The sequence below is a fragment of the Magnolia sinica genome, chromosome 4 (assembly GCF_029962835.1).
Source record: "Magnolia sinica isolate HGM2019 chromosome 4, MsV1, whole genome shotgun sequence".
Taxonomy (NCBI): domain Eukaryota; kingdom Viridiplantae; phylum Streptophyta; class Magnoliopsida; order Magnoliales; family Magnoliaceae; genus Magnolia; species Magnolia sinica.
In genome coordinates, this window is record NC_080576.1 from 50,706,408 (window position 1) to 50,850,586 (window position 144,179).

At 41.2% G+C, this 144,179-nt stretch overlaps 3 long non-coding RNA genes across 5 annotated transcripts; 1 reads left to right on the forward strand and 2 right to left on the reverse strand.

Moving 5' to 3' along the window:
* Nucleotides 1–30,442: 30,442 nt before the first annotated feature.
* LOC131243103 (uncharacterized) lies at nucleotides 30,443–37,231 on the reverse strand. 3 transcript variants are annotated; one of them, XR_009169866.1, is made up of 4 exons: nucleotides 37,181–37,231; nucleotides 31,914–31,974; nucleotides 31,595–31,691; nucleotides 30,443–30,867 (listed from the first exon to the last, which is right to left on the reverse strand). It is a non-coding gene; the product is annotated as an uncharacterized LOC131243103 (long non-coding RNA). The 3 variants fall into 3 exon arrangements; XR_009169865.1 differs by lacking the exon at nucleotides 37,181–37,231 and having other exon boundaries at nucleotides 31,914–32,489; XR_009169864.1 differs by lacking the exons at nucleotides 31,914–31,974; nucleotides 37,181–37,231 and having other exon boundaries at nucleotides 31,595–31,907.
* Nucleotides 37,232–38,555: 1,324 nt separating this feature from the next.
* Nucleotides 38,556–106,382, reverse strand: LOC131243105 (uncharacterized). Its single transcript, XR_009169867.1, has 2 exons — nucleotides 106,076–106,382; nucleotides 38,556–38,858 (listed from the first exon to the last, which is right to left on the reverse strand). It is a non-coding gene; the product is annotated as an uncharacterized LOC131243105 (long non-coding RNA).
* A 30,676-nt stretch (nucleotides 106,383–137,058) lies between these two features.
* LOC131244489 (uncharacterized) lies at nucleotides 137,059–141,574 on the forward strand. The gene is made up of 2 exons (XR_009170323.1): nucleotides 137,059–137,113; nucleotides 141,320–141,574. It is a non-coding gene; the product is annotated as an uncharacterized LOC131244489 (long non-coding RNA).
* Nucleotides 141,575–144,179: the final 2,605 nt, after the last annotated feature.

Consider the following 144,179-nt stretch of genomic DNA (forward strand, 5'->3'; position numbering starts at 1 on the left):
TGATTTCCTTCATGTGAGTTACATTCCTTGTTGTTTAATTTCAAGTATTACTTATGCTTAAATCCATGTTAAGTTGATATTCTTCAAATGCTTACGTACTACATGATTTGAGTTGTTGTTCCATTACTATTATAAATTGTAGATATGAATATCTGTTGTAGTGGAATGTGTGTGGGACTATGCATTAGTCCAGGAAATCAGTAATCGGCCTTAAGTTCGTGGCTGATGTTGCTTTTGCCACGTAGGACGTGATTAGACGAACCCGAGTCGTATTAGAGTTGTCGGCAGTGGTTTTGCCACGCGGAGTGTTTACGCACTCTATGTCATTCAACCCAACGTGCACTCGTGCTAGTCGAGTTTGTCACGTAACCCGATTGTCCGATGTATGTTCACCATGTATGGACGCTACTGCTTGAATCTAGGGTACCGAACTTACCAATGAAATTCTATTAACCATGGTACCTTGATCCGCTAAGACTCATGAGCCGGACATGGTGGTATGGGACACCGTGGTCGAGCTGTCGGCCTACGCTGGGGTGACGAGCCTCCCCGTAATGACCAGTGAGCAACCAAACTCGTGAGCCGATTATGGTGGTATGGGACACTATATTCGTGCTGTCGGCCTACATTGATTGGTGACGAGCCCTTTGTAGTGACCTCGAGCATGCCTGGATACTACATTGAGGTGACGAGCCTTATTGTGGTAACTAAGGTATGATAGGCGTGCATTGATTAGTGACGAGCCCTTTGCAACGACCTACAACCATATGATCGTATAAGATGTCTAGGATTGACGACCCTAGAATGGATCACTGTTTGGATGGTGATATGAGGAAGGTATCTTAGCTTCCCAATCCTGCTATATGAAAAGGACTAATAATAACTTAGTAATCATGTTCATGTACCGCATTTGCATCTGCTTTGTAGACGTGGCGCACTTTGAGGCAATGTCATGCGTAACGTAAGATGAAGACGTTGAGGGTGTACGCGTGAGGGCACGCATCATTCTTCATACATTCTTGCATTAACAAGAGTACTTAGGACATGTTTAATTGTTCTGCTTTATCATTACTGCTTGATTGAACTGATAACATGTTAACTTTGCTGTATTGTTCCACTGAGTTGATCACTCACTCCCACATTCTGGGGCGGTGTTAAACACCCATCAGACTCTGTCTTAGCTGCTGATGTTGCAGATGTTGATGCGACTTATGAGGCAGAGCGGGAGATCGATGATGATGAGGCTGCTTTCTCTTTTATGCAGTTTTCAGACGGGTTCTAGTGAGCCTCGTTCTGATGCACCGGATGCTGGGATTTCTTTTGGGAATTAAATGAAGTAATTTGATAATTGTAATTTTGATAGCAATACTTACATTACGACCTGGTATGTGTATGTATTTCAGGGATTCGCACATGTACACACATATGTTTCTTTAAGTCTTCTGCTTGCTTTCTTCACTTATCCCTGAATTACATCTGTACTTTGGCTTAATCTATTCCATATTTTATGCACTAATGCAGACAACATACATCCATCATCAAATATGTTGCATAAGTGATGTTTTGGAACTCGGGAGCTGAGTTATGCTCAACCCCCGAATTTCAGGGCGTTACAAGTTGGTATCAAAGCATGATCTAGATTAAACCGGACCTGGATTATGGTCACACACCGCACTTTGTCACCACTTTAGTGTATTTGGGTGCGATTTTATCTTAGATTGAGTGTTTGTGTTCCGTTGCTTCTATTGGCGAAAGTTTACTGAAAACGATCGCCGAGATCGAGTCTGTGCTCTCTCCTGATCACACACAGTGACCCGAAACCTTTCCTAGACCATCTATTAATAAGTCTAGATGGTTTATCATCCCTTTTCAACCCTTCAATCTTTAAGAAATCTCTGTTTGTATCAGATTTCTGCCCGAATGGCCCGATAGGCGTCGAACCAAGCAAAGGGGCCGATCGGGGCATTTCCAGTGGGGCCCAGGGGGGACCCGCATCATTTTAAGCATAAGGGACCAGGAGGACCTTGCCCAAACAGTGAGCCATCACCGGTCAGTCCAGAGACTGGCGATGTCATCGCTGGTTCGGCGAGGGCTCACCGATCAGCGGGCCAGGCCGGGCGGGTCGGCTCGGGCCAACGTGATTTTGGCCTAGTGTGGCCCACCCTTCCATGGTTCGGTGATTAAAACCTCTTCTAAACCCTACTTCCTTCACAAACCTCCCTCCCAAGCTCTCCTTTCCTTCAATTTATTCTTCAAACTCCTCCAAATCTCTTCCAAATCTTCTTCTTCTTCCATTTTCGTGCAAATCCTACCTACCCATCTCAAAACCTCACCTCCCATTACTGTATACCTTTCCTTTTCTTCTCATTTAGGCTCTCAAATCCTCTTTTTGGGATCTCTGGTGTGTGGGAGCTTCCCCTTTTCTCCCTATTTCTCTCTTTCTCTCATTTCTCATGGCCCTCTTTGAGTTTATCACAGCCATCATTTCCATTTCCTCCCTTCTTTCTTTGATGTGGAAGAAGAGAGCGCCCGTGGATGAAGCCAGGCCTAGCCGCCCAACCCGTGCATAGAGGCTGAGAGGTGCCGCCGCGAGCACGACCGCCACTCATGAATTCCAGACCAAGAGGGACCTTGATCCTCGAGCTCCCATTGGTAGAACCTTGTTGGCGGAGTTGTCGCATGGAGTCTATGAAGGCCGTAGAGTCCTTTTTGAGGCTCATGTTGATCCGCGGCTGTTTGGCGAGTTTCTGTTGTTGGAGCGCCTGGAAGGGGCTGGTTGGTGTCCCTTGTTTGAGGGCGAGTATTGCGTGAATGCAAGTACTATTCGAGCTTTTTATGCCAATATTCGTGATCCTTCGCTGGAGCCTCTGCAGTTCAAGATTCCTTGTGGTAGCGGTCGGGAGGCCATGGTCAACGTCGCTTTGATATCCCGACTCTTAAATGTGCCACTTGGTGAGGTGCATGCCAGTGAGAAGAATTTGAACAGTATGCGCGAGAGGGATCGTCGCACTCGATCCTTGTGTGGTCGTCTGGTCGAATGGCAGCCTAATAGGAGTCTTCTGGCTACCAACATGATGGACAACTTCTGCTTGCTTCACCATATGTGTACGTTCAATGTATATCTAAGGTGGAGCAATCGCAGTGAGTGTACGCGCCTGATGGTAGATTTTCTGTATCAGGTGGGGCAAGAAGCAAAGTTGTGTGTGCCGACGTACATCTTGCGTCGGATTATCCTTATCGCTCGTTCGACTAGGAGGATCGAATCGCTTCCTTTTGGCCGCCTCATTTGTAAGCTTGCACATGAGTTTGGCTATAGGCTTGGAGCAGAGAAGCTGGTTCCTGTTCGTCATATTAATTTGACGACCCTTAAGCAGATGGAGATTGGTCCTCGTTAGCAGGCCTCAGAGAGTGAGGATGAGTCAGAGAGTGATGAGGATAAGAGTTATGCTGAAGGTGGTGCTGAGATTAAAGAAGAAACATAGTAAGACGAGGAAGAGGTAGAGGCACATGATGCGAGTGAGAGCTCTCCTCCTGTGGCACCAGAGCAGAGCGCAGATCAGACTACCAGGGATGCCCGTATTGTTCGACTTGAAGAAGGGCAGGCTGTTCTACGCCAGGATATCATGGATCTTCGAGGCCTTATGAAGCATAAGTTTAAGAAGGTGATTCGAACTCTGAAGTCTATCCTGTGTTGCTTGCAAGATAAGGGTGCCCCGCCTCTATCTCCTGATTCTGACGAGTAGTTGTCATTATAGTCGTCCTTTGCTTTGTTTGTTGTTTCTTTTTGTGTGTAGCCATTGTTGGCTTTGTAGTTGGAGGTTGTTTGTAGCTGTTTGTGGTTGTTTGAAGTGTTAGATGTTGTAGTTCACATGCTTTTCCTGTCGTGATTCATGTAATACTGCACTACTTGTATTGCGACGATTTTGTGTAATGGAATGCATGTTGTTTATCTTTGAGGTTATGCTGTGAAGAATAAGTACCCTTTGCCAAGTATTGATGATCTGTTTGATCAGTTGAAGGGGGCACGATACTTTTCGAAGGTTGATCTGCAGTCAGGGTATCATCAGTTGCACGTCAAGGATGGGGACGTGCAGAAGACCACTTTCAGGACTAATTTCGGTCACTATGAGTTCCTTGTGATGTCGTTCGGTCTTACGAACGGACCGGCCGTGTTCATGGATCTGATGAATAGGGTGTTTCGGACATTCTTGTTCTGATTCGTCATTGTCTTTATCGATGACATTTTGATTTATTCTGCGAGCCGGGAAGAACACGAGGAGCACTTAAGAGCGATTTTGGATACCCTCAGGAAGAATCAACTTTTTGCACAGTTCAAGAAGTGTGATTTCTGGAAAGAGGAAGTCAAGTTCCTGGGGCATGTGGTGTCCAAGGAAGGGATAGCTGTCAATCTTGCCAAGGTAGCTGCAATGCAGGACTGGAAGCAGCCTGGTTCAGTTACTGAGGTAAAGAGCTTTCTGGGTCTTGCAGGCTATTTTCGACGCTTCATTTAGGACTTCTCAAAGATTGCCAGGCCGTTGTTGCAGTTGACACGGAAAGATTTAAAGTTTTCTTGGAATGAGAGGGCGGAGGAAGCTTTTCAAGAGTTGAAGGACAAATTGACGTCCGCCCCTGTGCTAGTATTACCAGAGCAAGGGGTTAAGTATATTATATATATTGACGCCTCTCGCGTTGGTCTGGGTTGTGTCCTTATGCAGAAGGACAGGATGATTGCTTATGCTTCGCGTCAGTTGAGGAAACACGAAGAAAATTACCCTACGCACGACCTGGAGTTAGCAGCTATCATTTTCGCATTAAAGCTCTAGAGACATTACCTCTATGGAGAGGAGTTCGACCTCTTTTGCGACCACAAGAGCCTTAAGTATATTTTCACGCAGCGTGATTTAAATATGAGGCAGCGCCGATGGATGGAAACATTGAAGGACTTTAAGTTCGATGTTTCTTAACATCCAGGCAAGGCGAACCTTGTGGCAGTGCGTTGAGTCGCAAGAAGGCTATTGAGTTTGCGGCTCCGTTGATGATAGCAGAGTGGGATATGTTGGAGCTTGTGCGAGATTTTGAGCAGAAGCTTATGGTGGTTGAGCCATATGAGGTTATCGCACACATTCGTGTACAGCCCCTTATCGACGAGAAGATCGTTGCAGCTTAGGCAGATGATGAGCTTTTGGTGAAGATGAGGAAGCGGGTTGGTACAGATGAGAACTTCGACTGGAGTATTAGTTCTGATGGGGGCCTACGATTTCATGGCCGGTTATGTGTTCCTGACATCCCTGACTTGAGACGGGAGGTTCTCGAGTTAGCCCATAGTTCTAAGCTTGCGATGCATCCAGGTAGCACGAACATGTATCAGGATATGAGGAGATCTTATTGGTGGGACAACATGAAGGTCCATATTGCTGAGTTTGTTTCTCGTTGTCTCAGCAGGTCAAGGCAGAGCATCGCCGACCTCCTGGGCTGCTGCCACCCATGCCCATAGCAGAATGGAAGTGGGACTTCATCTCTATGGATTTTATTTCTGGGTTGCCGAGAACGAGGGAGGGATATGACTCTATTTGGGTGATAGTCGACCGATTGATGAAGTCGGCTCATTTCTTATCGATCAGAGTCACAAACTCTGCAGACGAGTTGGCTAGGCTGTATATCAAGGAGATTGTGCATCTGCATGGAGTTCCCTTGGAGATTGTGTCTGATAGAGACACGCGTTTCACATCTATCTTCTGGACTCATATTCAGGAAGCGATGGGTGTGAAACTGAAGTTCAGCACCGCGTTTCATCCGCAAATAGATGGGCAGACGGAGCGCGTGAATCAGGTCCTTGAAGACATGTTGCGAGCTTGTGTTTTGGATTTCAAGGACAATTGGGATGATTGTCTCCAGTATGCAGAGTTCGCGTATAATAACAGTTTCCAGGTGAGTATTGGCATGACTCCCTATGAGGCGTTGTATGGTCGTCCGTGCAGAGCACCGCATTGCTGGGCAGAAGTTGGCGAGAGTAGTTTGCTTGGCCCAGAGTTGGTGCAGGTGACTTCAGAGAAAGTTGACATCATTCGACATCGACTTCTGACAGCCCAGAGTAGGCTGAAGAGTTATGCTGATACGAGGCGTCGACCGCTTGAGTTTGAGGTTGGAGACCATGTTTTTCTTAAGGTCTCTCCTATGAAGGGAGTTTTGCGGTTCGGTAAGAAGGGGAAGCTTACGCCGAGATTTATTGGTCCATTTCAAGTTCTGGATCGAGTGGGAGCGGTAGCTTACCGCCTTGCTTTGCCCACACCTCTTGCGGGCGTGCATAACATATTTCATGTTTCTATGTTGAAGAAGTAAGTTCCAGATCCTTCGCATATTATCAGTTGGGAGTAGGTACAGTTGAGTGAGGATGCCACTTATGTACTACGACCGACGCGTATTCTTGACAGGAAGGAGCAGGTATTGCGTAGCAAGGTTATCCCTCTTGTGAAGGTGCTATGGACACATCATAGTGAGGAGGAGGCTACTTGGGAATCTGAGGCTGAGGTCAGGAAGAGCTCCCCTCAGATCCTTGAGGAATATGAGAAGGTATGAATTTCGAGGATGAAATTTTCTTTAAGGGGGGTAGATTGTAATGACCCGAAAAATTTTGTGCCAAGACCCGAGTACTACCTCTATTCTTTCCTTAGTAGCTTTTTGGGGTAATTAGCGCTAAACTCGATTGCTTGTGAAATTTGCATCAATCACTTTAAATTTGATCTGCATGACTCTAAACCTGTAGAATGGTTAGCGCTAGGTTACTCTGAAATCTGGGATTCATTGCTAAATCCAGTTGTTCTTGGGAATTTTTGGAAGTTCTGGATCGGACCTGGACAGCGTGTCGAAAGTCCGATAGCGATGATCTTAGGCTGTTGCGGTCACCATGTTGGACTTGGCCATCACCTCAAAAATCAAGTCCAGATGATGTTCTGGGTCAATTTGATTGAGTCCGGAGTGAAGAGTGTGAGAACTGTAAGTGCTATAGTTTATATCCCTGTCTGTTGTCAAATTTGTGGTGCCAAAATCACCGTTATATATAACTTGCATAAGTGAAGCTCTCTTAAGGATCAACATTCAACCACGAGCTAAGCTCACAACAAGCACAGCTCACAAGTACAAGGATCAATCTTGAATGCAAGAACTGCTCACAAGACAAGACTCAAGCTGCAAGACTTCAAGAAGAGTACAAGGCAGTTTATAAAGAACTCAAGACACTTTCAAGATTGAGCTACATCAAGACTTCAAGGCTCATACTTCAAGGTCACTAGTTCCTAATGTTTCAATGTCCTTACTTCATGGTTGAGGTTTGACTGACCTTAGGTTGACCTTAGAAGTAGGTCATTTTGGATACATAAATCGAATGTTTATTTTACATAAGTTTGGTCTGTTCTTCAATTAGTCCTAGGCCTTCTTCGACTAGTCCTAGAGTTGCTTCGACTAGTCTAAGAAATTCCTCGATCAATCGTGAGTTTGTTACAAATTTTGGATAAAATCTTTTAGGCTTCGACTAGTCTAGGAATCTGTTCGACCAGTCGAAGGAACAGTGTCAACTGCATCTTCGACCAGTCGAAAATCTTCGACTCAAAATCCAGCGATGTTTTTCAGGTTCTTCGACCAGTCGAAGGAAACCTTCGACCAGTCGAAGGTGACCTTCGACCAGTCGTAGAACGGTCAAAGCTTATCGCGCCTGATTTTTCAAATATCTGTTATTGCTTCGACTAGTCGAAGAGCTCCCTAGACCAGTCGAAGACGCGATTTGGTTACCTATAAATAGTGCACGAATCTCAGAAGAAATCATCAAATTAATTAATCCATTCAAGCCAATCCTCGTCGAACTTCTGAGAGATAATTCTGTGCTCCATCTAAGCTAAGTGTGCTTATTTAATATTCTCTTTCCTTAGCTTTATATTAATTGATTTTGTTTCTGCTATTCCAATCTAATTTGATAAGAGGAATTGTTATTCCCTTTCTTTGGAATTAAAATCAATTAAGGCAAGCCCTATTTGGTTTAATTTAAAATCTATTAGAATTAGAACATTGTAATTGAGTACTGGACATTGAACTTGGACATTCAATCATCTACTCTAATTTAGTTCTACCGGGCTGCTACAACGAATGAGATAATCAGGTATTTTACATTTAATTATAAATTCCTTTCTGTTTTGGTTTCTTTCAAGATTTGCCAGAAAAATCTTATTGTATTGGTTATCTGAGGAGAGCCAGGAAAACTCAGAAGTGGGGTTTTTTAATTTTGTAAGCCCATAGACAAAGACACAATTGTAAAGGTTTTGAGTGAACCTGGGAAAACCTATTTTGTTAGTGAACGCTAATATCCCCTGTGTGTGGATATTAGGAGTGGAGTAGCATTCTGTGTGGCTGTTGTTTAACAGTTGGTGAACACACAGGCGAACCACTATAATCCCTTGTGTTGTGGTTGAATGATTTATACTTCTGATCTTTAATTATTCTTTTGTGGGATGTATGTATGGTGGTGAATGTTGTAATCATTTAATTCAAGCATTGTGAGAATTTTGAAATAGTTTAGAATTTATTTTCTGCTATTCCTTTATCAGCTTGATATTCAATTTCCTTTAAAAGTTGTTCCAGCAAGGTTGCCCTGCCATTTTTATGGTGTATGGCTGTCCCTAGAACAATACATTTGTGATTACAATTTATTTCAATTCAGTTTGTATTTATTTCTGTATTCCTCTTTGGTTTGAGATTCGATACAAAGATCTTTCTAGAAATAAGGTTGTCCTACCATAAACTCTGGTTTTTGGTGTAAGGTTGTCCTTAGAACAACATTTGTATCAACCTCTCAAGATCTGAATTTTGAGGTTATTTTACTTGCTTGCATTGTGATTTATTTTGGCTATCATATTCTTTTTAATTCCACTGTTATAAGTTTTATTTGGCATTGTCCTATTCACCCCCCCTTTAGGACATATAGCTAGGCCTTTTCAAGTGGTATCAGAGCCTAATAGCTCTTTTTTAATTCTTGGATTTAATTCCTGAGCTAACGATTTAAGCTATTTAAGATGTCAAATTTTGATAGCCTTTCAGTCACAAGGCCTCCACCCTTTGATGGTTCCAACTATGCCTATTGGAAGGCCAGAATGAGGATCTTCCTCAAATCAATGGTGAGAGTGTGTGGCAAGCCAAAGCAACTGAATGGAAACCTCCTATCGTAGAAGTTACTAGGGTTGATGGTTCAAAATCTATGAAAGTCACACCATATTACCAATGGACCACTCTTCAGAAAAGTGAGAGTAGTGCAAATGCTAAAGCACTAAATGCAATTACTTGCGCACTATCACCGGATGAGTTCAAAAGAATCATTTCCTGTGATACTGCAAAGCAAGCTTGGGATATATTAGAAATGACACACAAGGGTACTACAATTGTCAAAAAATCTAAAGTCCAACTCCTCACAACCAGATTTGAAGAAATTCATATGGAGGAAAATGAAATGTTTATGGACTTTTACGCTAGATTGAATGACATTGTAAACTCAATGTGGGGTCTTGGCGATAAAATCCCCGAAAGTAAAGTGTGTGCAAAAATATTACGCTCACTTCCTGAACGGTTCAATTCTAAAGTAACCGCGATCCAGGAACTTCGTGATACGGATAATATGAGGGTAGAAGAACTAGTTAGTTCTCTACAAACCTACGAGTTAAACTTTAAAGCTCCTAAAGGTAAATCTATTGCACTAAAATCTTCTAAATGTAATTTAGAAGAAAATTCTGATTTAGAAGATGATATGGCTCTTTTAGCTAAGAAATTTTACAAGATTTTCAAAAGCAAGAAAAGGATTGATTTTCAAAAATCAAATGATAAAAAGAAGTTTAGACCCAAATCTCAAAAATCTTTGAAAGACAGTCAATGTTACAACTGTCAAGAATATGGCCACTTAGCAAATAGATGTCCTAAAAGGGACAAACCCAAGAAGAAGGGTATGTTGGCTACATGGGATGAATCATCTGATTCTGAAGGTTCTTCTGAATCAGAAGATTCTGAAACTGAGTCGGGCAATGAGATTAAAGCTCTTATGACTCTAGCCAAATTCACATTTTCAGATAATGACTCAACAAGTGAAGAAAATCTGAGTAGTGAATGTGAAAATGAAGATGATCTTCAAGACGCTTACAATGCCCTATATAAGGAAAGTTGTAAAATTGCTGTCAAACTTAAACTTCAAAAAGAAAAGTTTTCTAAACTCAAAAAATGTTTTGAATCACTTGTCTTAGAAAAATCACAAAATTCAGATTGCTTTGAAAAATCAAAATGCGATTTGGAATTCAAAAACTCCCTAATTATTGATTTAAAATCTGAAATTGAGAAACTTAAAACTGAAGTATCTTCTCTTCTGAGTCTAAAGGACACATGGAAATATGCCCAAGGTGATCCAAAGTTAGAGAAACTTTTATCCGGATCAAGAAAATGTGGCGATCTATCCGAGTTGGGCTATGATAAAAATCTACCTCCTAAACAAAAGTATACTCCTCCTATGTTTGTTAAAGGAGAGTCCTCAAACTCAAAAGGGAAAAGTACTTATCAAGATTTTTCTAGAAATTCAAAAACTTTTCAAAAACCTAGAAGCAGCCATGTCAACTTTAATCAGAAACGAAATCCACTAGCTGAAAAGATAGTTGATTTACTCAAGGAGCTCTTAAAATCTAACTCTATAGGTCATTCCTACAAATATACACAAAAGAAGACCAACTATGTTCCTAAACCCAAAACAGTTATGAAATGGGTTCCTAAAGTTACCTGCTTGGTTGCTCACACTACTTTTAAAGCAACAAGTCACTCAAAGTGGTACCTAGACAGTGGATGCTCCAGGCATATGACATGTGACAAAGCTTTATTCACGGATCTGAAAGATATGACTGATGGTTCAGTCACATTTGGTGATGGTAGCAACTGCAAGATTATAGGCCAAGGTACGGTTCAACTTTTTAATCTTCCTGTGTTTAAAAATGTTTTATATGTTGAAGGCTTAAAACATAACTTGCTTAGTATATCTCAAATATGTGATAATAACCATAGTGTTCGGTTTTCTAATCAAAGCTGTGAGATACTAAACAATAAGGGTTCTGTAATATTAACTAGACGTAGAATGTCTGAAAATTGCTATATTATTAGCGAATCCAGCTCATTTAATCAAACATGTTACATGGTCCATACAGACGAGACTGATTTATGGCACAAACGTCTTGGACATGTACATTATCGAAATTTATATAGATTGAGCAAACGAGAACTTATAAGAGGTTTACCCAAACTTCAGAAATTAGATAAAATATGTGGTGAGTGCCAGATAGGCAAACAAACAAAGAACTCACACAAAAAGGTGAATTCAAAATACCACATCAAGACCACTCGAACTTCTCCACATGGATCTGATAGGACCTACCAGAACAGAAAGTCGTGGTGAGAAAAAGTATATCCTGGTAATAGTTGATGACTTTACCAGATTCACTTGGGTAGTCTTCTTAAGGGATAAATCTGAAACCTTTGAAGAAGTAAGAAAAGTTTTCAAAAGGATTCAAACTGAAAAATCTTCTCAAATCAGTAAAATTCGTAGTGATCATGGATCTGAAATTGAGAATAGCAATTTTGAGAAGTTCTGTACCGACCAAGGAATATTACATGAATTCTCTGCTCCCAAAACTCCACAACAAAATGGAATTGTAGAAAGAAATAATATGGTGCTTCAAGAAATGGCTAATGTCATGTTGAATAGCATGAAGCTCTCTAAAAATCTTTGGGCTGAAGCAGTCAACACAGCTTGCTATATTATTAACCGAGTCTACACTAGCAAAGATAATAATAAAACGGCTTACGAATTGTGGTTCAATAAAAAGCCTACTGTTAAATACTTTCGAGTTTTTGGCAGCAAGTGCTATATTTTACGTGATCATGAAAATTTGGGAAAATTCGATACGAAGAGTGATGAAGGTATTTTTCTAGGATATTCCTTAAACAGTCGAGCTTATAGGGTCCTAAACAAAAGGACTGGTGTGATTCAAGAATCTATTAATGTTGTCATTGATGATCATTTAAACACACCAATTTCTAATTCAGATAATGATGAAGTACTAATCATTGATAAACCCGATACTTCATCGAATCAGACTGATTCTGAGTTGAGGACTGTTAAAGATCATCCAACCACTCAAATTCTTGGAAACCCTCTCACCGGTGTTCGCACCCGTAGACAACTTGAGGATATATGTAATTATGTATGTTTTACATCCCAAATTGAACCATCTAACGTAAAAGAAGCTCTGGCTGATGAGAACTGGATTGTTGCGATGCAAGAAGAACTCAACCAATTCGTAAGAAATGATGTTTGGTATCTCATACCAAGACCTAAAGATAAACACATCATTGGAACAAAATGGATTTTCAAAAATAAGTTTGACGAGTGTGGAAATATAATTAGAAACAAGGCTAGACTAGTGGTACAAGGTTATACTCAAATTGAAGGGATTGATTTCAATGAAACTTTTGCACCAGTAGCACGTCTTGAATCTATCAGACTATTTATATCCATTGTATGTTTTAGAAAGATAAAGATCTATCAGATGGATGTGAAAAGTGCTTTTCTAAATGGCGATTTACATGAAGAAGTCTATGTTGAACAGCCAATGGGTTTTGAAGATTCCAAAAATACTGATTATGTGTATCGGCTTAAAAAGACACTTTATGGATTAAAACAAGCACCTAGGGCATGGTATGAGAAACTAACGAAATTTCTTTTAAGTCATAATTTTCAAATGGGATCTGTTGATAAAACTCTGTTTGTTAAAAAACATAATGACCATATCTTAATGGTGCAGATTTATGTTGATGATATCATTTATGGATCAACTTATACTGACTTGACTACTGAGTTTGCAGATTTGATGAAATCACAGTTCGAAATGAGCATGGTTGGGGAATTGACTTATTTCCTTGGATTGCAAGTAAAGCAACAACCTGAAGGAATATTCATTTCTCAATCTAAGTATGCTTTGAATCTAATCAAGAGATTTGGATCTGAGAATGGCAAGAATTTCAATACTCCTATGAGTACTACCCTGAAACTCTCAAAAGACTCTAATGGTAAAAATGTTGACTCAAACTTTATCGGAGTATGATTGGTAGTTTGTTATATTTAACTGCTAGTAGACCTGATATTTCTCTAAGTGTTGGTATTTGCGCAAGATACCAATCTGATCCAAAAGAATCTCACTTGATTGCTGTCAAGCGAATTATTAGATATGTCGCAAGTACTGTAAATCTCGATCTCTGGTATCCTCATGAGACCAGTGTCCAATTAGCTGGGTACTCGGATGCTGACTGGCTGGTAATCTAGATGATAGAAAATCAACCAGTGGTGGTTGTTTTTACATTGAAAATTATCTAGTTTCCTGGTTTAGTAAGAAACAAAATTCTATATCACTTTCAACAGCTGAAGCTGAGTATATCGCAGCTGGTAATGCATGTACACAGCTTATTTGGATGCAACGAATGCTAAGTGATTATGGAATTAAACAGGATTCTATGTTATTACATTGTGATAATTCCAGTGCGATAAATATTTCAAAAAATCCTATTCAGCATTCTCGTACTAAGCACATTGACATTAGATTTCATTATATAAGGGAATTAGTAGAAGAAAAAGTTATATCTTTAGAATATATTCCTACCGAAGATCAACGAGCTGACATTTTCATAAAACCTCTCGATAAAAGCAGGTTCAAAAATATGAAATTTGATCTTGGCATGTGCATTTTAAAATGATTATTTATGCCTACTTGTATTATAGTGTATATATTTGCTAGATTGAATTCTAATTTTTGTATAATTTGCAAGAAATATGAATTTTTGGACATTCTTCGACCTGTCGTGAGTATACTCGACCAGTCGACCTACGACCGGTCGTAGATATCCACGACCAGTCGTAGAACTCGAGAATCACTTAAAATTTGGGGATTTTTGCTTTCTTCCTCATTTCGTTTTTCTTCTCTAAGGAGCTGAGCTTCGACTTGTCGAACCCATCTTTCATGTTCTTCAAGGTTAGTGTTCCAAATCATGTTTTTCTTGCAGATTTGTGTCTAAATTGTTTACTTTTCAAGCTTTAAGCTTTGTATTTTGGATTTCATTGAGATTTGGGGTTTGGATTTTGAAAATTCTGTTTTGAGTAAACCCACTTCTCAATCCTTTGCAACTTCTTAATTCCTTGATATCCTTGTTGCAAATGGCTTCTAGAGGTAGAAAAACTACTTCCTGTGGTCCTTCTTCTTCCTCCAGATCGACCATTATCTCTAAGCGTCATCTTCTTGTTCCCAATGATGATCCATCATATGTTAAGGACATTAGATTACATAATGTTATTGTTGAACATCTTGTTGATGTTAATCATATTGCACCTTTTGACATCCTTCCTATGCTTGAAGCTGTAGGTTGGGTTAACTTATTACATTGGGGTGGGCCTGCATACCGGTCCATTGCCCAATCCATGTTTACATGTATTAGTGCTTTCTCATAGGATAATTTAACTTTTAAAATATCTACTAGAGAAGGGCCTTTTGACATTGATCGTCATTTAATTTCAGCCCTTATGGACATTCCTGTGAATGATGAGGGTATTCCTATCCATAACTTAACTGATAAACCCTCAATGTCTGAAAAACGCATGCTCACTAGAGACTTGTGCAACATGGATGTTCAATGGACACAAAAAGGGAATGCGCTTCCCGCAAGGTATTTGTTACCCAAGTACAGAATTCTCCACAAAATCTTTGTGTCTAATCTGTATCCTCGTTTGGGTAATAAATCTGACTTGACTTCGTTTATGGTTCGTGTTATCCATGCTATTTCCAATAGTACTCAGATTTGTTTACCATCCTTAATCTGTCATTTCATTCTTCAGTTTAGACTCCATCCTAGTCATAGTGACATTCCTTTTGCCTATTTAATGACTGTATTGGCTACACATATGTTAGTCAATATGCCGGTTGATGAGGCACCTATCCATCATCTGATTTTCAACAATACTAATATCAATAAGATGAAGTTGGATCTACTTCCTAAACAAGGTGGTGGTGGTCATGAAGAAGCTAGTGATGACATTAATATGGATGAAATTTTTGAGAAACTAGATTCTGACTCAACAAATGATCCAGATTTTGAACCATCTGATGTTGATGCTCGTCTTAGTGCATTAGAGGATAAAGTTAAGAATATAAATGTAAAGATGGAAAACATGTCTGTTACTCATGATTTACAATTCAAGTACATGCGCAAATATCTTAGGCGATTGAACAAAGGCATGCACCAACTTGATCCCTCTATTCCTGCTCCGTCATCTGGTTCTGGTTCTGACTAGTTTATATGAGACTTCTGGTCTGTAATAACTTTATAACTTAGCACTTGGTTGACTGATTTTGAGTTGGATACTATCTATGTTTTATGCTGGATATTTATTCTATGTGAAGCTATACTGAGTATCTCTATCACTGTTTTTCTATACTCTCATAACTCCTCATGTTTACTCTCATCTATCCCTTTATTTAGTTCTCCTTTATTGCTGTTTCCTTTGTCATATTGTGACAAAAAGGGGGAGAATGGTTTGTTCTTAACGATGTGATTGTGAGAGGAGTAGCATTGGTTATGTTACTCAGGGGGAGTATGTTTGAACTAGTTGAATGAAACTGGTTGAATGTTGAATGTTGAATATTGAATATTGATTTGTAGGTAAGCCAGTTTATATGACCTGGTTCATAACTCTTTAACCAGTTGTTTTACTTTATGTTTATCTTGGTTATGTGTTTTGTCACTAATTTGACAAAGGGGGAGATTGTAAGTGTTATAGTTTATATCCCTGTCTGTTGTCAAATTTGTGGTGCCAAAATCACCGTTATATATAACTTGCATAACTGAAGCTCTCTCAAGGATCAACATTCAACCACAAGCTAAGCTCACAACAAGCACAACTCACAAGTACAAGGATCAATCTTGAATGCAAGAACTGCTCACAAGACAAGACTCAAGCTGCAAGACTTCAAGAAGAGTACAAGGCAGTTTGTAAAGAACTCAAGACACTTTCAAGATTGAGCTACATCAAGACTTCAAGGCTCATACTTCAAGGTCACTAGTTCCTAATGTTTCAATGTCCTTACTTCATGGTTGAGGTTTGACTGACCTTAGGTTGACCTTAGAAGTAGGTCATTTTGGATACATAAATCGAATGTTTATTTTTGGATACATAAATCGAATGTTTATTTTACATAAGTTTGGTCTGTTCTTCAACTAGTCATAGGCCTTCTTCGACTAGTCCTAGAGTTGCTTCGACCAGTCTAAGAAATTCCTCGATCACTCGTGAGTTTGTTACAATTTTCGGATAAAATCTTTTAGGCTTCGACTAGTCCAGGAATCTGTTCGACCAGTCGAAAATCTTCGACTCAAAATCCATCGATGTTTTTCAGGTTCTTCGACCAGTCAAAGGTGACCTACGACCAGTCGAAGGAGACCTTCGACCAGTCGTAGAACGGTCAAAGCTTATCGCGCCTGATTTTTCAAATATCTGTTATTGCTTCGACTAGTCGAAGAGCTCCCTAGACCAGTCGAAGACGCGATCTGGTCACCTATAAATAGTGCACGAATCTCAGAAGAAATCATCGAATTAATTAATCCATTCAAGCCAATCCTCGTCGAACTTCTGAGAGATAATTCTGTGCTCCATCTAAGCTAAGTGTGCTTATTTAATATTCTCTTTCCTTAGCTTTATTTAATTGATTTTGTTTCTGCTATTCTAATCTAATTTGATAAGAGGAATTGTTATTCCCTTTCTTTGGAATCAAAATCAATTAAGGCAAGCCCTATTTGGTTTAATTTAAAATCTATTAGAATTAGAACCATTGTAATTGAGTACTGGACATTGAACTTGGACATTCAATCATCTACTCTGATTTGGTTCTACCGGGCTGCTACAACGAAGGAGATAATCAGGTATTTTACATTTAATTGTAAATTCCTTTCTGTTTTGGTTTCTTTCAAGATTTGCCAGAAAAATCTTGTTGTATTGGTTATCTGAGGAGAGCCAAGAAAACTCAGAAGTGGGATTTTTTAATTGTGTAAGCCCACAGACAAAGACATAATTGTAAAGGTTTTGGGTGAACCTGGGAAAACCTATTTTGTTAGTGAACACTAATATCCCCTGTGTGAGGATATTAGGAGTAGAGTAGCATTCTGTGTGGCTGTTGTTTAACAGTTGGTGAACACACAGGCGAACCACTATAATCCCTTGTGTTGTGGTTGAATGATTTATACTTCTGATCTTTAATTATTCTTTTGTGGGATGTATGTATGGTGGTGAATGTTGTAATCATTTAATTCAAGCATTGTGAGAATTTTGTAATAGTTTAGAATTTATTTTCTGCTATTCCTTTATCAGCTTGATATTCAATTTCCTTTAAAAGTTGTTCCAGCAAGGTTGCCCTGCCATTTTTATGGTGTATGGCTGTCCCTAGTACAATACATTTGTGATTACAATTTATTTCAATTTAGTTTGTATTTACTTCTGTATTCCTCTTTGGTTTGAGATTTGATACAAAGATCTTTCTAGAAATAAGGTTGTCCTACCATAAACTCTGGTTTTTGGTGTAAGGTTGTCCTTAGAACAACATTTGTATCAACCTCTCAAGATCTGAATTTTGAGGTTATTTTACTTGCTTGCATTGTGATTTATTTTGGCTATCATATTCTTTTTAATTCCCTGTTATAAGTTTTATTTGGCATTGTCCTATTCACCCCCCCTCTAGGACATATAACTAGCCTTTTCAAGAACGGTTGGAAATTTAATGAGATTTTATGAAATCTGAGTCGTGTCACTTGCGTGACAATTTTATGCTATCTGACCGTTGGATTCTGACCCAATTTCACCCTCTGATCAGGGAAGGTGGCCCCGGCATGTCCTTGTGCTTGTGGACCTGATCGAGATTCGGTGACCGTTGAATTGAGTGTGGTCCGCCACAGCTGATCTGAAGATCCGATCGGTATGAAAACTCAGCTTGACCTAGATCCATGATCAAAGAGCTTAAGTCCGACCTCGTGGTAATAGGCCCACCAGAAGTGCTTCGTTGGATCGAGAGAGGCTTGTTTTGTTTATACCCTAAGTATACCTTGGCCCTGGGGTTATTTTCATCAATGTTAGGCCTATTTATGGACCTTAAAACCCTAGCTCTCTTTTCCATACGAATTTCCTAACCCTAGCTTAGAAAGAGAGAGAAAGTGAGAGAGAAGTTGGTGAATCATCTTAGATTCTTTTTTGTTCTTCTTCTTCCTTGAACCTTCACTTTAGAATCGTTATTCCGGCGATTCTGAGTTCATCCTTGGGTAAGTTAACCTAACCCTAATCTGTGTTAGAGCTTAGAATAGTCTTTGTGTTGTTGTAGCTCATTTCTATTCTTACTTTAGGTTATCCTGTTGCCGTTGACGAAGACTTATCGTCTGAAATCAGTTCGGTGTTCTTTTTTGGATTAAGGTGCGGACTTTAATCGTATAGGTTATGGTTTTCAAGGCTTTCAATGCCAGTAAATGGTTTATTCTTGCTATGGATGAGATTTCGCATGCCAAATGTTATGTTTATTTTGCGTTCTTGATATGCATGTGTTACATTGAGATTTGTGTATTCCATGTGTATGTATAAAGTACCGTATGCGTATAAAATATGAACATGTGATTGCCATGATTATCTGTCGTGTACTTATACTAATTGTATATGCGGCAACTCCTTGGTAAAAGGGATTGTCCAAATGTGTGTATTTCAACATACGTCATGTATGTTGTATTATGTATTCTAAGTGTTTGTAGAAATGTCTGAATGATCTAAAGTGTGATATATCAACCTAGTATGGGCGTTGAGAAGCGATTCTCAACTCTCCCACTAGTGTGTGTGATTTCCTTCATACGAGTTACATTCATTGTTGTTTAATTTCAAGTCTTACTTATGCTTAAATCCATGTTAAGTTAATATTCTTCAAATGCTTACGTACTACATGATTTGAGTTGTTGTTCCATTATTATTATAAATTGTAGATATGAATATCTGTTGTAGTGGAATGTGTGTGGGACTATGCATTAGTCCAAGAAATCGGTAATCGGCCTTAAGTTCGTAGCTGAGTTTGCTTTTACCACGTAGGACGTGATTAGACGAACCCGAGTCGTATTAGAGTTGTCGGCAGTGGTTTGGCCACGCGGAGTGTTTGCGCACTCTATGTCGTTCAACCCAACGTGCGCTTGTGCTAGTCGAGTTCGTCAAGTAACCCGGTTGTCCGATGTATGTTCACCATGTATGGACGCTACTACTTGAATCTAGGGTACCGAACTTACCAATGAAATCCTATTAACCATGGTACCTTGATCCGTTAAGACTCATGAGCCGGACATGGTGGTATGGGACACCGTGGTCGAGCTGTCAGCGTATGCTGGGGTGACGAGCCTCCCCGTAGTGACTAGTGAGCAACCAAACTCGTGAGCTGATTATGGTGGTATGGAACACTATATTCGTGCTGTCGGCCTACTTTGATTGGTGACGAGCCCTTTGTAGTGACCTCGAGCATGCCTGGATACTGCATTGAGGTGACGAGCCTTATTGTGGTAACAAAGGTATGATAGGCGTGCATTGATTAGTGACGAGCCCTTTGCAACGACCTACAACCATATGATCGTATGAGATGTCTAGGACTGACGACCCTAGAATGGATCACTATTCGGATGGTGATATGAGGAAGGTATCTTAGCTTCCCAATCCTGCTGTATGAAAAGGACTAATAACAACTTGGTAATCATGTTCATGCACCGCATTTGCATGTGCTTTGTAGACGTGGCGCACTTTGAGGCGATGTCATGCGTAATGTAAGATGAAGATGCTGAGGGTGTACACGTGAGGGCACGCATCATTCTTCATACATTCTTGCATTAACAAGAGTACTTAGGACATGTTTAATTGTTCTGCTTTATCATTACTACTTGATTGAACTGATAACATGTCAACCTTTGCTTTATTGTTCCATTGAGTTGATCACTCACTCCCACGTTCTGTGGCGGTGTTAAACACCCACCAGAATCTGTCTTAGCTGCTGATGTTGCAGATGTTGATGCGATTTCTGAGGCAGAGCGGGAGATCGATGATGATGAGGCTGCTTTCTCTTTTATGCAGTTTTCAGACGGGTTCTAGTGAGCCTCGTTCTGATGCACGGGATGCTGGGATTTCTTTTGGAAATTAAATGATGTAACTTGATACTTGTAATTTTGATAGCAACACTTACATTACGACCTGGTATGTGTATTTATTTCAGGGATTCGCACATGTACACATATATATTTCTTTAAGTCTTCCGCTTGCTTTCTTCACTTATCCCTGAATTATATCTGCACTTTGGCTTAATCTATTCCATGTTTTATGCATTAATACAGACAACATACATCCATCATCAAATATGTTGCATAAGTGATGTTTTGGAACTCGGGAGCTGAGTTATGCTCAACCCCCGAATTTCAGGGCGTTACATCTAACCAAGCTTGACTTAAAACCTTTGCCCTCAGATTTGAAATATGTCCATTTAGGTCAAGATGAGACATACTCAGTGGTGATTTCTTTCCACCTAGGGCAAGAACAAGAAAGTATGCTTATCTCTACTCTCATTGAGCACAAAGGAGCCCTTAGATGGTCGATTGCAAACCTCAAGGGAATTGACCCTTTGATTTGTACTCAACGGATTCATCTCGAGGATAATGCGAAGACCTCCCGGCAACCACAATGTATACTAAATCCAAACATGAAGGAAGTGGTTAAGGCCGAGGTTCTTAAGATATTAGATGTGGGTATCATATACCTAATATCCGATAGTCAATGGGTAAGTCCAACTCAGGTGGTTCCAAAAAAGTCAGGAATCACCATCATAGCTAATGTTAACAATGAACTCGTGCCGACTAGGATCACTACCGGTTGGAGAATGTGCATTGACTACAGGAAGTTGAATACCGTCACGAGAAAAGACCACTTTTCTTTTCCCTTCATCAATTAAATTTTGGAAAAGCTAGCTTGTCATTCCTATTACTATTTCCTTGACGGATATTTGGGCTACAATCAGATCGAGATAGCCCTTGAAGATCAGGAAAAGACGATATTTACATGTCCTTATGACATCTTTGCTTACCGAAGGATGACATTCAGACTATGTAATGCTCCCGCCACTTTTTAGTGATGTATGTTGAGTTATTTTTCTGATATGGTGAGGTAATATTTAGAGGTCTAAATTGTTGACTTCTCGGTCTTGGGTCCATCCTTCAGCGAATGTTTAGAAAATTTAAAAAATGTGCTAAAGTAATGTGAGGAAAAGAATTTGGTACTTAATTGGGAGAAGTGTCACTTCATGGTTCGTAAGGGAATTGCCCTGGGACATATCATCTCTTCCAAAGAAATTGAGGTAGATAAGGCTAAGATTGATCTTATCTCTAACTTACCTCCACCCAAGAACATACGTGACGTGCGATCCTTCTTAAGACATGCCAGATTTTACAGAAGATTTGTAAAGGACTTTAGTCACCTCTCTTTTCCTTTATGCAATCTACTTCAAAAGGATGTACCATACGAATGGACTGAACAATTCCAGGAACCTTTTTATAAGCTCAAGGGCATATTAATCACCGCACCTATCATGTAGCCACCCGATTGAATCATCCCTTTTGAACTTATGTGCGATGCGTCCGACTATGCTCTTGGGGCGGTATTAGGTCAGAGAAAAGATAAGAGGCCCTACGTTATACATTATGCAAGTAGAACCTTAAATCCTGCCCAAGTGAATTACACTACTACAAAAAAGGAACTCTTAGCCATATTATTCTCTTTGGACAAATTTAAGTCCTACCTGATTGGATCCAAGATCATCATCTACATGGATCTTGCAGTGCTCAAGTATCTTCTTTCTAAGAATGATGCTAAGCCCTGCTTGATAAGATGGATCCTTCTACTCTAGGAAGTTGATTTAGAAATAAAAGATAAAAAGAGAATAGTAAATGTAGTGGATGACCATCTTTCCCGCCTTGATCTCTCTGATTTCCTTGAGACGACACATATAAATGACATGTTCCTTGACAAACAATTGTTTAAAGTCTCTCAATCACCTTGGTTTGTGGATATTGATAATTATCTTGCCACATGTTCCACACTGACACATTGGACTGCATAAGATAAAAAGAAATTCTTTGCCGAGGTACGTAAATTCTTCTAAGATGATTCGTATTTATTCAAATATTTTCTAGACCAAATCTTAAGGAGATGTGTGCCAGACAATGAACACCAAAGTGTCATCTCCTTTTGTCACTCTCATGCCTGTGGTGGTCACTTTTCTGCTAAAAAGACCACGACTAAAATTCTATAGTGCGGCTTTTATTGGCCCACTATGTTCAGGGATACTTATGAGTTTTACAAAGCTTGTGAGCATTGTCAGAAATTGGGAGCATTGTCCCATAGAAATATGATGCTTTTAAACCCCATTCTTATCATAGAAGCATTTGATTGTTGGGGCATCGATTTCATTGGACCATTCCCCTAATCCTATGGAAATTTATATATTTTGCTAGCAGTAGACTATGTCACTAAATGGGTTGAAGCGATCCCATGCCGGAACAACGACCATCAAACCGTCATTAAATTCTTAAAAGAAAACATCATTTCCCAGTTTCGAATGCCTCGAGCCATCAATAGTGATGAGGATCACACTTTTGCAATAGGCCATTCACAAATTTAATAAATAAATATGACATCTCTTACAAAGTAAGCACTCCATACCACCCACAAACAAGTGGGTGAGTTGAGATTTCTAATAGGGAAATTAAACACATATTGGAAAAAAATAGTTAACCTTAACTGTAAGGATTGGTCAATCCGATTGACTGATGCTTTATGAGTTTACCGTACTGCATTTAAGACTCCTATTGGAATATCTCCCTTTAAACTTGTCTATGGGAAGGCTTGCCACTTACCTATGGAGTTGGAACATAGGGCCTACTAGGCGATTAAAAATCTGAACTTTAATTTGGACAACGCTGGCTCACTGCACAAACTTCAATTGAATGAACTTGAAAAAATCTAGAACGATGCATACGAGAACTCGAGAATTTACAAAGACAGAATGAAGGTGTTTAATGATCAACACATTCTTAGAAAATCATTCACACCAGGTCAGAAGGTCCTTTTGTATAATTCTTGATTACATCTCTTTCCGAGTAAACTCAGATCTTCTTGGACCGGTCCTTTCACTGTTACTAATGTCTATCCTCATGGGGCCGTCGATATTCGGAATCTAAACAATGGCAATAATTTCAAAGTGAATGGACACGGTTTAAAGCCATTTTTTGAAAAATTTGATTCAAAGGACATGTCCATACCTTTGAATGATCCTGTTTATCAGGATTGACCTCCTAGTCTGACGGAGGTGTAGTTAGGTTTACTGTTTTTCGCTGTTTAAGATAGTTTTCTTTCCACTCTTTTAGGATAGTTTTCTTATTATTTGTTCGAGTCTTTTGTGCTAACCCATCTTCGTACTGAGATCATTGGAAAAGCCTTAAAATTCCTTCTTCGGTACTATCTTTTCATCACTTCTCTTTTCTTTTCGTTACCTCTCTTACATTACATGCTTATTTCTTTTACATTGAGGACAATGTAGATTTTAGGTTGGGGATGGGGGATTAGGTTACCTAATTAGTTGTTCTTCTAGTCTTTGAGCAAAAATTGTGAAAAAAAAGTGCAGAAAATTGGAATTTTTTTGAAAAAATAGAAATACAAGATGCTTAATGTTGATGATCTATATCCCTTGGATTCAGTTACTTGGAGATTTCAAAGTTAAGTTTGAGTTATTAATCCATGAGTAGAAGTTTTAAACATTGATCGAGTCATAATTTCACATGCCACATCTAGCAGTCACATTAAAGTTTCATTTAACATTGAATTGTTAACTTAGTGATTATTTAGTATGAAAGGAACCAACCTGGGGAATTTGTCCATCATGTTTGATGAGAAGAATTGAAAAAAAAAATGCCTAGCTAAAAAACAGTTGTTTTCGAAAAGGCCACCTATTAAAGATCTTTAAAAAGATGACATAGCATGAAAACCATCGATGGAAAAATCAAAAGCTGGAAGAATAAAAGAGGAAATTAAAAGATGAACTGTAAGGCAATTTTCAGTTTAGGTTTTGGTTGTCCTGAATGCTCTTTTAATTATTAATGTTATCATGAAAGTGAAGAATTGAACCTTTGATTGTGATAAGTCTAGACTTCATTATATACCCATGGAACTCAATGTTTGGAATTGTTCTAATTGGATTATTAATGATTTGAACTTGATTATGAAACTTACTGAGTGCTAAAGTTTAGGAGAAGGTAAATGCACAACATTGATGTATTTTAAAATTTTATTATTTAGATTGTTTTTTTAAAACCACTTGAGCTTATAGAAATTATCCCGTGGTTCTCGAAATATTTATTGTATACTTTGCTCAGGACTGCAAAATGTTCGTTGGGGATTGTGTTAAGGGTCAAATATTACATATTATTTTCCATTTATATCTTGATGTTTTGAACATGATAATGTTTAATGTTCTATTTTACTCATGTTTGTGTTGTAAGGTGAATTTAAGAGCTTGGATTGAAAAGGGTGCTAAAAGCTTGGATTTGATGCTCAAGAATCACCAAGGTAAGGGATGGATCTTAGGAGACCAAGATTGAAGAATTCACATGCCAAAGATCCAAGAAAACTAAGTGAGGAATGAAGAGAATCAAATATTTGAAGTGTAGAAAAGGAATCCTGAAATTGTCCTGAAAAAGCATATTCTGAAACTCTGGGTCATTTTGTGAAATTACTCAGAGTGAAGTCTATTTTAGGAAACTTTATAGAGTGAAGTCTATTTTATCAAACTACGTAAATTTGAGGTGGTTTCTAGAGTTTTCCAATTAGGTGCGAAAGTTGAAGTTCCAACTTTAAATACGACTCCCTAGTATGTTCCTATGCATCTTCTAGGGTTTAAGGAGTGGAGCAAAAGGGTGGAGAAGTCATCGCCAAGAGTTTTTATTCTTCCTTAGTTATTTTCATGTTTTATTTAAGAGACTTTAGTTCAATCATGTCTATGGTTGGCTAAATCTCTTAGCTAGGGCTAAAAGGTGAAGCTTGTAGTGTGATGAGATGTTTCTATTGTTGATTCATGTTTATGTTGAACTCTCTTTGATTCTAGTTTAATTATAAGGAATACTTTTAGTTTTTAATGGTTTGTTGTGACTCAAATTACAATAGATCTGCAATAGCTTTGAGTATCTTCTTTCCATGCTTTGAGATTGTGAAATTAGGAAATCCTATTGTTCACATCGCCCCTTGGGCATGGTTGGATGATGGAATCCCTTCTAATCTTCATAATTCTCTTATGATTGATTATAAGAATTGGTATATCCTATTATTTGCCATTGTCTCCAGGGCATGGCTAGGTGATGGAATCACTTCCAATCCTCATGATTCTCATCCATTGAGAATTAAGTCAAGGGAAGTTCGGATTTGGTTTTATTGAGATATCTTCCAATTGGATAGGATAAGACTCTGATTCCAGTTGTGTCCTTGAATCAAGCATAGTATAACCCTAATTGCTACATGTGGATCCTTGAAAACCTTAGTTCTCACCTTTTGATTTTCTTAAGTTTTTAATTACAACTTTACAATTACTCCCTTTAATTCCAGATTTAGATTTACATCTTCTTCTAGTTCTACTCGTAGTTGCTTTCAGAATACGCACGAGATTAGTCCATGTGGATTTGACCTTGGTCTCATCAAGATTATTACTACATCGCGACCCTACACTTAGGGTTGTGAACAATAAGCTATGCATGGAAGCTTGGCAGAGCTAAGGAATGATAGCTGGGGGGGGGGGGGGGTCAATAGGACCAAATAAAAATTATGCTGATTAAACACATTTGCTAAACTTAATGTATAAATTAAACAAAATAAAGAAATTTAATACTAAGGATTCGAAGCCATTAGTGGGTTCAATCACATAGACTATAAAAGATGTGGCAATCTAGCAACTAGTCTATAAACATGAAAGTGTACATGTGTGTGTGGGATGTGCTACCTATTAACTTATAGCATTAATCTAACCATGCATGTATAGGGTTCTTTTTCCCTGCTCCACTCCCAACGGATGCACTCAACCCATGAGTGTACCGAATTTCACTATTGGGGGTTTTAAATTAGTTTCACCTCTAACCTTTACAATCCTACATAAGAACCTACTCCCACAATAGAATATACATGGTTTTTTTATAAACTCTCCACGAATCTCGGTCGTACATAAGAACCTACTAACGTACACTCCCATCGGATGCTCCCACACGATTGGTTTTCTATAAACTAACCAACAACCTTGGTCGTAGTGCAAGGATGTACCTTTACTCCTACCGGAGGCTCCCATAGAGACTAACATATACACACTCATGTCTGGTGAATTCGGTCTTACACAAGAGGCTAGGTCGAACACAAGAAACTATCAAGTTTGGGTTAAAAACTCTTACCCTCATTCCTACATAAGGAAAGAGAGTAAGGACTCACTTAATGACACTTATCGAATTTAGCCATGTTGATGCGTCATTCTTTAGTTGCTTCTTCAAAGCTCTCTTGATTATGATGTCGATGTGTTGCCGATGCTTCAGCTCCAAGATCAAACACCTTACATGCGATGCTCTGATACAGTGACTACGGTGATAGGAGGTTGGATAAAATCTTATATAACTAATAGAAAGTTCTAATGCCTAAAGCATTCACCAAGATGGGTGTTTTAGAGGGTTTAGATAAAGATTTAATTATTGGTTCAAGTCTAATCTTTAAAACAAGGTGGAGAACAAGTTCATCTTTATCATTGAGGATTGAATCCTCTTTCAAATGATAAATAATAAGGAGTATAACTTAGATCTCATGGATTATGAGGCTTGAGATGAGAGATATTATTATGGAATCAACTAAGCTTCTATTGCACCAAAAACCCATTAAAATGACCAAATACCAAATACCCTTTTATAAGAAAACGATTTGTAATGGCTGTAAAATAACTAGTTAATGACTCTCCCGATATGATTGAATGGCCCTTTGATTGACCTTCAATGGGATATGAAATTGCGCGTGGTGGGCGATAGGATATGTGTTGTGGATGCTTTGGCAGAGCTAAGGAATGATGGATATATCCTAGGGGGTATTTGGGACCAATTAAAATTATGCTTTTTTAAAATATAATTTTCTACTTAAACTGATATGCAAATTAAGCTAAGTTTTGCAATTAACTCTAAGACTTCCAAGCCATTAGAAGGTTCAATCGCATAGACTACAAAATATATGCCATTCAAACAACTAAACTATAACCATGATAATGTACATGTGTATGTGATGTGCTGACTATCAACACTTAACATTCATCTAATCATACATATATATAATTAAACATTCACCACATAAGCATAATTAAACAAGTGCATAAAAAACAATCTCAAACACAAGCATGTATAGTGGCTTAGTGTAACACCCCGTACTTTTCAGTACTCGGGTATTACCATGAGTACCTTTTTTTTTTACACATGCACCCGCCACACACCCACACACGCGGTAGTGGGATTTCGCCATGTATGGGTTTCGAACCCCTTGTGTTGAAACTACCATGAGTACCTAACTTAGTATAAACACGACCTAATTCATCTGAATATTCACTTTCATTTTAACTTAAATCTGACCATTAGAAGGACCTTCACCTATAGATCAAGTCGTCCATCCATTGAATTCTAAAATAGACCATCATGTTATCTGAAAAACCTATTTTTAGGACTTGACCTCCTTGGTAGATGAGTCTAACCATCCGCTAGTAGCCTTTGTTATTGGGTCATTGAATCTATCAACCATTAGCCTAAGAAATGGAGGTGAATGATACATGACTAGACTATAAGAATTAGCCCTTAAATCCAGTCGTAAATCAATAAGTAGATAGTCCTTAGACCCTTAAAACCCTTAGTATCGATGTTGATCGAATCTAAAAGAAATCCAACCATTAGATTAGCAGGAGTCAACAATTGATCATGAGATCTTAGGTATGGCCCGCCTGAATTTAGGATCTGCCCCATCCTTTGGGCGGGGCCGTAATGCGGGCTGACAAAGCCAATGAACACAGTGGATTTTGTCAGGACATCTTTGTGGGCCCCACCTTTGATGTGTGTGTACGACCTGTGCATGCACCTACCATGCACTTAACTGGGAACCCCAGTCAATCGGGTTTAACCCGATGCAAATGGCAAAGGGCTTGGAGCTTTCTCCTGCTCGATGAATTTTGAAATGGTCAACATCCGTTTAGCTTGAATGTGGCCCTCCATCGGGCCCCCCCTTGATGATCCAAACCATCCATCTCATTAGGCAACTGAGGTTGACCAGAACGACGATCGATCCACTTGTTAGATCGCACATGTGTGAACGCAAATGCCCACGAAAGGGGGTTATATGTGTGGCTACTTCTGAAAACAGAAAGAATTCTATTTTTCCTCTTTTTGCATTGACAATCCACATGCATTGCCTCCTAAGATCCCAACCCTCCATAGGTGTAGATCCCAACCACCCATTTTAGGGCTCTCTCGCCTGTGACTCGAGCTTTCACCTACCGTCACAAGTGGAAACATAATCCCATTGTAAAAACTCTAGTAACTGTCCATTTGGTGGGTCCTATGGTGATCATGGGACTCGTCCACACTATTCATACATTGCTGGTCACGTGATTAGCCATCCACCAATAATCCCCCATTAACGGATAGATTATCTTCCCCACTTAGCTTAAGAAACCACCACCTTCTAGTGGAGCCCATTTGCTGATCTTAAACATCCAATGTGCATCCCTTAATGCCAAAGGAGCATCCCTGACCGTTATGTAGGCTTGTGTGAGTGGATCCATGGGAAATCAGCAATAGACACGAGTTCTCCTTTGAGTTTAAGTCGTAAGCTGCGATTAATCCTGTGGTTAGTATCACACACTCAAAGAGAGAGTAGTGGAGCCCATTTGCTGATCTTAAACATCCAATGTGCATCCCTTAATGCCAAAGGAGCATCCCTGACTGTTATGCAGGCTTGTGTGAGTGGATCCATGGGAAATCAGCAATAGACACGAGTTCTCCTTTGAGTTTAAGTTGCAAGCTGTGATTAATCCTGTGGTTAGTATCACACACTCAGAGAGAGAGAGAGAGACGTCATTTTCTTTCTATCAACGAACTACCACACTTAGTCGCGGACTCAGTCGAGCTGTGGTTCTAGTTGGGGCTCCTCCCCTGTCTAGAGAGAAAGAAGGTGGAGTGAAATAGAGCAGGAGAAAGGGAGAGAAATGTAAGAGAGGGAGGTGTGGGGCAGTTGCTCTCCCGTCTGAGTACAAGTTGGGGGCTGCTGGACCACACCACTTGTTGTGTTAAATTAACTCGGTTCAACGTCGAGTTGGGTGTATGGTTGGCCAAGTTTGGGACCTATATGGTCGTGAGAAAGAAAGAGAAGAACGGAGAAAGAGGGGAATAGAGGGAATTGTTGTTGCTGCCTCACTAAGTCGCTACCTGTGTTGTGGACTCACAAACTCATTGGGATGTGAGTTGCTGAACTTCATAGGAGAAAAATGTTAGAAAAGGGGAAGGGAGAGAGAGAGAGAGAGAGGGAACCAAGTTAGCTCGATTGAAACTGATTCTGACTATGTCGAGTTAGGCTTGGGCCTGATCTAGGCCTAGTTGGATGTTCCAGCAAAAGATGAGAGAGAGGGAGTGAGAGAAAGAAGAAAAGAAAAAGAAAAAGAGAGAAGGAGAGTGAAATAACACTACCAAAAAACAAGACAACGCTGATGGCTAAAAACCATCGGTGATGACTTTCCTCGACGGCTAAAAGTCGTCGGACGATCTGTCGGGAAAGGGGGCATCGGCGTTGCTCGCTGACAAATTTAAACCGTCGGCATCTTCGATGGCTAAAACCATCGACATTTTTGACGGCTGTGGGGGACGGTTTTAGCCGTCAACGTTTTCGACGGCAAAAATCATCCACGTTTCCGATGCCAAAGCCATTTAGCTTTCGACGGTTTTAGTTGTTGGCATTTTCATACGAGGGTCATTCGCCGAGGGCTAAAACCATCGGCGTTTGTCATGAATTTAAAAAAATAATAATGAAAATTAATTGCCTAAAGTTGTTTTATCAACATCTTTATAAACTCCGAATCACCTACAAATAAGTTAAAACTTTTGTAAATTTTATAGCCAACAATTCAACAATGTAATGGAAGTTCCTACCTGAAATATAAATTGATCTATAAAAAAAGAAAAGTGAGAAACTGAATGAAGTTCAAGAAATACAACCCTTGTACAAAAAGAACAATGCAATATTACCTTCTTGACCAATGATACGCTAATGTTTGTGTGACCAGCCCCAATATCTTTGGGGTAATCCACTTCAAAAACACAACCTATGAATATAACAACATGGCATGGAAACTATTTGAGAAACAAAACAGCCTATGAAACAAATAGAAAAGTGAGTTAATAAAGTTTAAAGTGGATGTTGTCACTTTCTTTCAGTTATTAGAGAATCTATCTTGGTATGCATGGCACACGCGCATGAGGGTCTATTTTGTTGATTCTGCAACATTTACTATGGACGTTTCATAGACCAAAAACTCACACTGATTAGACAGTCCTATCCCTTCAAACAAATCAACTAGGATGTTTCTGATGGCACAATAGATTTTAAAGCTCTTTCAATACCTGCATAACCAAGATAGAAAAACAAATGGGTTACATCTATTAGGAAAAATTGGTTTTGACATAAAAATGGCACAAAAAATCAAATGCAAAATGAGTGCCTAAATGGGTTTCTTTTGTAGCTCAGAATAAGAAAGGAAGAAAAGGAAGCAAGCCTTGAGCTCCAACACATCCATTTAAGCATTGATGCAAAATTTTACTTTTTGAGGTAAAATTTATAGTTGTAAAATAATTGACTATATCCTTCTACAGAAATAATGATTTTTTCTTCAAAATAAAATACAAAATCCATCAAGGAAATGGTAAGATGATCCAAGACATGTAGGCCTATCAACAAGCTTCCCTAGGGTAGGTTTAGATATAGACTTTTAACTGGTCAGGTCAGGCCTATCTGGGTGGTCCTATTCAAGATTTGGATTTTGATTGGCTAGGGCTCAGCCCACTGACAGACCTATAGTGAGGGGAAGTGGATTCACTTGCTTGGGATGGTGTTTTCAGACCTTTCCCTATTGTTGGGTATTCTTTCCTCTAGTAAATATTTAGCATATCAACAATACAATTTAATTCAAAGAAGAAAAAAAAAAATCTGAAATTATTGGGTGTAGCTACACAAAATTTAATTGTCAGAAATTCATTAAAACCAAGAATAACAGATCAAACGACTATTGATTAAAACCTTTTTAGTATATAATTAACGATATATGCACTAGACAATGGTCTTAAGAATTACCAATGATTCTGTCGAGTAGTAAAGAATATGAGGTAAACCAAGTATGGTTGTTGCAACCTAATCAATGATTGCATCCACTTTGAGATCTCCTTGGTACCTGATACCAGAATGTAAAGCAAAAAAGGCCACAGTAGAAAGATCCAAATTAGCAGGAAAAGATATTTAGGTATGTAAAATGAAGCATACATTTTGCAACATGGTCATGGACCTTTTTGTATCATTCTCAAGTGAAGAAATTTTAGGCACTAAGAAGCTTCGATGGGATGCTGGAATAATAACATTGGTTTGCTAAAATAACAAATAAATTGTGGAAACTCACCTAACAAGACAATCTGAACTCCTACAACCAGGAGGCAGCAGTGCAACAAGGGAAGGAAGGCCTACATGCATCACTAAGAATCAGAATGAGCACACTACAAGCATATAGACATGCAGAAAAATGGCTTAGAAGATTTTAGACTGGACAACATAATAAATTAAATAGAACATATGACAAAAAATGATGAAGCAGCTTATGTGGTCTCCTAAGGCTTGTAAATCTCACAGGGTGGTTTTGCATCTTCTAACTCCAATCAACATTTTGAAACTCTGATAACTCATGAAGAAAATGGATTTGAAAGAAAATGATGGCATGCCATAGCATTATAAGGAAACAAAGAACAACAACTCATTCATTTTTTTAAAATGCTACAAGGTTCACAAATGATAAGTACCACTTATTGAGTCTATGACCCCAAATGTCATGAGAGCTTGAAGACCCGAGAAATAGAGGATTTACTTTATTGGGATCAATTGAAAACAACAAATAGAAATTCTCGTGGTGATGAAGTAACCGTGAGCAAATAATAGTCAAGGCCTCAAGGAGAAAATGAAATGATTATAGTACAATAAATAATTAATTTATTTCACACGCAGAACAGAAAGTGTCACACCCCAGATTCGTCTGGAACTCATGGGAATCCCGATAGCCGATTTTGGCACCGACAGCCTCCGTAGTACCCCATTCTCAACTCCTGGCACCCATTCACCAGGTTCAGATCCTGGGATCCTACAAGGAGGATTTCTATAACATAGTCCGATCCATAAGAGTATAGGTAAGATCATAACATAGTAACCACATGAAATAACTGCAGGAACACATTACAAGATCCACTAAGAATTTAAACTTTTCAAGATAGAAGGCGTAAGGGGAAATACAAAGTCTATATAAAGGAAACTCCAAAAGGATCAGCGGCACACCCTAGCTCCTGCTCCACTCTCTAGCCTAGAATCACCTACATGCATAAGCTTATAGAAAGCTTAGAGGGCGGTGTAAGTGTATGTAATACCAGTATTGAAAAGAAATATCAGAGAATGTAGAAGCTCGGCATGAACCATGAACACTATCAATGCCACTAGCCATACCAAGGCTAAGTTATGACAATCATGAATGCAACAAGCCGTACCAAGGCTATGCAAAGAAATGCATAAGTATTGGGTGCCATACCGAGGCGACAAAAGCCCTATAAAGCCAATACCAATGCAATGCAATACATGTCAATACTCATATTAAGTCCACAATCATATACAGTTCCACTATAGGGAAATCACCGGGGTCAAATACACTACATGCTGACTACCGCTATCCCAGCTACGCAGCCCAGCGAGCGTAAAAGACCTCACTACCCACCTGTGGACAGCCAATCACCAACAAAGCTCGACAGTAGCGGACCCATTTACGAGTTGGTCAAACTCGGCCTAGTATACACCCTCTTCACCTGGGAGGGTAAGGCCACACCCCTTCTCAACCAATCACGCTACAGTGGGAGTCGTAGCCTAATGGTATAAGGCACTCGGATGCTCATGTTTTCCACTCGGTCTCGACGTTGAGGCATCTCTTGGTACCAGGAAGGTTTAGGGGCTTTAACCCAAGGACATCCTACGTGCCCTAAATGCTCAAGTAACATTTTCGATATCCAATATGACCAATCACTATACTCCTGTAAAGGCTACGACCCTGATGAAGCAAGGGCGAATATAAACCATGTAATGAATGCTAGATGCATGAATCACGCATACCAGTCATGTGTCAACTCCAAGCATCCAACATGCTCAAGAGGGGAACTCCATCCCTTTAGGAAACCATCATATCTGCCCAATGACACAACCATGACCACACGCACACAATGCCAACCAAGCGCACAATGGTGTATATGGGTCATGCAGATGAACAAGATGCGTTATGCGGTGATGTATGATGTCATCGCTCCCCCTATCTAAGTAGGGACTAAGTCTAGGTACTTAGACAAATTCTCTAATGGGGGCCCAATAGTCTGGGCTAGCCCACAAGGCTAAGGAAGGACAATGACATGGGCCTAGCAAAGGTCTATGGTGGACCTTTAACCACTCATAGAGACATGTGGGCCTACCTTAGGGCCATAAATGTGGACATCCAACCACAAATTGTCCCAAGAAGGTATCTTAAACAATAATCTTTCATGCATCCGGGCCCAAGGCCCACACATCACCATAAATAAGAGAAGGGCAGCCATAACATTCCCCATACATGCCATATTGGGCCTTAAATAGATGGCCCAAGGCCTACTCAAACATGGGTCCAAAGGCAACACACCTAGCCCAACCCATATGCAATACTATAGGCCCATAGGGAAGGTTAGGGCCCAACATAAAGATCACCAATTCCATATATTGTGGTGGGCCTAGTGAGCAGCCCATTACTCAAACCTCATGGTAAAGAATCATGCTCTAGTCAAGTAAGTTGGGCCTACAACCTGGCCCAAGAATATAATTGATTTGGTGGGTAACTAACGGCCCAACCATTTGTGAAATCCAGCCCACTAACCCAGCACAACATTATGGTGAAAATGGCCCAAGATTCCACAGGGCCTAGCAAGAAGGTTCTAGCCCATGTGGGCCTAAAGAGTCCAACAATCTAACTACATACATGGTCCCAAATAGCCCAATCTATGGTGGGCCTCAAGGTCGCATTAATTAAGCCCAAATTTTGGGATTAAGGGAATGAATTAGTCCATCTAAGGTCTTCACAATGTGGTGGGCCCCACTCCTTAAATTCTCAGCCTAAAGGTAATGTACATTTACAATATATTGCTGGATTTTTGTTCCGCCAGTTTTGATGGGCCTGTTGGAGCCCAAAAAATGGTCCATCTAATTGGAGTAAGGATTTAGAGTGGTTCAACATTAGGCATAGGGGCCCCACCACATAGGGAGCACCCTAAATACATCAAAAATAAGTGGGCCACACTGCTGGAACAAAGGTCCAGCGGCAGCCCCACCATGGGCATCCCACATGGGTCAGGGCGTCCCAATGGGCTGGATGCCCAGTCCTACATGAATGCATACGGTGGGCCTCACCTTGGAAAGCTCCACACTAAGGTGGGCCACATACAAGAGGGCCTCAAAATGAATGGCCACATGGATAAAATACACATCATGGTGGACCACAAAATAGGTGGGATGGCCAGCCTTGCTGGATGTCCCTACCATGGGCGTTCAGCCAGGTGGGCTGGTCTAACCACCATATCTAGAAAACCGGTTGCCCGATTGGCCTGAAACTTGGTAGGTGAGTCCCAGCAAGGGTGGGACACCTCTAGAATAAATTTTAGAATTTTACAATCATGGAAAATATTTTTAAATTAAATGGCAATCGAATATGCTGCAGAATTCTGGTTGCTGCAGAATTCTAACTGTCCCTATGTTTGGGATCTTATGGAGTGGGTCTAGACCTACCCAAACCCTTGGAAAATTTGTGGGAAGGTTAGTACTACATATGGACAACAAGTGGGGTCCTCTGGGGTGGCCCACTTCTTCCAGAAAGTTAGGTAAACATAGTGATTTCTGTCATATAGTATTGCTGAACTGTCCAGAAAATTCTGGACAGTTAGCCATCTTTAGCCCAACCCATGGGCCTCAATCATGGGAGATAGGGTTTGGGTCCCATACCACATCAAAGTGAGGTCTACACACTACAAAAGTCCTAAAGAAATTTAGGGTAAAAGGGTCTAGAAATAGATCTAAACATCAACCCAAAACACATACTCCAACTGGGCTGAAATCTGGACAGCAACATGTGCTGTCCATATTTTGGCCCATACAATATAATCAAAGGGCCCATAGCCCTGATTTAATATGTGGGGTCCACCTTGATATGTTAAAAAAATTCTAGGCCTATAAGTTCACCCAAACCTCCATGAAAAGTGTGATTTGGAGGTCACCCAAACCATGCAAGCATGGTTGGGCCTAGACGTCCAATCAAGTGGGCTTGGACCACCGTGCTTGGGGCCTAGGAGGTTACTGACCTACTTTGGTGGGCCACACCTTATTAACATACATAGAAGAAAATATAGAGAAAGGTGAGATAAAAGGAGCAAGAATCGGCCATAGGTGGGTGGTCCTGCCATTAATGGGCCACCCGCACACAATCCACACCATCACTATTCATATGAGTTACATGCATGGCAAGATACATTAAAATAAATTGTTGGATGGTAGGGGTTTCTTCCCTACATGCATGCAAAGGCCTAGATGGCCCATGAGATGCAAGAAATAAGAGGAAATCATCACGGTGGGTCCATGGAAAATGGCCCACCATGGAATGGATTATGTAGGATCTAGGCCCTTAGCCTTCATCTTAGGAGCCATTTAGGGCCTCCACCATGGATTGGTGGGCCCTACATGCTTCCATGCATGTAGAAGAAAGAAGAGAAGAAAGGGAAGAAGAAGAAGAGGTGAAGAATGTTGATGAAACACCCACCTTGAAGAGATGACTATAAACTCAAGATCAAGGTTCTATTCTTCAAAAGGGAGGTGTTTGAAGGTTGGAGATGGGTTCTTAGTGGTTAGATGGTGGTAGAGGGAAGGAAGAAAGGGCTAAAGTTAGGAAGAGAGGGATGGGACGTCCATTGCTAAGGAGGGTGAGAATGAGAGAATGAGGGGGAGAGATAGAGAGAGAAGAGAGGTATAAGGAAGCAATGATTTCTCTTGTTAGAAAAGAGAGAAACCCCATGATGAGTCTTGGGTGTGGTAACCAAGGCTAATGATAGCCTCTCTAGCTAGCTACTCTAGGCTAGGTTAGGTTAGGTAGGGTTAGGTAAGGTTAGGTGTGTAGGTTCGCTAGAAAGGAGCACCTAGGTAGGACCCACCATGGAAAATCATGTGGGCCCCTATCAAGTGGGCCCCATGCATGATGAGTGGTCAAGAATTGATGGGTCAATAACATAAGATGTACATGTTAGATTCATGCATGGGATGCGGTGTTGGAACCACGGCGCCGATGCGGTCAAAATGGCATAAGTTTCGAGTCGATCCTAATTGGGTCTACGTGACTGGACTTAAGGATGACCGCAATCACTATCCATAGGTCGCGGGTCACCGGGATTCGACTGGTAGGACCGCGAGACTTAGGGGAACGAAATGCATACTCGGGTAAGGTCTTACATAAAGAGAACATCTCTTAGCTATAGGCATAGATACAAGGTCAAAAGGCACGAAAATTTATTCAAGTTTTTCCTAAAAGCCATGTCAATGTTCCTTGCATTAGTATAATAAATTTATTCAAGTTTTACTTACTTGGATGGAAATGAGAATATTTATAAGAGATTGACCATATGTGTCATGGAATTCTCAATAGGGACAACAACCATCATAGCTTTAAGCATTGGAACAATCGTGCCTGCAAGACAAGAAATAAGCATGTAAAGAAAACATAACCAGAATGAGTATCTGGTTAGGCATGCTAAGATCTTAGTTATCATGCATTCAATCTCAATCAACAAAGCATTTCCTAACCCATACCCATACCACACTTGAGCTCAATTACGTATAAAAATAATAGATAACACAAAGCTTCTGTTATATAACTATGCAACTCTGGTGGATGCATTCACTACATTGTTGATTTAAGATCTTTGGCTTACTTCACTTCAATTAATGATTCCATCCCCTCAATCTCATATGTCAGCAAGGTGTAAAGTATCAGTTAAAACTAGCACACATTGTGCACATATTGGCTGATACATCCTGGCACACGTGCACACGCACGCACACACACACCACAAAACCAAAAAAGAAAGAGAAGAAAAAAGAATGAAGAAGAAGCATGAAGAAGGAAGAAGGAAGAAAAACGGTAGCTCCCGTGGACCACAACACAGGGAACAGTGAGGGAAGAAAGGACACCCAGATAGAAATATGTTGAATCATGTTTGGGCCCCATCATGGTGTGTATATGCAATCCATTCTTCTTGTTACTTGTGCTCCATCAGGATGAAGGGATGTTGAAAAAAATCAGGTTAATGAAAAACTCAGGTGGACAAAAACACATGAATTTAGAGATTTTGGGAATGTTTTTGTTTCATATTGTCTAGTCCACCTGTGTTTTGGATAGTTGGTATTTTGGCTCATATTGAAGTGGTGGTGACTCATATTGCTGACATGTGGCACTGATGTGCAGCTAGACAGATCATCGAAATTGTGGGTCTTATAACTCATTATGGGCGAAGCATCTCAAAAAACAACTGATCAAGCAATCCTTAGTATCTGATTGATGGCTATCAAGTAGATGGTCAAAAGTAAATAGTGAGTAGTCCAAATTTGAAGGGAGAAATTTGATGGTTGTATTATCTTCTAGTTCAATTCTTTAGTTATGCTTCACCCTGGATGTGTCAGCTCTTTGGATGATCTGGATTACTATACAACTATGCCATGTGTATGGTTGAATAGTCACCACCATTTTTGAAATGGTGCAAAATCAACTAATTAGAACGCCTAAAGAGAGTAATCCTGACTGTTGGTTTGGTTTAATTCACTATGAATGGACCATTCTCAAGAATCATTTCACGTTTAGAGGTCCCAAACCAATTGGATATACAGTTACTCTCTCTCTCTCTCTCTCTCTCTCTATCTCTATCTCTCTTTCTCTCTAACCGTCCATCTATTTGGCCACAAATTGAAAGCGTAAGATTGTCTTATAGATCAGTGATTTGGGGAATAGTTAGTGTATGACAACATACAACAGATAAAGTATTCTGGATCACCTAGCCATGGTCCCACTTGTTGGAATTGAAATAGTCTTTATTGGCCAATAGGTATAGGTTTTAAGGGTCACTGATACAGTACAAGAAACTTTACCTAATTTGTCGATTTTGCCTGATAAATACATCAGAGCAATAACGACAGCAGGAAGAATCTAAATGAGGTAGCGATAACCATTGGTGAAAAACTCCAGATTTCGGGAAGAAACCAATAGTTGCTGCAAAACAAACATCAGAAACCAAATTCATATAATAATAACACACTGGTTTGTGTTTAATTCCTCAAAAAATCCACATGGCAATTGACAGTAACAGAACACAGGAAAAACTGAGCCATGACAATTAACACGGCCAATGCTGGAAAAGAATTCTTCCCATCAGAATATGCTGGTTATTTTAACATAGTTGAAATAAAATAAAGTAGAAACAGTGAGTGAAATGCACATCTAAAACATAATTGAAAAATATTCAAATCAAATTTTGTGAATGAATGAGAATCCATGAGATCCACTATCTAGGAAAGAAAGCTAGTTCAAACTTGTTGAATGGAGAACACCTTAATCCATAGCTGAAGTAGTAGACTGAGTGAAAGATACCTCGTTTCAACAATAAGGTCTTGGTATCGATTCCTGTAAAGCCCTGAAAATCGGGGGTCGAGCAGAAGCTCAACTCCCGAGTTCCAACGCATCACGTATGCAACATAAATAATGATGATTAAATGTTGTCTGTATTAGTACATTAAACATGAATGGGATTACACTAAAATAGCATATCATACTCCAAAGATGATTAAATTTAGTAAGCAGAAGACTGTGATAGATATATAAGGTATATGAGTGGTTACAAATCCCCAGAGTATGATCTTGTCACCAGGATGAATATATATATGTTTGTTCCAAAATATACAAAATGACAAAGTGTAGTGTCCCACTAATTCATATCCCTGCAATCCCGTCGATCAACACATGGTCTACACAGACCCGCCTGATAGCTGCATATAGGAGAACTCCTCATCGTTGAAAAAGTCAAGCTCTTCTTCGTAAGCCTTGCCATCATCTGCAGCTAAAACAGAGTCGGGTTGGTGTTTTAAAACACCATCCCAGAGTGGGAGTGAGTGATCAACTCAGTGGTACTATAAAGCAAAGGTTAATATGTTATCAATTCGGTCAAGCAGTAATGATAAAGTAGTACAACAATCATGTCCTAAGTACTCTTATTAATGCAGGAAAGATATGCTATAATGATGCATGCCCTCGCCTGCACTCCCTCAGCGACATCATCTCACGATCTCGCATGGCAAACTCCCTAAACGTGCGCTTCCTCGCCAAAGCACATGCAATGCGATGCATGGTCGTGTTAGCCAAGTAATTTATTTAGGCTTATTCATACAGCAGATTCGAGAAGCCAAGGTACCTCCCTTTATATCATTTACCCAAACAATGATCCATCTAGGGTCGTCAATCCTAGTTAATCACATACGATAGGCAAGTTATAGGGCAACATCAACCCTGATTTAAAAGCAGTGAATAGGCAAGTTCAGGTCGCTACAGGAGGCTCATCACCTTGATGTAGGCCTAGTTTATACTTGAGGTCACTATGGGAAGGCTCGTCACCTTAGCATAGGTCGACAGCTCGAATACAGTGTCCCAAATCACCGTATTCAACTCACGAGTTTGGATTGCTCACTGGTCACTACGGGAAGACTCGTCACCCCAGCGTAGGCCGACAGCTCAACCACGGTGTCCCATATCACCATGCCCGGTTCATGAGTCATAACGGATCGTGGTACCAAGGTTGAAATGGGCTTTACATTGGTAAGGCCTAACCACTGTCGACAATCACCATACGGCTCGAATTCACCGAACATATCCGTTGTGGCGAGACTAGTTCGGTCACTCAATCAGAAACCGTTACTGATTGCCTGGACTACGTAGTAGTCCCAATCAAACTTTAATGCAACATGGAATCACATGTGAAGTCATAACAGCATTTAACAACCAATTCATATATGATTCTCATTTGAGCATTTTAACAAACATATTGAACGTTTTATCATACATATGCATTTCATATATAAATTATGTATTTAAAATTTAGGTTACTTAATGGAATTTGTATGTATAAATAAGGTATTTGAGAATCCTATGTCAACACCGTTAATAATCACAATCCATCAAACATATGCGTAGCTCTTCTGTCTACTCTGTGCTGCAAGAAGTTGACGCTTGATAATGTTGGTCTTCTTTGAGGTCGCCTGCACTAACTCTGGGCCAATCAAACTCTTCTTGCCAACCACTACCTAGCAATGCGGTGCTCTACATGGGCGCCCATACAGTGCTTTGTAGGGTGTCATGCTAATGCTGGCTTGAAAGTTGTTATTATAAGCGAACTCAGCATAGGTAAGACAGTCATTCCAACTATCCTTGAAATCAAGCACACAAGCTCGCAACATATCTTCTAACACCTGATTTACCCGTTCCATTTGCCCATCAATCTATGGGTGGAACGCAATACTGAACTTCAGTTTCACCCCCATTGCTTCCTAGATACAAGTCCAGAAGATAGACGTGAATCACGTGTCTCGATCCGGCACGATCTTCATAGGAACTCCATGCAGACGTACTATCTCCTTGATGTATAGCCTGGCCAAATCATCTGATGAGTTTGAGACTCTAATTGAGAGGAAATGAGCTGTGTTCATCAATTGGTCCACAATCACCCAAATGGAGTTATTTCCCTTCCTCATCTTTGGCAACCCCGTAATGAAATCTATAGAGATGAAATCCCATTTCCATTCAGCTATAGGCATGGACTGAAGTAAACTAAGAGGTCGGCGATGCTCGGCCTTGACCTACTAGTACGTGAGGCAACGGGACACAAAGTCTGCTATGTGGGCCTCCATGTTGTCCCACCAGTACGAATGCTTCATGTCTCGATACATCTTCGTACTGCCAGGATGCATTGCCATTCTCGAATTATGAGTGGCTTCTAGAACTTCCTTTCTCAAGTCATGAAGATTCAAAATGCATAGGCGGCCACGATAACGTAATCCCCCATCTGAACCAACTCTCCATTCGGACTCTTCGCTGTCGGTTGCTTGCTCTCTCACTTTTATTAACCATTCATCTTCTCTCTGGGCCACAATAATTCAGTCATCAATAAGTGGCTGCTAGCGGATGTGTGCGATGCTCTCAGACGGCTCCTCCACCCTAAGTTTTTGCTCAAAGTCTCACACAATTTCTTCCATGTTCTGTTCTCCTATCATCAGTGGAGCTGTAAATGCTATCGTCTTCTTGTGGCTCAATGCGTCTGCCATAAGGTTAGCCTTGCCAGGATGGTAGGAGACCTCAAATTTGAAGTCTTTCAAGGTTTTCATTCATCATCGTTGCCTCATATCCAGGTCTTTCTACATAAATATGTATCTGAGGCTCTTGTGGTAGCAAAAGAGCTCGAACTCCTCTCCGTAGAGGTAATGTCTCCAGAGCTTTAATGCAAAGATGATGGTCGCCAATTCCAAGTCGTGCGTAGGGTAGTTCTCTTTGTGTTTCCTCAACTATCGTGATGTATAGGCAATCACCCTATCCTTCTGCATAAGAACACAACCCAAACCAACACGAGAGACATCGGTGTAAATGGTATATTTGACCCCCTTCTCTGGCAATACTAGCATGGGTGCGAAGTCAACCTGTCCTTCAGTTCCTGAAAGGCTGCTTCTACCTTCTCATTCCAAGCAAACTTGAGATCCTTCCAAGTGAGTCGCGACAACGGTCTGACTATCTTGGAAAAGTCCTTAATGAATCGACGATAGTAACCTGCCATGCCGAGGAAACTCCTCACTTCAGTAATTAAACTAGGCTACTCCCAATCCTGAACTGCGGTCACCTTAGCAAGGTCCACAACTATTCCTTCCTTGGACCCACATGTCCCAGGAACTTGACTTCTCTCCAGAAGTGGCATTTCCTGTATTGAGCAAACAAATGGTTCTCCCTGAGAGTATCAAAGACTGCTCGTAGGTGCCCCTCGTGATCTTCCCAACTCTTGGAGTATATCAGGATGTTATCTATAAATATGACGATGAATCGGTACAAATATGTTTGAAACACCCGGTTTATTAGGTCCATGAACATGGCTAGCACGTTTGTGAGTCTAAATGACATCACAAGGAACTCGTAGTGCCCAAAGCTGGTTCTGAATACTGTTTTCTATATGTTGTCATCCCTGACACCCAACTATAAGTCGATCTTTGAAAAATATTGTGCCCCTTTTAACTGGTCGAACAAATCATCTATCCTGGGTAAAGGATACTTGTTCTTCACTATCACTTGGTTTAACCTGCGATAATCAATACACAATCATAGTGATCCATCTTTCTTCTTCTCCCCAAGGGGATACACTTGGTCATATGAAGCCTGATTCCAACAGACCGTCGATCTGTCTCCTCAATTCCTCCATTTCACATGGAGGCATGCGATACGTCGGTAGTAAAATGGGTGTCGCTCCGGGCACAAGGTCGATAATAAAGTCGATCTCGCACCGAGGAGGTAGTTAATGTTTCATCCTAAACACGTCTGTAAAATCTCAGATTACATGCGTGTTCCGAAGTGTCGTGCCATCAACATTCTCTAGCATGGTAGCATAACAACTAATATGTTAGTACCAACTGACCTGAACTGGGAAAGTAAAGGTCGTGCCCTCAGATCCATGAGCTATCACCACTCTAGTATCTCAATTGATCTTTGCCCTTATCTCGGTGAGTCAATCCATACCGAGGATAACATTGTAATGACACAGCGGGGCGACAATCAGGTCAACGAGTACTGTTTTGCTCCCTAAGTCTATCAAGCAACCCTTACAAATCTTGGTAGTATCTGAGAAGGTCCCTGTGGTGGTAATGAGTCTCACCCCAACCATAGGAGTAGTTTTCATCACTAGTCGCTTGACTACTGCACATGATATTATTGAGATAGTGGACCCGGTGTCCACTAATAAAAATACGGGTGTACCTTGGATGTGAGTAGTGACTTCGAAAAGCCAAAGGCAATGTAACTGCTGACTCAGACGCTTCAGCTACAAGCGCATCCACTCACACCTACTGAGAATGGTTCGGTTGTGATGCCATAGGTCATTGAGGCAGCCTAAATCGAGGTGCAGGTGGCACTGATTGTAGAGGTGGAGCTGAGATAGCTTGAGGTAACTGACGGTTGATCTTTTGAGGAGGGGTGAAGCCGTTGTCCCTCATCCTAGTAAAGCGATAAGTGTCAGTATGGCCTGACCTCTTGTAGTAATTGCACTATAGATTTGATCGGCTAGGCTGTGTCGGTGGAGTCATAAGCCTGGGAGGTGAATTTACACGTGGCCTCTTGCCAATGAACGGTCTGCTCGGCAAATCAGGTTGAGGCCTAGGGCCCATGGGCACACGTGTATGAGATAGTCTGTACTCATCCTTCTTAGCTAGTGCAACACATCTTCGTGCAGATATTAGGCCGCAGACCATCTGAGAAACGTCGCATTCACATCGGCTTGTCTACTAGTATGAAAGGAGCGTTTCTGGCCAGCTCCGTAAAATGGTTCTCATACTCTGCTACCCTCATCCGTCCCTGTCGGGGGCGAAGAAGCTCTCCTTCCTTCTCATTACGGTACATGAGGGGAAAGTACTTCTCATGAAAGCAGGTCTCAAAAGCTTCCCACGTCCATACATACCCATCAGCCACTGTCCAAATGATGCTGTCCCACCATTGACTAGCCTCCTTCTTGAACATGTATGTAACTAACTCAACCTGCTCTGCCTCAGTGCAATGCAGCGGCTTCAAAATCTTAGAGATACAGTCAGGACAGTGTTCGACCTCCTCACGTTTGTGAGTACCCACAAAAGTGGGAGGTCGGAAGCACTAGAATCGCTCAAATAAACCGATAGCATTCATGTTTCCAACAGGGTGCACAGGTAGTGCAGGCGGGGCCACGTTCATGTTCTGGGCAAGAGCCCCCACAATAGTGGTCCAAATCTGCTACTGCTACTGCTGCATAAGGAGCATCATCTACTCTAACCTATCAGGAGGAGAAGCCGCCAGAGGAATGCGTGGCATCGAGGGGACGTACGGTTCTGTTCCGGAATCGGTGGTGCACTAAGTGTTGACCCATTTATAGGGCCAGTGGCTGGTAGAGAATCTGGCATAGTCTTGTGATTTAGGCCCAAACTGGGGTCTGTGTGGCTATCGCTTAGGGGAGGTGCCCCGTCAAATGATCCGCCAAGTACAAGACGTGCAGTGCTCCGAGTGGCCTTAGGTGGCATTCCCTATATAAAACACAGGGTACAACCAGTGTAGGATTTAGCATAAGAACACATGTGCATACAAACATCATTCACCTTCTAAATCAAAAGAAGCTTCATGCATTTCATTTAGCCAAAATTGTCACAATACATGAGATGTAGTCTTACATGGATCATGACAGAAGATGCATGTGAGCTATTCTAACACCAGTTTTGAACGCTAAACACACTAACAACCAACCAAGCCGACCAAGGCTAGTACAAAAGAAAACTGGCAACAAAGAAAACTAAAAGATGACTACAACATATGACTAGTCGTCCAAATCTGGTGATGGTGGAGGAGCACCCTTGTCTTGCATACAGCACAGGAGAGCCTTCAATGTGTGAGACACCTTCTTAAACCTTTGTTTCATGTAAGCCTGACTCTCATCAAGCCTTTGCTTCACTTCAGCCAGGGTCTCTCTGACCTCCTGTCTCAGGGTGACTTGGCTCTCCTCAATCTGAGCTAAGCAAGCTTATAAAGCAGGCCGATCATGGTGGAGCTCATGTGTAGTGGGAGGAGGGCCCCCATCAGAGTCTTGAGCATCCTCTTCTTCTTCTTCCTGCTCTTCCTCATCATCACTTCCTTCTTCAAATTCTTCTTCCTCCTCCTCTTCACTGCTTTCTTCCTCTTCCTCTATCTCGTCACCATACTCATCAAGTCGGGCTTGACGTTGTCGCGGCCCAATGCCCATGTTGTTGAGAGTGGTGTCATTGATGAAATGGATCGGCGCAAGCTCATCCACGTTAAGTTTGTAGCTAAATTCACGAGCAAGCTTGCATATGAGTCGACCAAATGGGAGTGAAATATCTGTCCTAACGGTGCGTACAGTATAGACTATCTGTAGTAGTACGTACGTAGGCAGACACAACTTGTCTCCCTGCTTAGCTCTGTATAGAAAGTCCACCATCAAACATGTGCATTTGGTGTGGTTGCTACACCTAGGATACACATTGTATGTGAATATATGGTGGAGTAGGCGAAAGTCATGAGACATCTCGGTCGTTGGAAGGCAATTGCCTCACTTCCAGTGAACCAGTCAGCCGTAAAGAAACCGCGTGCGACGATCTTTTTCTCGCATACTCTTGAGATTCTTCTCGCTACCGTGTACCTCTCCACATGAAATCCCCATGATTCGAGATATCACACCAACATCGACAATGGTTCCCGCCTTCCCATGGGGATAGTGAACTATAGAGGCTCCAGCAGTAGATCTCATATGTGCGTGTAGAAGGTTCGGACAGTGCTCTCACACCCATGTGACTTGCCTTCAAATATGGGACCTGAACTGGTGTCCAATAGGAGGTCCATCACCAGATAAAGCCCAAATAGTCTTTCGTCCACATGTGCTTCAAAGATAACTTTATAGCCATGAAACCTACCATGTCTAATGCCCACCGACAGAGGTCTTTCGAGAGGAATTTGGGGATCGAGATCTCGCTTCGTCCTTTACTCCCGCACAATGCTAGTGCTAGCCTCGGTGCCTTTTTGTTTCCTTGGACGGGTAGGGCGGCTAGGCCTGGCTTCATCCTTGGGCGCCCTCTTCTTTCCCATAAGGGAAAGGAGTGTGGAAAGGGAAAAGATGGTGACCACTAACTCAAAAAGAGCCATGGGAGTGAGCAAGATTGAAGGATAGGATGGGTTAGAGGATTTTGAAGTTTATGAGACACAAAGGTGGGTTTGTATACTCAAATGAGAAGAAATAAAGGGGATTGAAGGTAGTAAGAGATGGTTTTGAGAAAATGGTGGAGGTGGGTGTAAGAAAAGGAAAAAGATGAAGTTTGTGATGTATGGAGGAGAGATTTGAAAGAGAAATTGCAAGTTTGGAGTAGTTTGAAAGCTAGGGAAGGGGTGAAATGAGCAAAGGAGGGTAAAGTGGACCCAAATGAGGTGGTCCCATGTGAAACTGGGCCCCACATGTGTGTGGGACAGGCGGAGGGCCTCCGGACCAGCGAGCCCGACTTAGCCCGCTAGACCGGATTGTGAGGCCTTGCGGTAGGTGCGAGCGATGGAATCCCCCTCCCGGGGTGCCAAAAATGTATGGGAGACCCCCCTGGGTCCCACAGTTTTGTGTCATTTGGGCCCCGAGTGCGTTTGAGGTGGTTTCAGCTTCCATCTCGCTCATATTCACGCTTTTCAGGTTATTTGAGTGTGGAATGTGCCGAATTATTGTCTAAACCCATCGATTGATGGTCTAGAAAGGAACTGGGATCATCTCACATGATCACAGTTACATACGGGTCACATTTCAACGGTCAATTTCGCCCGTCGGCAAAACTTGAAATCCTACGATTATTTTTACGTTTTATCGCTCCCTACTAAGTCAAAGTACGTTAATGTGCGTCGTGTTACCATAACCTAGGTCCAGTTTAATCCAAATCATGCTCTGATACCAACTCGTAACACCTTAAAAATTGGGGGTCGAGCAGAAGCTCAACTCCCGAGTTCCAACGCATCACTTATGCAACATAAATAATGAAGATTAAATGTTGCCCGTGTTAGTACATTAAACATGAATGAGATTACACTAAAACAACATATCATACTCTAGAGATGATTAAATTTAGCAAGCGAAAGACTGTGATAGATATATAAGGTATATGGCTGGTTACAAATCCCTAGAGTATGATCATGTCACCAGGCTGAATATATATATGTTTGTTCCAAAATATATAAAATGACAAAGTGTAGTGTCCCACTAATTCGTATCCCTGCAATCCCGTCAATCAGCACGTAGTCTACATAGATCTGCCTGATACCTGCATATAGAACTCCTCATCGTCAAAGAGGTTAGGCTCCGCTTTGTAAGCCTCACCATCATCTGTAGCTAAAACAGAGTCGGGTTGGTGTTTTAAAACACCATCCTAGAGTGGGAGTGAGTGATCAACTCAGTAGTACTATAAAGCAAAGGTTAACATGTTATCAATTCAGTCAAGCAGTAATGATAAAGCAGTATAACAATCATGTCCTAAGTACTCTTATTAATGCAGGAATGATATGTTATAATGATGCATGCCCTCGCCTGCACTCCCTTAGCGGCATTATCTCACATTCACGCATGACAAACTCCCTAAGCGTGCTCTTCCTCACCAAAGCACATGTAATGTGTTGCATGGTCGTGCTAGCCAAGTAATTTATTTAGGCTTATTCATACAGTAATTTTGGGAAGCTATGGTACCTCCCTTTATATCATTTACCTAAACAATGATCCATCTAGGGTCGTCAATTCTAGTTAATCACATACGATAGGCAAGTTAGAGGGTAACATCACCCCTGATTTAAAAGCAGTGGATAAACAAGTTCAGGTCGCTACGGGAGGCTCGTCACCTCGATGTAGGCCATGTTTATACTAGAGGTCACTATGGGAAGGCTCGTCACTTTAACATAGGCCGACAGCTCGAATACATTGTCCCATACCACTGTATTCGGATCACGTGTTTGGGTTGCTCGCTGGTCACTACGGGGAGGCTCGACACCCTAACGTAGGCCGACAGATCGACCACGGTGTCCCATACCACCATGCCCGGCATATGAGTCTTAGTAAATCGTGGTACCAAGGTTAAAATGGGCTTTACATTGGTAAGTGGTACCTTAGATTGAAGTAGTAGCATCCATACATGGTAAGCACACAATAGGCCAATCGAGTTATTTGACAAGTTCGATTAGTACGAGCGCACGCTAATTTAATCGACATAGAGTGCATAAGCAGTCCTCGTGGCCTAACCACTGTCGACAATTACCGTATGACTCGGATTCACCGAACGTATCCCTTGTGGCGAGACTAGTTCGCCACTCGATCGAAAATCATTACCGATTGGAATCACATGTGAATTCATAACAGCATTTAACAACCAATTCATATATGATTCTCATTTGAGCATTTTAACAAACATATTGAACGTGTTATCATACATATGGAATTCATATATAAATTATGTATTTGAAATTTAGGTTACTTAAAGAAATTTATACATATAGATAAGGTAGTTGAGAATCCTTTCTCAACACCCTTAATAATCACAATCCATCAAACATTTACTCATTCAGACCTTTTATCAAACACTTAACCTACACATAAATACATACATGACCTAACTTAGTTATAGCATATATTATAGTAAATCCTATCGCAAAGGAGTTGTTCTACATACAACAAACATATAACTAAGACTAATAGTCATGGTAAGCACAAATCATAATATGTAATGACCTTGGAAATTTTGTGCTAATCATTCCTTAGTAGTTGTTTTTGGGGTAATTAGCGCTATACTCGATTGCTTGTGAAATCTGCATCAATCACTTTAAATTGTATCTGCATGACTCAAAACCTGTAGATTAGTTAGTGCCATGTTACTCTGAAATCTGGGATTCATCGCTAAATCCAGTTGTTCTTGAGAATTTTTAGAAGTTCTGGATCGGACCTGGACCGCGCGTCGAAAGTCCGATAGCGATGATCTTAGGCTATTGCGGTCACCATGTTGGGCTTGACCATCACCTCAAAAATCAAGTCCAGATGATGTTCTGGGTCAATTTGATTGAGTTCGGAGTGAAGAGTGTGAGAACGGTTGGAAATTTATTAAGCTTTTATGAAATCTGAGTTGTGTCGCTTGCGCGATGATTTTAAGCAATCTGACCGTTGGATTCTGACCCAATTTCACCCTCTGATTAGGGAAGGTGGCCCAGGCATGTCCTTGTGCTTGTGGACCTGATCTAGATTCTGTGACCGTTGAATTGAGTGTGGTCTACCACGGCTGATCTGAAGATCTGGTTGGTACAAAAACTCACCTTGACCTAGATCCATGGTCAGTGAGCTTAAGTCCGACCTTTCGTGGTAATAGGCCCACCAGAAGTGCTTCATTGGATCGTGAGAGGCTGGTTTTGGTTATACCCTAAGTATACCTTGGCCCTGGGGTTATTTTCATCAACTTTAGGCCTATTTATAGTCCTTAAAACCCTAGCTCTCTTTTCCATACGAATTTCCTAACCCTATCTTGGAAAGAGAAAGGAAAAGAGAGAGAAAGTGAGAGAGAGGTTGGTGAATCATCTTGGATTCTTTTCGGTTCTTCTTCATCCTTGAACCTCCACTTTGAATCGTTATTCTGACGATTCTGAGTTCATCTTTGGGTAAGTTAACCTAACCCTAATCAGTGTTAGAGCTTAGAATAGTCTTGGTGTTGTTGTATCTCATTTCTATTCTTGTCTTAGGTTATCTTGTCGCCGTTGACGAAGACATATCGTCTGAAATCAGTTCGGTGTTCTTTTCTGGCTTAAGGTGCGGACTTTAAGAGTATAGGTTATGGTTTTCAAGGCTTTCAATGCCAGTTAATGATTTATTCTTGTTATGGATGAGATTTCACATGCCAAATGTTGTGTTTACTTTGTGTTCCTGATATGCATGTGTTATATTGAGATTTGTGTATTCTATGTGTATGTATAAAGTACCGTATGTGTATAAATTATGAACTTGTGATTGCCATGATTATTTGTCGTGTACTTATGCTAGATGTATGTGCGACAACTCCTTGGTAAAAGGAAGTGTCCAAATGCTTATATTTCAACATACGTCATGTGTGTTTTTTTATGTATTTTAAGTGTTTGTAGAAATGTGTGAATGATCTAAAGTGTGATATTTAAACCTAGTATGGGCGTTGAGAAGCGATTCTCAACTCTCCCACTAGTGTGTATGATTTCCTTCATGTAAGTTACATTCCTTGTTGTTTAAATTTAAGCATTACTTATGCTTACATTTATGTTAATTTGATATTCTTCAAATGCTTGAGTACCTCATGATTTGAGTTGTTGCTCCATTACTGTTCTACATTCAATACGAACATCTGTTGTAGTGTAATGTGTGTGAGACTATGCATTAGTCCAGAAAATCGGTAATCGGCCTTAAGTTCGTGGCTGAGGTTGCTTTCGCCACGTAGGACATGTTACACGAACCCAAGTCGTATTAGAGTTGTCGGCAGTGGTTTGGCCACGCGGAGTGTTTGCGCACTCTGTATCGTTCAACCCAACGTGCGCTCATGGTAGTCGAGTTCGTCAAGTAACTCGATTGTTCGATGTATGTTCACCATGTATGGACGCTACTGCTTGAATCTAGGGTACCGAACTTACCAATGAAATCCTATTAACCATGGTACCTTAATCCGCTAAGACTCATGAGCCGGACATGGTGGTATGGGACACCATGGTCGAGCTGTCGGCCTATGCTAGGGTAACGAGCCTCCCCGTAGTGACCAGTGAGCAACCAAACTCGTGAGCCGATTATGGTGGTATGGGACACTATATTCGTACTGTCGGCCTACATTGATTGGTGACGAGCCCTTTGTAGTGACCTCGAGCATACCTGGGTACCGCATTGAGGTGATGAGCCTTATTGTGGTGATGAAGGTATGATAGACGTGCATTGATTGGTGATGAGCCCTTTGCAATGACCTCAAACCATATGATCGTATGAGATGTCTAGGACTGACGACCCTAGAATGGATCACTGTTTGGATGGTGATATGAGGAAGGTATCTTAGCTTCCCAATCCTGCTGTATGAAAAGGACTAATAATAACTTGGTAATCATGTTCACGCACCGCATTTGCATGTGCTTTGTAGACATGGCGCACTTTGAGGTGGTGTCATGCGTAACGTAAGATGAAGAAGCTGAGGGTGTACGCGTGAGGGCACGCATCATTCTGCATCCATCCTTGCATTAACAAGAGTACTTAGGACATGTTTAATTGTTCTGCTTTATCATTACTGCTTGATTGAACTGATAACATGTTAACCTGTGCTTTATTGTTCCACTGAGTTGATCACTCACTCCCACGTTCTGGGGCGGTGTTAAACACCCACAAGACTCTGTCTTAGCTAATGATGTTACAGTTTTGGATGCGACCTCTGAGGCAGAGCGGGAGATGGATGATGATGAGGCTGCTTTCTCTTTTATACAGTTTTCAGACGGGTTCTAGTGAGCCCTATTCTGATGCGCGGTTTGCTGGGATTATTTTTTGGAAATTAAATGATGTAACTTGATACTTATAATTTTGATAGCAACACTTATATTACGACTTGGTATGTGTATGTACTTCAGGGATTTGCACTTGTACACATATTTCTATAAGTCTTCCGCTTACTTTCTTCACTTATCCTTGAATTATATTTGCTTTTTGGCTTAATCTATTCCATGTTTTATGCACTAATACAGTCAACATACATCCATCATTAAATATGTTACATAAGTGATGTTTTGGAACTCGGGAGCTGAGTTATGCTCGACCCCCGAATTTCAGGGCGTTACAAGTTGGTATCAGAGCATGGTTTGGATTAAACCGGACCTGGGTTATGGTCACACACCACACGTTGTCACCACTTTAGTGTATTTGGGTGCGAGTCTATTGTAGATTGTGCGTTTGGGTTCTGTAGCTTCTATCGGCGAAAGTTTCTTGAAAATGTTCGCCGAGATCGAGTCTGTACTCTCTCCTGATCACACACAGCGACCCAAAACCTTTCCTAAACCATCTATTAATGAGTTTAGATGGTTTATCATCCTATTTTAACCCTTAAATCTTCAAGAAATCTCTGTTTGAATCAGATTTCTGCCCGAATGGCCCGATAGGCATCGAATCATGCAAGGGGCCGATCGGGGCATTTCCAGTGAGGCCCAGGGGGGATCCACATCATTTTGAGTATGGGGGACCAGGAGGACTTCGCCCAAACGGTGAGGCATCACCGGATGGTCCAGAGACCGGCGATGCCATCGCCGGCTCGGCGAGGCCTCGCCGATCAGCGGGCTGGCACAGGCCGACAATTGTTTGGCCTTGTGTGGCCCACCCCTCCACAGTTTGTTGTTTTAAACCCTTCCTATACCCTACTTCCTTCATAACTCTCCCTCCCAAGCTCTCTTTTCTTTCAAGTTTCTCTCCAAACTCTTCTAAATCCCTTCCAAATCTTCTTCTTCTTTCATTTTCATGTAAACCCCATCACCCCATCTCAAAACTTCACCTCCCTTTGCTGTTTCCCTTTTCTTTTCTTCTTATTTGGGCTCTCAAATCCATCTTTGGGATCTCAAGTGTGTGAAAACTTTCCATTCTTCCTATTTCTCTCTTTCTCTCATTTCTCATGGCCCTCTTTGAGTTTCTCACGGCCATCTTTTTCGTTTCTACTCTTCTTTCTTTGATGGGAAAGAAGAGAGCACCCATGTATGAATCCGAGCCTAGCCGCCCAACCCGTGCATGGAGGCCGAGAGGTGCCGCCGTGAGCACGTCCGCCACTCATGATTCCAGACCAAGCGGGACCTCGATCCTCGAGCTCGCATGGGTAGAACCTTGTTGGCGGAGCTATTGCATGGAGTCTATGAAGGCCGTAGAGTCCTTTTTGAGGCTCATGTTGATCCGCGGCTGTATGGCGAGTTTCTGTTGTTGGAGCGTCTGGAAGGGGCTGGTTGGTGTCCCTTGTTTGAGGGCGAGTATCACGCGAATGTAAGTACTGTTCGAGCTTTTTATGCCAATATTCGTGATCCTTCGCTGGAGCCTCTGCAGTTCAAGATTCCTTGTGGTAGTGGTCGGGAAGCTATAGTCAACGTCGCTTTGATATCCCGACTCCTGAATGTGCCACTTGGTGAAGTGCACGCCAGTTAGAAGAATTTGAATAGTATGCGTGAGAGGGACCGTCGCACCTGGTTCTTGTGTGGTCGTCTGGTCGAATGACAGCCTAATAGAAGTCTTCTGGCTACCAACATGACAGATGACTTCCGTTTGCTTCACCACATATGTACGTTCAATGTATACCTAAGGTGGAGCAACCGCAGCGAGTGTACACGCCTGATGGTAGATTTCCTATATCAGGTGGGGCAAGAAGCGAAGTTGTGTGTGCCGACGTACATCCTACGCCAGATTATTCTCATCGCTCGTTCGACTAGGAGGACCGAATTGTTTCCTTTTGGCCGCCTCATTTGTAAGCTTGCACATGAGTTTGGCTATAGGCTAGGAGCAGAGAAGCCGGTTCCTGTTCGTCATATTAGCCTGAGACCCTTAAGCAGATGGAGATTGGTTCTGGTCGACATGCCTCAGAGAGTGAGGATGAGTCAGAGAGCGATGATGAAGAGAGTTATGCTGAAGGTGGTACTGAGATTGATGAAGAAACAGAGCAGGACGAGGAAGAGGTAGAGGCACAGGATACTAGTGATAGCTCTCCTCCTATGACGTCAGAGCATAGCGCAAAGCAGACTGCCAGAGATGCTCATATTGCTCGGCTTGAAGAAGGGCAGGCTGTTTTATGCTGGGATATCATGGATGTTCGAGGCCTTGTGAAGCATAAGTTTAAGAAGGTGAATCGAACTCTGAAGTCTATCCTGTGTTGCTTGTAGGATAAGGGTGCCCTGCCTCCATCTCCTGATTCCGACGAGTAGCTGTCGTCGTAGCCGTCCTTTGCTTTGTTTGTTGTTTTTTTTTGTGTGTAGCCGTTGTTGGCTTGTAGTTGTAGTTGTATGTAGTTGTTTGTTGTTGCTTGAAGTGTTAGATGTTGTAGTTCACATGCTTTCCTAGTCGTGATTCATGTAATGCTACACTACTTGTATTGCGATAATTTTGATTAATGGAATGCATGTTGTTTATCTTTGGAGTTGTGCTGTAAATGTTGTGTGGATGGATTATGTGGACGTAGAATCTGACAGGTTGCATCCTCTGTTGAATGTAGGGATGCCTCCTAAGGGTTCGAAGACTTTGGCCCGTCTCTCCTTGGTTGAGTCGCTTGCTGGGGTTCCTCAGACGGATCCACAGGCGGGTCCGTCCCATGCCGGTGTTGGGCCGACACCTATGGCTCCTCCAGTCACGCCTTCGGTTCCTGAGCCGAGCCGTGCACCTTCGTCTGCTCCACCATCTGATAGGTTTGAGCAAATGATGCTGTTGATGTAGCAGCAACAGATTCAGCAGCAGCAGCACCAGCATCAGCAGCAGCAGGAGTTCCTCTCTTTCATGGCTGGCATCTTTGCTCAGTCAGTAGGGGCGACTCCACCTGCTTCACCTATGACTCCATTTGGGAGCGCCAGTGCGAGCGGTACTTTTGAGCGATTCTAGCGCTTGCGACCTCCTACATTTGCGTGTTCTCATATACCCGAGGAGGCTGAGTATTGGATCGACCGCATCTCTAAGATGCTGAGACCGCTGCACTACTCTGAGGTTGAGCAGGTTGAGCTTGCCTCTTTCATGTTTGAGAAGGAGGCTAGTCTGTGGTGGGACAGTGTTCTTTGCACTGTCGAGGAAGGTTCTGTATGGTCGTGGCAGGCGTTTGAGGCACGCTTCCACGAGAAGTATTTTTCGGTTACGTACGGACATGAGAAGGAGAGTGAGTTCCTTCGCCTCCGTTAGGGAGGCTGTCAGTGACGGAGTATGAAAACCGGTTCACTGAGCTGGGTCGGTATGTGCCTTTGATTCTGGGTGATCAGCCGATGAGGATGCGGCGTTTCTCTGAGGGATTGAGACCTGAGATCCGATCGAAGATTTGTTGTGCTAGCATTTCTTCTTATGCGGAGTTGGTGAGCATGTCCTTGCGAGCAGAGCAGGACGGGGACAGGTCGTCCCGTATGCGAGCACCGATGGTTCGTAGGCTGCGACCGAATTTTCAGGGTGCACCTTTTCTTGGCAAGAGGCCGCGAGCAGATTCTCCTCCTAGGTGTTCAGTGCTGCCCGCTCAGCATATGAGAGCTGATCTTCGCTGTTCGTATTGTGGGAAGACGGGGCATTTGGACCGTTTTTGCTTTTCGCGTATGCGGGCCAGTGGTTTTACTCCACCGCAGAGGATTAGCCGTCCGATGCCTCAGGTTATCTCTCCTCCACCTCTTCGTTCAGCGCCAGCTCATCCATCCTTCAGACCTGCAGTGCCTAGCTTCAGGCCACCTCAGCGGCCCATGGTTCCTCCGCCGAATCGTCAGCAGCAGGCTCGAGTTCATGCGCTCTCAGCTGAAGTGCCTATGTCTGACTTGGTGCCGAGATCCTTCGAGGTTACAGCATACATTGAAGGTATTTCCGTTTCTATGTTGGTGGATACAGGGTCCACTACTTCTCTTATATCTTATGCGGCAGTTAGGCGTTTGGGTTTGAGATCTGTTCCTATGCAAGGAGTGACGCTTACTACCGCTACGGGGATTTCCTCTGCTTTGGACAAGCGTTGTATGGATTGTTTGGTCGATCTTGGAAGTGGATCGATCCGTGTTGATTTCTTTGTCGCACCTCTTTATCATTATGATGTTATTATGGGTATGGATTGGCTCATGAGGATGCGAGCTGAGATTGATTGTGAAGGAAGGTCGGTGGCCATCCATGGACCTGAGGGCGAGACTGTAACGCCCTGAAATTCGGGGGTCGAGCATAACTCAGCTCCCGAGTTCCAAAACATCACTTATGCAACATATTTAATGATGAATGTATGTTGACTGTATTAGTGCATAAAACATGGAATAGATTAAGCCAAAACACAGATATGATTCAGGGTTAAGTGAATAAAGCAAGCGGAAGACTTATGGTAAAATGTGTACAAGTGTAAAACCCTGAATTTCATATACAAGCCGGATCGTGTGAAAGTGTTATTTAACAAAATTTAAGTATCAAATACATCATTTCAGTTCCCAAAATATAATCCCAGAGATCCCGCGCAACAGACCGAAGCTCGCTAGAACCCGTCTGAAAACTGCATATAGGAGAAAGCAGCCTCGTCGTCATCCAGCTCCCGCTCTGCCTCAGACGTCGCATCCACATCTGCAACATCAGAGCCTAAGACAGAGTCTGGTGGGTGTGTAACACCGCCCCAGAAACATGGGAGTGAGTGATCAACTCAGTGGAACAATAAGGCACTGGTTAACATGTTATCAGTTCAATCAAACAGTAATGATAAAGCAGAACACTTAAATAAAGCCTAAGTACTCTTATTAATGCAGGTATGAATGCAATATGATGCGTGCCCTCACACGTACACCCTCAGCGTCTTCATCTTACGTTACGCATGACATCGCCTCAAAGTGCGCCACATCTACAAAGCACATGCAAATGCGGTGCATGGATATGATTACCAAGTTGTTATTAGTCCAATTCATACAACAGGATTGGGAAGCTAAGATACCTTTCTCATATCACCATCCAAACAGTGATCCATACTAGGGTCGTCAATCCTAGACATCTCATACGATTTTATATTTGAGGTCGTAGCAAAGGGCTCGTCACCAATCAATGTACGCCTTTCATGCCCTTACTACCACAGGTCGGCTCGTCACCTCCTTGCTGTATCCAGGTATGCTCGAGGTCACTACAAAGGGCTCGTCACCAATCAATGTAGGCCGACAGCACGAATATAGTGTCCCATACCACCATAATCGGCTCATGAGTTTAGTTGCTCACTGGTCACTACGGGGAGGCTCGTCACCCCAGCGTAGGCCGACAGCTCGACCACGGTGTCCCATACCACCATGTCCGGCTCATGAGTCTTAGCGGATCAGGTACCATGGTTATTAGAATTTCACTGGTAAGTTCGGTACCCTAGATTCAAGCAGTAGCGTCCATACATGGTTAACATACATCGGACAATCGGGTTATTTGACGAACTCGACTAGCACGAGCGCACGTTGAGTTGAACGACATAGAGTGCGCAAACACTCCGCGTGGCCAAACCACTGCCGCCAACTCTAATACGGCTCGGGTTCGTCTAATACGTCCTACATGGCGAAAGCAATCTCAACCACGATTCATAGGGTCAATTACCGATTTCCTGGACTAAGGCATAGTCCCAAACATCCGACACTACGACAGATATTCATATGGAATGTAAAGCGGTAATAGATCAACAGCTCAAATCATGGTACAAACACATCTGAAGAATATCAACTTAACATAACTGTAAGCATAGGAGATGCTTGAATTTAAATAACTTGGAATGTAACTGCATAAAGGAAAACATGCGCATCAATAGGAGTATTGAGAATCACTTCTCAACGCCCACAATTAGTGTAATCAGTTACACTTAGATCATTCATGCATTTCTACAAACACTTAGCATACAAGGAACAACATATATAGCGCATGTTGGAATACATGCACTTAGACAATTCCTTTTACCAAGGAGTTGTCATACATGCATCTAGCACACATACATGACAAATAATCATGGCAAACACAAGTGCGTATTTTATACGTATACGATACTTTATAAATACACTTAGAATACACAAATCTCAATATAGCACATGCATATCAGGAAAGCGATGTAAACATAACATTTGACATGTGAAATCTCATCCATAACAAGAATAAATCACTAACTGGGATTGAAAGCCTTGAAAACCATAACCTATACACTTAAAGTCCGCACCTTAAGCGAAGAAAGAACCGCCGAGCTGATTTAGACGAGTTGTCTTCGTCAACGGCGCTAGAATACCCTAAAATAAGGATAGAAATGAGATACAACAACACCAAGTCTAATCTAAGCTCTAACACAGGTTAGGGTTAGGTTAACTTACCCCAAGAGAACTCAGAATCGTCAGAGGAACGATCCAAAGTGAAGGTTCAAAGATGAAGGAGAACAAGGAAGAAATCAAGATGAATCACCAACCAATCTCTCTCACTAACTCTCTCTTTTCCACTCTCTTTCCAAGATAGGGTTAGAGAAAATTCGTATGGAAATGAGAGCTAGGGTTTAAGGACTATATATAGGCCTTAAAATGATGGAAATAACCCCAGGGTCAAGGTATACTTAGGTTATAACCAAAGCACGCCTTTCTCGATCCAACGAAGCACTTCTGGTGGGCCTATAACCACGAAAGGTCGGACTTAAGCTCCTTGACCATGGATCTAGGTCAGGCTGAGTTTTCGTACCGACCGGCTCTTCAGATCAGCCGTGGCGGACCACACTCAATACAACAGTCACGGAAACTCGATCAGGTCCACAAGCACTAGGATATGCCTGGGCCAACTATCCTGATCAGAGGGTGAAATTGGGTCAGAATCCAACGGTCCGAATGCTTAAAATCGTCGCGCAAGCGACACGACTCAGATTTCAATAAAAGCTTAATAAGTTCCAACCGTTCTCACACTCTTCACTCCGAGCTCAACCAAATCGACCCAGAACATCAGATCGACTTGATTTTCGAGGTGAAGATCAAGCCCAACTCGGTGACCGCAACAGCCTAAGATCATCGCTATCGGACTTTCGACGCGCGGTCTAGGTCCGATCCAGATCTTCCAAAAATTCCCCAGAACAACTGGATTTAGCGATGGATCCCAGATTTCAGAGTAACGTAGCGCTCACTAATCTACACGTTTAGAGCCATGCAGATACAATTTAAAGTGATTGATGCGAATTTCACAAACAATCGAGTAAAGCGCTAATTACCCCAAAACAACTACTTAAGGAAAGATTAGCACAGAAAATTCCAAGGTCGTTACAATCTACCCCCCTTAAAGAAAATTTCGTCCTCGAAATTCATACCTTCATATAATCCTCGAGGATCAGAGGGTAGGTCTTCCTGACCTCAGCTTCAGATTCCCAAGTAGCCTCTTCTACGCCATGATGCGTCCATAGCACCTTCACGAGAGGGATAACCTTGCTACGCAGTACCTGCTCCTTTCTATCCAGAATACGCGTCGGTCGCAGTACATAAGTGGCATCCTCACTTAACTGCACTTGCTCCCAACGATAATATGCGAAGGATCAGGAACGTACTTCTTCAGATAGAAACATGAAATACGTTATGCACGCCCGCAAGAGGTGTGGGCAAAGCAAGGCGGTATGCTACCGCTCCCACTCGATCCGAACTTGAAATGGACTAATAAATCTCGGCGTCGGCTTCCTTCTTACCGAACCGCAGAACTCCCTTCATAGGAGAGACCTTCGAAACACATGGTCTCCCACTACAAACTCAAGCGGTCGACGCCTCGTATCAGAATAACTCTTCTGCTGCTCTGCGCTGCTAGAAGTCGACGTCGAATGATGTCAACCTTCTCTCAAGTCACCTGCACAACTTCGGGCCAAGCAAACTACGCTCACCAATTTCTGCCCAACAATGTGGTGCTCTGCACGGGCGACCATACAACGCCTCATAGGGAGCCATGACGATACTCGCCTGGAAACTATTATTATACGCGAACTCTACATACTGAAGACAATCATCCCAACTGTCTTTGAAATCCAAAACACAAGCTCGCAACATACCCTCTAGGACTTGATTCACGCGCTCCGTCTGCCCATCTGTTTGCGGATGAAACGCGGTGCTGAACTTCAGTTTCACACCCATTGCTTCCTGGATACGAGTCCAGAAGATAGATGTAAAACGCGTGTCTCTATCAGACACAATCTCCAGGGGAACTCCATGCAGACGCACTATCTCCTTGATATACAACCTAGCCAACTCGTCTGCAGAGTAAGTGACTCGGATTGGTAAGAAATGCGCCGACTTCGTTAATCGATCGACGATCACCCAAATAGAGTCAAATCCCTTTCTCGTCCTCGGCAACCCAGAAATAAAATCCATAGAGATGAAATCCCACTTCCATTCAGCTATGGGCATGGGCTGCAACAACCCAGGAGGTCGGCGATGCTCTGCCTTGACCTGCTGGCACGTGAGACAACGAGAAACAAATTCAGCAATCTGGACCTTCATATTGTCCCACCAATAAGACCTCTTCATATCCTGATACATCTTCGTGCTACCTGGATGCATCGCAAGCTTAGAACTATGGGCTAACTCGAGAACCTCACGTCTCAAGTCAGGGATGTCAGGAACACATAACCGGCCACGAAAACGTAGGCCCCCATCAGAACTAACACTCCAGTCGGAGCTCTCATCTGTACCAACCCGCTGCCTCATCTTCACCAAAAGCTCATCATCTGCCTGAGCTGCAACGATCCTCTCGTCGATAACGGGCTGTACACGAATGTGTGCGATAACCTCATACGGCTCAACCACCGTAAGCTTCTGCTCAAAATCGCGCACGAACTCCAACATTTCCCACTCTGCTATCATCAGCGGAGCCGCAAACTCCAAAGCCTTCTTGCGACTCAACGCATCTGCCACAAGGTTCGCCTTACCAGGATGGTAAGAAACATCGAACTTGAAGTCCTTCAATGTTTCCATCCACCTGCGCCGCCTCATATTCAAATCACGCTGCGTGAAAATATACTTAAGGCTCTTGTGGTCGCAAAAGAGCTCGAACTCCTCACCATAGAGGTAATGTCTCCAAAGCTTTAATGCGAAGATGACTGCCACTTCAAGTCGTGCGTAGGGTAATTCTCTTCGTGTTTCCTTAATTGACGTGAAGCATAAGCAATCACCCCTGTCCCTTCCGCATAAGGACACAACCCAGACCAATGCGAGAGGCGTCCGTATATATAATATACTTAACCCCTTGCTCGGCAATACTAGCACAGGGGCGGACGTCAACTTGTCCTTCGACTCTGAAAAGCTAACTCCGCCTGCTCACTCCAAGCAAACTTCAAATCCTTCCGTGTCACCGCGACAACGGTCCGGCAATCTTCGAGAAGTCCCGAATAAAGCGTCGATAGTAGCTGCAAGGCCAAGAAAACTCCTCACCTCGAAAATCGAACCAGGCTTCCTGCACTGCACCTACCTTGGCAAGGTCGACGGCTATCCCGTCCTTGGACACCACATGTCCCAGAACTTGACTTCCTCTTTCCGGAAATCACACTTCTTGAACTGTGCGAAAAGCCGATGCTCCCTAAGAGTACCCAAAACCGCTCTTAAGTGCTCCTCGTGCTCGCCGGCTCGTCGAATAAATCAAAATGTCATCGATGAATACAATGACGAATCGAAACAGAAACGGCCGAAACACCCTGTTCATCGATCCATGAACATGGCTCGTAAGACCAACGACATCACAAGGAACTCATAATGACCGGAGCTGGTCCTAGCGGTCTTCTGCACGTCTCCATCCTTGACGCACAACTGATATACCCTGACCGCAGATCAACCTTCGAGAAGTACCGTGCCCCCTTCAACGATCAAACAAATCATCAATCCGGGCAAGGGGTACTTATTCTTCACGATTACCAGATCAACTGCGATAATCAATACACAATCGCAAGGAACCATCCTTCTTCTTCACAAACAAAACAGGTGCTCCCCAAGGAGACACACTGGGCTGAATAAAACCCAATTCTAGCAAACCATCTATCTGCTTCCTCAACTCCTCCATTTCACTCGGAGGCATCCGATAGGTGGGTAAAGAAATGGGCGCCGCACCAGGCATAAGATCAATAGCAAAATCAATCTCACGCTGAGGAGGTAATCTAGGAATCGACTCAAACACATCTTTAAACTCCTGAACTACCGGCGTACTAACCAACGCCGACTCGGCCGAACTCTCCAACAGAGAAGAATAAAAATCAATACGAATAGGGTAACTGACCTGAACTGGGAAAGTAACAATCTCGCCCTCAGGTCCATGGATCGTCACTGATCTCGCTTCACAATCAATCTCAGCTCGCATCCTCGTGAGCCAATCCATACCCATAATAACATCGTAGTGATAAAGCGGTGCGACTAGCAAATCAACACGGATCGATCCACTTCCCAGATTGACCAAACAATCCATGCAACGCTTGCCCAAGGCAGAGGACATCCCCGTAGCGGTAGTAAGCGTCACTCCAGGCATAGGAACAGATCTCAAACCCAAACGCCTAACTGCCGCATAAGAAATAAGAGAAGTAGTGGACCCTGTATCCACTAGCACAGAAACGGGAATACCTTCAATATGCGCTGTCACCTCAAAGGACCTCGGCACCAAGTCAGACATAGGCGCTTCAGCTGAAAGCGCATGAACACGAGCCTGCTGCTGACGATTCGGCGGAGGAACCATGGGCCGCTGAGGTGGCCTGAAACCAGGAACTGCAGGTCTGAAGGATGGATGAGCTGGCGCTGATCGAAGAGGAGGAGGAGAAATAACCGGAGGCATCGGACGGCTAACCCTCTGCGGTGGAGTAAAACCACCTGCTCGCATACGGGAGAAGCAGAAACGGTCCAAGTGCCCCACTTTCCCACAATAAGAACATCTCAGATCAGCTCTCATCTGCTGAGCGGGCGGCGCTGAACGCCTAGGAGGAGAATCAATACGCGGCCTCTTGCCAAGGAAAGGTGCACCCTGGAAATCCGGTCGCGGCCTAGGAGGCATCGGTGCTCGCATGCGGGACGCTCTATCTCCGTCCTGCTCTGCTCGCAAGGACATGCTCACTAGCTCCGCATATGAAGAAATGCCACAGGAAATCTTCGATCGGATCTCAAGTCGCAGCCCCATAAAAACGCCGCATCCTCATCGGCCGATCACCCAGATCAAAGGAACATACCGCCCCAACTCAGAGGAAACCGGTTCTCATACTCCGTAATCGACAACCCTCCCCGGCGGAGGCGAAGGAACTCACTCTCCTTCTCATGTCGTTACGTAACCGGAAATACTTCTCGTGGAAGCGCGCCTCAAACGCCTGCCACGACCACACAAAGTCCTCCTCAACAGTGCGAAGCACACTGTCCCACCACAAACTGGCCTCCTTCTCAAACATGAAGGTGGCAAGCTCAACCTGCTCGACCTCAGAGCAGTGCAACGGCCTCAGCATCTTAGAGATGCGGTCAATCCAATACTCGGCCTCCTCGGCTATGAGAACCCGCAAAAGTAGGAGGTCGTAAGCGCTGAAATCGCTCGAATGTGCCGCTGACACTACTCGCACTGGCACTCCCGGATGGAGGCATAGGTGAAACAGTTGGAGTCTCCCCTACCGAGCAAAGATGCCAGCCATGGAGGAGAGGAACTCCTGCTGCTGCCCGCATCTGCTGGCCAAATCGCTGCTGCATCAACAAATCATCTGCTCAAACCTATCAACAGGTGAAGCAGAAGAAGGTGCATGGCTCGGCTCAGGAACCTAGGGTGTGACTGGAGGAGCCATCGGTGTCGACCCAACACTAGCACGAGATGGACCCGCCTGTGGATCTGACTAGCTATCGCTCAAGGGAGGAACCCCAGCAAGCGACTCAATCAGAGAAAGACGGGCCGAAGTCTTCGAACCCTTAGGAGGCATCCCTACATTAAATCAAAGGATGCAACCTGTCAGATTCTAAGTCACATAATCCATCCACACAACAACAACACAGCACAACTCCAAAAACAAACAACATGCATTCCATTAACCAAAATCGTCGCAATACAAGTAGTGCAGCAATACATGAATCACGACTAGGAAAGCATGAAAACAACAACATCTAACACTTCAAACAACCACAACAACTACAACCACTAACAGCTACCACACAACAACAACTCCAACTACAAGCCAACAACGGCTACACACAGAAAGAAAAACATAACAAAGCAAAGACGGCCACGACGATGCTACTCGTCGGAATCAGGAGATGGAGGCGGAGCACCCTTATCCTGCAAGCAACACAGGATAGATTTCAAAGTCTGAGACATCTTCTTAAACTTGTGCTTAACCAAGCCTCGAAGATCAACCATCTCCTGGCGTAAAGCAGCTTGCCCTTCTTCAAGCCGTGTAAGACGGGCATCTCTGGCAACCTGCTCTGCGCCCTGCTCAGGCACCACAGGAGGAGAGCTATCACTCGAATCCTGTGCCTCAATCTCTTCCTCGCCTTGCTCTGCTTCTTCCCCAGACTCCGCACCGCCTTCAGCATAACTCTCATCATCACCACTATCAGACTCGGCCTCACCCTCGGAGGCAAGCCGACCAGAACCAACCTCCATCAGCTTAAGGGTCCTCAAGTTGATATGGCGAACAGGGACCGGCTTCTCAGCTCCAAGCCTATAGCCGAACTCATGTGCGATCTTGCAAATAAGGCGGCTAAAGGGAAGAGACTCGGTCCGTCTACTCGAACGAGCGATGAGAATAATCTGACGCAGGACGTACGTCGGCACACACAACTTCGCATCCTGCCCCACCTGATATAGAAAATCTACCATCAGGCGCGTACACTCGCTGCGGTTGCTCCACCTGGGATACACATTGAACGTAAAGATGTGGTGAAGCAAACGGAAGTCGTCCGTCATGAAAGAAGCCAGAAGACTCCTATTCGGCTGCCATTCAACCAGACGACCACACAAGGATCGGGTGCGACGATCCCTCTCGCGCACACTGTCCATATTCTTCTCGCTGGCATGCACTTCCCCAAGTGACACATTCAAGAGTCGGGATATCAAAGCAACATTGACAATTCCAACTCGACCGCTACCACAGGGAATCTTGAACTGCAGAGGATCCAGCGAAGGCTCCAGAATGTTGGCATAGAAGGCCCGAACAGTGCTAGCATTCGCGCGATACTCGCCTTCGAACAAGGGACCCCAACCAGCCCCTTCTAGGCGCTCCAACAAGAAGAACTCACCAAAGAGCCGCGGGTCAACATGAGCCTCAAAAAGGACTCTACGCCCCTCATAGACTCCATGCGACAATTCCGCCAATAAGGTCCTACTGACAGGAGCTCGAGGATCGAGGTCCCGCTTCGTCTGGAACTCGCGCGTGGCGGACGTGCTAGCGGCGGCACCTCTCGACCTCCGTACACGGGTTGGGCGGCTCGGCCCGGCTTCATCCACGGGCGCTCTCTTCTTCCCCATCAAGGAAAGAAGGGAAGAAATGGAAAAGATGGCCGTCACAATCTCAAAGAGGGCCATGAGAAATGAGAGAAAGAGAGAAATAGGAAGATGGTGAAGCTTCCACACAACTATTAGCCAAATAGGGAATGAAAGGGCTCAAATGAGAAGGGAAAAAGAAGAAATCAGCAATGGAATGGAAGATTTGAGAATGGGGTGATGGGTTTGCACGAAAATGGGAGGAAGATGAAGATTTGGGAGAGATTTGAGAGAGTTTGGAGAGGTTTTTGAAGAAAAGGAGAGCTTGGGGGTGGGTTTTGTGAAGGAAATAGGTAAAAGGAGAGGTTTTAAAATGAAAACCGTGGAGGGGTGGGCCACACAAGACCTAGGGACGATCGGCCCGCGTCGGCCCGGCCCGCCAAGCCCGCTGACCGGCGATGGCATCGCCGGTCTCTGGACATATCGGCGATGCCTCACCAATTTGGCGAGGCCCTCCTGGTCCCCCTTGGTTCAAAACATGTGGTTCCCCCCCCTGGGCCCCACTGGAAATGCCCCAAATGGCCCCTTGCGTAATTTGAAGCCTATCGGGTCATTCTGACAGAAATCTGATTCAAACAGCGATTTCTGGAAGGTTTAAAGATGAAAAAAGGGAAGATAGACCGTCTACACTCATTAATAGAGGGTCTAGGAAAGGTTTCGGGTCACTGTGTGTGATTAGGTAAGAGTACAGACTCGATCTCGGCAAAGGTTTTCAAGAAACTTTCGCCGATAGAAACTACGGAGCACAAACACAAAGCGATGATAGACCCGCACCCAAATACACTATAGTGGCGACAACGTGCGGTGTGTGACCATAACCCAGGTCTGGTTTAATCCAGATCATGCTCTGATACCAACTTGTAACGCCCTGAAATTCAGGGGTCGAGCATAACTCAGCTCCCGAGTTCCAAAACATCACTTATGCAACATATTTAATGATGAATGTATGTTGACTGTATTAGTGCATAAAACATGGAATAGATTAAGCCAAAACACAGATATGATTCAGGGTTAAGTGAATAAAGCAAGCGGAAGACTTATGGTAAAATGTGTACAAGTGTAAAACCCTGAATTTCATATACAAGCCGGATCGTGTGAAAGTGTTATTTAACAAAATTTAAGTATCAAATACATCATTTCAGTTCCCAAAATATAATCCCTGAGGTCCCGCGCAGAACAAGCTCGCTAGAACCCGTCTCAAAACTGCATATAGGAGAAAGCGGCCTCGTCGTCATCCAGCTCTCCTCTGCCTCAGACGTCGCATCCACATCTGCAACATCAGAGCCTAAGACAGAGTCTGGTGGGTGTGTAACACCGCCCCAGAAACGTGGGAGTGAGTGATCAACTCAGTGGAACAATAAGGCACTGGTTAACATGTTATCAGTTCAATCAAATAGTAATGATAAAGCAGAACACTTAAATAAAGCCTAAGTACTCTTATTAATGCAGGTATGAATGTAATATGATGCGTGCCCTCACACGTACACTCTCAGCGTCTTCATCTTACGTTACGCATGACATCGCCTCAAAGTGCGCCACATCTACAAAGCACATACAAATGCGGTGCATGGATATGATTACCAAGTTGTTATTAGTCCAATTCATACAACAGGATTGGGAAGCTAAGATACCTTTCTCATATCACCATCCAAACAGTGATCCATACTAGGGTCGTCAATCCTAGACATCTCATACGATTTTATATTTGAGGTCGTAGTAAAGGGCTCGTCACCAATCAATGTACGCCTTTCATGCCCTTACTACCACAAGTCAGCTCGTCACCTCCTTGCGGTATCCAGGTATGCTCGAGGTCATTACAAAGGGCTCGTCACCAATCAATGTAGGCCGACAGCACGAATATAGTGTCCCATACCACCATAATCGGCTCATGAGTCTTAGCGGATCAGGTACCATGGTTATTAGAATTTCACTGGTAAGTTCGGTACCCTAGATTCAAGCAGTAGCGTCCATACATGGTTAACATACATCGGACAATCGGGTTATTTGACGAACTCGACTAGCACGAGCGCACGTTGAGTTGAACGACATAGAGTGCGCAAACACTCCGCGTGGCCAAACCACTGCCGCCAACTCTAATACGGCTCGGGTTCGTCTAATACGTCCTACGTGGCGAAAGCAATCTCAACCACGATTCATAGGGTCAATTACCGATTTCCTGGACTAAGGCATAGTCCCAAACATCCTACACTATGATAGATATTCATATGGAATGTAAAGCGGTAATAGATCAACAGCTCAAATCATGGTACAAACACATCTGAAGAATATTAACTTAACATAACTGTAAGCATAGGAGATGCTTGAATTTAAATAACTTGGAATGTAACTGCATAAAGGAAAACATGCGCATCAATAGGAGTATTGAGAATCACTTCTCAACGCCCACAATTAGTGTAATCAGTTACACTTAGATCATTCATGCATTTCTACAAACACTTAGCATACAAGGAACAACATATATAGCGCATGTTGGAATACATGCACTTAGACAATTCCTTTTACCAAGGAGTTGTCATACATGCATCTAGCACACATACATGACAAATAATCATGGCAAACACAAGTGCGTATTTTATACGTATACAGTACTTTATAAATATACTTAGAATACACAAATCTCAATATAGCACATGCATATCAGGAAAGCGATGTAAACATAACATTTGACATGTGAAATCTCATCCATAACAAGAATAAATCACTAACTGGGATTGAAAGCCTTGAAAACCATAACCTATACACTTAAAGTCCGCACCTTAAGCGAAGAAAGAACCGCCGAGCTGATTTAGACGAGTTGTCTTCGTCAACGGCGCTAGAATACCCTAAAATAAGGATAGAAATGAGATACAACAACACCAAGTCTAATCTAAGCTCTAACACAGGTTAGGGTTAGGTTAACTTACCCCAAGAGAACTCAGAATCGTCAGAGGAACGATCCAAAGTGAAGGTTCAAAGATGAAGGAGAACAAGGAAGAAATCAAGATGAATCACCAACCAATCTCTCTCACTAACTCTCTCTTTTCCACTCTCTTTCCAAGATAGGGTTAGAGAAAATTCGTATGGAAATGAGAGCTAGGGTTTAAGGACTATATATAGGCCTTAAAATGATGGAAATAACCCCAGGGTCAAGGTATACTTAGGTTATAACCAAAGCACGCCTTTCTCGATCCAACGAAGCACTTCTGGTGGGCCTATAACCACGAAAGGTCGGACTTAAGCTCCTTGACCATGGATCTAGGTCAGGCTGAGTTTTCGTACCGACCGGCTCTTCAGATCAGCCGTGGCGGACCACACTCAATACAACGGTCACGGAAACTCGATCAGGTCCACAAGCACTAGGATATGCCTGGGCCAACTATCCTGATCAGAGGGTGAAATTGGGTCAGAATCCAACGGTCCGAATGCTTAAAATCGTCGCGCAAGCGACACGACTCAGATTTCAATAAAAGCTTAATAAGTTCCAACCGTTCTCACACTCTTCACTCCGAGCTCAACCAAATCGACCTAGAACATCAGATCGACTTGATTTTCGAGGTGAAGATCAAGCCCAACTCGGTGACCGCAACAGCCTAAGATCATCGCTATCGGACTTTCGACGCGCGGTCTAGGTCCCATCCAGATCTTCCAAAAATTCCCCAGAACAACTGGATTTAGCGATGGAACCCAGATTTCAGAGTAACGTAGCGTTCAGTAATCTACACGTTTAGAGCCATGCAGATACAATTTAAAGTGATTGATGCGAATTTCACAAACAATCGAGTAAAGCGCTAATTACCCCAAAACAACTACTTAAGGAAAGATTAGCACAGAAAATTCCAAGGTCGTTACAGAGACTGTTACTTTCCCAGTTCAGGTTAGTTACCCTCTTCATATTGATTTTTATACTTCTCTATTGGAGAGTATGGCTGAATCGGCGTTAGTTAGCACACCGGTAGTTCGGGAGTTTGAAGACGTGTTTGAGTCGATTCCTGGATTACCTCCTCAGCTTGAGATTGATTTTACTATCGATCTTATGCCTGGTGTGGTGCCCATTTCTTTACCCACCTATTGTATGCCTCCGAGTGAAATGGAGGAGTTGAGGAAGAGATAGATGGTTTGTTGAATTTGGGTTTTATTCGGCCTAGTGTGTCTCCTTGGGGAGCACCTGTTCTGTTTGTGAAGAAGAAGGATGGTTCCTTGCGATTGTGTATTGATTATCGCAGGCTGAATCTGGTAACTGTGAAGAATAAGTACCCTTTGCCCAGGATTGATGATCTGTTTGATCAATTGAAGGGGGCACGATACTTTTCGAAGGTTGATATGCAGTCAGGGTATCATCAGTTGCGCGTCAAAGATGAGGACTTGCAGAAGACCGCTTTCAGGACTAGCTTTGGTCATTATGAGTTCCTTGTGATGTCGTTCGGTCTGACGAATGCACCGGTCGTGTTCATGGATCTGATGAACAGGGTGTTTCGGCCATTCTTGTTCCGATTCGTCATTGTCTTTATCGATGACATCTTGATTTATTCGGCGAGCCGGGAAGAACACGAGGAGCAATTAAGAGCGGTTTTGGATACTCTTAGGAAGAATCAGCTTTTTACGCAGTTCAAGAAGTGTGATTTCTGGAAAGAGGAAGTCAAGTTCTTGGGACATGTGGTGTCCAAGGAAGGGATAGCTGTCGATCTTGCCAAGGTAGCTGCAGTGCAGGACTGGAAGCAGCCTGGTTCAGTTACTAAGGTAAGGAGCTTTCTGGGTCTTGCAGGCTATTATCGACGCTTCATTCAAGACTTCTCGAAGATTGTCAGATCGTTGTCGCATTTGACACGGAAGGATTTGAAGTTTGCTTGGAATGAGAAGGCGGAGTTAGCTTTTCAGGAGCTGAAGGACAAGTTGACGTCCGCCCCTGTGCTAGTGTTGCCAGAGCAAGGGGTTAAGTATATTATATATACTGACACCTCTCGCGTTGGTCTGGGTTGTGTCCTTATGCAGAAGGACAGGGTGATTGCTTATGCTTCGCGTCAGTTGAGGAAACACGAAGAAAATTACCCTACGCACGACCTGGAGTTAGCAGCTGTCATTTTCGAATTAAAGCTTTGGAAACATTACCTCTATGGTGAGGAGTTCGAGCTCTTTTGCGACCACAAGAGCCTTAAGTATATTTTCACACAGGGTGACTTGAACATGAGGCAGCGCCGATGGATGGAAACATTGAAGGACTTTAAGTTCGATGTTTCTTACCACCCGGGCAAGGCGAATCTTGTGACAGATGCGTTGAGTCGCAAGAAGGCTATTGAGTTTGCGGCTCCGCTGATGATAGCAGAGTGGGATATGTTGGAGTTCGTGCGAGATTTTGAGCAGAAGCTTACGGTGGTTGAGCCGTATGAGGTTATTGCACACATTCGTGTACAGCCCCTTATCGACGAGAAGATCGTTGCAGCTCAGGCAGATGATGAGCTTTTGGTGAAGATGAGGAAGCAGGTTGGTACAGATGAGAACTCCGACTGAAGTGTTAGTTCTGATGGGGCCCTACGATTTCGTGGCCGGTTATGTGTTCCTAACATCCCTGACTTGAGACGGGAGGTTCTCGAGTTAGCCCATAGTTCTAAACTTGCGATGCATCCACGTAGCACGAAGATGTATTAGGATATGAGGAGATCTTATTGGTGGGATAATATGAAGGTCCAGATTGCTGAGCTTGTTTCTCGTTGTCTCACGTGCCAGCAGGTCAAGGCAGAGCATCGCCGACCTCTTGGGTTGCTGCAGCCCATGCCCATAGCAGAATGGAAGTGGGACTTCATCTCTATGGATTTTATTTCTGGGTTACCGAGAACGAGGAAGGGATATGATTCTATTTGGGTGATCGTCGACCGATTAACGAAGTCGGCGCATTTCTTACCGATCAGAGTCACAAACTCTGTAGACGAGTTGGCTAGGCTGTATATCAAGGAGATAGTACGTCTGCATGGAGTTCCCCTGGAGATTATGTCTGATAGAGACACGCGTTTCACATCTATCTTCTGGACTCGTATTTAGGAAGCGATGGGTGTGAAACTGAAGTTCAGCACACGTTTCATTCGCAAACAGATGGGCAGACGGAGCGCGTGAATAAGGTCTTAGAAGACATGTTGCAAGCCTGTGTTTTGGATTTCAAGGACAGTTGGGATGATTATTTTCAGTATGCAGAGTTCGCGTATAATAACAGTTTCCAGGCGAGTATCGGCATGGCTCCCTATGAGGCGTTGTATGGTCACCTGTGCAGAGCACCACATTGTTGGGCAGAAATTGGCGAGCGTAGTTTGCTTGGCCCAGAATTGGTGCAGGTGGCTTCAAAGAAAGTTGACATCATTCGACGTTGACTTCTGATAGCCCAGAGTAGGCAGAAGAGTTATACTGATACAAGGCGTCGACCACTTGAGTTTGAGGTTGGAGACCATGTATTTCTGAAGGTCTCTCCTATGAAGAGAGTTCTGCGGTTCGGTAAGAAGGGGAAGCTGACACTGAGATTTATTGGTACATTTCAAGTTCTGGATCGAGTGGGAGCGGTAGCATACCGCCTTGCTTTGCCTACACCTCTTGCGGTCGTGCATAACGTATTTCATGTTTCTATGCTGAAGAAGTACGTTCCTGATCCTTCGCATATTATCAGTTGGGAGCAAGTGCAGTTGAGTGAGGATGCCACTTATATACTGCGACCGACGCGTATTCTCGATAAGAAGGAGCAGGTATTACGTAGCAAGGTTATCCCTCTTGTGAAGGTGCTATGGACGCATCATGGTATAGAAGAGGTTACTTGGGAATCTGAAGCTGAGGTCAGGAAGAGCTACCCTCAGATCCTTGAGGAATATGAGAAGGTATGAATTTCGAGGACAAAATTTTCTTTAAGGGGGGTAGATTGTAATGACCTTGGAAATTTTGTGCTAATCTTTCCTTAGTAGTTGTTTTTGGGGTAATTAGCGCTATACTCGATTGCTTGTGAAATCTGCATCAATCACTTTAAATTGTATCTGCATGACTCAAAACCTGTAGATTAGTTAGCGCTATGTTACTCTGAAATTTGGGATTCATCGCTAAATCTAGTTGTTCTTGGGAATTTTTGGAAGTTCTGGATCGGACCTGGACCGCGTGTCGAAAGTCCGATAGCGATGATCGTAGGCTGTTGCGGTCACCATGTTGGGCTTGACCATCACCTCAAAAATCAAGTCCAGATGATGTTCTGGGTCAATTTGATTGAGTTCGGAGTGAAGAGTGTGAGAATGGTTGGAAATTTATTAAGCTTTTATGAAATCTAAGTCGTGTCACTTGCGCGATGATTTTAAGCAATCTGATCGTTGGATCCTGACCCAATTTCACCCTCTGATCAGGGAAGGTGGCCTAGGCATGTCCTTATGCTTGTGGACCTGATCGAGATTCTGTGACCGTTGAATTGAGTGTGGTCCGCCACGGCTAATCTGAAGATCTGTTTGGTACGAAAACTTAGCTTGACCTAGATCCATGGTCAGTGAGCCTAAGTCCGACCTTTCGTGGTAATAGGCCCACCAGAAGTGCTTCGTTGGATCGTGAGAGGCTGGTTTTGGTTAAACCCTAAGTATACCTTGGCCCTGGGGTTATTTTCATCAACTTTAGGCCTATTTATAGTCCTTAAAACCCAAGCTCTCTTTTCCATACGAATTTCCTAACCTAGCTTGGAAAGAGAAAGGAAAAGAGAGAGAAAGTGAGAGAGAAGTTGGTGAATCATCTTGGATTCTTTCCGGTTCTTCTTCATCCTTGAACCTCCACTTTGAATCGTTATTCTGACGATTCTGAGTTCATCTTTGGGTAAGTTAACCTAACCCTAATCTATGTTAGAGCTTAGAATATTCTTAGTGTTGTTGTATCTCATTTCTATTCTTGTCTTAGGTTATCTTGTCGCCGTTGACGAAGACATATCGTCTGAAATCAGTTCAGTGTTCTTTTCTGGCTTAAGGTGCGGACTTTAAGAGTATAGGTTATGGTTTTCAAGGCTTTCAATGCCAGTTAATGATTTATTCTTGTTATGGATGAGATTTCACATGCCAAATGTTGTGTTTACTTTGTGTTCCTGATATGCATGTGTTATATTGAGATTGTGTATTCTATGTGTATGTATAAAGTACCGTATGCGTATAAATTATGAGCTTGTGATTGCCATGATTATTTGTCGTGTACTTATGCTAGATGTATGTGCGACAACTCCTTGGTAAAAGGAATTGTCCAAATGCTTGTATTTCAACATACGTCATGTGTGTTGTTTTATGTATTCTAAGTGTTTGTATAAATGTCTGAATGATCTAAAGTGTGATATTTAAACCTAGTATGGGCGTTGAGAAGCGATTCTCAACTCTCTCACTAGTGTGTATGATTTCCTTCATGTAAGTTACATTCCTTGTTGTTTAAATTCAAGCATTACTTATGCTTACATTTTTGTTAAGTTGATATTCTTCAAATGCTTGAGTACCTCATGATTTGAGTTGTTGCTCCATTACTGTTCTACATTCAATACGAACATCTGTTGTAGTGTAATGTGTGTGGGACTATGCATTAGTCCATGAAATCGGTAATCGGCCTTAAGTTCGTGGCTGAGGTTGCTTTCGCCACGTAGGACGTGTTAGACGAACCCGAGTCGTATTAGAGTTGTCGGCAGTGGTTTGGCCACGCGGAGTGTTTGCGCACTCTATGTCATTCAACCCAATGTGCTCTCATGCTAGTCGAGTTCGTCAAGTAACCTGATTGTCCGATGTATGTTCACCATGTATGGACGCTACTACTTGAATCTATGGTACCGAACTTACCAATGAAATTCTATTAACCATGGTACCTTGATCCGCTAAGACTCATGAGCCGGACATGGTGGTATGGGACACTGTGGTCGAGCTGTCGGCCTACGCTGGGGTGACGAGCCTCCCCGTAGTGACCAGTGAGCAACCAAACTCCTGAGCCGATTATGGTGGTATGGGACACTATATTCGTGCTGTCGGCCTACATTGATTGGTGACGAGCCCTTTGTAGTGACCTCGAGCATACCTGGATACCGCATTGAGGTGACGAGCCTTATTGTGGTGACGAAGGTATGATAGGTGTGCATTGATTGGTGACGAGCCCTTTGCAACGACCTCAAACCATATGATCGTATGAGATGTCTAGGACTGACGACCCTAGAATGGATCACTGTTTGGATGGTGATATGAGGAAGGTATCTTAGCTTCCTAATCCTGCTGTATGAAAAGGACTAATAATAACTTGGTAATCATGTTCATGCACCGCATTTGCATGTGCTTTGTAGACGTGGCGCACTTTGAGGTGGTGTCATGCGTAATATAAGATAAAGACGCTGAGGGTGTACGCGTGAGGGCACGCACCATTCTGCATCCATCCTTGCATTAACAAGAGTACTTAGGACATGTTTAATTGTTCTGCTTTATCATTACTACTTGATTGAACTGATAACATGTTAACCTGTGCTTTATTGTTCCACTGAGTTGATCACTCACTCCCACGTTCTGGGGCAGTATTAAGCACCCACCAAACTCTGTCTTAGCTGATGATGTTGCAGTTGTGGATGCGACCTCTGAGGCAGAGCGGGAGATGGATGATGATGAGGCTGCTTTCTCTTTTATGCAGTTTTCAGACGGGTTCTAGTGAGCCCTGTTCTGATGCGCAGGATGCTGGGATTGTTTTTGGAAAATTAAATGATGTAACTTGATACTTGTAATTTTGATAGCAACACTTACATTACGACCTGGTATGTGTATGTACTTCAGGGATTTGCACTTGTACACATATATTTTTATAAGTCTTCCGCTTGCTTTCTTCACTTATCCCTGATTTATATTTGTTTTTTGGCTTAATCTATTCTAGGTTTTATGCACTAATACGGTCAACATACATCCATCGTTAAATATGTTGCATAAGTGATGTTTTGGAACTCGGGAGCTGAGTTATGCTCGACCCCCGAATTTCAGGGCGTTACAAGTTGGTATCAGAGCATGATCTGGATTAAACAGGACCTGGGTTATGGTCACACACCGCACGCTGTCGCCACTTTAGTGTATTTTGGTGTGAGTCTATTGTAGATTGTGTGTTTGGGTTCCGTAGCATCTATCGGCGAAAGTTTCTTGAAAACGTTCACCGAGATCGAGTCTGTGCTCTCTCCTAATCACACACAGCGACCCGAAATCTTTCCTAAACCATCTATTAATGTGTTTAGATGGTTTATCATCCTATTTCAACCCTTAAATCTTCAAGAAATCTCTGTTTGAATCAGATTTCTACCCGAATGGCCCGATAGGCGTCGAATCATGCAAGGGGCCGATCGGGGCATTTCCAGTGGGGCTCAGGGGGGGACCCACATCATTTTGAGCATGGAGGACCAAGAGGACCTTGCCCAAATGGCGAGGCATCACCGGATGGTCCAGAGACCTGCGATGCCATCGCCGGCTCGGCGAGGCCTCGCCGATCAGCGGGCTGGCACAGGCCGACGATTGTTTGGCCTTGTGTGGCCCACCCCTCCACAGTTTGTTGTTTTAAACCCTTCCTATACCCTACTTCCTTCATAACTCTCCCTCCCAAGCTCTCTTTTCTTTCAAGTTTCTCTCCAAACTCTTCCAAATCCCTTCCAAATCTTCTTCTTCTTTCATTTTCATGTAAACCCCATCACCCCATCTCAAAACTTCACCTCCCTTTACTGTTTCCCTTTTCTTTTCTTCTCATTTGGGCTCTCAAATCCATCTTTGGGATCTCAAGTGTGTGGAAACTTTCCATTCTTCCTAATTCTCTCTTTCTCTCATTTCTCATGGCCCTCTTTGAGTTTCTTACGACCATCTTTTCCGTTTCTACTCTTCTTTCTTTGATGGGGAAGAAGAGAGTACCCGTGGACGAAGTCGGGCCTAGCCGCCCAACCCGTGCACGGAGGCCGAGAGGTGACCCTTTGAGCACGTCCGCCACTTGTGAATTCCAAACCAAGTGGGACCTCGATCCTCGAGCTCCCATTGGTAGAACCTTGTTGGCGGAGCTATCGCATGGAGTCTATGAAGGCCGTAGAGTCCTTTTTGAGGCTCATGTTGATCCGCGACTGTATGGCGAGTTTCTGTTGTGGGAGCGTCTGGAAGGGGCTGGTTGGTGTCCCTTATTTGAGGGCGAGTATCGCGCGAATGCAAGTACTGTTCGAGCTTTTTATGCCAATATTCGTGATCCTTCGCTGGAGCCTCTGCAGTTCAAGATTCCTTGTGGTAGTGGTCGGGAAGCTATAGTCAACGTCGCTTTGATATCCCGACTCTTGAATGTGCCACTTGGTGAAGTGCACGCCAGTGAGAAGAATTTAAACAGTATGCGCGAGAGGGACCGTTGCACCCGGTTCTTGTGTGGTCGTCTGGTCGAATGGCAGCCTAATAGGAGTCTTCTGGCTACCAACATGATGGACGACTTTCGTTTGCTTCACCACATATGTACATTCAATGTATACCCAAGGTGGAGCAACCGCAGCGAGTGTACGTGCCTGATGGTAGATTTCCTGTATCAAGCGGGGCAAGAAGTGAAGTTGTGTGTGCCGACGTATATCCTGCGCTAGATTATTCTCATCGCTCGTTCGACTAGGAGGACCGAATCGCTTCCTTTTGGACGCCTCATTTGTAAGCTTGCATATGAGTTTGGCTATAGGCTTGGTGCAGAGAAGCCGGTTCCTATTCGTCATATTAGCCTGACGACCCTAAAGCAATGGAGATTGGTTCTGGTCGACATGCCTCAGAGAGTGAGGATGAGTCACAGAGCGATGATGAAGAGAGTTATGCTGAAGGTGGTGCTGATATTGATGAAGAAACAGAGCAGGATGAGGAAGAGGTAGAGGCACAGGATACGAGTGATAGATCTCCTCCTATAGCGCCAGAGCAGAGCGCAAAGCAGACTGCCAGAGATGCCTGTATTGCTCGGCTTGAAGAAGGACAGGCTGTTCTACGCCAGGATATCATGGATCTTCGAGGCCTTGTGAAGCATAAGTTTAAGAAGGTGACTCGAACTCTGAAGTCTATCCTGTGTTGCTTGCAGGATAAGGGTTTCCCGCCTCCATCTCCTGATTCCAACGAGTAGCTGTCATCATAGCCGTCCTTTGCTTTGTTATTTATTTCTTTCTGTGTGTAGCCGTTGTTGGCTTGTAGTTGGAGTAGTTTGTAGTTGTTTGTTGTTGCTTGAAGTGTTAGATGTTGTAGTTCACATGCTTTCCTAGTCGTGATTCATTTAATGCTGCACTACTTGTATTGCAACAAATTTGATTAATGGAATGCATGTTGTTTATCTTTGGAGTTGTGCTGTGAATGCTATGTGGATGGATTATGTGGACATAGAATCTGACAGGTTGCATCCTCTATTGAATGTAGAGATGCCTCCTAAGGGTTCGAAGACTTCGGCCCGTCTCTCCTTGGTTGAGTCACTTGCTGGGGTTCCTCCCTTGAGCGATAGCCAGACAGATCCACAGGCGGGCCCGTCTCATGCCGGTGTTGGGCCGACACCTATGGCTCCTCCAGTCACGCCTTCGGTTCCTAAGCCGAGCCGTGCACCTTCGTCTGCTCCACCGTCTGATAGGTTTGAGCAGATGATGCTGTTGATGTAGCAGCAGCAGATTTAGCAGCAGTAGCACCAGCAGTAGCAGTAGCAGTAGCAGCAGGAGTTCCTTTCTTCCATGGCTGGCATCTTTGCTCAGTCAGTGGGGGCGACTCCACCTGCTTCACCTATGCCTCCATCTGGGAGCGCCAGTGCGAGCGGCACTTTTGAGCGATTCCAGCGCTTGTGACCTCCTACATTTGTAGGTTCTCATAGACCTGAGGAGGCCGAGTATTGGATTGACCGCATCTCTAAGATGCTGAGACCGCTGCACTGCTCTGAGGTTGAGCAGGTTGAGCTTGCCTCCTTCATGTTTGAGAAGGAGGCCAGTCTGTGGTGGGATAGTGTTCTTCGCACTGTCGAGGAAGGTTTTATGTGGTCGTGGTAGGCGTTTGAGGTACGCTTCCACGAGAAGTTTTTCCTGGTTACGTACCGACATGAGAAGGAGAGTGAGTTCCTTCGCCTCCGCCAAGGAGGGCTGTCGATGACGGAGTATGAAAACTGGTTCACTGAGCTGGGTCGGTATGTGCCTTTGATTCTGGGTGATCAGCCGATGAGGATGCGGCGTTTCTCTGAGGGATTGAGACCTGAGATCCTATCAAAGATTTGCGGTGCTAGCATTTCTTCTTATGCGGAGTTGGTGAGCATGTCCTTGTGAGCAGAGCAGGACGGAGACAGGTCGTCCCGTATGCCTGGTGCGGCGCCCATTTCTTTACCCACCTATCGTATGCCTCCGAGTGAAATGGAGGAGTTGAGGAAGAGATAGATGGTTTGTTGAATTTGGGTTTTATTCGGCCTAGTGTATCTCCTTGGGGAGCACCTGTTCTGTTTGTGAAGAAGAAGGATGGTTCCTTGCGATTGTGTATTGATTATCTAGGCTGAATCTGGTAACTGTGAAGAATAAGTACCCTTTGCCCAGGATTGATGATCTGTTTGATCAATTGAAGGGGGCACGATACTTTTCGAAGGTTGATCTGCAGTCAGGGTATCATCAGTTGCGCGTCAAAGATGGGGACGTGCAGAAGACCGCTTTCAGGACTAGCTTCGGTCATTATGAGTTCCTTGTGATGTTGTTCGGTCTGACAAACGCACCGGCCGTGTTCATGGATCTGATGAACAGGGTGTTTCGGCCATTCTTGTTCTGATTCGTCATTGTCTTTATCGATGACATCTTGATTTATTCGGTGAGCCGGGAAGAACATGAGGAGCACTTAAGAGCGATTTTGGATACTCTTAGGAAGAATCAGCTTTTTGCACAGTTCAAGAAGTGTGATTTCTGGAAAGAGGAAGTCAAGTTCCTGGGACATGTGGTGTCCAAGGAAGGGATAGCTGTCGATCTTGCCAAGGTAGCTGCAGTGCAGGACTGGAAGCAGCCTGGTTCAGTTACTGAGGTAAGGAGCTTTCTGGGTCTTACAGGCTATTATCAACGCTTCATTTAAGACTTCTCGAAGATTGCCAGACCGTTGTCGCAGTTGACACGGAAGGATTTGAAGTTTGCTTGGAATGAGAAGGCGGAGTTAGCTTTTCAGGAGCTGAAGGACAAGTTGACGTCTGCCCCTGTGCTAGTGTTGCCAGAGCAAGGGGTTAAGTATATTATATATACTGACGCCTCTCGCGTTGGTCTGGGTTGTGTCCTTATGCAAAAGGACAGGGTGATTGCTTATGCTTCGCGTCAGTTGAGGAAACACGAAGAGAATTACCCTACGCACGACCTGGAGTTAGAAGCTGTCATTTTCGCATTAAAGCTTTGGAGACATTACCTCTATGGTGAGGAGTTCGAGCTCTTTTGCGACCACAAGAGCCTTAAGTATATTTTCACGCAGCGTGACTTGAACATGAGGCAACGCCGATGGATGAAAACATTGAAGGACTTTAAGTTCGATGTTTCTTACCACCTGGGCAAGGCGAATCTTGTAGCAGATGCATTGAGTCGCAAGAAGGCTATTGAGTTTGCGGCTCCGCTGATGATAGCAGAGTGGGATATGTTGGAGTTCGTGCGAGATTTTGAGCAGAAGCTTACGGTGGTTGAGCCGTATGAGGTTATCACACACGTTCATGTACAGTCCCTTATCGACGAGAAGATCGTTGCAGCTCAGGCAGATGATGAGCTTTTGGTGAAGATGAGGAAGCGTGTTGGTATAGATGAAAACTCCGACTGGAGTGTTAGTTCTGATGGGGGCCTACAATTTCGTGGTCGGTTATGTGTTCCTGACATCCCTGACTTGAGACGGGAGGTTCTCGAGATAGCCCATAGTTCTAAACTTGTGATGCATCCACGTAGCACGAAGATGTATTAGGATATGAGGAGATCTTATTGGTGGGACAATATGAAGGTCCAGATTGCTGAGCTTGTTTCTCATTGTCTCACGTGCCAGCAGGTCAAGGCAGAGCATCGCCGACCTCTTGGGTTGCTGCAGCCCATGCCCATAACAGAATGGAAGTGGGACTTCATCTCTATGAATTTTATTTCTAGGTTACCGAGAACGAGGAAGGGATATGATTCTATTTGGGTGATCGTCGACCGATTAACGATGTCAGTGCATTTCTTACCGATCAGAGTCACAAACTCTGCAAACGAGTTGGCTAGGCTGTATATCAAGGAGATAGTACGTCTGCATGGAGTTCCCCTGGAGATTGTGTCTGATAGAGACACGCATTTCACATCTATCTTCTGGACTCGTATTCAGGAAGCGATGGGTGTGAAACTGAAGTTCAGCACCGCGTTTCATCCGTAAACAGATGGGCAGACGGAGCGCGTGAATCAGGTCCTGGAAGACATGTTGCGAGCTTGTGTTTTGGATTTCAAGGACAGTTGGGATGATTGTCTTTAGTATGCAGAGTTCGCGTAGTTTGCTTGGCCCAGAATTGGTGCAGGTGACTTCAGAGAAAGTTGACATCATTTGACGTCGACTTCTGACAGCCCAGAGTAGGCAGAAGAGTTATGCTGATACGAGGTGTCGACCGCTTGAGTTTGAGGTTGGAGACCATGTATTTCTGAAGGTCTCTCCTATGAAGGGAGTTCCTGATCCTTCTCATATTATCAGTTGGGAGCAAGTGCAGTTGAGTGAGGATGCCACTTATGTTCTGCGACCGATGCGTATTCTCGATAGGAAGGAGCAGGTATTGCGTAGCAAGGTTATCCCTCTTGTGAAGGTGCTATGGACGCATCATGGTATAGAAGAGGTTACTTGGGAATCTGAAGCTGAGGTCAGGAAGATCTACCCTCAGATCCTTGAGGAATATGAGAAGGTATGAATTTCGAGGACGAAATTTTCTTTAAGGGGGGTAGATTGTAATGACCTTGGAAATTTTGTGCTAATCTTTCCTTAGTAGTTGTTTTTGGGGTAATTAGCGCTATACTCGAATGCATGTGAAATCTGCATCAATCACTTTAAATTGTATCTGCATGACTCAAAACCTGTAGATTAGTTAGCGCTATGTTACTCTGAAATCTGGGATTCATCGCTAAATCTAGTTGTTCTTGGAAAGTTTTTGAAGTTCTGGATCGAACCTGGACCGGCGTCAAAAGTCCGATAGCGATGATCTTAGTCTGTTGCGGTCACCATGTTGGGCTTGACCATCACCTCAAAAATTTCATACATGTGTGATAAATGGGAAACGTTGCATCTAAGTACATGTAGTAACAATCAAGTCAGTCATAAATCATTAACTGACATTTAAAGCCTTGAAAACCATAACCTAAATGTTATAGTCTGCACCTTTTGTCAGTTTCTTTATCTATGGCACAACGGCTACCAAAACATTAAAATAGGTTAGCTATTTCACCGATTTCTCTATTTGGATTCCTAAAATAGATTAGGGTTAGGATTTCTTACCCAAAAATGGATTTGGATTCGACGGTGTAGCAACACGGGAGAGATGATTCGGCACGTGGAGTGGTGGTAGTGAGTCCCAGCAACAAACCATAGATCTCTCACTCTTCTCCTCACTCTTTCCTCCTCTTTTCTCTCTTCTCTCTCCTAGGGTTTTAGGAAATTCGTATGGAATGAGAGAGGGGTGGGTTTAGGGCATTTTATAGGCTGAGAAGTGATGTCAATGGCCCTAGGGCCATGGTATACTTAGGATATAGCCAAGGGGTGGCTGTTTCTGACCAACGGATCTCATCTGGAGGTCCATTGCTCGCATACAGTCTGGAGAAAGTTCCCTGACAATTGATCTGCACCAGGTTAAGATTTCACTCCGATCTGATTAGTTGATCGATCGTGGAGGATCTGTTTCAGTTCAACAGTCATCATCACTTGATCAGGACCACAAGTATACCAATGGGTGCAAGGAAATTTCTCTGATCCAAGGGTGTAGTTGGGTCAGAATCTGATGGTCTAAAACCTTAAATTTGGCCTGCAAGTGAATCGCCCAATTCACTTAAATCTGAGTTTATTTTCTAAAGATATTCGCGTTTCTCACACACTTCTCTCCAAGCTCAATTTGTGCGTTGCTGGATACTATTTGGACTCGATTATTGCGATGGTTGTCAAGCCCAACAAGGCGGTCATAATCGTTTAGTTTCGCGGTAGTCAGACTTTCGACGCGCGGTCCATGCCTGATACAGAGTTTCAATGCGTTCCTGGGAACAACTGGGTTTTAAGATTATCCTATGTTTATAGGTAATGTTGGGTTATCGATTCTAATTGTTTTAGGTCTTGCAGTTCGTATAGAAAGTGGTTCAAGCTAATTTAACGATTAATTTAGTTTAGTACTTAATTAATTTTCATCTAATTTTTAAAGGATTCGGTCCTTAGTGATTTCTGTCTGAGGTGGTACTTGGGTCTTTATATGGATTTTTTCGAGACATTACAATCTACCTCCCTTAAAGAAAAATTTTGTCCTCGAAATTAGTACCTTTTCGTACTCCTCGAGAATCTAAGGGTAGTTCTTACGGACCTTGGCTTCTATTTCCCAAGAAGCATCTTCCTCAATGTGATGCATCCACAGTACTTTCACAAGCAAGATAACTTTACTACGCAACACATGTTCCTTCCTGTCTAGGATATGTGTCGGTCGCAGTACATAAGTAGCATCTTCACTCAACTGTGCCTGCTCCTATTTGATAATGTGGGAAGGATCAGGAACGTATTTCTTCAGCATCGATACATGAAATACGTTATGCAGGCCTGTAAGTGGTGTGGGCTAAGCAAGATGGTATGCCACCACACCCACTCAGTCCGGTATCTAAAATGGGCCAATAAATCGTGGCGTGAGTTTTCCGTTCTTACCAAATCAAAGGACTCCCTTCATGGGGAAAACTTTAAGAAACACATGGTCCCTAACCTCAAACTCTAGCAGTCGCCGTCTCATATCGGCGTAGCTCTTCTATTTGCTCTGTGCTGCAAGAAGTCGACGCCTGATAATGTCTGTCTTCTCTAAGGTCACCTGCACTAACTCTAGGCCAATCAAACTCTTCTCGCCAACCTCTGCCCAGCAACGCAGTGCTCTACATGGGCGCTCATACAGTGCTTCGTAGGGTGTCATGCCAATGCTCTCTTGAAAGCTGTTGTTATAAGCGAACTCAGTATAGGGAAGACAATCATTCCAATTATCCTTAAAATTAGCACATAAGCTCGCAACATATCTTCTAACACCTAATTTACCTGTTCCGTCTGCCCATCAATCTGTGGGTGGAACGCAATACTGAACTTCAATTTCACCCCATTGCTTCTTAGATACGAGTCTAGAAGATAGATGTGAATAGCGTGTCTCGATCCAACACGATCTCCATAGGAACTCCATGCTGAGTTTGAGACTCTAATCAGGAGGAAATTAACATATTTTTTCAATCAGTCCACAATCACCCAAATGGAGTCATGTCCCTTCCTCATCTTTGGCAACCCTAAAATGATATCCATAGAGATGAAATCCCATTTCCATTTAGCTATAGGCATGGGCTGAAGTAAACCAGGAGGTCGACGATGCTCGGCCTTGACCTGCTGGCAAGTGAGGCAACGGGACACAAAGTCTGCTCTGTGGGCCTTCTTGTTGTCCCACCAGTACGAACGCATCATGTCTTGGTACATCTTTGTACTGTCAGGATGCATTGTCATCCTCGAATTGTGAGCGGCTTCTAATACTTTCTTTCTCAAGTCATGAAGATTCGGGATGCATAGGCGGCCACGCTAACGTAATCCCCCATCCGAACCAACTCTCCGTTCAGAATCTTCGATGTCGGTTGCTTGCTCTCTCACTTTCATCAACCATTCATCTTCTCTCTGGGCCACAATAATTCAGTCATCAATAAGTGGCTACATGCGGATGTGTGCGACGCTCTCAAACGGCTCCTCTATCGTAAGTTTTTGCTCAAAGTCTTGCACGAATTCCACCATGTTCCATTCTCCTATCATCAGTGGAGCTACAAATGCTATTGTCTTTTTATGGCTCAACGTGTCTACTATAAGGTTGGCCTTGTCAGGATGCTAGGAGACCTCAAACTTGAAGTCTTTTAAGGTTTCCATTCATCGTTGTTGCCTCATATTCAGGTCTCTGTGTGAATATGTACTTGAGGCTCTTATGGTCACAATAGAGCTCGAACTCCTCTCCATAGAGGTAATATCTCCAAAGCTTTAATGGAAAGATGACGGCCGCCAATTCTAGGTCGTGCGTATGGTAGTTCTCTTCGTATTTCCTCAATTGTCACGATGCATAGGCAATTACCCTATCCTTCTGCATAAGAACACAACTCAAACCAACACGAGAGGCATCGGTGTAAATGGTATATTTGACCCCCTGCTCTGGCAATACTAGCATGGGTGCGGACGTCAATCTGTCCTTCATTTCCTGAAAGGCTACTTCTGCCTTCTCATTCCAGGCAAACTTGAGATCCTTCCGAGTGAGCTGCGACAATGGTCTAGCTATCTTGGAAAGTTCCTAATGAATCGATGATAGTAACCTGCCAGGTCGAGGAAACTCCTCATTGTAGTAACCAAGCTAGGCTGCTCTCAGTCCTGAACTACGATCACCTTGGCAAGGTCCATAGCTATTCCTTCCTTGGACACCACATGTCCCAGGAACTTGACTTTTTCTCTACAAAAGTAGTATTTCTTGTACTGAGCAAACAAATGGCTCTCCCTAAGAGTATCAAAGACTACTCGCAGGTGCTCTTACTGGTCTTCCCGACTCTTGGAGTATATCATGATGTGATCTATAAATACGATGACGAATTGGTACAGATACGGTTGAAACACCCGGTTCATAAGGTCCATGAACACGGCTGGCGCGTTTGTGAGTCCAAATGACATCACAAGGAACTCGTAGTGCCCAAAGCTAGTTCTGAATGCTATTTTCTACACATCCTCATCCCTGACATGCAACTAGTGATACCCTGACTGTAAGTCAATCTTTGAAAAATACAGTGCCCCTTTTAACTAGTTGAACAGATCATCTATCTTGGGCAAAGGATACTTGTTCTTCACTATCACTTAGTTCAACCTGCGATAATCAATAAACAATCATTGTGATCCATCCTTCTTCTTCACAAACAACACAGGTGCTCCCCAAAGGGATACACTCGGTCGCATGAAGCCTGATTTCAACAGACCGTCGATCTGTCTCCTCAATTCCTCCATTTCACATGGAGGCATGCGATACGTTGGTAGCGAAATGGGTGTCGCACCAGGCACAAGGTCGATAGTAAAGTTGATCTCGTGCCGAGGAGGTAGTCCAAGTTTTGTCCTGAACACGTCCGTAAAATCTTGGACTACAGGCATGTTCCCAAGTGTCAGACCATCACACTCTCTAACAAGGTAGCATAACAACTGATACGGTAGTACCAACTGACCTGAACTAGGAAAGTAAAGGTCGTGCCCTCAGATCCATGGGTTGTCACCACTCTAGTATCGCAATCGATCTCTGCCCTCATCTCGGTGAGCCAATCCATACCGAGGATAACATCATAATGACACAGTGGGATGACAATTAGGTCAACGAGTACTGTTCTACTCCCTAAGTCTATCGAGCAACCTTTACAAATCTTGGTAGTGTCTGAGAAGGTCCTTATGGTAGTAATGAGTCTCACCCCAACCATAGGAGTAGTTTCCATCACTAGTCACTTGACTACTGCATATGATATTATTGAGATAGTGGACCTTGTGTCCACTAACAGAAATACGGGTGTACCTTGGATGTGGGTAGTGACTTCGAAAGCTAAAGGCACTATAGCTGCTGACTCAGACACTTCAGTTGTAAGCGCATGCACTCGCTCCTGCTGAGAACTATTCGGTTGTGGTGCCATAGGTTATTGAGGTGGCCTTAATCGAGGTGCAAGTGGCTGGTAAGATTGTTCTGCATGTGGCACTGATCGTAGAGGTGGAGCTGAGATAGCCTGAGGTAGCTGACGATTGATCTCCTGAGGAGGGGCGAAGCCATTCTCCCTTATCCTAGTAAAGCAGTAAGTGTTAGTATGGCTCGACCTCTTGCAGTAGGTGCACCACAGATCTGATCACCTAGGCTATGTCAATGGAGCCATAAGCCTGGGAGGTGAATCTGCACATGGCCTTTTGTCGAGGAACGGTCTTCTCAGCAAATCAGGTCGAGGCTTAGGGCCCATGGGCACACGTGTATGGGACAGTCTGTCCCCATCCTGCTCAGCTCGCAGAGACATGTTCAGTAGCTCAGCATAGTTGGGAATGCTAGCGCAACACATCTTCATGCAAATATCGGGCCGCAGACCATCTGAGAAATGGTGCATTCGCATCGGCTTATCTGCTAGTATCAAAAGAGTGTATCTGGCCAGCTCTGTAAAACGGTTCTCATACTCTTCTATGGTCATCCCTCCCTGTTGGAGGCAAAGAAACTCTCCTTCCTTCTCATTACGGTATGTGAGAGGAAAGTACTTCTCATGGAAACAGGTCTCAAAAGCTTCGCACGTCTATACATACCCAGCAGCCACTGTCCGTAGGATGTTGTCCCACCATAACTAGCCTCCTTCTCGAACATGTACGTAAACAACTCAACTTGCTTTGTCTCAGTGCAGTGCAGCGGCTTCAGGATCTTAGAGATGTGGTCAAGCCAGTATTAGGCCTCCTCGGGTCTGTGAGTACTCGCAAAAGTGGGAGGTCAGAAGCGTTCGAATCACTCAAATAAATCGATGGCATTCATGTTTCCAACAGGGTGCACAGGAGGTGCAGGTGGGGCCACGTTCATGTTTTTGGCAATAACCCCGCAATGGTGGTCCAAATTTGTTGTTGCTGTTGCTGCATAAGGAGCATTATCTGCTCCAACCTATCAGGAGGAGAAGCCGCCTGAGGCATGCGTGGTGTCAAGGTGGACGCACAATTCTGTTCCAGAACTGGTGGTGCACTAAGTGTTGGCCCATTTATGGGGCCAATGGCTAGTAGAGAATCTAGCAGTCTCTCGTGATTCGGGCCCAAACTGGGGTCCGTGTGGCTTTCGCTTAGGGGAGGTGCCCCATTAAACGATCTGCCAAGTACGAAACGTGTAGTGCTCTGAGTGGCCTGAGGTGGAATTCCCTATATAAAACATTCGGTGCAACCTATGTAAGATTTAGCATAAGAACACATGCATCCAAACATCATTCACCTTCCAAATCAAAAGAAGCTTCATGCATTTCATTTAGCCAAAATCGTCACAATACATGAGATGTAGTCTTACATGGATCATGACAGAAGATGCATGTGATCTATTCTCACACCAATTTTGAACGCTAAACACACTAACAACCAACCAAGCCTACCAAGGCTAGTAAAAAAGAAAAATGGTAACAAAGTAAACTAAAAGACGACTACAACATATGACTAGTTGTCCGAATCTAGTGATGGAGGAGGAGCACCCTTGTCCTGCATACAGCATAGGAGAGCCTTTAAGGTGTGAGACACCTTCTCAAACCTTTATTTCATGTAATCCTGACTCTCTTTAAGCCTTTGCTTCACTTCAGCCTAGGTCTCTCTGACCTCCTGTCTCAGGGCGACTTGGCTCTCCTCAATCTAAGCCAAGCGGGCTTCTAAAGCAGCCCACTCACGGTGGTGCTCATGTGTAGCAGGCGGAGGACCCCATTAGAGTCTTGGGCCTCCTCTTCTTCTTCTTCCTACTCTTCCTCATCATCACTTCCCCCTTCATCACTTCCTTCATCAAATTCTTTTTCCTCCTCTTCACTGCTTCCTTCCTCTTCCTCTATCTCATCACCATACTCGTCAGGTCGGGCTTGACATTGTCACGGCCCAATGCCCATGTTATTGAGTGTGATGTCATTGATGAAATGGATCGGCATAAGTTCATCCACGTTAAGTCTGTAGCTAAATTCACGACCAAGCTTGCATATGAGTCAGCCAAATGGGAGTGAAATATCTGTCCTAACGGCGCGTGCGGTCTAGACTATCTGTAGTAGTACGTACATAAGCAGACACAGCTTGTCTCCCTGCCCAGCTCTATATAGAAAGTCCACCACCAAACATGTGCATTCGGCGCGGTTGTTACACCTAGGATACACATGTATGTGAATATGTGGTGGAGTAGGCGAAAGTCATGAGACATCTCGGTCGCTGGGAGGTAATTGCCTCACTTTTAGTGAACCAGTCGGCTGCAAAGAAATCGCATGTGGTGATCTCTTTCTCGCATACTCTTGAGATTCTTCTCGCTAGCGTGTACCTCTCCAAGTGGAATCCCCATGATTTGGGATATCACAGTAACATCGACAATGGCTTCTCGCCTTCCAACGGAGATAGTGAACTGTAGAGGCTCTAACAGTGGATCTCGTATGTGGGCGTAGGAGGTTCGGGCAGTGCTCTCACACCCACGTGACTTGCCCTCAAATATAGGATCACACCCGGTGTCCAATAGGAGGTCCATCACCGGATAAAGCCCAAATAGTCTTTCGTCCACGTGTGCTTCAAAGATAAATCTACGGTCTTCAAACCTACCATGTCTGATGCCCGCCGGCAGAGGTCTTTCGAGAGAAATTTGGGGATCGAGATCTCGCTTCGTCCTTCGCTCCTGCTCAATGTTAGTGCTAGCCTCGGCGCCTTTTTGCTTCCTTGGACGGATAGGGCGGCTAGGCCTGACTTCATCCGCAGGTGTCCACTTCTTTCCCATAAGGGAAAGGAGTGTGGAAAGGGAAAATATGGTAGCCACTAGCTCAAAAAGAGCCATTAGAGTGAGCAAGATTGAAGGATAAGATGGGTTGGAGGATTTTAAAGTTTATGAGACACAAAGGTGGGTTTGTGTACTTAAATGAGAAGAAATAAAGGGGATTAAAGGTAGTAGAAGATGGATTTGAGAGAATGGTGGAGGTGGGTGTAAGAAAAGGAAGAAGATGAAGTTTGTGATGTATGGAGGAGAGATTTGAAAGAGAAATTACAAGTTTGGAGGGGTTTAAAAGCTAGGGAAGGGATGAAATGAGCAAAGGAGGGTAAAGGGGACCTAAATAGGGCAGTCCCATGTGAAATCGGGCCCCACATGTGTGTGGGAGGGGCGGCGAGCCACCGGACCCGCGAGCCCGACTCGGCCCGCTAGACTAGAACGCGAGGCGTCGTAGTAGGCACAATGTCATCGCGGTCCCCTATCATCACCCTAGGGATGATGGCATCCCCCTCCCAGGATGTCGGAAATATACGGGGAGCCCCCGCGTCCCACCGTTTTGTGTCGTTTGGGTCCCCAAGTCCGTTTGAGGTGGTTTTAGATTCCATCTCACACATATTCACGCTTTTTGGGTTATTTGAGTGTGGAATGCACTGAATTACCCTCTAAACCCATTGATTGATGGTCTAGAAAGGAACTGAGATCATCTCACATGATCATAGTTGCATACCGGTCACATTTCAATGGTCAATTTCGCCCGTTGGTGAAACTTGGAATCCTACGATTATTTCTACATTTATCGCTCCCTCCTAAGTCAAAGTAAGTCTGTGTGCATCGTGTTACAATAACCTAGGTCCAGCTTAATCTAAATCATGTAATGATATAAACTTGTAATGCCCTAAAAATCGGGGGTCGAGCAGAAGCTCAACTCCCGAGTTCCATTGCATCACTTATGCAACATAAATAATGATGATTAAATGTTGTCCATATTAGTACATTAAGCATGAATGGGATTACACTAAAATAACATATCATACTCCAGAGATGATTAAATTTAGCAAGCGGAAGACTGTGATAGATATATAAGGTATATGACTGGTTACAATTCCCTAGAGTACGATCATGTCACCAGTCTGAATATATACATGTTCGTTCCAAAATATACAAAATGACAAAATGAAGTGTCCGACTAATTCGTATCCCTGCAATCCCGTCGATCAGCACATGGTTTACATAGACCCGCCTGATAGCTGCATATAAGAGAACTCCTCCTCATCGTCGAAGAAGTCAGGCTCCACTTCATAAGCCTCACCATCATCTGTAGCTAAAACAGAGTCTGGTTGGTGTTTTAAAGCACCGTCCTAAAGTAGGAGTGAGTGATTAGCTTAGTGGTACTATAAAGCAAAGGTTAACATGTTATCAATTCAGTCAAGTAGTAATGATAAAGCAATACAACAATCATGTCCTAAGTACTCTTGTTAATGCAGGAATGATATGCTATAATGAGCATGCCCTCGCCTACACTCCCTCATCGACATCATCTCACGATCGCACATGAAAAACTCCCTAAAAGTGCGCTTCCTCATCACGGCACATGCAATGCAGTGCATGTTCATATTAGCCAAGTAATTTATTTAGGCTTATTCATACAGAAGATTCAGGAAGCTAAGGTGTCACGGCCCAAATCTGAGGACGGACAGCTTCCGTGATGCCCCAAATCCAGTACTCGATTTCCATACACCAAATCCTGAGTTCAGCGCACCATAACGAAGATTTTTGATTATTTTTTTAATATATATAATAATACCTGAGCATGAAGATCCATGATCAAAATACCAAGCAACGCTCTCCATTATAAATTCTGAAGATGACAAGTATAATGCTTTCTAAAAGGTACATGACGTCAACATTGCCAAATTGAAAAATAGATACAATGCATCGAAAAAGTTAAGTTTTCCAAGTTACTCCTATCCTGAAAAAAATGGGAAATAGGAAGCTTAGGAAAAAAGCCTAGTGAGTACACACGTGTGTGCAGTGTGTCCTACATGCAAGCAAGACAAATATACCATAAGAAATCATGTATGGTGAAAGGTGTATAGTACGTAAGGTATGATGCCGATGTCAATGCTAATGCAATCATATGCATCATAGTAATACTTCGAGTCAATGCTACCGGCATCACCAAGTCATATTTTCATTTCTTCTACACCACAACCATAATCGTATTACACACATCTGTAATCATATCATCATCATCATATTGTCATGCCATATCATAACTGTATCTCTCGGGAAGCACCATGGTCGACACCCGTGCATTAGACACTAGTAATTGACCTCGCATACCCACCCTATGGTAGACTTCCACCAACTGTATACCATGGGAAACACCGTAGCGACACCCATGCAGCAGACACTAGTAATTGACCTCGCATACCTGCCCTGTGGTGGACTTCTACCCGGCATGCCAGTATCTGACTTCATTCACACTTTTCCTTGCTGGTGAGTCAGACCGGTCCCCGTTTGCACCTTAGCCCTTAAGCAGGTTGGACCCACCTCTTCTCAACCCCACCTCGTCAGTGGGAGTCAAATCCATGACCCATGTATCCATTCGGCCCGACAGTGAGGTAACCCTAGCTAGCATCGGGGTTTAGGGACTTTCAACCCAAGGGGCACATCATCCCCTACTATTTCCACACTTCCGGTGTCCCGTTCATTTTCAGGGATAACCCAACTCATTATCATAGATGTACATTTCATTGTCAAGATCCAACTCATGTTATATGGCACGACTATGGTATTTCGATCATCATGTATGTCATGATTATACATAAATTCAAGCAATCATGATAAGGCATATGTTTAAGTGCATGTGGTACGCATATAATGTCATGAGTTGAGGTTCTGCTTAACCTTTAAGGCAAAAATGACATATAATCATCATATGCCACTATCAACTATATCAATCCATGATTATGTGACTAAACTGAAGAGTACATATCTTACACACGAACAAATGTACTGAAGTACACTTGCACATACCATCATTCCATGGTACATGAGCATGATCAATATCAACATGATTAAGTAGATGAATTTAGTATACTAGGAAGTGGAACAACATTAATCAAGATATTAAATCACATACTTCTATTAACCATAATCACTAACATTACTAATATCATCCATAGCTATCATAATCACGAGCATTAATTGTATTCAGAATTACACCATATCCTTCATAAGATAGATATTTCATTAACGGCTTTGGCCCGACATGATTTTCTTTTATTAAAACCACATGGTTATACTCTAACTAGGCCTTATGGTTAATGAGTGCAAAGTACATACACCAAGTGGTTATGAGATGAAAAGCATAAATATAACATATATTAAATGAGCCATAGGAGGGATGGTGCTAGCGAAACTCATATAATGTAGAGGGTTTCACCTTCAAGTGGGGTGTTAGTAGATTGGATTTGCAAATAATTATAATAGTAGTTCTACAATGGTTTGGAAGGCACAGGTAAACTTCATAGGATATAGTGAGCCCTAAGTTGAATGACTTGGTATATAATATACACATAAGATTTAGTCACGGTTGGATAATGCGGGTTTGCCTCATACAACGTAGTGGGTCCTCCTTCCAAGTGGTCTTGCAAGCAGATGGGTCCACACACAAACATTATGGTGGGTCCCATCAAGTAGATAATATAGGTAACTCACATAAATTAAGGTAGTATAAGGAAGAACAGTTTAGATGCACAAGGCATACGTCAATGGGCTCCATCATCAAACTGTTTGGTTGGTAAGACAATTGAACAGTGTGGATAAAATACATACATAGAGTGGGTTCACAAGTGTTCGAAAGTTATACATTCAATTAACACTATTTCATATTGTCTGACTTATTTAAGAATTGGATGTAGGTCATTTTGTTTTAAAATTAGCTAGCCTAATGGATAAATGGTGAAATATACAATACTTATATCAAGGTAAAGTCCATAATCAATTTGACACATGTCTTAAGTTCATATACAAAAGATGTTTCACCATCAACATAGTCCATGAGTCTAAGTAATCACACAATTCTCATACGCCCATGTAGTCTTATGCCACTCCATTATCAGAAGTCCGTATGGTTGAGTGGCCACACAAGTGTCACTCTACTTGCCATTAATAAATGATTCAAGGTCACATGGTTACTTATCATAACTCATACATCTATGGGCAACTACTTTATTAAGCTCCCACACGGTCAGGTCTTTCACCACATCAGATAAAGTTTAGTGGTCCTCGCATCTGCCTCACCTACGAGCATAATGTAAGGGTTATATCTATGTCACATGACACTAAATTGAGGGCCACTCCATTATCAAATTGTATAATTCAACCTATATCATAAGTCTCATGAGTAAGAAAATATACACGGACAACCCGGTTGTTCATGGTTTAGGTGACTATGGCTATGCTCATAAGCACGTGGTCATGTAGATGACTACATATATTCCACAATTGCATATGATTAGGTGACCTTACATATGCCACATGCCCTCATGATTAAGGGGCCAAATACGTATATCACATCCTCGCGCCACTGAAGTCTACATATTTATTATAATTAAACATGTTTAAGGGTTTAAACACAAGTCACATGATACTATTACTTAGGGCCGCACTCTAACCAAAGTGTCAAGTGATCAAGGGCTGTCCACACTCAGTCCATTTAAGGGATTAATCATCATTACTTCAAAAATTACAATACCAGTTCATCATATGTTCAACACATGGAGATTACAAACTCTTATCGAAGAGGCCCAATGGTTGGCCCAAACGAGGCTACCACTGATGGGGCCACATGGTGTTCACTTAAAATGGGCCTTAACATTCTTGGGCCCACACATCAATGGAGTCTACAATGAGTTCTATATGGTGGAGCTCATGGGGCTTTCCCATGAGGTTAAGTCGTATGTGACCCACTTAAGACTGAGGTTTACTTTGATTCTAGTCCAAATCCTAAAAATGATATGAGGAAGTGGATGGTCCGCATGGATTAAATAGATACCCTATGGTGGCCTTAAGTTGGATTCAATAGATAGGTCCTTATTCTCATAGCCTTGTATTGTATGGTCTAATTCAGGTTGGATTGACTGATCTTTGGGACAATGCCCTAAAGGGGACCCGGTACATGGGCTAGATGGGTTAAATATCTAATGCATCATCAGGATGGCCCATGATAAATTTTTAATGATGAGAGTTCAATTTACATTATTTCATAATGTACGGCTATCTAATCATTGGATGGGCCTGATTCATGGTAACATACTGTCAAAAGGGTTGATAAAGTAGATAAACGATGAGGATATGAAATAGATATCATGTCATAACCATGGTAGATTAAGTGGCATAACACCTACATCAAAGTGGGCTATACCACACACAAATTGAGAGGGTTACCCTCCATTAAATCATGCACAATAATTTGTTGGGCCATCGGGACGTGGTTCACAAATCCAGTTCATCCATTATGTGTGTCCCACTTGGTTGAGGGTTCAGTCCAAGTTTCAGATGCATCCAAATTTCAAGTGGACCCTAGCTAGTGTTTTTATATGCTTGAGCTTCGAGTTGTACAAACTGTTCAAGGAGATCACAGTTACATGAGTCCCAAAGTAATGTATTTATTATACCTACACTATCCATCTATATTTAGAGATCATTTTAAAGCATTATCCAAACAAAATGAATCATATCCAAAGATTATTTGGACCATACTACAAATAGTGGTGAAAATAATGATTTCACCGTTAAACCATACATAGGGCCTAGCACAACGTTTATTTTCCATCCAATCTGTTCATAAGGTCACAGTGACCTGAAGTAAGTGGAAAAAAAAATTCATATGAGTCCAAAACTTCTATGACCCAACAAAAAAAGGTTTCAATGGCCGACTTCCAATCCCCCACTACTTTTTATAGTGTGGACCACCTGATAGTTAGATTTGTCTTATTTTTCTTCTCAAGCCTTAAGATAAGCTCACCAAATGGATGGATGGTTTAGATATAACATATACCACATGATCAGACCCATGAAAATTGCTGATTTATTCAGCTTTATAAATTTATTTTTATTTTTATTTTTCGATGGTGTGGGCCACCTGAGTTCCGTGTACGGCTGAATTTTGAGGGTGACCGATTTTTTAAAGGGGACCCATCAAATGCACAGTGCTGATGTTTGACATGCATCAAGGTGGGGCCTGTGGTGGGGCCCACTTTCCTCCAACGTCAGACACCTACATGATCAGACCCATGAAAATTGTTAATTTATTCATATTTTTATTTTTATTTTTATTTTTCGATGGTGTGGGCCACCTGAGTTTCGTGTACGGTTGAATTTTGAGGGTGACCCGTTTTTAAAGGGGACCCATCAAATGCACGGTGTTGATGTTTGACATGCATCAAGGTGGGGCTTGTGGTGGGGCCTACTTTCCTCCAGCATTAGATGCTGGACGCTGCTTGCTGCAGCGTCAGACGCCGACAGCAAGTGGCGTCCTTATTGCTTCCTTTTTTTTATCTAGGTGGTTTTTCATAGGTAGGGCCACATAAAGACAATCCAACCCGTCTATTGCATTTTCTGGCTCGTGACAGATCAAACGAGTCGAATATTCAATATATTTTGGTGTAGGGGGAGCCCTAAAAGTTTATCACTATTAAAATATTTTTTTTGATGGTGTGGCCTACTAGAGATTTGGATTGGTCTTATTTTTCAGCTCAACGCCTAAAATGACCTGAGAAATTGAATGGATGGCATGGATTAAATACATACATCGTGGGTGGGGCCCATTGTGGACCCACAGCCCCAACCTCTCTTCACTAAGCAGCTAGTCGCTGCTTGCTGCAGCGTCCCCTGGACACTGGCAGCAATCAGCGTCCACTCTCTCACTCTCTCTTTTTTTTTATGTGGTGTGTGTACGTGTGTATGTGAGTGTGTGACCAGCCTAATGGGCCACCCTTTGGATGGTTTGGATGGCCTACAAAATTTCTAGTGGGGCCCACAAATTAATGGGTCCCACATAAAGTTTATAATTTTTTTTATTGTTATTCTTTTACATGTATTCTCCCATGAATCCACACCATTAAACACATCATTTTCATCATATCATTACCATTATTGATCATCTTTTTATATGTACTCTCCTACATATCCACACCATTGATCACATCATTATCATCAACATCATCTCCACCATACAAAAACACAACAAAAATAAAATAAGAATGAGTAGGGTGGGAGTACTCGCCTTGATGGATTAGTTGCAATGGTTGAGATGGATGGAAGGGATGGGATTGATGGAGTTGATGGCCCACTAAGATCAGTCCTCTCTCTCTTTCTCTCTCTCTCTCTTGTATAGAAAAATGGTGAAATACTAAGGGATAGAGGGGTATTTGTAGAGAAATTGATAAAAATTTGGTTAAATTATGCTAATGTAATTAATATTAGCTTAGGCTAGGGTTATGGCAATTAATTCATGATTAGTAATTAATGGTGGATTAAAGGAGCATGGGATGGCATGGTGTGATGATGTCATGCATGGTGTATAGAATAGAGAGGTGTTGACTTTGGGGAGCACATGAGATATGGGAGGCATGGGTGTGTGACATCACACACATGGGTAGAGATTCTCTCACCCATGTGTGGCATGTGCATGTGTATATGACATGTGTTATGCACATGTGTGGAATGGAGTACATGGCGTCTTGCTCACATGATACACTAATTATTCTTCACGGCATATCTCACTAATGGAGTATCGTACAGACGCATGGGTGGTACCTCCACGATCACGGCGACGGGGTGGTCAATATGAGATAGGTTTCGAGGTCTTGGGGTTCCGGTCAGTTGGTTGTGTACTATGAACGGCCAATCCAGGTCTAGCTAAGGGTGTCAATCATTGTGTACATATGCATAGAAAATGGTATGGAATGGACGGGGTGTTACAATCTACCCTCATAATAAAAATTTCATCCTTGAAATTTCTAGTCACAATACATTAACAAACTCATAACATGGAAAGCCAAACATACGTATCATTATACATATACAATACAATCATCCATCCCACAAGTGAGGGTATTACTCACGGCTATCTGCCTAATGTCTGGGTGCTAAGTATATTCTCTAGGTTCTCAACTAGAGAATCCTATTTTAACTAGGTTCTCAAACTGGGAATCCTAGATTTATGTATCTAGTCTCATACAAATCAGGGGTACTAATAGCATGTAGGTTTTCGATCAATGACGGTGGGAGACCTAGTTTAAGTTCTTCTATATTTTTCAGTTACTGACTTTGCTCATATGTGATCCCAAATCTTATGCTCTAATACCATCTTCTATCACGCCCCAAATCCGGGGACGGACAACTTCCGTGATGCCTCAAATCTGGCACTTGATTTCCATACACCAAGTCCCGAGTTTGGCGTACCACAAGGAAGATTTTTGAGTAATTTTATATATATATATATATAATAATACCTGATCATGAAGATCCATGATCAAAATACCAAGCAATGCTTTCCATTATAAATCCTGATGATTACAAGTACAATGTTTTCCAAAAGGTACAGACGTCAACATTGCCAAATCGAAAAATATATACAATGCATCAAAAAAGCTAAGTCTTCCAAGCTACTCCTGCCTTAAAAAAATAGGAAATAGGAAGCTTAGGCAAAAAGCCTAGTGAGTACACACGTGTGTGTAGTTTGTCTTACATGAAAGCAAGATAAATATGCCACAAGGAAATCATGTATGGTGAAAGGCATATAGTACATAAGGTATGATGTTGATGCCAATGCCAATACAATCATATGCATCATAGTAATACTCTGAGTCAATGATACCAGCATCACCAAGTCAAATTTTCATTTATCCTATACAACAGCCATAATCGTGTTACACAGATCTATAATCATATCATCATCATCATATTGTCATGCCATATCATAATTATATCTCTCGGAAAGCACCATGGTCGACACCCGTGCACCAGACACTAGTAATCGACCTTGCATACCCGCCCTGTGGTGGACTTCCACCAATTGTATATCATGGGAAACACCATGGTCGACACCCATGCACCAGACACTAGTAATCGACCACGCATACCCGCCTTACAGTGGACTTTCACCCGGAATGCTAGTAGCGGACTTCATTCGCACTTCTCTTCGCCGGTGAGTCAGACCGGTCCCTGTTTGCACCTCAACCCTTAAGCAGGTTGGACCCACCTCTTCTCAACCCGACCTCGTCAGTGGGAGTCAAATCCATGACCTATGTATCCACTTGGACCGACAGTGAGGCAACCCTAGCTAACATCGGGGTTTAGGGACTTTCAACCCAAGGGGCACATCATCCCCTACTACTTCCACACTTCTGGTATCCCGTTCAAGCAATCATGATAAGGCATATGTTCAAGTGCATGTGGTATGCACATAATGTCATGAGTTTAGGTTCTGCTTAACCTTTAAGGCAAAAATGACATATAATCATTATATGCCACTATCAACTATATCAATCCATGATCATGTGACTAAACTGAATAGGACATATCTTACACACGAATAAATGTACTGAAGTACACTTGCACATACCATCATTCCATGGTACATGAGCATGATCAATATCAACATGATTGAGTAGATGAATTTAGTATACTAGGAAGTGGAACAACATTAATCAAGATATTAAATCACATACTTCTATTAACCATAATCACTAACATCACTAATATCATCCATAACTATCATAATCACGAGCATTAATTGTATTCAGAATTACACCATATCCTTCACAAGATAGATATTTCATTAGCGGCTTTGGCCTGACATGATTTTCTTTTATTAGAACCACATGGTTATACTCTAACTAGGCCTTATGGTTAATGAGTTCAAAGTACATGCACTAAGTGGTTATGAGATGAAAAGCATAAATATAACATATAGTAAATGAGCCATAGGAGGGATGGTGCTGGAGAAACTCATATAATGTAGAGGGCTTCACCTTCAAGTGGGGTGTTAGTAGATTGGATTTGCAAATAATTATAATAGTAGTTCTACAATGGTTTGGAAGGCACAGGTAAACTTCATAAGATATAGTGAGCCCTAAGTTGAACGACTTGGTATATAATATATACATAAGAGTTAGTCACGGTTGGATAATGCGGGTTTGTCTCATTCAACGTAGTGGGTCCTCCTTCCAAGTGGTCTTGCAAGCAGTATGGGTCCACACACAAACATTACGGTGGGTCCCATCAAGTAGATAATATAGGTAACTCACATAAATTAAGGTAGTACAAGGAAGAACAGTTTAGATGCACAAGGCATACGTCAGTGGGCTCCATCATCAAACTGTTTGGTTGGTAAAACAATTGAACAGTGTGGATAAAATACGTACATAGAGTGGGTTCACAAGTGTTCAGAAGTTATACATTTAATTAATACTATTTCATATCGTCTGACTTATTTAAGAATTGGATGTAGGTCATTTTGTTTTAAAATTTGCTAGCCTGATGGATAAATGGTGAAATATACAATACTTATATCAAGGTAAAGTCCATAATCAATTTGACACACATCTTAAGTTCATATATAGAAGATGTTACACCATCAGCATAGTCCATGAGTCTAAGTAATCACACAATTCTCATATGTCCATAGTCTTATGGCCACTCCATTATCAGAAGTTTGTATGGTTGAGTGGCCACACAAATGTCACTCTACTTGCCATTAATAAATGATTCGAGGTCACATGGTTACTTATCATAACTCATACATCTATGGGCAACTACTTTATTAAGCTCCCACACGGTTAGGTCTTTCATTACTTCAGATAAAGTTTAGTGGTCCCCGCATCTGCCTCACCTATGATCATAATGTAAGGGTTGTATCTATGTCGCATGACACCGAATTGAGGGCCACCCCATTATCAAATTGTATAATTCAACCTATATCATAAGTCTCATGAGTAAGAAAATCTGCATGGACAACCCGGTTGTTCATGGTTTAGATGAATATGGCTTCATTGGATGGTCACCAATGCCACCTGACTTCATGTAATTGGTTGGCCTTGTGTGCATTTCACAATCATAAGGTTAGATGACTACATATATTCCACAATTGCATATGATTAGGTGACCCTACATATGCCACATGCCCTCATGATTAAGGGGCCAAATACGTATATCACAACCTCATGCCACTAAAGTCCACATATTTATTATAATTAAACATGTTTAAGGGTTTAAACACAAGTCACATTATCCTATTACTTAGGGCCGCACTTTAACCAAAGTATCAAGTGATCAAGGGCTGTCCACACTCAGTCCATTTAAGGGATTAATCATCATTACTTCAAAAATTACAATACTAGTTCATCATACATTCAACACATGGAGATTACAAATTCTTGTCGAAGAGGCCCAATGGTTGGCCCAAACGAGGCTACCACTGATGGGCCCACATGGTGTTCACTCAAAATGGGCCTTAACATTCTTGGGCTCACACATCAATGAAATCTACAATGAGTTTTATATGGTGGAGCTCATGGGGCTTTCCCATGAGGTTAAGTCGTATGTGACCCACTTAAGACTGAGGTCTACTTTGATTCTAGTCCAAATCCTAAAAATGATATGAGAAAGTGGTTGGTCTGCATGGATTAAATAGATACCCCATGGTGGCCTTAGGTTGGATTCAATAGTTAGGTCCTTATTCTTACAGCCTTGTATTGTATGGTCCAATGCAGGTTGGATTGACTGATCTTTGGTACAAGGCCCTAAAGGGGACCCGGTACATGGGCTAGATGGGTTGAATATCTAATGCATCATCAAGATGGCCGATAATAAATTTTTAGTGATGAGAGTTCAATTTACATTATTTCATAATGTACGACTATCTAATCATTGGATGGGCCTGATTCATGGTAACATACCGTCAAAAGGGTTGATAAAATAGATAAACAATGAGGATCTTAAATAGATATCATGTCATAACGATGGTGGATTAAGTGGCATAACACCTACATCAAAGTGGGCCATACCACACACAAATTGAGTGGGTTATCCTTCATTAAATCATTCACAATAATTTGTTGGGCAATCGGGACATGGTTCACAAATCCAGTCCATCCATTATGTGTGTCCCACTTGGTTGAGGGTTTAGTCCAAGTTTCAGATGCATCCAAATTTCAAATAGACCCCAGCAAGTGTTTTTATATGCTTGAGCTCCGAGTTGTACAAACTATTCAAGGAGATCACAGTTACATGAGTCCCAAAGTGATGCATTTATTATACCTACACTGTCCATCTATATTTAGAGATCATTTTAAAGCATTATCCAAACAAAATGAATCATATCCAAAGATTCTTTGGATCATACTAAAATTGTGGTGAAAATAATGATTTCATCATTAAACCATACATAGGGCCCAGCACAACGTTTATTTTCCATCCAATCTGTTCATAAGGTCATAGAGATCTGAAGTAAGAGGAAAAACAAACTTCATATGAGTTTAAAACTTCTATGACCCCCAAAAAAAAGGTTTCAATGGCAGACGTCTAATCCCCCACTACTTTTTATAGTGTGGACCACCTGATAATTAGATCTGTCTTATTTTTCTTCTCAAGCCTTAAAATAAGCTCACCAAATGGATGGATGGTTTAGATATAACATATACCACATGATCAGACCCATGAAAATTGCTGATTTATTTAGCTTCATAAATTTATTTTTATTTTCATTTTTTGATGGTATGGGCCACCTAAGTTCCGTGTACGGCTGAATTTTGAGGGTGACCAATTTTTTAAAGGGGACCCATCAAATGCACAGTGTTGATGTTTGACATGCATCAAGGTGGGGCCTATGGTGGGGCCCACTTTCCTCCAGCATCAGACGCTGACAGCAAGTGGCATCCCTTGTTGCTTCCTTTTCTCTATCTAGGTGGTTTTTCGTAAGTAGGGCCCACATAATGAGAATCCAACCCGTCTGTTGCATTTCCTAGCTCGTGACAGATCAAACGAGTCCAATATTCAGTATATTTTGGTGTACGGGGGGCCCTAAAAGTTTATCACTATTAAAATATTTTTTTTGATGGTGTGGCCTACTAGAGATTTGGATTGGTCTCATTTTTCGGCTCAACGCCTAAAATGACCTGAGAAATTGAATGGACGGCATGGATTAAATACATACATCTTGGGTGGGGCCCGTTGTGGACCCACAGCCCCAACCTCTCTTCACTAAGCAGCTAGTCGCTGCTTGCTGCAGTGTCCCCTGGACGCTGGCAACAATCAGTGTCCACTCTCTCTCTCTCTCTCTCTCTCTCTCTCTCTTTTCATGTGGTGTGTGTACGTGTGTATGTGAGTGTGTGACTAGCCCAATGGGCCACCCTTTGGGCGGTTTGGATGGCCTACAAAATTTCTAGTGGGGCCCACAAATCAATGGGTCACACATAAAGTTTCTAAAAAAATTATTTTTATTGTTATTCTTTTACATGTATTCTCCCATAAATCCACACCATTAAACACATCATTTTCTTCATATCATTCCCATTATTGATTTTCTTTTTATATGTACTCTCCTACGTATCCACACCATTGATCACATCATTATCATCAACATCATCTCTACCATACAAAAACACAACAAAAACAAAATAAGAATGAGTAGGGTGGGTGTACTCACCTTGATGGATTAGATGCAATGGTTGAGATGGATGGAAGGGATGAGATTGATGGAGTTGATGGCCCACCAAGATCACTCCTCTCTCTCTCTCTTGTGTAGAAAAATAGTGAAATGCTAAGGGATAGAGGGGTATTTGTAGAGAAATTGATAAAAATTTGGTTAAGTTATGCTAATGTGATTAATATTAGCTTAGGTTAGGATTATGACAATTAATTCATGATTAGTAATTAATGGTGGATTAAAGGAGCATGGGATGACAAGGTGTGATGATGTCATGCATAGGGTATGGAATGGAGGGGTGTTGACTTTGGGGAGCACATGAGATATGAGAGGCATGGGTGTGTGACATCACACATATAGGTAGAGATTCTCTCACCCATGTATGGCATGTGCATGTGTGTATGACATGTGTTATGCACATGTATGGAATGGAGTACATGACGCCTTGCACACATGATACACTAATGATTCTTCACGGCATATCTCTCTAACTGTAGTATCGTACAGACGCACGGGTGATACCTCCACGATCGCGGCGACGAGGCAGTCGATATGAGATAGGTTTCAAGGTCTTGGGGTTCCGGTCAGTTGGGTGTGTATACTATGAACGACCAATCTTGGTCTAGCTAAGGGCGTCGATAATTATGTACATATGCATAGAAAATGGTACGAAATGGACAGGGTGTTACATAAGGTACCTCCCTTTATATCATTTACCCAAACAATGATCCATCTAGGGTTGTCAATCTTAGTTAATCACATACGATAGGCAAGTTATAGGGCAACATTACCCTTGATTTAAAAGCAGTGGATAGGCAAGTTCAAGTCGCTATGGGAGGCTCGTCACCTTAGCGTATACCTAATTTATACTCGAGGTCATTATGGGAAGGCTCGTCACCTTAGCGTAGGCCGACAACTCGAATACCATGTCCTATACCACCGTATTCAGCTCCTGAGTTTGGGTTGCTCACTATTCACTACGGGGAGGCTCGCCACCCTAGTGTAGGTCGACAACTCGACCACGGTGTCCCATACCACCATAACTAGCTCATGAGTCTTAACGGATTGTGGTACTAAGGTTAAAATGGGCTTTACATTGGTAAGTGGTACCTTAGATTCAAGCAGTAACGTCCATACATGGTAAACACATAATAGGCCAATCGGGTTATTTGACAAGTTCGATTAGTACGAGCGCATGCTAATTTAATCGAAATAGAGCGTATAAGCACTCCTCGTGGCCTAACCACTATCAACAATCACCGTACGGCTCGGATTCACTGAACGTATCCCTTGTGGCGAGACTAATTCGGCCACTCGATCAAAGACCGTTACTGATTTCCTAAACTATGTAGTAGTCCCAATCACACTTAAATGCAATAGGGAATCACATGTGAAGTCATAACAACATTTAACAACCAATTCATATATGATTCTCATTTGTGCATTTTAACAAATATATTGAACATGTTATCATACATATGCATTTCATATATAAATTACATATTTGAAATTTAGGTTACTTGAAGGAATTTATACATACAGATAAGGTAGTTGAGAATCCTATCTCAACACCCTTAATAATCACAATCCATCAAACATTTACTCATTCAGACATTTTATCAAACACTTAGCCTACACATTACTAAATACATGACCTAACTTAGTTATAACATATATTATAGCAAATCCTTTCACAAAGGAGTTGTTCTACATACAACAAATATATAACCAAGACTAATAGTCATGGCAAGCACAAATCATAATAGCACTTTCATTTAAACATTTCAACAAACACATGGAATGCATTATATATTCAACATAGTTCATGCATGTGTGATACATGGGAAACGTCGTATCTAAGTACATGTAGCAGCAATCAAGTCAGTCAGAAATCATTAACTAACATTGAAAGCCTTGAAAACCATAACTTAAACATTTATAGTTCGTACCTTTCGTCGGTTTATTCGTTACGAACCCGGTTCGCACACTACGTCTTTGTCTATGGCACAACGGCTACTAAAACATTGAAATAGGCTAGCTATTTCACCGATTTCTCTATTTGGATTCCTCAAACAGATTAGGGTTAGGATTTCTTACCCAAAAATGGATTTGGATTCGACGGTGTAGCGACGGTGTAGCGACACGGGAGTGGTGGGAGTGAATCCCAGCAACAAACCATAGATCTCTCAAACTTCTCCTCACTCTTTCCTCCTCTTTCCTCTCTTCTCTCTCCTAGGGTTTTAGGAAATTCGTATGGAATGAGAGAGGGGTGGGTTTAGGGCATTCTATAGGGCAAGAAGTGATGTCAATGGCCCCTGGGCCATGGTATACTTGGGATATAGCCAAGGTGTGGCTGTTTCGGACCAACGAAGCTCATTTGGAGGTCCATTGCTCGCATACGGTATGGAGAAAGTTCCCTGACAATGGATCTGTACCAGGTTAAGATTTCGGTCTGATTGGATTAGTAGATCAATCGTGGAGGACCCGTTTTAGTTTAACGGTCATCGGCACTTGATCAGGACCACAAGTATACCAATGGGTGCAGGGAAATTTCCCTGATCAAGGGTGTAGTTGGGTCAGAATCTGACGGTCTGAAACCTTAAATTTGGCCTACAAGTGAATGGCCCAATTCACTTAAATCTAAGTTCATTTTCTAAAGATATTTATGTTTCTCACACACTTCACTCCAAGCTCAAGTTGTGCGTTTCTAGATACTATTTGGACTCAATTCCCATGATGGTTGTCAAGCCCAATAAGGTGGTCATAACCATATAGTTTCGCAGTAGTCGGACTTTCGACGCGCGGTCTAGGCCAGATACGGAGTTTCAATCCATTCCCGGGAACAACTGGGTTTTGAGATTGATCCTAGGTTTCTAGGTAATGTTGGGTTAGCGATTCTAATGGTTTTGGGTCTTGCGGTTCGTATTGAAAGTGGTTCAAGCTAATTTATCGATTAATTCAGTTTAGTACTTAATTAATTTTCATCTAATTTCTAAAGGATTCGATCCTTAGTGATTTCTGTCTGAGGTGGTACTCGAGTCTTTGTACGGATTTTTTCGATACGTTACAATTCCCTAGTGGGGGTGGCTAACAGTAGAGTGTGAACTAACAATGGATGTACTAACAAAAAAAAACTTGTTGAATGGAGCTGAAGCACATCTTCTTCCCATCCTGTTCAAAAGAGATATTAAGAAATGGAAAGACCCTATAAGAAATGAATTTAAAAGACACATGAATGAATATGTTGACAGTTGAGTTGCTTTAACCCTATAGAAAATGTTGTGGGCACATTATAAATCAAATGCAAGTGTACTAGTGTTCATATGGAAATGTCTATTAATTATGAAAGCTAAAGATGACGACCTATTTTCATAGCTCAACCAGTCCAGTGTTTTAAAAGGCAAGAGGCAAATGGCCCTCTAGCTAGGTGAGGCATACTCAAGGTGTTAGGATAAGCATTAATAGCCAATAAAGTACCTTTGGTTGTCCAGTAAACTTTTATCCATTCATATATTCAAAGATTTTTCTGATGCCCGAAACAATTTCACAATTTGAAAATGGTCATTTCATGCAACCTCCAAAAAATAATATGATTTTGTGAAAGACTAGATTTTTTAAAAGGAAAAGAACAAGGAATTCCGTTATTCTATTCATCATTAATCTTGAAACTACAAAAACAAATTACTTCAGATAAAAGCACACCTTTGTAACTTTAAGAGCGTGTTTGGTTTTACGAATTCGATTCTTCTATTTATCATTAATCTTTTAGAGCTGTAAAAGAACCAAGAGGTTATTGTTGCTTGGATTTCTATTGATGATTGAGGGAATCAAAATAAAACCCAAAGCAGGTATTGATGAAGACCCAATATCAATCAAAACACAGAAAAACAATAGACCTAAAATGCTCAATCAGAACAGGGCTCAAGGACTTGCCTTTTTTCCTCAAATCAAGTAGCTAGGATTGTCCAATTGGGGTGATCTTTGGTCAAATGGTTAAAGGCTATTCCTGTTCAAGGCCAATTGCCACCAACATGCAGCAATATTCTTCCACACCATACTTTTGTGGGTCACCGCTCAAACAGTTGAGACATTCTTAGTGAACTCTATCTGCTGTAACCAAGAAATCAAAATAGCAGCAACATCAATCACAGCTAAATAATATAGTTATGAGATTCCAAGCTAAGAACCAATAAAAATGTTGCCCAAAAAAACACATGCGCTTTTCCTTACCAACAGGGGTGAGGGAACCACCAACCACGCACAAGGTCAAGAGGCTCGCAAATGTGAAACTCATAGCTAAATAAATCATTAGAGTATCTTAGACCATGCATAAAAACACAGCCAAATTATGAGAAATCCTCAAGCAAAACCTAAACTTCTAAAATATTAATGAACAAAAATATTTACACATATCTAATTTTGGCGTAACTTCTGTACACATGAAGAACCAACAACAGCCATAGAAGAATGATGAAGGAACTTATTGTCAGCGCTGATCACATTCTCTGATACAGCTGCCATGGATGATGAAAATTCCCTACAATTCTCTCTCTCTCTCTCTCTCTCTCTCGCTCTATCCCCCAAGTGCAAATAACACTAAAAGTGAAAATTATTACTAATCTTTCTATTACTCGAAGGGAGCTTGAAATGCCAACCAAATATATCAATGCATAAATATGGGTGTTAGATCCATTCCATAAATGTGGGTGTTAAATCCATTCCAATCCATTTAGCATCATCAGCTTGTTCCCATCCTACTTTTGTACCCTTTCGTTTCCTCTTTCCGATCTTCCCCCACTCCACATTCAGTTTTGCAACGATGCTTTCGACCTCAATCCTTGTTAGACGAATCGGTTGTGGTCACGGCTCTACCTTCTTATTGAAGGTGCCTGCACTTGTATCCTTTCTGGCCTCGTCGTTTAGAGGCAACCACCGTCTGTGACCCATATAAACATATTTCTTTCCATGGTGTAGTCGTAAGGAATCTATGTGGGGACCACATGCAGGACAACCATACTTATCCTTGGTCCTACGACCAGAAATGTTACCATATGTGGGAGAGTCGTGAATTGTCCACAACATCATGGCATGTACGTTGAACCTATTTCCATGATATGCGTCAACTGTCATGATCCCTTTCTGCCACAAGTCATGTAACTCAGCAATCAATGGCTCCAAATAAACATCGATATCCTTCCCTGGCTGTCGTGGTCCCTCAATGAGTAAAGTGAGCATAGTAAACTGCGATTTCATACATAACTTTGGTGGAAGGTTATATGTTACACACATAACAGGCCAGGAATTGTACGACATGCTAAAAGTGCCAATTGGGTTAAACCTATCTGTGGCTAGACTCAATCGAACACTGCGAGACTCTACTAAAAAATCCTTACACTTATTGTCAACAAACTTCCATGTGCTGGAGTCCGTCGGATGCCCCATCTTTCCACTCTGCATTTTTTCGGTTGAGTGCCAGGTCATCTCCTTTGTCACCATGACACACTGTACATTCTTTATAGCCTTAGTGTTAATGGAAAATACCTTAACACCTTCACAGGTACTTAAGCTCGTCTCAACTTCGAATCAAATTCTGCCTTGTACCCAAAAGTACCATAGTTTGGACAACTCGTCTTCATCTCATGCTCTCTCTAGTACAACATGTAGCCATTTGGACAAGCATGGATCTTCTGATAATCAAGACCCAACTTTGTAATAATCTTCTTCACTTCATAGGTATTAATTAGGGTCTTATTACTGGATGGCAAGACACTCTAGAGTAATTGAAGAAGAGCCGTAAAGTTATGTTCACTCTATCCATGGTTCACCTTTAATTTAAAAAGTTGTACTATAAAAGTCAGCACGGTGAATTTGTGACAACCAGGATAGAGTTCAGTCATCGCATCTCGTAAATTTGCTTCAAACTCATTGTTTGAAGCATCTCTAGTAACGTCGTTAGCTTTAGGGTTACATTGGGTTCATCTTGAATAACTTTATCTAGGTTATCACAACCGAGGTCTTCAACAACCGCATTGACAGTATTATTTATGTCTGCCACACTGGTACTGGTGAGAAGTTGGTGCGAGTTCGGTACACTTGGGCAATGCATGCTCACCGTGCATGTTCCACACCCTATATGTTGCATTAAATCCATATTTAATTAGATCTATCACCACATCATCGATTGTGCAGGGTAAACGTAGATATCTGCATCTGGTACTTGGACAATGAATGGTTTCTCTACTAGGAAGATGTTCTTTTACGAATTTCACAAAGCTTATCATACCATCTATAAATTGTAGGTCCAAGTAGAATAATCCATTCCTTGGAGTCCATTGGATACGACCTATAAGTAGGCACACAATTATACCTAATTCATCATCCAACTAACTATTGATAACATTTATAAAAATAAAAGATATACAACCAACTTTATATAACGACTTGCAACTTAACCTACTAGGAACCGTCATGCACCGTAATATCTTATGGCAGAGCGAGTTCTGAGGAGTTACAATTTAGAGTTATACAAAATAATATAAATGAAGAAATATAAATATAAATTAAGCAAGACTGTAGGTAGGCACACAATTATAACCGATTCATCATCCAACTAACTATTAACAACATTTATGAAAATAAAAGATATCTAACCAACTTTATATAATAGCTTGTAACTTAACCTGTTGGGAACTGTCATGCATCGTAATATCTTACAGCAGAGCGGGTTCTGAGGAGTTACAAGTTATAATTCTACAAATTATACCTGATTCAGCAGGTTCTTATCTATAGCAGGAGAAGTAGACTTCTAACAAATAGGATTATATTCCTGAAACAAAACAAGCACCATCTTTAAATTTAAGTTATATCAAAACATCACAGATATATGGTTCATTTGATTAAAGAGGCATTTAACATTCTATAGAAGCATTTGATGCACCACATAATCTATATTGTATATTTGAAAAAGGGTTTCCGCTTTGCTATAAATAAAAGAAAATTAGGGATGATTTCTTTTTTTGAGCTAAAGGAACCACAATCATGATAAAAATACCAGTCATAAGGGCCTTGAGTAAAATAATACATATTTTTGTTATCTTCTCAAATTAGTCAAGAAGTTTGTACTCTGCCCATCTTTTTGTGCATATCAATAAATTTCTAATCATACTTGTCTCTATCTAGATGTGTTAATTATCTCTATCTGGAGGTGCTAATTGTCTTTATCCCATTCAGTAACATACCATGTACTGTCCTCATACAGTTACATGTGAGCTGAAATTTCGATAGCACTTCCCCATATTCTTCAGATATATGTAAAATTTGATTCTAACTAGTTGCCACATGTAATCCATTACACATGGATAGAGGAAACCAATTAGTAAAGAACCACATATTTGGGGAAAATATAGGGAAACACTATCGAAATTCCAACTACATGTAGACTGAAAATGATGACAACCTAAGTACAAGGTATAGTACCAAACTGTCCAAAATGAGACAATTTAGGAATCCATAAGGAACAACCATTTTCAGTCGAATGAATGTATTTGTTCAATATAAATTCCCGAACGGGGGGGGGGGATGGATACATTGTTAAACCACTAAGTGACATAAGTACTAATAAACAACATCAATTAACAGAGAATCATAAGTATAAACATTTAAAGAACAAATATCGAAATATACACGAAAAAGAAAGATAATGGGAAATAACTCCCAAAAGTCACAAAGATATGATATGTTGTTATGGCATCCAAACTGCAGGCATTCAATAACGAGTTCATCATACAAAAAAAATCAAAGCACAAGAGGTTAATAATAGAACCTACAAATCGAATTTGTCTATGTTTTTTTTATTTATTTAATAAAGTTTTTCTTTTCTTTTCTTGAACTTCACAGTAAAAAGTGTAATGGAAAGCATAAAAATTCATAGACTCTGGAAAACGATATTGGAGTCTGATCCCTAAGAAAGAAAAGATAGAACTTGCCCTTAAAATAGTAAAACTAAAAAGCCTAAACCTACTAGAAAACAACCTTTTAGCTTCAACCTGCTATTGTAATTGTATCATGACGAAACATTAAGGAAGAAATGCCAAAAATGGGAGAAAAAGAAATGGACGTAGAAAAAAAGAACAAAAGGAGGGCTTTAGAGGAACATGGGAGATCATTTTCAAATCGGGTAAGTTTCCTATTTATCAAATCCGCACACTTTCGAAGGAATCATCCAGAAAAGAAGAAAGGAGGCATCTTAATTATACTAATCATAGCACATGTTTGCCTATCCTTAGAAGCGAGGTATCTGCAGGATGCTTTTCCATCTAAGGTTTAAAGTAGAACGTGAAACATTCTACATTTTGACCTGGTCTGGAAAGGAAAAATGATAGTATCTCATGCAATGAATTTCTCTTTCACCACATTACCCCAAGAGTGGAGGGGACTGATAATTATCCACTTCTGCAAAAATATCCGCTTACTTGAACTTGGGTTATAGTGAAACACACCATCAATTATTTCACCATTTTTTGAAGCATAACTATAAATAAGTACAAAAAACATATTTATCTCAAAAACATCATACACAGTCTAACATATTTGTACTTCATGTGCAAGAGCTTCACCTAAATGACCCAAGTCGTTTTGCTGTGTATGTAGCTTGCCTAAGCAATCTAGCCTACAACCCCTGGAAAAAAGAAAACCACTACATCTTAGATACCTTAAAACAAAAGACCTCAAACAGAAATAGGATGTAATACTTTGAAACCTTGAACAGGTTAATGAAAGCCAAAAAATAGTTAAAAATGATAAATTCAATAAAGAAAAACCAATATCAAGTCACAGAAAGGGCATCTCTAAGCCTCTAACAATGAACTTGCAGACGGATTGTGACAACTTTTACTACTTGCATTAAGAATCCAGAAATCATTTAGTGAACAAAGTAAATAAAGTTACAAAATGATCTTCTTTTTTTTTAATTATAAAAAAAAAAAAACAAACTGACGAATATAGCCGAAATATTTCTACTTATTTATTTAGTTTAAATTGTCACTCCTTTGATCTGTTTAGATAGTAAGATTGTAAATGAAAAGGTCATTTTAGTTCAGGTTTGCCTATGATAACACTTGCAAAGTTTCACTAATCCATGGACTTGAAACTACATTAAATGTGTCTCCTGCTCGTTAGATGAGCTAGTGGACAGTAGTGTTATCTTCTCCAAAAAAAATTGCATCAGATGCTTTAATGAGGAATATATAGAAAGAATGGAGTATTTCCAAAAGCACATTATCACTAGCATTGGAAGTAGAATAAATAATTGATATAAGAGGTGGACGTTCATCTCTAGCTCAGCATTTTCTGGTAGTCATTACTCATCCTCACAATTGAAGTCCTTGGTTTTTTTTTTCTCTACTATATGACTAGTAAAAGTGACCTAGAATCCAATTGTTCAACATCCCATTCGAATCCCCTAAGAAGTTCTAATAATGTTACATCATGGTCAAAGGAAATAATAGATCTCCCTGATCAAAATTACATCAGGACTCCTTAAAATTGTTACATGCATTGAAAGGCTTAAAGGCTCAAAGTTATTAGCAATCACTGAGAGGTAAATACTAAATATCATAGTTATAAATATTTAGATGAGAATACATGTCCATGGCATGCAGGTACAATAGATCCCAGACCATTGATTAAAGGTTGCCGCCTACCTGCATCGGTTGACTAAAAACAATAAAATAGGGCAGGCAATCCATTAAACTACAGAGTATGAAGTTCGGTTTGATTGGGCTAAGAGCCGAGTTCATCCACCACAATTCAAGAGGGGGAAAAATGGTCACAAAGGTCAACAAGTATAAAAAAAAAAGAAAAAGAAAAAGAAAAAAAAACTATGGCTAATCCACTCATCGGATGAGCCACACTGTTAACGAAAACGGTCTGAGTCAACATGTAGGAGTGGCCCACCTATTGAATGGATTAGGTTTATTTTTAAGAAGAGTGATATTTATGGTGGGGCTTACCATTTTATAGTAGGTCCCACCATAACTAGGTGCACTATCATGGCTGGAGACCTGGAGTGGGACTTGATCTTTGGTCTGCCCTCAGGAAAGGACATAGAGGAATCAGGATTTTCCTATCACCCCCCACCTCCAGCAAGCCATGTAGGCAGAAGCTCTATTGGCCCACCACAAATGTTCTTGTGACATCAAATTTGTCCATCGATTTCACCATCTCACATTAAGACATAAGCTTAGAAATGAGGAACTTGAAAAGGGCGAGCTCTAAGTCCTGGGGGGGAGGTGAATAAGACTATGCCAAATAAAAATAAATGTGAAAAATAAAGATAGATAGCAGAAATAAATAATAAGATAGCATAAGTAAGTTGCAACCTTAGGTTGATACAAACTTGGTTCTAAGGACAACCTAACACCAAAAACTAAAGGCTTATGGTAGGATAACCATACTAGAACATTGGTAAGTATCAAAAACTCAAACCAATAAAGAGGCAAAGGAAATAAACTAAGTTATTACAACATTCACCACAAGTGCATAAAGTAAATTACAACATTCACTACAACACATGTACCATCATCATCATCCAAACTCCAAGAATTATAGTGGTTCATGTGTGTACACTAACTAATTGCAAATAGCCACACAACTACCCCATTCCCAATATCCACACCCACGAGATACTGGCATTCACTATGAAATAAGGTTTTCCAAGGTTCACCTTAAAACCTTCACAATTGTGTTTTTCAAATGGGCTTACACAATTACAAAAACCCTACTCTGAGATTTTCCTGGCTGATCTCAGATAAAACTAAAAGATGAGATTTTCCTAGCTGAACCTCACAAACTAAAAATACAGAAAATTGAAATAATACTTATCTGAAGATTCTTCTTCAATGTAGCCTGGTAGAACCAATTCCTTGTAGATGTAGATGTTCAATGTTCTATCTCACAAGTGGAAGGGTTCTAGGACTGGATGAATTTCAAATTAAATCAACTTAGGGCTAGCTTGAATTTGATTTTAGATCTCAAAGGGTAAACCAGAGTTCCCTTTTAATAAAATAGATTTGAATAAGGAGATCAATGAAATCAAATAGAAAAGCGATAAAAGAATATAAAATTACTAACCAATAGCTTCACAATAGTGGGGATTAATCTCTCAGAGTGATGACTTGATTTGGAATGGAATGAATTAAAATCTTTGAGAAATGTCCTCAATTTATAGGCTAAAAATTGGGTTTCTTGACTGGTTTAAGATTCGGCTCGACTGGTCGAGACAAAACCAATTTTCAAATTTTCTAGCGCGATCAGGAAAAAACAGTTTCTCGACTGGTCGAGTGGCCTGCTCGACTGGTCAAGTGAATAAAAATCGCGTTGCTGGAGTTCGAGTCCAGCCCTACTTGACTGGTCGAACCAATCTCCACAACCGGTCAAGTAGGTTGCTCGACTGGTCAAACCGTCACAAAAAATGCCCAAAAATCCTCAATAATTCTTGGACTGGTCGAGAAAATCTCTGGACTGGTCGAGCTAATGCCTGGACTAGTTGAAAATAGCTAGGACTAGTTGAGAAAAAGACTATAAAATTATATAATGACCCAAATTAAGTATGCAATCAATATGACTTAACCTATGGTCCATCTAGGGTCATTCATACCTTATAGGTGAATATAGAACATTGAAACATCGTTCGCTTCAGTTGATAGCTTATCTTGAAGTACATGAAGCTTGTCCTTGTATATTCGAACATGAGCTTGAGCTTGTGTCCTGATGACTTGAGCTTGAGTCCTTGTGACTTGAGCTTGAGTCCAAGTACTTGAGTTCCAACTTGAGGTATGAGTATATGAACTTTAACTTGAGGAGATTACTTGAGCTTGAGTTCTTGAGGGATGCACACTGTCTTGAAGTTGACTACTCTCTTGATGTTGATGTAGACAACTTGATACACAACTTCGAATGAAGGTGAACTTTCCATCTATCAAAATGAGTCAGTGATTTTAGAGTGGTTTGACACACCAAAATTTGACCAAACATGGTCCATTTACAATACAGCACTTATAGAACTAAAACTAAATCAGGCCATGCTTTAGAAAAAAGATAAGGATTGAACCCCACCATTGAAACCTTAGTGGGGGCTTCATAAGTTTTGGATCAGCTTAATATTTATGTTTTACTTTCATTCGATGAACATATCAGATGGCATATAAACATCACAATTACCCTTGGAAGGTTTTTGATTGTACGTGTTCCATCTCAAAAGTGTGTTACTTCATTTTTTATTTTCAAGCTCATATGACGAATTGGAAAAATAGAATCACGAAAAAACATGATCCATGCAGCATGAGGCTTATACTGACATGGAGAAATAGAGTCATGTGACGCAGTTCTTGTAAGCCTATAACACAAAGGTTAGCAGGTATTAAAAGATCAGGAATGGGCCTTTCTACCAAATGTTTGTGTGCTTGCAACATCACAAGAATAAAATAGAAAAAGCAAAGATAGATGGAAGAGATTCTGAAATAAAAACAGCAAGAAGAGGAACAATCAGTGAGAAAAATAAGGGATGTTGAGAGAAGCTCACCTATTTGAGATGAATCTGGTCGGCACGAGGAAATTCTTCAAGGATTCAGAGCTCTGGCGAGGAAGCTTGTGCCGTTCGAAAGAGGGAAAAGCTCTGGCAAGGAAGATTGCGCCGTTCGAAAGAGGGAAGTGTCATGTGTTTGGAAATCCCTCATCTGAAATGAGGGGATACTTTCAAATCCGATAATTGTGCGTTTACCATCATTTATAACATACACCATATTAACAGCCGTACATGTAATGACCCATTTACTAGATGGTTAAGATAGTTTTATATAAGAAAATATATAAGTGTCGTACTCATAGGAATATCGAAGTTCTTACTGCTCTTAAATCTAAATTTTTTCACCAAGTTTAGAACATACTTGGTTTGAGAGATAAATATCCCATTAGCAAGCCGTTTCACTTGCAGACCTAGAAAATAGTTCAATTCTCCTACCATGCCCATTTCGAACTTGGACTTTATTAAATCTGCTAACTCAACAGACATGTTATGTAATGTCTCGAAAAAATTCATACAAAGACCTGAGTACTATCTCAGGCAGAAATCCCTAAAGACCGTATACTGTGGAAATTAGATGAAAATTAATTAAGTACTAAACTAAATTAATCGGTGGATTAGCTTGAACCACTATCTATATAAACTGCAAGACCCAAAACCATTAAAATCGCTAGCTCAACATTACTTGAAAACCTTGGGGAAATCCTACAACCCAGTTGCTCTCGGGAGCGCATTGAAACTCTGTATCGAACCTGGACCGAGCGTCGAAAGTCCAATGATCGTGAAACTATAGGGTTACAACCGTCTTATTGGTCTTGACAACCATCATGGGAATCGAGCCCAAATAGCATCCAAAAATGCACAACTTAAGCCTTGAGCGAAGTGTGTGAGAAACGAGAATATCTTTAGAAAATGAACCCAAACTTAAGTGAATTGGACCGTTCGCTTGTGGGTGAAATTGAAGACTTCAGACCGTCAGTTTCTAACCTAACCACACCCATGGATCAGGGAAATTTTCATGCACCTATCAATATACTTGTGGCCCTTATCAAGGGACGACAACCGTTGATCTGATACGGGTCCTTCACGACTGATCAGTTTGTCAGATCACACCATAAACATAGTCATGGCATAGATCCATTGTCATGGAACTTGTTCCATGACGTGGGTAAGAAATGGACCTTCCTAAGGGCCCTACTTGTCAAAAACAGGCACCCTTTGGCTATAACCTAAGTATACCGTGGCCCTGGGCCATTGACATCGCTTCTAGGCTTATATAAGGACCTTAAACCACCCCTCTCTCATTCCATACAAATTTCTCTAACCCTAGGAGAGAGAAGAGAGAAAGGAAGAGAAAAGAGTAAGGAGAGAAGGGAGATTCCTGGAGATCGTTGCTGGGATCTTTTCTCACGACTCCACACGCCGTTTTGCCTCCCCACCATCGCTACACGAACCTTTCTAACTATGATTTGGGTAAGGAATCCTAACCCTAATCTTGCTTTAAAAATTCAGATAGAGCAATCAGTGAAATAGCTAACTTATTTCATGATTTAGGTACCCGTTGTTCCGTTTACGGTGACGTAGGATTCGAATTGTGTCTGAATCAAGTATTCTGGCGAAAGGTGCAGACTATAAATATTTAGGTTATGGTTATCAAGGCTTTCAATGTCAGCAATGATTTATGTCTGACTTGATTGCTGTCATATGATCTTAGTTACGATGTATTCGATAAATTATACATGTGTGTGAACTATGTGAATATATAATGCATTCCATGTGTTTGTTGAAATGTTTGAATGAAATTGCAATTATGATTTGTGCTTGCCATGACTATTAATCTAGAAATACATGTTTGTTGTATGTATGACAACTCCTTTATGAAAGGATTTGCCATAATATATGTTATAACTAATTTAGTTTATGTATGTAGTAATGTGTAGTCTAAGTGCTTGATAAAATGTCTGAATGAGAAATTGTTTGATGAATCGCTTTTAATAAGGGTGTTGAGATAGGATTCTCAACTACCTTATCCATATCTATAGTTTCCTTCATGTAATGTAAATTGCTACTATGTGATTTGTGGATGAAATGCATATGTATAACAACATGTTTAATGTGTTTGATAAAATGCTCAAATGAGAAATTTATTTAAATTGTTTGTTAAATGCTGTTATGATAAACATATGTGACTACCTATTGCATTTGGGTATGATTGGGACTACTACCTAGTCCAGACAATTGGTAACGGTTCTCGATTGAGTGGCCAAACTAGTTTCACCACATTAGATACGTTCAATGAATCCGAGCCATACGGTGATTGTCGACAGTGGTTAGGCCATGTGGAGTGCTTATGCGCTCCATGTCGATTAATTCAGCATGTGCTCGTACCAATCGAACTTGTTAAATAACCCGATTGGCTTATTGTGTGTTTACTATGTATAGACATTACTGCTTGAATCTAAGGTACCACTTACCAATGCAAAACCCGTTTCAACCATGGTACCATGATCCGCTAAGACTCATGAGCTAGGCATGGTATTATGGGATACCGTGGTCGAGCTATCGGCCTATGTTGGGGTGACGAGACTCCCCGTAGTGACCAGTGAGCAACCCAAACTCGTGAGCTGAATATGGTGGTGTATGGGACACTGTATTCGAGTTGTCGGCCTACGTTCAGGTGATGAGCCTCCCGTAGTGACCTCGAGTATAAAAACTTGAATTTACCTATCCACTGTTCTCATTAGGGGTGATGCCCTACAACCTTCTTATCATATGTGACTAACTAGGATTGACAACCCTAGATGGATCCCTGCTTGGGTTAATGATATAAAGGGAGGTACCTTAGTTTCCCAAACTTGCTGAATGATAAGCTTAATTAAGTACTTGGTTAACACGACCATGCACCGCATTGCATGTGATTTGGCAAGGAAACACACATTTAGGGAGTTCGCCATGCGCGATCATTAAATGAAGTCGCTGAGAGAGTGCAGGCAAGGGCATGCGTCATTACTTCATATCATTCCTGCATTAATAAGAGCAATTAAGAAGTGATTACTGTATTACTTTATCATTACTGCTTGATTGAATTGATAACATATTAACCTTTACCTTATAACACCACTGAATTGATCACTCACTCCCACTCTGGGACGGTGTTTTAAAACACCAACCAAACTCTAATTTAGATGTGGGTTATGATGAGGCTTATGCGACGGAGCTAGATTTCATAGACGAGGAGGAGTTATCCTATGTGTAGCTCTTAGGTGGGTCTGTGTAGACCTAGAGTTGCGTCTCTGGGATTACAAGGATTATATGGATTAGTCAGACATTCACACCTTGACATTTTCTATATTTTGAAATAACACTTGTATATATTCAGCCCAGTAATACAATCATACTCTGGAGGTTATGAAACACATTTATACTTTATAAATTTATCTCAGTCTTTCACTTGCTTAATTACATTAACTCTTGAGTATGATATGCTGATTTGGTATAATCCCTCTCATGTTTAATGCACTAATATGGTCAACATTCAAACATCATTATCTATATTGCATAAGTGATGCATTGGATCTCGGGAGTTGAGCTTTGCTCGACCCCCGATTTTCAGGGCGTTACATGTTAGCACAAGTAGATCTATAGATAATGTCATCAACATATATCTATACTATTAAATGTGATCATTGTATTTCTTTACAAACAGTGTCTTATCAACACTTCCCATTACAAAGTTATGACTTAGTAGAAACTTAGTCAACTTCTCGTACCATGCCCTGGGAGCTTGTTTTAAACCATAAAGTCTTTTTTCAGATGATAAACATGATTAGAATGTTTAGGGTCTTCAAAACCTTTAGGTTGTTCTACATATACCTCCTCATGTAAATCATCATTCAAGAAAGCACTATTGACATCCATTTGGTAGATTTTAAAATTTTTGTTAAAAGCAATGGATATGAACGGTTGATAGAGTCAAGATGAGGTACTAGGCAAATGTTTTATCATAATCGATGCCTTCTATCTGAGTGTACCCTTGTACAACCAGTCTCGCCTTATTTCTTATAATGTTACCTAATTCATCAGACTTATTTTTAAAGATCCACTTGGTTCCAATTATATGTTTATCATTAGGTCTCGGAACCAAATGCCATACATCATTTCGAACAAACTGATTGAGCTTTTCTTGCATAGCTACAATCCAGTTTTCGTCAGTAAGGGCTTGTTTTACGTTAGCTGGTTCTATCTAGGATGTAAAGCACACATAGTCGCACATATCTTCTAATTGTTTACAAGTGCGCACACCAGTGAGAGGGTTTTCAAGGATTTGATCAGTTGGATGGTCTTTAACTGATCGTAGTTCAGTGTCATTATTTCAACTGGATGAAGAGTCTGGTTTATCAATTAATGAGACTTCATCATCTTCTGAACTAATGGAAGATGTATTCAGATGACCATCTATGACAACAATAATGAATTCCTGAATTACACCAGTCCTCTTGTTAAGAACCCGATATGCTAGACTATTTAGAGCGTACCCTAAAAATATCCCTTCATCACTTTTGGTGTCAAATTTACCTAGATTTTTTCGGTCACGCAAGATGTAGCACTTGCTGCCAAAAACTCGAAAGTATTTGACAGTAGACTTCTTATCAAACCACATTTCATAAGCAGTTTTACTATTTGATCTTCCGTGGTTAATTATATAACAAGCAGTATTTATGGCTTAAGCCTAGAGATTTTTAGGAAGCTTCATACTATTTAGCATTACATTAGCCATTTCTTGAAGCACTCTATTTTTCCTTTCCACTACACCATTTTGTTGTGGTGTTTTGGGGGTAGAATATTCATGTGATATTCCCTGGCCACTATAGAATTTCTTAAAACTACTATTTTCAAACTCCAAACCTTGATCATTATGGATCTTAGTAATTTGTGATTCTTTTTTAGTTTGGATACGTTTAAGTACCCTTTTTTACTTTGTCGAGAGTTTCTGATTTCTCTCTTAAGAAGACTACCCAAGTATACCTGGTAAAGTCATCTACAATGACCAGAATATACTTCTTGCCACCTCGACTCTCCATTCTAGTTAGTCCAATGAGATCCATGTGGAGAAGTTCGAGTGGTTTAGATGTGGCATTGGAGTTCACCTTTTTGTGAGCACTCTTGGTTTGTTTACCAAGCTGGCATTCGCCACATATTTCATCTATTTTCTTTACTTTGGGTAGACTTCTTGCAAATTCATTTTTGCTCAATCTATATAAGTTGCGGTAGTGTACATGTCCTATGCACTTATGCCATTATTCGGTCTCATCAGTTTGGACCATGTAACATGATAGCTTAAATGAGCTTGAATCACTGACTATGTAGCAGTTTTCAGAAGTTCTGTGACTAGTTAATATTATAGAACCATTCTTATTCAAAATTTCACATCCTTGGTTGGTAAATTTTACACTATGATTATTATCGCATATTTGAGAGATGCTTAGTAGATTATGTTTTAAACCTTCTACATATAAAACATTCTCAAATAGAGGGAGGTTAAAGAGTTGAACCGTACCTTGGCCAACAATTTTACAGTAGCTACCATCACCGAATGTGACTGAACCATCAGTCATGTCTTTGAGATTGGTGAACAAATCTTTGTCACCCGTCATATGTCTAGAGCATCCACTGTCTAGGTACCACTTTGATTGACTTGAAGCCTTGAAAGTAGTGTGAGCAACCAAACAGGTAACCTTAGGGACTCATTTCATTACAGTTTTGGGTTTCAAAGCATAGTTGGTCTTCTTATGTTTCCAGTTGTTATAGTCCTACCCACTGAGTTCGATTTTAGAAGCTCCTTAAGTAGATCCATAATTTTTTTAGCCAAAGGGTTATGATATTGATTTTTATAGTTGATATGATTGCTCTTAGGTTTAACAGTCTGAAAAGTTTTAGTATTTTTAGAATTATTTTGATTCAGACTTTTCCCTTTTGAATTAGAAGACTCCCCTCTAACAAATTTAGGTGGAGTATTCTTATATTTGGGAGGAATATTTTAATCATAGCCCAATCCAAATCGATCACCATATTTTTTGGATTCAGATAAAAGTTTTTCTAATTTAGGATCACCTTAGGCATACCTCCATATGTCCTTCAAACTCAAAAGCGAAGAGACTTCTAGTTTTAGCTTTTCATTTTCAGATTTTAAGTTTTCAACTTGGGATGTTTTGAAATCTAAGTCGCACTTAGTTTTTCCAAAGCAATCTGAAAAGTGTGATTTTTCTAAAACTAGATTATTAAAATTCTCTTTTAGTTTAGAAAAATTTTCTTTCTGAAGTTTTAATTTTATAGTAATTTTGCAACTTTCCCTGTATAGGGCATCGTAAGCATCTTGAAGGTCTTCTTCATTTTCATGGTCCCTACTCGAATTTTCTTCACTGATTGAATCATCATTATCTGAGAAAGTGAACTTGGCTAGAGTCATTAGGGCTTTAATATCATTAGCCGACTCGATTTCAGAATCTTCTAACTCAGAAGAGACTTCAGAGCAGGAAGATTCATCCCATGTAGCCAACATACCTTTCTTTTTAGACTTGTCATTCTTAGGAAATTTGTTTATTAGATGCCCATATTCATGGCAATTGAAGCATTGGCTCTCTTTAAGTGATTTCCAAGTTTTAAATCTACCCTTTTTCTTCTTAGAGGGCTTTTAAAAATCAACTCTCTTTTTTTGCTTTTAAAAAATTTATAAAACTTGTTTGCTAAAAGAGCCATATCATCCTCTAAGTTTTCACAATCAGAATTATTAAAATCATGAGAAACATTTTTAAAAGATTTTAGGGCTATAGATTTACCTTCAAGAGCCTTAAAATTTAACTCGTAGGTTTGTAAAGAACCAACAAGTTCTTTAACCTGCATGTTATCCGTATCATGAAGTTCTTGAATGGCAGTGACTTTTGAATTAAACCTTTTAGGAAACGAGCGCGGTATTTTTGCACAGACATCACTTTTTGGGATGTTATCTCTAAGACCCCACATTTAGTTGACTATGTCATTTAACTTAGTGTAGAAGTCCATGAATGTTTCACTTTCTTCCATACATATTTCCTCAAACCTAGTGGTGAGGATTTGCAGTTTAGATTTCTTGACAGTAGTTGTACCCTCGTGTATCATTTATAAGATATCACAGGCTTGTTTTGCAGTATCACAAGAAATAATCCTTTGAATTCATCTGGTGATAGTGTGTAAGTAATTGCATTTAAAGCCTTGGCATTGGCACTACCCTCATTTTTCTGAAGAGTGGTCTAAGTATTATAAGGTGCAACCTTAAGTGTTTTAATACCATCAATGCCTAGAACTTCAATAGTAGGAGGGTTCCATCTAGTTATTGTGGATTGCCACACATTTTCATCGATAGATCTCAAGAAAATTCTCATCCTGGCTTTCCAATAGGCATAATTGGAGCCATCAAATGGTGGTGGCCTAGTAATTGAAAGGCTATCAAAATTTGACATGACATAAGCTCAGATCGGTTAGCTCAGGAAATGAATCCAAATAAATGAGCTATTAGGCTCTGATACCACTTGAAAAGTCTGAGCTAAAAGTCCTAGAGGGGGGGGGGGGGGGTGAATAGGACGATGCCAAAATTAAAATTTAAATGCATAATAAAGAAGGAACTAGAACAAGATAGCACTTAACAATCTAAAATACCAGAAATAAATAGCAACCTCAAATGCGCAAGTAGTGAGAGGTTGATACAGATGTTGTTCTAAGGATAACCTTACACCAAAAACCAATGGCTTATGGTAGGACAACCTAATTTCCAGAACTGTCAGTCTATCAAAATCCTAAACTGATATAGAGAAAAAAAAATAGAAATAAATTTCTACTACTATTACAACATTCACCACATGTGCAAAAAGAAAATTACAATCATTCGCCACAAATGCACAAAATAAACATTAACCACAACTCCGACAATTATAGTGGTTCGCTTGTGTGTACACCAACTGTTAGAAAACAGCCACACAACTACTCCACTCTCAATATCCTTACTCACGGGATATTGGCTTTCACTATGAAATAGGTTTTCCAAGGTTCACCCAAAACCTTCACAATTGTGTTTTCAAAGGGCTACCACAATTAAAAACCCCACACACTAAGATTTTCTGGCTATCTCAGTCAAAACAAAAAATAAAAGATTTCCTGATAATCTTACAAACCAAATACAAAAAATTGAAATGTACTTATCTGAAGATTCTCCTTCTGATGAAGCCCGGTAGAACCAATTCGATGTAGATGTTCAATGTACATGTTCAATGTCTAATCTCACATATGAAAGGGTTCTTAGGTCTAAATGATTTTTAGATTAAAACAATCCTGGGCTAGCTTGATTTGATTTTGATCTCACAAAGGGTAAAATCAATATTCACTTTTCAAAAGAAATAAAAGTGCATAGAGATCACAAAATCAAATGCAAAAAAGCTATTAAAAAAATCTTAAATACTAACTAATTAACTTCTAGAATGTGGGGACAAGTTTCTCAGAGTTGTGACTTGAATAGCTTTGAATGAATTGAAAAACTCTGAAAATCGTTCTCAATTTTTAGGCGAAAATACTGTTCACTCGACTGGCCTAGTGGTCAGCTCGACTAGTCGAAGAACCAACAACTTTTCAAAATTTCTGGTGCGATAAGATAAGATTACTACTCGACTGGTTAAGTGGCTTGTTCAACTGGTCGAGTGGCCTGCTCGACTGGTCAGGCCTTGCACTCGATTGGTCGAGTGGGACCCAGAAATGTTGCTGAACTTTGAGTCGAGCACTGTTCACTCGACTAGTCGAGAAGTCTCCAAGACTGATCGAGGGTCCAACAGAAAATCCCAAAAATTCACAACAAACCTTGGACTGGTCGAGGGAATTCTTGGACTGGTCGAGCCAGTGTTTGGACTGGTCGAACCATAACTAGGACTGGTCAAAAAATGACCTATAAAATTATCAAATGACTTATGATATTGTATGACCTATCCTAAGGTCGGTTTAAGGTCAAGCAAGCCTTACTTGTGAGATTAATTCATCACATATCATTCTCTTGAAGTAGTTGAATCTTGAAGACTTGATCTAGTACTTGAACTTCTTTTTCTTGAACCTCTTGATCTTATACTTGAACTTCTTGTGTTGTACTTCTAATTCTTAATCTTGTTCTTGCATGACTTGATCATATACTTAAATGTAGACAAGATTGGCAAGGATGACATGAAGTTGATTTTACAATAACCACTAAACAAGATACAAATTCCAAGAAGTTTTGGCATAATAAAATTTAATAAACCTAGGAGCTAGATAAGATAGCATTTACAATTTTGATCTCAAAAAGGGTAAAATCAATATTCCCTTTTCAAAAGTAATAGACTTGAATAGAGATCACAAAATCAAATTCAAAAAAGTTATTAAAAGAATCTTAAATACTAACCAATTAGCTTCTCGAATGTGGGGACAAGTTTCTCAGAGTTGTGACTTGAATATCTTTGAATGAATTGAAAAATCTGAAAATCATCCTCAATTTATAGGTAAAAATATTGTTCACTCGACTGGTCTAGTGGTCAGCTTGACTGGTTGAAGGACTAGCAACATTTCAAAATTTCTGGCGCGATAAGATAAGATCAGTACTTGACTGGTCAAGTGACCTACTCGACTGGTCAAGCACTGCACTCAACTAGTCGAGTGGGACCCAGAAATGTTGTTGGACTTTGAGTCGAGCTTGCTCGACTGGTCGAGCACTGTTCACTCGATGGTCGAGCAGTCTCCAGGACTGGTCGAGGGTACAACAAAAAATTTTGAAAATTCACAACAAACCTTGGACTGGTTGAGAAAATTCTTGGACTGGTCGAGCCAGTGTCTGGATTAGTCGAACCATGACTAGGACTGGTCGAAAAATTACCTATAAAATTATCAAATAACTTATGATATAAGTGCAAATTGTATAACCTATCCTAAGGTCAATTAAGGGTCAAACAAACCTTGTGTGATTGATTTATCACATATCATTCTCTTGAAGTAGTTGAAGCTTGAAGACTTGATCTAGTACTTGAACTTCTTATTCTTGAACCTCTTGATCTTGTACTTGAACTTCTTATTCTTGAAAGTGAACTTCTTGATGTTGTACTTAAACCTTCTTAATCTTGTACTTGACTATAGACAAGATTGGAAAGGATAACATGAAGTTGATCTTATAATAACTGCTAAACAAGATACAAATTCCAATAGGTTTTGGCACTACAAAATTTGACAAACTTAGGAGTTAGATAAGATAGCATTTACAATCTCCCCTTTATCAAATTTGTGACAAAACAAACCAAGACCAAGGAATCATGCACCAGTTGGACCAATAAAGAATCATGCACCAATTAGATCAATAAAGAATCATGCACCAGTGAAAAAATGGTCAGCAAAAAACAATACTCCCCCTTAATACATTACTCCATAGAATCCAAGCGAAGGGAAGAAATTGCTTGCAGTACCTGTATATGAACAAATACAAATCCAAAAATAACCACTTCTCCACATATTCTCCACATCTTCCACTCCATAGAATCCGATATCATTAAATAGACATACCAACACAAATTCTCCCCTTTCTTGTCATAATATGACAAAGGAAAGAGCATATAAATGATGGAAATATAAGAGTAGAATAAGAGCAATGAGTAATGAAAGTAAGAAGTAAGTTCAATATAACATAAACATTGTCAAGATATTCATTGAAAACATGTCCATAAAAATAAGAAAACATGTACAAGCATATAGGGTCAAGAGAAATCCAAGTATAAAAGTTATTACACATCAGAAATTCAACACTAATCTGAACCAGAGGAAGGAGCAGGTATGGAAGGATCTATTTGATGTAGTCCCTTATTAATGCACCTAAGATATTTGTGCATGTATTTAAATTGAGTTTCTTGGGACACATGCATACCCTCTACCTTCTCCTCAAGAGATTATAAATGCACATCAAAGTCAGAAGTCTGATAATCAGGATCAGCCGCAGAGTCAGACTCAATCTCATCAAATATGTCATCCATATTGACATCATCTGGAGGCAAAGCATCCTCCTCTTCAGTTGCTTCAACTGCTCCTCCAACACCTATGTCAACTTGACTTGGAGCTAACCTTAAATTCATCTTATTTATGTTCGAGTTGATGAATGGTAGATGGTTAATGGGAGCTTCTCTAATAGGCATAGCTACAAGATAATGGGTGGCTAATGCAATCATAAGATAGGCAAAAGTTATATCACTATGACCTGGATGGAGACAACTGAATAATGATGTAATAGATAAGAGATGGAAAATAAACAGAGACACCAGTAACAATATAATGAAGAATACGAGCCATGAAAGTAGTGAGCTCAGTCTTGTTACCAGATTTAGGGTAGACATTAGAAATGAAAATATGATGGAGAACCCTGTATCCAGGTAACATAAACTTGGAAGCTAGCGCATTCCCAGAACTCCATTCTGCATTCATGTTGCATAAAACTCTAGTGAGCATTCTTTTCTCAGATTTAGACGGTTTTACTACAAGTGTATAAATAGGAATACTGTCATCATTAACTGGAAGGACCATTAATCTAGAAATTAAGTGACGGTCCACATCAATTGGACCTTCTCTGGTTGTAATGGTAAACGTTAAATGCTCAGTAGAGAAGTCACTGATGCAAGCATACATGGCCTGCGTAATGGAACAATATGCAGGACCACCTCAATGTAAAATGTTATCCCATCCTACAGATTAAAGGAGTGGAATAATACCAAAAGGTGCCAAATGATCAATGTTAACTGTCTGTTCAACTATCACGTTGCATAAGCAAATATCCCACACATACTCGGGATCTTCTTCAGGTGACCGAAGATGGTGCACCATGATAGGTGCTTTAGACACTTTTGATTCCCTGCGAATGAAATTTGAATATTGTATGAGAGAGAAGACAATTGAAATAATATTCTTATTAATGTTTATGAATGTTTTAACTGACGTATCTTCCGATTGGATAAGATATGACTTTGATTCTAATTGAGATATACATTGAATCAGTAAATTGAATATTGTAATTGCTATAAATGGATTCTCGGCTCCTTAGTCTTTTATTTTTATTATTTTAAAATTTCTTTCCTTAATCGTTGGATTAAAAATCTAGTCAAACCATTAGACTTAGATTAATTTTAGGTCATGTTCCATAATCGCTGTGGATTTGACCTAAGTCTCACTGAGTTATTACTATATAACAGCCCTGCACTTGGGGTTTTCAACCACTGGATTCAATAATATATATATATATATATATATATATATATATATATATATATAAAGGTTCTAATTCGGAAAAAAATTCTTCCCTGACTGTAGTTTGGAAAGCTTTTTGCCAGCACTTGGACAGACTTTTGTTGGTACTTTTTTAGCATTACAGATGATTTTTCGTGATTAATGGTGGCTAACAACCGTGCTTCGAAAAACTTTCACTGACGCTTTTTCAACTTTCCCAGACACTTTTTTTAGTGATTACTGGTGGCTAGTAGAAGCACCATAAAAAGGACAATAGGAACTAGAAAAGTCTACTAGATCATGGTGACCAGTAAAAGCACCGGTAAAGGGGGATGAGCATCGGTAAATCCTTTGCTAATGCAGCCCTTTTCGGCAATTGTTTGAGTGCCAATAAATCTATTCTCGGTGCTTTTTTGACCTTTGCCAGTGCTTTTGGTTGCCGGTAAAGGTTATTTTTCTTATAATGGTGGGAATGTTATGAGTATGTGATTGAGATGTGATATTCATGATATCATGTTCCAGTGACCGCAAAATTTATATCCTTGTTGGATACATGAATGCTCTACTCCAAATCTGGTGACATTCTCTCTCAAAAGTCTGCTCTGTTGTAACTTCTCAGAATCCTCTGGGTGGGATTTTAAAGCAATTGAACACATGGGGGATGGACTTTCCTTTGTCTTGCGTACGATCATATCCTAATTCTTTTCTTTCATGAAAAAATTATAGTCAAACACTTATTTTCAAGTTATAATGACAATTATCTACCCATTAATCAGTAATTACAGTAATATCTAATGCTACGTTTGGTCTACAGCTAGAGTTCATCTCATTTTACTAATGCATAGCTACCATTAACTAAAATAAGATGAACTCATTTTTAAGCTTCTACCAAATAAATCTAGCTTAAGAATTTTGTAATATTTTCTTTTATATACTTGATTTAAACATCTAAGTGCTAATGATCTAGGCATCTAAATTTTGTATTTCACAATTTGATGAATGAGTTAGATGAAATATATACATGAGTGTGACTTGTGGTCAGCATCCCATACCTTGAATCCCTGTGGTGTGGCCCGCCTGAATGGGCTCTCGGTCATATGGCAATGCTTTCATCTTTAAGGGGCATGCCTTAGGGATGGAGTGAATGTCCTACAATTAACATGGTGGGCACACTATTACTGGGTGCTACACAATACGTGAGGATGTGATTCGCACTTGCTAAAGCTTTGTGTGAGTAACATGCATCAGATCCACCCCATTCATTAGTTGTGTTGCCATATTTTTGCCATGGATCTTGAAAATCAGTCCCATCCAATGCTTAGGTAGGCCACATGAGTGTTGGAATGTCCTAATTTTTTAAGTGTCCCCTCATCCATGTCAGAAGAATAAATTGGATGGCATGCTAAGACCCCACACTCAATTCGAACGATTTCAATGGTTGACATTCCCATCTCAATCATTCCCCATCGTTTAACCCACTTGAGTTTCAAACTAGCCCGATGGGAATGGATTGAAGCAAGGTGGTGTGACACTTGATGTACAAGGTAGATCTCCATCCTTAATAATGAAAGTCATGCCCTGCTGTGACTTACAAGTCATGCAAGCATTTTCTTACATGAAATAATTGTTTTACCCTTGTGGATGATTCCGACTAGAGGTGGGCATCGAGTCGAGTTAGACCGAGTTAGGTCCAACTCGACTTGATCCGGTATTGTCAAAACCCTGACCTGAACTCGATCTGACTCAGGACTGACTCCAGTGGGCCTGACTTGATCCGAACCGGATCTTGGATAGGTTAACCCAGAATTGAGTCCGACTCGGTCAGAGATACTGAGTCGGATTGAGTTGGCTACGGTTCAGATCGGATCAAAAGCTCAAGTAAATCAGTAAAAAACTGTTGAAATTTTTTTGAGCCCCACAGTCTTGTCCGACTCAACTCGATGCCCATAGCCCACCTCTAGTACTTACATGGAAATATTACTGAATGGACCAGCTACAGTATTGGCATTTGTATGGTGGGGCCCATTTGATGGATGGGTTTGGTGGCTTGGGTTTATCTCATGTGATGATCTAGGAGTTGGGAATGGAACAACTTTCATTGAACCAGAATTCATGACCAAGATCATCTCAGTCATTGTTTATTGTTTACTCTTAACATTTAATTAAAAAAAACTTAATTAATGTTGACGGATAGAAACATTTCATGCCACACCGGACTAAGGGTCTATTGTCGATTAGACCAAACATTTCAACTATTAAAATATCACAAATCCAACTTCTAAGGTAAATAAACTACATCCGTAAAACAAACAAAGTAAATAAACTCTGTCAAAAATCAAAAGTAAATAAACCACGTCCACATATAGACAAATAAAACTTTTCTTTATTCAATAACTCTATATGATGAATGCCTTTGTGGCGTGTAACTAAAGTAACCTTGTCCATAATAGTTACCCACTCCACCACCTCCACCTTCATCGCCAGAATCATCATTTGGTTCTTTTTTTATGGCTTCAACCACAGGAGAACTTTGGGCAGACTCCGAGATGGAGGTGTCCAAAAGATGGTCATTTACTTCCGTTGAATCAGATGGTGGGGATACATTTCCATCGTCCTCATTCATAGATTCAACAAGTTTTTTCAGCCACTTTTTATGATCCGAATTGTACAGGATTCCCAACTACCTATAAAATGATATGAGACTTTTAAGAAACTTTGATGATTTACTCGTGCCTACTTCAACATCATGTTGTCTCGGAAGGGGAGGATGTTATTGTCTTGTCTTGGATGTCATTTTCAAGCTTTCTTTTATGGCCTCTTTATAATATTGTTCCTCTTGTTCCCTTAAAATTCTCTTTTGTTCTTCTTCTATATTAATTGTGGAGGGCTTGGAGGCAGTTCCTCTGCTTAACCCTTCTTCATTTATAATAGGTCTACTTTTATATCTTCTGTGGTTGGTTGTATTGGTTGTAATTGTAGGGGGAGGGTGGAGAAAGTCTTTGTATTTGAGTCAAGAATGGCTTGAAATAACCCTTCTTGCTTGTCACTCTCCTCTTCCTTGAACTCTTCATCAATAGAGTTCCCTTTCCCCTAGATCGAATGCAACCAATCTTATGTACAAATGAGTGCTTCAACTAATTCTGGTGTAAGTGAGCTTTGATACTTGTTCACGACCTTACTCCCCATACTAAAAGCAGGTTATAAAGCCATGGTTGAAATTGGAATTGATAATATATCTCGTGCCATTAACGAGAGCACAAGGTATTTTGAATCACGAGATTTCATCTTCCATCAGTCTAAAACATCAAACTCTTTGCCTTTGTCCTTTATAAGTCGCTCATTGAGATAGTTTTCAAGTTCTGATTGGGTTGTCTACATTTGAGTCTCAACCTGTACCAGGAAAGACATAAAATCATCGATCGTTTCTTATGGTTCATCAATAGTTGAACTAGAACCCACTTGAGGAGTTGTCTTTTGTGGCGCCCACATAGAAATTGTACAAATCATCAACTACATCATGAATCTTATCGACCACAGAGGCATTCTTCTCACCATACAACTTATTATAGATGAATACACCATGAACATCTTGTATTGAGGATCAAGAACAACTGCAACAACCATTACTAAACTGCATTCAAACCAATACTTATTAAACTTTAACTACATACCCATGATCATTAATTGTAAAAAGTCCGGTCCACTATAGCTTCTATGTAAGAAATCTTTTACCCTCTAAATTTTTGACAAAAATAAATTTGTTGTTAGATACTTGCTTGCTGAAAATTTATTCGATGTGTCATAAAAAAATCAAAAGGAATTTGCAAACTGATTCAGCTCTTGACCAATCATCTTTAGAAGGTAACCAAAGATATGTACTATCATGCTCCGCATACTGAGAGAATGCATCTCTGAAAGCTATCGTTGAATCTAACATTTCAAAAGTTAAATTCCATTGTGTCATGACTTCCAACTTCATCGTTCTCTAAGATGACAAATTCAACTGCTTCACGATCTCATTCCATGTATATAATCGTGAAGGTGACCCCCATATGTACTTCACACTCTCTTATGTTCTTGATTGTTGGCTCAATTGTTTTAAGGCCATATTGTACAATCAAGTTTAAGATGTGAGCACAACACCTAACATGAAATATCTTTCGACCAAAATACAAGTCACCGGTGGCCCTAAACTGGTTCCGCAAATTCATTATCATGCTATCATTTACACATGCATTGTCTAAAGTTATTGATGAGATTTTCTTCTCAATACCCTACTCCATAAGTCATTTATACATGCAGTTTGAAATCATCAATCTGGTGTGAGGATGTGAATAATAACGAAGTTTATGATTCTCTTATAAAACCTTCATTCAACATTAACATAGTGAGCAGTTAGTGACATATACCCCTTTCATTTATTAGATGCTATCCATAAATCTGATGTTAGGCTAATTCAGAAAATCGATTCTAATTGTCCTTTCAATTTGAGCTTTTGCTTTCATATATCTTCATGCACACTCTCTTTATTATTGTACGGGAGACCTTCTCGTATCTGGGGTTAAGGCTTCTAGATAATTTGACAAAAGAATGACTCTCTACCATCTGAAATGGACTTTCACTGACAATAATAAATTTAGTTGTTAACTCATTCACATGGTCTTGTTATATTTATAGATAGAAAATGTACCATGTGACGGACCCACTAAAGATTGGGTAAATAAAAGTTGCTATTACCCTGAGGTATAAGTTCTCACTTTTATGACACTTCAGACTATGTTTCTTTAGAGTTGTGGTCGACCCATCTACTTGTTTAGCATATTGAGTCTTGCAGTACTTACACTGTATCTTTACTGTGTGCTATTTTCAGGGTAACTAATTTAAAATCTTCCCACACTACTGATCTTTTTTCTTTTTTTTTTTACTTTTGCCATAATCTGTGATTGTGAGGTGCTAATATCAACGAACAACTCTTCATCTTCAAGACCTAATCCTTCATATTTCAAGATCATTGGCGATGTAACTGACAAACCACTTAGGGTATTGGATAGACCCTCACTATCCATCTAGTAGTTGAAAGATACTAAATCATATTAGCATTAGAAATCTAATGCCTTAAAGATTTATACTAAACCCTAAATTTGTCACCCATCCAAGGTTTGGTAGATTATAATACTTTCATATTCCCATTTAAATGCCCACGCTGAAAATCCGTCAATGTCTCCCCATGCCTCTCCAGATAAGTTGATCTTCTATTACATTCCGATGCTAAATATCTAAAAAAATGTGATGATATTTGATATTAGAAATGAAAATGAAGAAACATATCTAGAGATAAATGAGGAGATGAAGTGTAGATCAGGCATGAACATTTAAATAGTTTATATGAAAGCATACTATCCATCTAACCTTGAACTATCCAAAATAGGACAATTTGAGTAATTTCTATGCCGGCAAAAATACACTATATCTATGTATGGCCACATAGAAATCCTCAAATGGGCAACTAATTATCTAACTCATAAGTCACAATAATAAGCTAAGCAAAAAAGTAAAGTAATACAGACATATTAAGCAAACTATCAAATGCACAATGACGAGCTAAGAAGCTAAGCAACAAGCAATGTAAATGGTAATTTCAAAAAATTAACTACCAAGATTTAGGGTTCAGGGATTAGGTTTAGGGTTTATGGTTAGGGACTTAGGGTTTAGGGTTAGGGTTAGAGTTAGGGTTAAGGCCTTAAGGGTTTAGGGTTTAGGGTTGGGGTTAGGGTTAAGGGTTTAGGGTTAGGGTTTTAGGGCTAGGGTTAAGGGTTTAGGGTTAAGGGTTTAAGGTTTAGGATTAGTGTTAGGGTTAGGGTTTTGTAACACCCCGTACGTTTTAGTACTCGGGTGTTACCTTGTAACCTAACTTAGTATAAATATTGGTCTAATTAAATTAAATGTCCACACGTCCTAGCCTAAACCTGAACGTAGAGACCGCTACATCATCAAATAAATCTTGTATTAGAATTTCAATTACTTGATAGATGAACCAAACCATCCAGAAGTCATATGATTTCTAATTAGTATATTATTAGATATATTTTAATAATTTATCTGAAAATGTATTGTAATGGGGTGATGTGCATATATTTAATGTATATGAAATATTATGAAAATAATATTATATTAAATAAACATAATGAATGAAAATTTTACAATGAATAATTGAACTATAAATATTTATGTAGTATTAAATATCATTTAGAAATATGTATACAAAAGATTATTAGATATTTTAATAAAATTTTATATCATCCAACAATATTACTGAATACAAATATGATTTTAATATTATATTTTCAATTCATTTATACATATGTTTATAAGGTGTTATTATGAATTATGTGTTAATAGATATGTGATTAATAAGCATGTACGTAGTAGTATGTTAATATTAGGAACCATATTTACATATCATAAGTGAGATTTTAATTATTTTGATTATAAGAAATATACAAAAGTAATGAAATCTATATTCATAAAAGTATCGGCTAATAATAAATGATGAAAGTCTTACGAATGGCCCCTTGGACCCTTTCAACTGTTGACGTCCAATCTCAGGGTGATCCAACCACTAGATCAATAGAAAGCCACCGTTGGAGATAGGAATCAATTCGTATGGCCCACCTAGACCCTGGATCTACCCCACCTTTGGTAAAGGGCTATGGCAAGGCCCACTAAATAGAATGGATGGTGTGGATTTCCCACAAACATCATGGTGGACCCCACACAAAGGGTATGTGTGCACCTTAGCCAACGTGCTGGATGTGCACCGTACCAGCAGGAGCGATTAGAGCTCCTTTGAGCGAAATTTCCTTAAGAAGAGTGGTTCTCTCTCTCTCTCTTCGTTTGAGGCAGTTGATGGACATCGTCCATTTTCATCCAACCGTGGCCCACGACGATCACCCACCTGGGGGATTCGATCAGTCCATCAGCTTTAGAGGGTGGAGTTGACCAAAACCCAACTATTATGACGAATTTTTCGATGCGTGTGGGCACACAATCCTCAACGCAAGGAGGCCATACAAAAACACTGTTTCCTAAAAGGTAAACTGTCTACTCGCCAGCAGGGCGATCCGCCTGAGCCCTCCTCTCGTAATCTTAGTCGTCCACCCCAGTGCTATCATAGCCGTCCATTTTTCTCAGGGCATTCCTAGCAAAACCAGGGACGGTTTTAGTTCCTTCCCTCGGTTTTGAGAAAACTTAGTAGGATTCGATCAAAGACCATCCATTCCTTATCCAATGACTCTAAAGGAGTTTAGGGCATGATAAAAGGAAGCAAGATCTAATAGCAACGGGCCTTCTTTGGTTGTTGCTGCCGCCTGAGGAAAAACCCATCTTTTCCCTTTATTAGCAAACCCACCGACCAAAGTTTCTCCAAGCTTTGAAAGAGCTTATTTAAAAGCTCTCTAGGGTCCCCACGAACAGTCTAGAGAAGGTGGATTGGAGGGAGAAACCCCCATTTGCCATCCACCATTAACAGCGGATCATCTCCCTTGTTGAAGCCGAACTGAGCTGGGTCCGATTCAGGCTAGAGATGGGGCCTGTTTGAGACTATATCAAGTGCTGCTAGATGCTTCTAGCAGCAACAAATAGAGAAAAAAGTGAGGAGTGGGAGAAAGGAAAGTAGAGGAAGGAGAAAAGAGGAGAGCGGGAGTGCGAACGTGGTGTTGCAGCTGCACCATGCTGGTCCAACTCGAACCGAGTCGCTAAGTCATGCTCGGTGTTCAGAGTTGTCTGGCGGACCTACTGTGGCATTGGGACAACTTCAGGGATGCCAAACCATCCATACAATTTCCTCCAACCGAGCCCTTATGGGCTGAGTTGACTCAGTGGTCGACTTTCTGTTACCAAGGGTGTTTCCTGATGAGTTGGGACCCTTTGGTCACCAAAACCAAGGCCTCTTTCCCCCTTGTTACACCGATGATTGGTCCATCTCAGATAGAAATGCTGATCAATGTATTACACAAATCACAGTGGGCCTCACCAAGTTATACACCTAGTGGGCCAGCTATTGTAATGGGCCAGTTCTATTTAGTTTAGAGACTTACTGATGTAGGGTCTTGGGTGAGGAGGAAAGAAGAAGAAAAGGGAAAGAGTTTTGAAGGAGAAATGAGAGAGAAGGTCGAGTCAACCCGGTTTCAAACTGAGTCAACTCACTGAGTTGGGCTGACCCGAATCCCATATTATTCGGGGATCGTACTCAGACAGCAGATCAACGTTGTAGGGGCTCACTGTCCTGATCTAAGTGATAAGAATCATCATCAGGTAATCTTTCCAACTCAACTGAGTCGACTCAATGGGTCAATATTTTCCTTCTAGACTAGACATATCTCATTATATTAATATAATTGATACACTCTTATTATTAAGATTTACTAACCTTAGATATGATTAAGCAATGATGGACAACCCATGCTAAAACTGGTTATTACAAACAAAGTTGTAATAGATAAGTAGTAGTATTTCATCTATTACTTTCAATGTTACCATTATTAGTATATCATAATATCATCATAAGGATTAAAGTTGTCATGATAGCTAATAATGATCGCTAGTATCAATGACAGTTTGCGATTACTAATATCATTAGTATAGTGAATAATCATACATCAATTGGCATGTTAAATCCTATAACTTATCCTAGACTTAATTAATCTAAACCCTAGACCTATACTTAAAATGCAAATAGTAAGTTGAGCTTTGGGCCTAATAGTAAAGTGTCATAAATCATGATAGATCTTAATATTTGGATTCATTAATAATAACAATTAATATTAGCATTAGAAAATATTCATGACTTGTTTAAATAATCATTAGTATTAGCCCTTATTATATTTTCACTGGTAAATATTCCATTATTATTTCCCATATTATTTAGAGGATGGTTGGTCAGTATAAGAATATTGGATAATGTGGTACATCTAAATGTGGATCAACGAACCATCATTATTAATACTCCTAATAGGAATATTACTCAATCCATTGTACAATAATAATGATAATATTATTATTAATAATTTAGGATTAAAATTCTAAAGTCTAAGTTTAAGGCTAAACCCTAGCATTGAAACCCTAAATTCTACATTAAAACCCTAAGATAAATAATCTAAACCCTAGGTTATGATCTTAAACCCTAGGTAGTGATTAGAACTTGGACCTAATTGTACATGCTCATGATTTGTGGTAGGCTACAATTCTAAGGGTACAAGCACTTAGCGACACTAGAAGGCGATTCAAAACATAAGGTGATGATTCTTCCCCTTGAGCTTTCCATCTTCTCATTAGCTTAAGTCATAGTTCTTGTTGTAACTTATAATTAATATCTCCCTTTATAATCACATGTGTTAGCTAGTGGAAATTGAATTGCTGTATGACATGCTTTATGATTATCCTGTATAATTGTTCATGCTTGTGGATTGCTTACGGAACTTAAACTGGTACTTTAGTGGAAAATTCCCATATATGAATGTACACCCATACTTGAGATGTAACGTAATGACCCTGAAATTTTGTACTAATCTTTCCTTAGTAGTTGTTTTTGGGGTAATTAGCGCTATACTCGATTGCTTGTGAAATTTGCATCAATCACTTTAAATTGGATCTGCATGACTCAAAACCTGTGGATTAGTTAGCGCTATGTTACTCTGAAATCTGGGATCCATCGCTAAATCCAGTTGTTCTTGAGAATTTTTGGAAGTTCTGGATCGGACCTGGACCGCGCGTCGAAAGTCCGATAGCGATGATCTTAGGCTGTTGCGATCACCATGTTGGACTTGACCATCACCTTAAAAATCAAGTCCAGATGATGTTCTGGGTCGATTTGTTTGAGTTCGGAGTGAAGAGTGTGAGAACGGTTGGAAATTAATTAAGATTTTATGAAATCTGAGTTGTGTCACTTGCGTGACGATTTTAAGCAATCTGACCATTGGATTCTAACACAATTTCACCCTCTGATCAGGGAAGGTGGCCCAGGCATGTCCCTGTGCTTGTAGACCTGATAGATTCTGTGACCTTTGAATTGAGTGTGGTCCGCCATGGCTGATCTGAAGATCCAGTTGGTACGAAAACTCAGCTTGACCTAGATCCATGGTCAGTGAGCTTAAGTCCGACGTTTCGTGGTAATAGGCCCACCGGAAGTGCTTCGTTGGATCGTGAGAGGTTGGTTTTGGTTATACCCTAAGTATACCTTGGCCCTGGGGTTATTTTCATCAATAATAGGCCTATTTATAGTCCTTAAAACCCTAGCTCTCTTTTCCATACGAATTTCCTAACCCTACCTAAGAAAGAGAAAGGAAAAGAGAGAGAAAGTGAGAGAGAAGTTGGTGAATCATCTTGGATTCTTTCCTATTCTTCTACATCCTTGAACCTTCACTTTGAATCGTTATTCTGACGATTCTGAGTTCATTTTTGGGTAAGTTAACCTAACCCTAATATGTGTTAGAGCTTAGAATAGTCTTGGTGTTGTTGTATCTCATTTCTATTCTTGTCTTAGGTTATCTTGTCGCCGTTGACGAAGACATATTGTCTGAAATCAGTTCGGTGTTCTTTTCTGGCTTAAGGTGCGGAATTTATGTGTATAGGTTATGGTTTTCAAGGCTTTCAATGCCAGTTAATGGTTTATTCTTGCTATGGATGAGATTTCACATGCCAAATGTTACGTTTATGTTGCGTTCCTGATATGCATGTGTTATATTGAGATTTGTGTATTCTATGTGTATGTATAAAGTACCGTATGCGTATAAAATATGAACCTGTGTTTGCCATGATTATTTGTCATGTATGTATGCTAGATGTATGTGCGACAACTCCTTGGTGAAAGGAATTGTCCAAATGCTTGTATTTTCAACATACGTCATGTTGCTGTTTTATGTATTCTAAGTGTTTGTAGAAATGTCTGAATGATCTAAAGTGTGATATTTCAACCTAGTATGGGCGTTGAGAAGCGATTCTCAACTCTCCCACCAGTGTGTATGATTTCCTTCATGTAAGTTACATTCCTTGTTTAAATTCAAGCATTACTTATACTTACATTTATGTTAAGCTGATATTCTTCAAATGCTTGCGTACTACATGATTTGAGTTGATGTTCCATTACTATTCTAAATTGCAGTTATGAATATCTATTGTAGTGTAATGTGTGTGGGACTATGCATTAGTCCAGGAAATCGGTAATTGGCCTTAAGATCGTGGCTGAGGTTGCTTTCGCCACGTAGGACGTATTAGACGAACCCGAGTCGTATTAGAGTTGCCGGCAGTGGTTTGGCCACACAGAGTGTTTGCGCACTCTATGTCGTTCAACCCAATGTGCGCTCATGCTAGTCGAGTTCGTCATGTAACCCGATTGTCCGATGTATGTTCATCATGTATGGACGCTACTGTTTGAATCTAGGGTACCGAACTTACCAATGAAATCCTATTAACCATGGTACCTTAATCCGCTAAGACTCATGAGCCGGACATGGTGGTATGGGACACCGTGGTCGAGCTGTCGGCCTACGCTGGGGTGACGAGCTTCCCCGTAGTGACCAGTGAGCAACTAAACTCGTGAGCCGATTATGGTGGTATGGGACACTATATTCGTGCTATCGGCCTACATTGATTGGTGACGAGCCCTTTGTAGTGACTTCGAGCATACCTGGATACCGCATTGAGGTGACGAGCCTTAGTGTAGTAATGAAGGTGCGATAGGTGTGCATTGATTGGTGACGAGCCCTTTGCAACGACCTCAAACCATATGATCGTATGAGATGTCTAGGACTGACGACCCTAGAATGGATCACTATTTGGATGGTGATATGAGGAAGGTATCTTAGCTTCCCAATCCTGCTATATGAAAAGGACTAATAACAACTTAGTAATCATGTTCATGCACCGCATTTGCATGTGCTTTGTAGATGTAGCACACTTTGAGGTGGTGTCATGCGTAACGTAAGATAAAGACGCTGAGGGTATACATGTGAGGGCACGTATCATTCTGCATGCATTCTTGCATTAACAAGAGTACTTAGGACATGTTTAACTATTCTGCTTTATCATTACTGCTTGATTGAACTGATAACATGTTAACCTGTGCTTTATTGTTCCACTGAGTTGATCACTCACTCCCACGTTCTGGGGCGGTGTTAAACACCCACCAGACTCTGTCTTAGGTTCTAATGTTGCAGATGTGGATGCGACTTCTGAGGCAGAGCGGGAGATGGATGATGATGAGGCTGCTTTCTCTTTTATGCAGTTTTCAGACGGGTTCTAGTGAGCCTTGTTCTGATGCGTGGGATGCTGGGATTTCTTTTGGAAAATTAAATGATGTAATCTAATACTTGTAATTTTGATAGTAACACTTGTCAGAACGACCTGGTATGTATATGTACTTCAGGGATTTGCACTTGTACACATATATTTCTATAAGTCTTCCGCTTGCTTTCTTCTCTTATCCCTGAATTATATTTGCTATTTGGCTTAATCTATTCCATGTTTTATGTACTAATACAAACAACATACATCCATCATTAAATATGTTGCATAAGTGATGTTTTGGAACTTGGGAGCTGAGTTATATTCGACCCCTGAATTTCAGGGCGTTACATGTAACTTGACTAGTTGTGATCGTAATGGACCTTTGACTTGGTGGTTATTGAGTGGTGGTCTAGATGGATCATCGATGTGGGCCTACCATCCAGGGTTGTTATGCCCGATGGTTTTTAAGGATGGTCTTTATCGTATGGTTTTGATATTGGTCCTACGTGGCATATTTTGATGCTCGCCCTACGTGGTTTTTTTTGGTATTTGCCATAGGTGGGTTCGATATTTTATATAGTGCAACCATGCAATAGTAAGCCCCGTATATTGTAATATGATTGGCCATTAGTCGACGGGGTACCATTAAACATCCTAAGGTGGTAGTCTCATGAGCCAAGGATGGTGGTATGGGACCTATGTCCGAGCTGTTAGCCCACGCTGGGCTACACGCTTCTCGTATTGACCTTTGAGCTTATTTAAATTGGTTGGTTGTAAATGGACTAATAATGACTTGGCTAATCATCCATACATGACATATTTACGATGACTTGGATCATTATGCCCCGCAATTACGCTGAATGTTGCACTAATGACCAGTCATTCGATTTATAAAGATGACTCGGATCATCATGCCCTGTGATTACGCTAAATATTGTGCTGATGACCAATCATATGCCTATCCGGATATTTTACTCGGGGCACAGACCATCTGGATGTTTTACCCGGGTCGATGATTGCATGGGTGACCTGATTGGATGATGTTTCCCAGGTTCAATGATTGCATTCATGCATCCATGCATCTAATAAGATTGCATTTACTCTGTTTTAGTTGTCTGGATGTTTTATAATATTTCTTACCTAATGTGGCGGCGTGTAATCTTGAGGGGAGTTCACACTGAGTTGGCCACTCATCCATCAAATATATAACCATATAGGTAGCACAGGTGGCCCTGATGATGTTCACATTCATATTAGTGAGGAGCAGGCTATGGTTGATAAGGGTGCATGATTATATTTGCTAAGGGATGCTACAGGATTTCACAGCTCAAGATTGTTGCAAATTTACTTTATTTTACATGTAATGTTATTTGATTTTGTATTTGTAAGAATGGAGACATTGGTTTGTATATGTCATTCTGGGCAACCACTTGTATATTCTAAATGAAATTTGAAATTCCCCTTTATGCTTACTTGTCCATTCTACGCTCATCTGCTTACTCTGACTCTGATAAAAGAAAAATATATACTCGACTTTAATTATCCTTTAAGGTTAACACTTGGGTTTTTGGGAAACGAGTCGTGTACTCAGGTCCTGAAGAGTCAAGGCGTTACTGTTGGTATCAGAGCATAGTTTGGACAAACTTGACCTTGAGAAATGATCTTATAGAAACCTTAAATGTCTCAAATTAGGATGTTTTTTATTAGGAATCTGAACATTAGGTGAAATTCCCTTAGATTGAGAAGATCATTGAGGATGTAGAGACCCAAACTTAGGTTCCCTTATAAGTGATTTGGATTGCAGATGAAATTCCATCTGAACTAAGGACAACTTGAGGACATAGGTACTTCAAACTTTAGTGTAACACCTCGTCCATTCCGTACCGTTTTCTATGCATTTGTACACGATGATCGATGCCCTTAGCTGGACTGGCCGTTCATAGTACACACCCAACTGACCGGGACCTCGAGACCTCAAAACCTATCTTATATTGACTGCCCTGTCGCCACGATCGTGGAGGTACAACCCGTGCATCTATACGAACTCCGTTTGTGAGATACGCCGTGAAGAATAATTAGTGTATCATGTGTGCAAGGCGCCATGTACTCCACTCCACACATGTGCACAACACATGTCATACACACATGCACATGCCACACATGGGTGAGAGAATCTCTACCCATGTGTGTGATGTCACACACCCATACCTCCCATCTCTCATGTACACCTCAAGTCAACTCTCCTCCATGCCACACCTCATGTATGACATCATCACACCATGCCATCTCATGTCTCTTTAACCCACCATTAATTACAAATCATAAATTAATTATCATAATCCTATCTTAAGCTAATATTAATCACATTAGCCTAACTTAACCAAAAGTTTATCCATTTCTCTATAAATACACCTCCATCCCTTAGCATTTCACCATTTTTTTCTACACATGAGAGAGAGAGAGAGGAGTGATCTTGGTGGGCCATCAACTCCATCAATCTCATCCCTTCCATCCATCTCAACCATCAATCCCATCCCTTCCATCCATCTCAACCATCAATTCCATCCCTTCCATCCATATTAACCATCCATCTAATTCATTAAGGTGAGTACACCCCCTACACTCTTATGGTTTGTTTTCTTTCTTGATTATTCGGATGATTAATTGTGGTGATGATGTGATGATAATGATAATGATGATGTAGGACTCATTGATGGTAGGGCCCATTGTGATATATGGTTATACACTTATAGATGATGGGATGAAACAAATATTAGCTTGATCTAAAGCTTGTGTGGGACCCACTAGCCATGGGCCCACCGTGATGAAAACTAACCATCATACAGGGGTATATGGTCATAAGGATGTGGATGAAGAGAAAACATAAATATCAGCTTGGTCAACAAAGCATGGCCCCATTATGATCTTTATAGTCATCCAACCGTTCAAGCATAACCCATTGGGCTGACCAAACTCTCACACACACCCACCCATGCACACGTGCACAAAACAAATTTATTTTTTTTTTAAAGGTGTTGGATGCTGATTGCTACCATCGTCCAGGGGACGTTGCAGCAACGGCATCCCTGCTACGTGAGACCAAGAGAGGGCAAGACTGTGGGCATACAACAGGCCCCACCCTTAATGTATGTATCTAATCCACACCATCCAACCTATTTTCTACGTTATTTTATGCGTTGAGCCGAAAACTAAAGCCAATCTAAATCTCTAGTAGGCCACAACATAAAAATATATATTTTAATAGTGATAAACTTTTAGGGCCCGCAGTACACCAAAATATACTGAATATTGGACTCGTTTGATCTGTCACGAGCCAGAGAATGCAACAGATGGGTTGAATTGTCTTTATGTGGGCCCCACTTATGAAAAACCACAACAAAACAAATTTTTTTTTTTAAAATACATATATGCAAGGGGCGTCAGCCCCTTGCTGCTGACATACGAGCATCCAGGGACGCTGCAGTGGCTGCTGCTTATTGGAATGGGTAGGGATAGTGGGTCCCACCACTGGTCCACCATGATGCATGTCGAGCATCTACACCGTGCATTTGATGGGTCCCCTTTAAAAATGGGTCACCCTCAAATTTCAGCCTTACACGAAACTTAGGTGGCCCTCACCATCAAAAGATAAAAATAAAAATAAATTTATGAAGCTGAGTAAATCAACAATTTTCATGGGCCTGATCATGTGGTCTATGTTATATCTAAACCATCCATCCATTTGGTGAGCTTGTCTTAAGGTTTGAGAAGAAAAATAAGATAGATCTAACTATCAAGTGGGCCACACTACAAAAGCAGCAAGGATTAAACATCTACCATTGAAACCCTTTTTGGGTCAGAAGTTTTGGACCAATATGAAATTTGTATTTCCCCTTAATTCAAGTCTTTGTGACCTTATGAATAGATTGAATGGAAAATAAACATTATGGTGGGCCCTATGAATGGTTTAACTGTGAAATCATTATCCTCACTACTAATTGAGGTGTGGTCCAAATAATCTTTGGTTATGATTCATTTTTTGATAATATTCTAAAATGATCTCTAAAAATAGATGAC